Source organism: Balaenoptera acutorostrata, chromosome X, assembly GCF_949987535.1.
Source record: "Balaenoptera acutorostrata chromosome X, mBalAcu1.1, whole genome shotgun sequence".
NCBI lineage: Eukaryota > Metazoa > Chordata > Mammalia > Artiodactyla > Balaenopteridae > Balaenoptera > Balaenoptera acutorostrata.
The window spans coordinates 75,823,194-75,967,372 of record NC_080085.1 but is presented as its reverse complement, the minus strand read 5'-3'; the positions used below and the strand labels follow the sequence as shown (position 1 = coordinate 75,967,372).

General features: G+C 35.1%; 1 protein-coding gene across 1 annotated transcript; it reads right to left on the bottom strand.

Annotated features, from left to right (window-relative positions):
• Positions 1-31,963: 31,963 nt before the first annotated feature.
• On the bottom strand, positions 31,964-136,381 carry KLHL4 (kelch like family member 4). Its single transcript, XM_007187651.2, has 11 exons — positions 135,861-136,381; positions 76,194-76,361; positions 75,668-75,804; positions 72,322-72,518; positions 68,350-68,562; positions 63,465-63,651; positions 57,164-57,388; positions 55,318-55,480; positions 53,349-53,561; positions 34,964-35,135; positions 31,964-33,168 (listed from the first exon to the last, which is right to left on the bottom strand). Exons 1-11 carry the CDS (start codon positions 136,280-136,282, stop codon positions 33,109-33,111), a joined length of 2,157 nt encoding a protein of 718 aa, XP_007187713.2. The 5' UTR covers positions 136,283-136,381; the 3' UTR covers positions 31,964-33,108.
• Positions 136,382-144,179: the final 7,798 nt, after the last annotated feature.

Sequence of the window (144,179 nt, the reverse complement as noted above, 5' to 3'; positions counted from 1 at the left end):
AGATGCTGTAGCTGGTAGGCAAAAGTACTGCAGCTATTAAAAGCTATCCTTATTTATAGGCAATAATTATTAATCAGGCTGGTCCACAGCTTGGGTGACATACCCCTCACTAGCAACAATTCTTTTGCTATTATGATTAATTGAGCTTCCCAAATACATTGGTTAAGGAGTTGATGTCTTGCATAATTTTGGCCACTGCAAATATGGATTCTGTTGTTGACACCAAATACAATGACATCCTGATTTATTATATTGGGTTGGCCAAAAAGTTAGTTTGGGTTATTCCATAAGATGTTACAAAAACCGGAACAAACTTTTTGGCCAACCCAATATTATGAGAATGATGTATTTGATTCAGTCATATAAATTGATCAACATGGTAATCAGAGGGAATCAAGACCCCAGGTCTGCAAAACCAAGGTCCAAATCATGGGTTGTGATGACTCTAAGAAATCGGTATATTTTGAAGCCCTGAGTAGCCAGAAGAGCTTTTTATATTTCCATTCAAACTTTGACAACAAATAGCCAATGAAGGTCAAATCTGGCTGCAAAATTATTTTGTTTGGCTTGCAAACATTTTATTTTAAATTGAATTTGAATACCTTAAGAGGAGCTTATATTCTAAATCCCAAAGTCTTCATGATATAATTTTATTTATATATGGTCTCATTCACACATTTATGTTAACTACCTGGCCCCTAAAAACTTCGTGATTTGCCCTGACCTACATAATACTTTGTTTTCTAATTGCTTAAAGTGGGTACGTTTGATCTCCCCTAATACATCTCAAGCCTGGTCTGCTGTTCTTTTGCTAATCCTGAACAAGCAACAATGAAACCACAGGTTGTACATAATAAATGCACCCCTTCACAGTCACTTAACTAGCCCAGGTTTTTTATTCATTGGACAGTTGTGCCACTGATCAACTGGAAATAACTCAAATCACAACCCTATGATAGTGGGTCAACAGTGTCACCTTTGTCATCAAGAAATACTGATTTTTAAAAGGTAAAACAAGTGGATATTTTAAAAAATACTTTAGTCACAGCTTAAATGACTTCAGTGAAAGTGTATTTACTATTTAACTATATTATCAGTTATCCTTTCCCCTTAGAAATGTAGATCTGAAAAAGTATGTTTTGTAAAGAGCAGCAGAAAATATTTGCAGCTTAATTTTTTTTTTCTTTTTAATTGTATAGCTACTTTATTTATTTATTTATTTATTTTTGGCTGTGTTGGGTCTTCGGTTCGCGCGAGGGCTTTCTCCAGTTGCGGTAAGTGGGGGCCACCCCTCATCGCGGTGCGGGGACCGCTCTTCATCGCGGTGCGCGGGCCTTTCACTATCGCGGCCCCTCCCGTTGCGGGGCACAGGCTCCAGACGCGCAGGCTCAGTAGTTGTGGCTCACGGGCCCAGCCGCTCCGTGGCATGTGGGATCCTCCCAGACCAGGGCTCGAACCCGTGTCCCCTGCATTAGCAGGCAGATTCTCAACCACTGCGCCACCAGGGAAGCCCCAGCAGCTTACTTTTTAAAATTTTATTTATTGGTTTCCACACACTAGGAAGCCCCTTCGTGGGCGGAGACTGCAAGTGGCAGAGGGGGGAAGCTTTGGAGCCACGGAGGAGAGCGCAGCAACAGGGGTGCAGAGGGCAAAGCGGAGAGATTCCCTCACAGAGGATCAGTGCCGACCAGCACTCACCAGCCCTAGACGATTTTCTACTCACCCGCCGGGGCGGGTGGGGGCTGGGAGGCGAGGCTTGGGTTTCGGTTGTATTGCAGGGAGAGGACTGGGGTTGGCGGCTTGAACACAGCCTGAAGGGGTTAGCGCACCACAGCTAGCCGAGAGGGAGTCTGGGAAAAGGTCTGGAACTGCCTAACAGGCAAGAGACTTTTTCTTGCCCCTTTGTTTCCTGGAGCGCGAGGAGAGGGGATTCAGAGCGCCGCTTAAAGGAGTTCCAGAGACAGGCGCGAGCCGCGCCTATCAACGTGGAACACAGAGACGGGTATGAGACACTAAGGCTGCTGCTGCCGCCACCAAGAAGCCTGTGTGCAAGCACAGGTCACTCTCCACACCTCCCTTCCCGGGAGCCTGTGCAGCCCGCCACTGCCAGGGTCCCGTGATCCAAGGACAACTCCCCCATAAGAATGCAGGGCACTCCTGAGCCTGCTGTAACGTCACACAGGCCTCTGCTGCTGCAGGCTCGCCCCGCATCCATACCCCTGCCTCCCGCCGGCCTGAGTGAGCCAGAGCCCCAGAAACAGCTGCTCCTTTAACCCCGTCCTGTGTGAGCGAAGAACAGACACCCACAGGAGACCTACACGCAGAGGCGGGTCCAAATCCAAAGGTGAACCCCGGGAGCTGTGCGAACAAAGAAGAGAAAGGGAAATTTCTCCCAGCAGCCTCAGAAGCAGCGGATTAAAGCTCCACAAACAACTTGATGTACCTGCATCTGTGGAATACCTGAATAGACAACGAATCATCCCAAATTGAGGAGGTGGACATTGGGAGCAAGATATATTATTTTTTCCCCTTTTCCTCTTTTTGTGAGTGTGTATGTGTATACTTCTGTGTGAGATTTTGTCAGTATAGCTTTGCTTTCACCATTTGTCCTAGGGTTCTCTCCATCCGTTTTTTGTTTTTGTTTTTTTTTACTTTAAATTTTTTTTCTTTTTTTCATAATAATTATTTTTTATGTTAATAACTTTATTTTATTTTATCTTACTTTATTTTATCCCCTTTCCTTTTTTCTTTAAATTTTTTCTCCCTTTTATTCTGAGCTGTGTGGATGAAAGGCGCTTGGTGCTCCAGCCAGGCATCAGGGCTGTGCCTCTGACGTGGGAGAGCCAACTTCAGGACACTGGTCCACAAGAGACCTCCCAGCTCCATGCAATACCAAATGACGTAAATGTCCCAGAGATCTCCATCTCAACACCAAGACCCAGCTTCACTCAACGACCAGCAAGCTACAGTGCTGGACACCCTATGCCAAACAACTAGCAAGACAGGAACACAGCCCCATCCATTAGCAGAGAGGCTGTCTAAAATCATAATAAGGACACAGACACCCCAAAACACACCACGAGACGTGGACCTGCCCACCAGAAAGACAAGATCCAGCCTCATCCACCAGAACACAGGCACTAGTCCCCTCCACCAGGAAGCCTACACAACCCACTGAACCAAACTTAGCCACTGGGGACAGATACCAAAAACAACAGGAACTACGAACCTGCAGACTGCAAAAAGGAGACCCCAAACACAGTAAGATAAGCAAAATGAGAAGACAGAAAAACACACAGCAGATGAAGGAGCAAGGTAAAAACACACCAGACCTAACAAATGAAGAGGAAATAGGCACTCTACCTGAAAAAGAATTCAGAATAATGATAGTAAAGATGATACAAAATCTTGGAAATAGAATAGACAAAATGCAAGAAACATTTAACAAGGACCTAGAAGAACTAAAGGGGAACGAAGCAATGATGAAAAGCACAATAAATGAAATTAAAAATACTCTAGAAGGGATCAATAGCAGAATAACTGAGGCAGAAGAACGGGTAAGTGACCTGGAAGATAAAATAGTGGAAATAACTACTGCAGAGCAGAATAAAAAAAAAAAAAAAGAATGAAAAGAACTGAGGACAGTCTCAGAGACCTCTGGGACAACATTAAACACAACAACTTTCGAATTATAGGGGTCCCAGAAGAAGAAGAGAAAAAGAAAGGGACTGAGAAAATATTTGAAGAGATTATAGTTGAAAACTTCCCTAATAGGGGAAAGGAAATAGTTAATCAAGTCCTAGAAGCACAGAGAGTCCCATACAGGATAAATCCAAGGAGAAACACACCAAGACAAATATTAATCAAACTTTCAAAAATTAAATATAAAGAAAACATATTAAAATCAGCAAGGGAAAAACAACAAATAACACACAAGGGAATCCCCATAAGGTTAACAGCTGATCTTTCAGCAGAAACTCTGCATGCCAAAAGGGAGTGGCAGAACATACTTAAAGTGATGAAGGAGAAAAACCTACAACCAAGATTACTCTACCGAACAAGGATCTCATTCAGATTTGATGGAGAAATTAAAAACTTTACAGACAAGCAAAAGCTGAGAGAGTTCAGCACCACCAAACCAGCTTTACAACAAACGCTAAAGGAACTTCTCTAGGCAAGAAACACAAGAGAAGGAAAACACCTACAATAACAAAGCCAAAAAATTTGAGAAAATGGGAATAGGAACATACATATTGATAATTACCTTAAACGTAAATGGATAAAATGCTCCCACCAAAAGACACAGGCTGGCTGAATGGATACAAAAACAAGACCCGTATATATGCTGTCTACAGGAGACCAACTTCAGACCTAGTCCTCATATCAGACAAAATAGACTTTAAAATAAAGACTATTAGAAGAGACAAAGAAGGACACGGCATAATGATCAAGGGATCGATTCAAGAAGAAGATATAAAAATTGTAAATATTTATGCACCGAACATAGGAGCACCTCAATACATAAGGCAAATACTAACAGCCATAAAAGGGGAAATCGACAGTAACACAATCATAGTGGGGGACTTTAACACTCCACTTTCACCAATGGACAGATCATCCAAAATGAAAATAAGTAAGGAAACACAAGCTTTAAATGATACATTAAACAAGATGGACTTAGTTGATATTTATAGGACATTCCACCAAAAAACAACAGAATACACATTTTTCTCAAGTGCTCATTAAACATTCTCCAGGATAGATCATATCTTGGGTCACAACTCAAGCCTTGGTAAATTTAAGAAAATTGAAATTGTATCAAGTATCTTTTCTGACCACAAGGCTATGGGACTAGATATCAATTACACGAAAAGATTTGTAAAAAAATACAAACACATGGAGGCTACACAATACACTACTTAATAACGAAGTGATCACTGAAGAAATCAAAGGGGAAATCAAAAAACACCCAGAAACAAATGACAATGGAGACACAACGACCCAAAACCTATGGGATGCAGCAAAAGCAGTTCTAAGAGGGAAGTTTATAGTAATGCAAGCCTACCTAAAGAAACAGGAAACATCTCGAATAAAAAACCTAACCTTGCACCTAAAGCCATTAGAGAAAGAAGAACAAAAAAACCCAAAGTTAGCAGAAGGAAAGAAATTATAAAGATCACATCAGAAAGAAATGAAAAAGAAATGAAGGAAACAATAACAAAGATCAATAAAACTAAAAGCTGGTTCTTTGAGAAGATAAACACAATTGATAATCCATTAGCCAGACTCATCAAGAAAAAAAGGGAGAAGACACAAATCAATAGAATTAGAAAAGAAAAAGAAGTAACAACTGACACTGCAGAAATACAAAAGATCATGAGAGATTACTACAAGCAACTGTATGCCAATAAAATGGACAACCTGGAAGAAATGGACAGATTCTTAGAAATGCACAAACTGCCAAGACTGAACCAGGAAGAAATAGAAAATATGAACAGACCAATCACAAGCACTGAAATTGAAACTGTGATTAAAAACCTTCCAACAAACAAAAGCACAGGACCATACGGCTTCACAGGCGAATTCTATCAAACATTTAGAGAAGAGCTAACACCTGTCCTTCTCAAGCTCTTCCAAAATATTGCAGAGGGAGGAACACTCCCCAACTCATTCTACGAGGCCACCATCACCCTGATACCAAAACCAGACAAAGATGTCACAAAGAAAGAAAACTACAGGCCAATATCACTGATGAACATAGATGTAAAAATCCTCAAGAAAATACTAGCAAACAGAATCCAACAGCACATTAAAAGGATCATACACCATGATCAAGTGGGGTTTATTCCAGGAATGTGAGGGTTCTTCAATATACGCAAATCAATCAACGTGATACACCATATTAACAAATTGAAGGATAAAAACCATATGATCATCTCAATAGATGCAGAGAAAGCTTTAGACAAAATTCAACACCCATTTATGATAAAAGCGCTGCAAAAGTAGGCATAGAGGGAACTTTCCTGAACATAACAAAGGCCATATATGACAAACCCACAGCCAACATCGTCCTCAATGGTGAAAAATTGAAACCATTTCCACTAAGATCAGGAACAAGACAAGGTTGCCCACTCTCACCACTATTATTCAACATAGCTTTGGAAGTGTTAGCCACAGCAATCAGAGAAGCAAAAGAAATAAAAGGAATCCATATCGGAAAAGAAGAATAAAGCTGTCACTGTTTGCAGATGATATGATACTATACATAGAGAATACTAAAGATGTTACCAGAAAACTACTACAGCTAATCAATGAATTTGGTAAAGTAGCAGGATACAGAATTAATGCACAGAAATCTCTTGCATTCCTATATACTAATGACGAAAAATCTGAAAGTGAAATTAAGAAAACATTCCCATTTACCATTGCAACAAAAAGAATAAAGTATCTAGGAATAAACCTACCTAAGGAGACAAAAGACCTGTATGCAGAAAATTATAAGAAACTGATGAAAGAAATTAAAGATGATAGATATAGATGGAGAGATATACCATGTTCTTGGATTGGAAGATTCAACATTGTGAAAATGATTCTACTAGCCAAAGCAATCTACAGATTCAATGCAATCCCTATCAAACTACCACTGGCATTCTTCACAGAATTAGAACCAAAAATTTCACAATTTGTATGGAAACACAACAGACCCCGAATAGCCAAAGCAATCTTGAGAACGAAAAATGGAGCTGGAGGAATCAGGCTCCCTGACTTCAGACTATATTACAAAGCTTCAGTAATCAAGACAGTTTGGTATTGGCACAAAAACAGAAATATAGATCAATGGAACAGGATAGAAAGCCCAGAGATAAACCCACACACATATGGTCAACTTATCTTTGATAAAGGAGGCAAGCATATACAGTGGAGAAAAGACAGCCTCTTCAATAAGTGGTGCTGGGAAAATTGGACAGGAACATGTAAAAGTATGAAATTAGAACACTCCCTGACACCATGCACAAAAATAAACTCAAAATGGATTAAAGACCTAAGTGTAAGGGCAGACACTATCAAACTCTTAGAGGAAAACATAGGCAGAACACTCTATGACATAAATCACAGCAAGATCCTTTTTCACCCAGCTCCTAGAAAAATGGAGATAAAAACAAAAATAAACAAATGGGACCTAATGAAACTTAAAAGCTTTTGCACAACAAAGGAAACCATAAACAAGACAAAAAGACAACCCTCAGAATGGGAGAAAATATTTGCAAATGAAGCAACTGACAAAGGATTAATCTCCAAGATTTACAAGCAGCTCATGCAGCTCAGTAACAGAAAAACAAACAACCCAATCCAAAAATGTGCAGAAGACCTAAATAGACATTTCTCCAAAAAGATATACAGATTTCCCACAAACACTTGAAAGAATGTACAACATCATTAATCATTAGAGAAATGCAAATCAAAACTACAATGAGATATCACCTCACACCGGTCCGAATTGCCATCATCAAAAAATCTAGAAACAATAAATGCTGGAGAGGGTGTGGAGAAAAGGGAACACTCCTGCACTGTTGCTGGGAATGTTAGTTGATACAGCCACTATGGAGAACAGTATGGAGATTCCTTAAAAAACTAAAAATAGAACTACCATACGACCCAGCAATCCCACTACTGGGCATATGCCCTGAGAAAACGATAATTCAAAAAGAGTCATGTACTAAAATGTTCATTGCAGCTCTATTTACAATAGCGAGGACATGGAAGCAACCTAAGTGTCCATCATCGGATGAATGGATAAAGAAGATGTGGCACATATATACAATGGAATATTACTCAGCCATAAAATGAAACAAAATGGAATTACTTGTAGTGAGGTGGATGGAGTTAGAGTCTGTCATACAGAGTGAAGTAAGTCAGAAAGAGAAAGGCAAATACAGTATGCAAACACATATGTATGGAATCTAAGGGAAAAAAAAAAAGGTCATGAAGAACCTAGTGGCAAGACGGGAATAAAGACACAGACCTACTAGAGAATGGACTTGAGGATATGGGGAGGGGGAAGTGTAAGATGTGACAAAGTGAGACAGTGGCATGGACATATATACATTTCCAAACGTAAAATAGATAGCTAGTGGGAAGCAACCGCATAGCACAGGGAGATCAGCTCTGCGCTTTGTGACCACCTAGAGGGGTGGCATAGGGAGGGTGGGAGGGAGGGAGATGCAAGAGGGAAGAGATATGGGAACATATGTATATGTATAACTGATTCACTATAAGTCAGAAACTAACACACCATTGTAAAGCAATTATACTCCAATAAAGATGTTTTAAAAAAAATTATTTATTTAAAATTTAAATTTATTGAGTTTAAAATTGTATTTAGTTGATGTATAATATTATATAAATTATAGGTATACAATATAGTGATTCACAATTTTTAAAGGTTATATTCCATTTATAGTTACTATAAAATATTTGCTATATTCCCTGTGTTGTACAATATATCCTTGTAGCTTATTTTATACCTAATAGTCTGTACCTCTTAATCCCCTACCCTTATATTGTCCCTCCTCCCTTCCCTCTCCCCACTTGTAACCACTAGTTTGTTCTCTATATTTGTGAGTCTGTTTTTGTTATATTTACTAGTTTGTTGTATTTTTAATACTTCACATATAAGTAATATCATAGAGTTTCTGTCTTTCTCTGTCTGATTTATTTCACTTAGCATAATGTCAAGTCCATCCACATTGCTGCCAATGGCAAAATTTCATTCTTTTTTTATGGCTGAGTAGTATACCGGTGTGAATATATATATATATATATATATATATATATATATATATATATACACACACACACACATCTTCTTTATTCATTCATCTGTGATGGACCCTTAAATTGCTTCCATATATTGGCTAATGTAAATAATGCTGCTATGAAAATTGGAGTGTATGTATCTTTTTGAATTAGTTTTATTTTTGTTGTTGTTTTTTTTTTTGAGATATGTACCCAGGAGTGGAATTGCACAAACTCATAAATTTACTCTTTTTCTTCCTTTTCCTTTATAGTGTTCCAGGTGATTAGAAAAAGGATGGGTTGATTTTTCTGTTTTATTGTTTTTTCTATTTTCCTAAATCACGTCCTCCTTTGCATTAAGCTTTAAGGTTACATTGTCCTAAAAAGACATAGTATTATTTAAGACTTCATTTTTAGGGTAGTTTTAGATTCACAGTAACATTGAGAGAAAGTTACGAAATTTCCCTATACGCCCTTTCCCCCACAAATGCATAGCCTCCCCATTATCAATATCATCCACCAGAGTGGTACATTTGTTACAATAGATGAACTTACACTGACATATCATAGTCACTCAAAGTTCATAGTTTACCTTGGGCTTTACTCTTGGCGTTGTACATTCAGTAGGCTTATACAAATGTATAATGACATGTATCCAGCATTATAGTATCATACAAAGTACTTTCACTGCCCTAAAACCTCCCTGTGCTCTTCCTATTCATCCCTCCCTCCATCACTGACTCCTGGCAACCACTTATGATTTTACTATCCCTGTAGTTTTGCCTTTTCCAGAATATCATGTAGTTGGAATCATACAGTATGAGCCCTAACAGATTGGCTTCGTTCACTTAGTAATATGCACTTAAAGTTTCTCCATATCTTTTCATGACACAATAACACATTTCTTTTTAGTGCTGAATAACGTTATTTATCCCTTCACCTATTGAAGGACGTGTTGTTTGCCTCTAAGTTTTGGCAATTATGAGTAAAGCTGCTATAAACATACTAGTGCATGGTGCATGTTTCTTTGGACATAAGTTTTCAATTCTTTTGGGTAAATACTGAGGAATGAGACTGCTGGATCATTTGGTAAGAGTATGTTTAGTTTTATAAGAAAAACCAAGCTGTCTTCCAAAGTGGCTGTACCATTTTGCATTCCCACCAACAATGAATGAAAGTTCCTGTTGCTCCAAGTCGTCACCAGTGTTTGGTGTCGTCAGGGTTCCAGATTTTGGCCGTTCTAATAGGTGTGTAATTGTACCTCATGATTGTTTTCACTTGCATTTCCTAGATGACATATGATGTGTAACATCTTTTCATATGCTTATTTGCCTTGTATATCTTCTTCTTGGGTGAGGTGTCTGTTAAGGTCTTTGGCTCATTTTTAAAAGTGAAGTATTATTTTTTTATTGTTGAGTTTTAAGCGTTCTTTTCATATTTTGGATAACACTCTTGACATTGTCTTTCACAGAGCAGAAGTTTTAAATTTTAATAAATTCCAGCTTATCAATTATTTCTTCCATGGATTGTGCCTTAGTTGTGGTATATAAAAAGTCATCACCGTTATCTGTATACACATTAAGGATTTTTATGTCTTGGAGAATTGACCCTTTTATTATTTGTAATCATTATCATTATGTAATGCCCTTAATTATTCCTGATAACTTTTCTTACTTTGAAGAATGCTGTATCTGAAATTAGTATAGCTACTCTTGCTTTCTTTTGATTAGTTTTAGCATAATCTATTTCTCTCCATCCATTTACTTTTAATGTATATGTGTTGATATATTTAAAATGGGTTTCTTCTAGACAACATATAGTTGAGTCTTGTTTTCTGATCCACTCTGACAATATCTGTCTTTTAATTTTTACATTTAGACCATTGACATTCAAAATGATTATTAATATAGTTGGATTAATATCTACCATATTTGTTACTGTTCTCTATTTGTTGCCCTTGTTCTTTGTTCCTATTTTTGCCTTTCACTATTTTTCTGCCTTTCGTGGTTTTAATTGAACATTTTATATAATTCAATTTTCTCTCCTTTATTACTATACAGGGTTTACATTCTCTGTTCTGTTAAGCTGTGACTCCCTATATTCACCTGTCTGTCTCTCCAAGATTGATGGCTGCTCTTTTCCCTGTGTCCTCTCGTCTCTTATGGATCCTAGAAGAGTTGCTCATTTTTCAGTCTTTTCTTCTTTGTACTTCTTGTTAGGATGGAATGGTGACTTCCAAGATCCTTACATGCAGAACCAGAAACCCAGAAATGGTATTTTTTATAGTACAGTTTAACTGGGCAGGACCCTATGGGGCCTTCCCAGGACAGACCCCCCTCCACCATATCCTCTGCTGTAGCTCCTCTCTGATGTACCCAGATAATAGTATCTCATGCATATTTCTTGAGTTGTTCAGATGCTGAAAACCCCCACCAAATGGAAGAAATAACTACTTGATGATCATGAGCACGTACCCCCAGACCTACTGGCAGCTAAGGATTGATAAAGTCAACCTCCCTGTTACCTCAACATCAACCAATCAGAGAATTGTGCACGAGCTGGTCACATACCCTGTGACTCCCCTCCCTCACTTGGCCTTTAAAAATGCTTTTCTGAAACCCTTCGAGGATTTCAGGGTTTTTTGGACACTAGCCATGCGTCTCCTTGCATGGCTCTGCAGTAAACATTTCTCTGCTCCAAACTCCGATGTTTAAGTTTGTTTGGCCTCACTGTGCATATAGCACAGAAACTTGTGTTCAGCGACAGGAGAACTCTTAAGTGTGGATTCATCTAGGAATATCCTGTCATATGTTAAAGGATGGTAGAGGAATCTAGAAAAACCTCTCTTAAGACATAGCCCAGATGTCAATAAACTTTTTCTGTAAAGGCAAAACAGTAAATATTTTGGATTTTGTGGACCATATACAGTCTCTGTTGCACCTACTTAACTATGCCATGAATGTATATGAATGAGCACGGCTGAGTTCCAATGAAACAAACAAAAACACAGTGAAGAAAAGCTGGTATGACCAAAGCAGTGCTACTTTTCTAACACTGAATAACCTCCGACTGTCTCATTCATACAAGTTTGAAAGGGGCTCATTTAAGTGAAATTTTTACCCAATACTCGAGAGGTTCCTATATGCACAAATGACAGACTTATACTGTTAACCCTGATATTTAAATTCTTAACTCCTAATTATGTGCTAAATCAGTGGTTTCTTTTTTTAAATTTGTTTCATTTCATCACTGAAGCATCTCTCAAAATCTCCTGATTAAGAAGAGTAGCTTCTTGTTCTGAGAGTTCTTTTTGACCCCTATAACTACACAACTGTGTAACATGAAATGTTATGTTTCATCCATCACTGGGGATGATGACCAATAAAATTTAATGAGACTCACACAGAAGTGACTCATCTGACCCAGAAATGACAACAATAAAATAATGGAAATTTTTCAAAGCTTGAAAATCTTCACTTCTCTAAATAAATATGTAGAAGTGGAGACATCTAGTGTATATCTTCAACATTGATTTCTGTTTGTCTGTTAAAAAGAGAAATTGTTGAGTACCAGTTGTTAATTCTCCTAATCAGGAGAGCACAGAAGCCTAGGTTTCTGGGGATTATAGATTCTGGGGTCATTAACACTATGTGATTTTCCTTTCCTGGCCCCCTTCCCTGGTAGCTGATCCCAGAAAATCAATTCTGATTTCAATCCTCTTTTGTTCCTTCTCTCCTGAAATCTGAGATGTGACTCATCAACGGACCTTATTTCCATGCCTTTGCTTCTTGGTACTATAGACCTTGGAAGAGAAATTTCCTCAAGTTAAGTAGCTGAATAACTTCCTGGAATCCCTCTATGATGTTCTGTGGTTTTCCTGCTTTGACTGTCCCTAGTTACCTCCTCAGCATGAGTCACTGTGGCCAGCCAGACAGTCCTTACAGCCTTGTGAGAAAACACAAGCCTCCTTCACTCTAGCAATACAAAAGGTGTCTCCGGATTACATCTGGAAGGAGAATGTCCAGGTTTAGAGAAGATACTTGACCAAACAATCTCCAGTCTGTCACACATTTTGCAAGTTTAGCATTTCTCTTCTCATTCTCTCACTTATGGATAAATGCCACCACCACCATGCTGGCCTGCAAGGATAGGATTTAGCTCCACTTAAATGTGTTGTTTTAAGCATTGCCTCTATATGTTTCATGAAACCACCTGCCAAGCTGGGATGTACTTCACAGAACTTTATTGAACATTGTGGAAGAGGCACAAGATATTAGATCACATAGAGCTGGCCATAAGTCTACAAACAAAATAATGCCTGACAAAGCCTTTAAGTTGTTTACGCTGACATAGTCAACAACTATGAGCATAGATTATTCTCCATGATCTGTAGGCCATGTGCTACTGTATAAATGCCACTGGGGATATTTACACTCTACCTAGAGTTAGAAGTTTTAGTAAATAAAGATATGGGATACCAGTTAAATTTGTATTTCAGATAAACAATGAATAATGTTTTAGTATAAGTATGTTCCATGTAGTGCTTGAGATATAATTATGCTAAAAATGTATTCGTTGTTTATCTGAAATTCAAATTTAATAAAGTCTTTTTTTTTTTTTTTTGCAACTCAGATTCAAGCCCCCAGGTCTTACATTTAGGTCTTTATTCCATTTTGAGTTTATTTTTGTATACGGTATTAGAGAATGTTCTAATTTCATTCTTTTGCATGTAGCTGTCCAGTTTTCCCAGCACCACACCAACTTTGTTCTTTTTTCTCAAGATTGTTTGGCAATTCAGGGTCTTTCGTGGTTCCATATGTGGACAAAAAAATGTTGCCTGTCATTTCAGTAAACAAGGAATGTTGCAGCCATCAAGCCACCAGCCACTACAGCAGCCCCCAGTGGTGCTCCCTGAGGGGAATTCAGGGTGGACAAAAACAAGATACTTACTGGCCCTAGATAATTAAGAGGCATATCAAACAAATAATTTAAATGAGCCCAAACTCTTGCATCTTCCCAGAGAAAGGCACTAACATCATTAACTTGAGATGTCTGTTTGTTTGTTTTTTTTGATTACCAGTAATCTTTTGATGTTCGACTACATGTGTTTGTTGTTGTTGTTGTTTTGTTTGTTTGTTTTCAGAAACAACTCCTATATATCTTGGCTCTTCCCTTACTTCTTTGGAACAGTCTCTCAGAGCTATCCTAGAGGCTGTCTTCCCAGGCTATAGTCCTCAGTAATATCCTTGAATAAAACATAATTCTCAACTTTTAGGCTGTACATTCTTTTCAGTTGACACATTTAAATTTTAGGATTATTTGTTCTAGTTCTGGAAAAAATGTCATGGGAATTTGGTAGCGATTGCATTAAATCTGTAGATTGCTTTGGATAATATGGACATTTTAACAATATTAATTCTTCTAATCCAATACATGGAATATCTTTCCATTTCTTTGTACCATTTTCAAATTCCTTCATCAATGTTTAATAGTTTTCACAGTATAGTTCTTCCACTTCCTTTGTTAAGTTAATTCCTAGGTATTTTATTCCTTTTGATGCAATTTTAGACAGGATTGTTTTCTTGTTTTCTCTTTCTTATAGTTCATTATTAGTGTATAAAAATGCAACAGATTTCTGTATATTAATCTTGTGTCCTGCAACTGTACTGAATTCATTTATTAGTTCTAATAGTTTTTTGTTGGAGACTTCAGGGTTTTCTATATACAGTATCATGTCATGTGTAAAGAGTGACAGATTTACTTCTTCCCCAAGGGAATGGTTTCCTTCTTGCCTAACTCAGGGCATTGACAGTAATGGTGACATAGTTTGAGTGTCAGATTGGAGGCCAATGAAAGCAGTTGGTGTAGGCTTAAAAATGTTCTTAAATTTTTTTGATTGTAAATTATTAGTGTATAGAAATGCAACTGATTTGTGTGTGTTGATTTTGTATCCTGCAACTTTGCTGAGTGTTTATTAATTCTAACAGTTTTTTGGGTAATCTTTAAGTTGTCTACATATAAGATCATATTGCATGTGAACAGAAATAATTTTATTTCTTCCTTTCCAATCTGGATGCTTTTTATTTCTTATAAAATTACTCCAACTAGGACTGGTAGTACTGGGTTGAATAGAAATGGTGAAACAAGTATCCATGTTTTGTTGAAAACTGAGGGTTTGAAAAAAATATTCACCTCTCCCAGTCTTCACAGACTGGCTCTGTGCAGGGGAACACCTCCTCTAATCCACCTATCATGAAAGCTGAAGGTTTTCTCAGGCCTTTTCTGAAGATGCATCTCCTGTAAGTATATGTGTCCTTTTTTTTTCTTTTTTTATAATGCTCCCAAATACATGCCTATTTTTAAATGTCTTAATTTACTGAGGAGTCTCACCCTTGCTTCTTCTCAGGGCCATAGATGTTCTGTTGTTTTCATCTGTCTGTTAATTTCATCCTCCCAGGCACCCACACATCTGAAATCCCCTTGAAGCTCTCTTACATTGAGGCCCCCATCAATTGCTTTTATTCGCCTTCAACTTAATATCCAAACTATGCCACCATTCCTGTCAGTGCCCTGAGTAAGGCAAGACAGAAACCATTCCTTTGCACAGCTCCCAGACAAGCCAGAATATAGCAAGTTATACTCTATGTCCTGAGTGAAGAACCAGGAATTGGGACTGTGCCATCCTGTGTAGCTCTGGAGATGGTTGGGGCAAAGGAGATCAAACACTTCATGAAATTTCCTACTATTTTGAGTGTGTCTTTTTCTTGGTTAGGCTTTGGTTACTGCAGCTTATTAAACTATTTCTAGAGATACCACATAGCTACTTTTGTCTATATATTGTTGTTTATTTGGCATTTTCATGGGAAAATAGGGACTGAAGCTTCCTAGTCTGCCATCTTGCTGGTGTCAATCTCCTCAAATTAACTTTTAATTCTCAAACTACAGTGGCTTGGGCTCCCATCCATGTGATAACAGTACAAACTCCCTTATTTCCTTGTATCAGTTTATTTCTGAATCCTCAAAGATGACCTCACATGTGCCCCCCAAACCGACATCTTAGTTACAGACACCATATGGCATTTCTCTCCACACTGATTCCTCTTCTTCTCTAGTTGCCACTTGTTTTTGAAACTCACTGTTGCCACTGCTGAGAATGCCTAACATTCTGTGCAAAGGATGGGTATCTCAATATTCCTAAATTTGCTCCTGCTATGGCAATGTCAGACTAAATGATGTCTCCATCCCTAGCCCCTGCCTGCAGCTCTGAGCTGGCCCTTATATCTGGGTTGGCAAGCAGCTCTGTTTATGCCCAACATATCCCAAAGTCTCCTTTGATTTTCTTCTATTAGCTTTTGACCCTGATCTCTTTAACCACAGTGAGTCAAACCCCATCTGTCTTATGGAGGTGCTCCATTCAGGGTGCTACCTGAATACCACAAATTGGGTAGCTTTTAAGGAACAGAATTTTATTTCTTACAGTTTTGAAGGCTGGGAAGTCTGAGATCAGGGTGCCAGCATGCCACCAGACCTCTTCTAGGTCACAGACTTCCTGTATCCTCATGTGGAGGAAGGAGGCAAGGGGGCTCTCTGGCTTCTTTTTTATAAGGTCATTAATCTCATTTATGAGGATTCTGCCCTCTTGACCTAATAACCTCCAAAGGCCTCACATACCAATACCATCATATTGGGCATTACAGTTTCAAGAAATGAATTTTGAGGGAACAAAAACATAGAACCATCCAAAATACTGAGTTTGGAATACCCATCTTTTCAATGCATTCACTCTTTTCCTTACAGCCCAGCCCATGCTCTACAAGTGAAAAATCTCCTTCAACTCCCAGCTATAAGAATTATTTTATCAGTGGAGTACTATAGATTTTCATGTAATTTAGGTAAGTTATATATACTATACTAATTTTGCCTAGGCCCATATGAATCATCCAAAAATGCCCTGATGCAATCAGAAAAGGCTCTATTGTTCCCAAAAGAGGACAGATATTAGTGTGACCTGGTAATATTTTGAGATATTAACTTATTACTTTTTCTCATTCTGTGTCCCTCTTTCCCTTCCCCTAATACACGAAAGCAACTTGGTTTTCATTGCCTTAGGGGAAGTAGGTGGCAGGTAGGAAAACAGATACAGCTTAAAATTCTTTCTGACCTTGGGATTGTCATATCTTAAATCCTTAGAGGAAAGGGATGTACAGTCAGATACAGAATATCTTTAAGAAATAAGAAAAGAGAGAACTTTCTACCAGATAGGAAAATTACACTCCATGGTGGGGAAAAAAAGCAGATATTCAAGAGAAGTTTGTGAGATCCAAAAGCATAGATGGTCTGTGTACTTCCAAATGACACCACCTTAGTGACAAAAATTAAGAGAGGAATGACTGAGTAGTGCATCACAGAGAACTGAACAACTCACAGCCTTAGTGGATTCAAGGGTGTCATGTAGGGCATAGAAGTAGCAAAAAGCCCAGTCATGAGGAGACCATGCAAGTGGATACCCTTACTCCTTCAGCCAGAGGGGAGAATACTGAATTAACTTTTTGCTTTCCATTTTTTGTATTGGTTTCTTGACAGCCTGGTAGAATGGAAGTTTGGATTCAGAAGTTTGTTGAGTTATAAGAAAAAAAGAAAGCTATCATTTCAACCTGAGTTTGCATTTTAAGATTTATACCCACTAAGTAAATATTCAACTACGTGACTTGGGACAAGTGTTAAAAACAGAAAGTATTGCCAATATGTCTAACTTATCTAAAGAATAAGACATGCAATAAACTTATGAATTATACCATCCCTTTTAGGAAAGTACAGAAAGGATAAAGTAGAGGAATGAAGTCAGCAAGGTGTCAGAATAGGAGGTCCTGAGCATTTGTTTCCCCACAGAAACACCATTTGGCAACTATCCACAGACAAAACAACCCTTGTAGGAGCTTCAAGATCTGAGTAGGAGTTTGCGACAGCTCAGTGGAGCCCACGGCCAAGGAGAGTGCTTTGAGAAGGTGGGCCTGTGCCCCAGGGAGGTGGTCCACCAACCACAGACCCAACTGCAGACACAGAATCAGCCCCATCCCATGTGGACTCAGCTCCAGCCCTACTTGTCCATGGTCACAGAGGCAGTCCTATCTTCCCGGGGTACCCAGCAGAAACCATGTCCACCTATATCCCTGTAATAGGCCTGCTGATTACAGACCTGACTGCAGACATAGATGAAGCCCCATGACCCAGATCCAACCCCACTTGACTGCAGTCCCAGAGGCAGTCCTGCCTGCCTGGGGACCTGGCAGGAGCCATGCCTACCTATAACCCAGGTAACAGGCCAGCTGGCTGCATACTTGTCTGTGGAACTGGAATCAACTCCATGATCTGACTCCATCCCCACTCAGACATGAACCCACGGCAGTTCTGTCTGCTGGGGACCTTGCAAGAGCCAAACCTACCTATGACTCTGATAGCAGGCCTGCTAACTGGACCCAGAAGCATCCCTACTGTCTACAGACCTGTCTCTATCCCTGCTTGCCTGTAGTCTTGGAGGCAGACCTGTCCACTCATTGACCTGGTTCCAGACCTGCTGGAAAACATGCCTCTAGCCCTGCCCACTTATGACCTGATGCTCCCACTTAAGGATCCTGGCAGTAAGCCCACCTTTGGAAACCACCAACAGGATCATTCACAGATCCTGTCTGCTAACAATACCATACTCTCTGACTAGGCTGAATGGTGAAGGTCTTTACCTTCTGAAGCCAGTCTGTAAAATGTAAATGACTCGAAAACTGCTCCTCCAAATGCACAGACACAAACCCAAGGCTATAAGTATCACAAAGAATCAGGCAACCACCAAAAGAAACTAATAAAGCTCCAGTAATTGACTCTAAAGAAATAGAGATCCATAAACTGCTTCACAAACAATTCAAAATAATTGTCTTAAAGAAGCTCAATGAGCTACAAGAGAACACAGATAGACAACTAAACAAAATCAGGAAAACAACATATGAACAAAAAAAGTTCAATGAAGAAATAGAAACCATAAAAAAGAATCAAATAGAAGTCTTCAAGCTGAAGAATGCAACAACTGATCTGAAAAATTTAATAGAGAACTTCAACAGCAGAATCAGTCAAACAAAAGAAAGAATCAACAAACTCAAAGAAAGGTGATCTGAAAATAACCATTAGAGGAAAAAAGAAGAAATGGAGAATGCCCACAGTTCTTATGGACATCTTCAAATATTAGTATATATATTACAGGATTTCAAAAGGAGAAGAGAGAGAAATGGGCGAAAAACTTATTTGAATAAATAATGGCTGCAAACTCCACAAATATAGGATCTGAAATGGACATCCAGATTCATGAAGCCCAGAGGATCTCAAGTAAGATGAATCAAGAGAAATCCACACTGGGTACATTATAATTAAACTGTCAAAAGTCAAAGACAAAGAGAGGATTTTGAATTTTATGTATTTATTTATTTATTTTTGGCTGTGCTGGGTCCTCGTTTCTGTGCGAGGGCTTTCTCCAGTTGGTGGCAAGCGGGGACCACTCTTCATGGCTGTGCGCAGCCCTCTCACTATCATGGCCTCTCTTGCTGTGGAGCACAGGCTCCAGACGCGCAGGCTCAGCAGCTGTGGCTCACGGGCCCAGTTGCTCCACAGCACGTGGGATCTTCCCAGACCAGGGCTCGAACCCGTGTCCCCTGCATTAGCAGGCAGACTCTCAACCACTGCGCCACCAGGGAAGCCCAAGGAGAGGATTTTGAAAGCAGCAAGAAAGAAGCGACACTTCATGTATAAGGGAGCCTCCATAAGACTATCAGTGGATTTCTTAAAAACAAACACATAGACCAATGGAATAGAATCAACAGCCCAGAAATAAACACATGCATATATGGTCAACTAATACTTGAAAAGGGAGCCAAGAATACTCAATAGAGAGAAGACATTCTCTTCAGTAAATAGTGCTGGGAAAATTGGATATTCACATGTAAAAGAATGAAAATAGTACCCTACCTTATACCACTCACAAAAGTTAACTCAAAATGGATTAAAGACTTAAATTTAAGACCTGAAACCATAAAAGTCCTAGAAGAAAACACAGGGAAAAAACTCTTTGACATTAGTCTTGGCAATGATTTTTGGGATATGACACCTAAGCACAAGGAACAAAAGCAAAAATCAACAAGTGGTACTACATAAAACTACAAAGCTTCTGCACAGCAAAAGACATGATCAAAAATGAAAAGGCAACCTAGAGAATGGGAGAAACATTTGCAAACCATCTATCTGAGAAAGGGTTAATATCTAAAATATATAAGGAACTCCAACTAAATAGCAAAAAAAAACAAAAAGAAAACCAAACAAAAAAATTGATGAAGAAATGGGCCAAAACCTGAATAGACATTTCTCCAAAGAAGGCAAACAAACAGCCAACAGGTATATGAAAAGGTATTCAATATCACTAATCATCAGGGAAATGCAAATCAAAACCACAATGAGATATCAATTCACATCTGTTAGAATAGATATTATATGAAAACACAAAACAAAACAAAAGACAAATGTTGGCAACAATGTGAAAGAAATGGAACCCCTTTTGTATGCTACTGGTAGGAATGTAAATTGGTGCAGCCACTATGGAAAACAATATGGGTTTCCTCAAAAAAAATATAGAATTTCCATTTGATCCAGTGATCCTACTCTTGGTATATATCCAAAGTAATTGAAATCTGGATCTCAAGGAGATATCTGGACTCCCATTTTCATTGCAGCATTATTCATAATAGCCAAGATACAGAAACAACCTAGATCAAGGAGGTCAAGGATAATGTAGGGGTATCGATTTTCCTTGTACAACTTTCCTGTGTTTTTCTAATGTGATTCTGGCTATGCCTGGATCATTAAGGCCTCAATGTAGATAAATAACAATTATTTCAAATATGTTGATCTACAGACCACTGGAGAAGTGTGGAAAATAGTAGTACACACCCATGTTCAGTCCCCACCTCCTTACTGAATAAACATGAAGACCACTCTCCCTTACGCCTCTCCAGTTAATGGGTGCCATGTGACTGGTTCTATTTAATGAAATGTTAGTGTGTGTCTCTTCTGGGCTGAGGAATTTAAAAGTCACTATGCTACTCCACACTGTCTTCTGTATTAGTGGTCTTGAGGTCACGTGTTGGGATGTTAGTGTCACAAGATGTAGAGAACCCAAGTATCCAAGTCACAAGACGAAAGAAAGTCCATTCCCATATTCAACCCATGCTACCATCCCCCAACTGTGCACGTGCACGTGCACACACATACACACACACAAAACGTGCATCAGGATTTGCATGAATGACAAATAAACTTGTGATATGCTAATCCAGGAAGATTTTGAGGTTTCTTTGTTAGGACAGCCTTGTTTGACCTATTCTGATGACTGTAAATATTGTTACAATTTTGTTTTCCAATGGCTGATGAACCCGATTCTATGAATTCCTTGGACATAGTATCCTTTTTGTACAGAGCATCTTTATGGTGCCATATAGTAAATTTAAATTTAAAGCTTCCATAGTCAGCAGTAATATGTGAGCAACCCTGGGATTTGCTAAGTAATTCATGAGCCTCATTCTGTACTTCTTCACAGTCACTTTTAGATAATAAATCTCTTCCAGAGAGATAATTATGACATTCATATATCACATTTATGTGCTTTGGATTCAAATAAATCCGGCCCCGCTACTTAGTAGCTGTGTGGGTTAGGGCAAGTCACTTAACCTCTCTGAGGTTCAGTTGTCTCATTTGTCAAATGTAACTAAAACAAATCTATCTAGGGATGCTGTGAGGATAAAATGAGGTAATACATGAAAATCATTTAACATGGTACCTAGTAAATATGCATACTATAATTTAACTGTTAGCTCATTATACAAAGGGATTTTCAGCACTGATGTCTGTAGCAGAGGCATTTGAAGAACTTAAAATGCTTTTCATGTTGGCCCAAATCTGGCCCACCCTAACATAGTGATAGGAGCATTATTATTCCAAGAGTCAATTAGTGCAGATGACTCCATCCCATGTCTACTTTCATGGAAGGCAGTCCAAACCAAGGAAAAGTATTATATCTGGGAACAATGGATGGTTAAGTATCTCAGGATTAGCAATGATGAGTAACCTTAGCCAGCTCTAAACCTGAAGGACAAGGGGAGGATGTAGTTAGTGAAATCCAGAAAAAATATGTAGCTATAAGAGAGAGATGCCCAACAGAAGCTGTGGTTTTCTGTAAAACACATATACTGCCACAGTGCCCTGGCAGAAAGAGAGCCGGGATAATAAATAATCTTTCTCTCCTCTTACTCTCTCCTACAATCTCTTTCCAGTGCCTCTGGTTGAATAGTTCCCCAAATGAAAGTCAGAGCAAAGGTGCTGTGTTGATAGAATCCTTAGAAGTCAGCCTCCCAGGGCACAGAGCAGAGTGGAAAAGGGCACAAGTAGATCTAGAGGAGCAACCAGAGAATAAAGAGCAAATCTATTTGCTTACCCAAAACCTGAGTTTCTAGAGAAGGTTGCATAGGAGGAAAGTGGCAGAGAGGCTGAAAGAAATTTTCTCAAGCTAGAAAGGCTGCAGAGGTGTTGCTACCTGAACATGCTCCATGGTGGGAGAAGGAGAAAAGTGGAAAGACCTCAGAGGGGACGGCTGAGGGTTGAACAGAGGGAGGCTAGGAACTTCTAGGTCAGTGTAGAATATGATTTAGTTCTTTTAAAATAAAGAAACATGACATTTGACTTTATGGAATAAGAATCATATTTACGAAACACATACTATTACTCTGTGTGATTTTCCAAATTGTAACAAAAGAAACCTAGTTATTTTGTGCTGGTAAAAGTTATAGGTTATCTTCCTAAATTCATCCTACATAGCAATGTTATAAGTTTTCTTCCTATATAGTCCTTCCACTTATCTTCTTAAAAAATGACTACTAGACATTTAAAACTGGCACCAGTATATATCTGTTAACATTTTGCTATACTTGTTTTCTGTCTTTTTTTCTCCAAAAGTGCCAACCACTAACATAAATTTAGTGTATATCCTTTCAGTCAATTGTTTTGTACTTTTACATACACATATAATGATTTTTTAAAAAGGTTTGTGGAAGTGGAATTATATTATCTTAGCCCTTTTGAGAAACAACCTATCCTCTCTGGTTCTTGAGTACATTCCTCTCCAGTCTGACATACAGAAATCAGAAGAACATCTGAGTGTTTAGCGCTATGGTTCCCTACAAATCTTCTGTATCAGGTGTATCAATTGTTCCAGCAACAAGACCACCCTCCAGGTACACAGGTAACTTATATCCTCATTTAGGGGGCCATGGGAACTCCTGGACAGTCTCCTACCATATTTATGGTCACAGGAAACTAAGAGTTTATTTTTATCCACTTTATCCCTATACCTACATACTACACAATGATTTCTGATTTACAACTGCTTCAGCATAATGCTGGAGATTGCTATCTCCCTAGGATTTATCCTAGAAAATAAGGTATATATCCTATCTGAGGGGTCTATTGCCCCTAGGTCTCAGACAAAGAAGGTAAGGACATGGCCAGTTCCCTCCTCCCCCAAATATTACTCATGTCTGTCTTGTTTCATCACCAATCCTCTCCTCAAGAATCTTTCCCTCCAAACTCATGGTATCTTTATCTACTCTTAGTGGGGAACCAGGAAAAATCCTGCTTCTAATTTAGCATAACTTTTTGGTAAATCTTTCTTTCTTATACCTAGATCAATGGTCTTTTGAATTTATAAAGTAAGATTTTATTCTTTACTCCTGATTGGGACTATAGTATTCCAAAGTGCAGATGGTTACAGAATGAGAGTGAATTCCAAGAAGCAAAGAACATCTCAGATAATATGTAAATCATTACTCTGTTACACAAGCAGAATCATACAATACGTGACATTTTGTGTCTGACTTCTTTCACATATCATAATGCTTTCAAGGCTCATCCATATTTTAACACATATCAATAGTTTTTCCTTTTTGTGGCTGAATAGTATTCCATTGTATGGGTATACCACATTTATATAATTATTCACCAGGTGATGGATATATTGTTTTTTCCCCCCATGCTTGACTATTATGAATAAATCTACTATGGATATCCAAGAACAGATTTTTGTGTGAACAGATGTTTTAATTTCTCTTAGAATGTGCCTAGGAGTGGTATTGTTATTGGTTATTATAGATATCTATATGGTAGATAACTCTATGTTTAACATTTTAAGAATCATCAAATTATTTTCCAAAAAGACTGCATAATTTTACATTTTTGCCTGCAATGTATGAAGGTTTCAGTACTCGCCATACCTGTTATACCCTGTCTTTTAAAATTTTAGCCATCCTAGTGGGTGTAAACTATTACCTTATGGTTTTAACTTGCATTTTCCTGATAGCTAATGATTTTGAGCTTGTTTTCATGTGCTTATTGGACATTTGTATATCTTCTTTGAAGAAATGTCTATTCAAATCCTTTGCTCATTTTAAAATTGCATTATGTATCATTTTATTAATGAGTTATATTTGTTTATAAAATTCTGGATACAAGCCACTTACCAGATATCAGATTTATCCCAGTCTGTGGGTTGTATTTTCACTTTTTTGATAGTGTCTTTTATAACACCAATGTTTTAAATTTTGATGAAATGTAATTTATTTTTTTCTTTTTTCACTGTGCTTTTGATGTCATTTCTAAGAAAACATTATCTATCAGAGTTCATGCAAATTAACTCCTATATTTTGATCTAAGAGGGCTATAGTGTCATGTCTTACATTTAGGTCTATGATCCATTTATTTTACTTTTTTTATTGTAGTAAAGTATACATGACATAAAACTTAACATTTAAACATTTTTAAGTGTAAAATGTAATGGCATTAAGTATATTTACATTGTTGTGTAACCATCACCACTATCCATTTCCGGAACTTTTTCATCATCCCAAACTGAAACTCTGTGCCCATTAAACATTAACTTCCTATAATACCCTGCCCCAAACCCCTGGTAACCACTACTCTATTTTCTGTCTTTATGAATTCTATTATTTTAAATACCTCATATAAATGGAATCATACAGTATTTGTGTTTTTGTGAGTGGTTTATTTCACTTAGCATAACTCAAGTTTCATCCATGTTGTAGCATGTCAGAATTTACTTCTTCTTTAAGGCTGACTTGTTTTTTGTATTTATATTCATCAGGGATATCGGCCAGTATTTTTCTTTTCTTGTCGTGTTCTTATCTAGCTTTGGTATCAGGGTAATGCTGGCCTTGTAAAATGAGTTTGGGAGTACTCCCTCCTCCTTGCTGGAGTCCTTGAGTGCCATGGTGCTGAAGTGGATTGTGAAAGCCTGGGACACGGTAGTCAGCTTGGCAATGGGCCCTGCTGGATTCCCCCTGGAGCCTGTGTCACAGGCATTGATTGGGAGCCTGAGGCCACAAAAGCCATCCAGGGCAGTAGGAGCCAGCCAGTGCTGGAATGTACTGGGAAACTGCTGGAGCTTGATGGAAGTCTGTTGTCACAAGGGCTACCTGATGCCATAGGAGCCAGCTGATGCTGGCACAAGCTGGGAGTCTGCATTCATGGGAGTTTGTCAGGAACCTGGTTCCAGCTGAGTCAGCTGGCACCTTGCTGGGCTGTGATCCTGGGACCACTGGAGATGCCTAAGACTGTGGGAGCCAGTAGGCACCAGAGTAGATTGAGGGCCTTGGTTCATGGAAGCATTCTAGGAGCCTGGAGACAAGGAAGCTGCCTGGAGAGGAAGAATCACCTGTGGCCACCGGCCACCTGGGACTGCTGAAGCTGGCCAGTTCCTTGGTGGGGAACTGAGTTTGCAGGGGCCCTCTAATAACCTGGAGCCAGGAAGCTGCCTGAAGTTACGGATGTTGTCTGTGAATGCTGGAGTAGCAGGCACCAATGCAAGATGGGAACTTGACTTCCTGGAAATCTGCTAGAAGCCTGGTGCTGTGGAAGCCACCTGGGTCCTTAGGAGCTGCCTGGGGCCACTAGAGTCAGCAGATGTCAGATGAGCTGGGAGCCTACTGGAAGCCTGGTACCACAGATGCTACCCAGTGCTTTGAGACCCACCTGGGGTCACAGGAGCTGCCAGATGCCAGGGTTAGACGGAGGGACATGGATTCACAGGAGCCCATTTTGCGCCTGGTACCATAAATGCTACCTGGTGCCACTAGAGCTGGCGGGTGCCAGGGTGAGCTGGGGCCTGGCTTCCTCAGAGCTCACTGGGAGCCTGGAATCACAGGAGCCACCAGGGGTCACAGGAGCAGCTTGGAGCCCCCAGAGCTGTCAGGTGCATGGGTGTGATGGGGGCCTGTGTTCCCAGGAGCCTGCTGGGAGCCATCCTATAGAAACCACCTGGAATTGGAGAGGTGTCTGGAACCACTGCAGTAGGCAAGTGCTAGGGTGAACTGGAAGCCTAAATGTGTGGTAACCTGCTGGGAGCTCTGGAATGGAAGCTGCTTGAGATGCTGGAGTAGGCAGGTGCCAGAGTGAACTTGGGTCTGGCTTCACAGGAGCCCATCAGGAACTTTATACCAAAAGTGTCACTTGGGGCCACTGGAGCCAGTAGGCACCAGGGTGAGATGGTGGCCTGGGTTCCTGGGAGCCTTTGGGGAGCCTGGTGCCAAGGGATCTACGTGGAGCTGTTAGAGTTGACAAGTGAGGAAGTGAGCGGGGACCTTGGTTCTTGGGAGTCCTCCAGGAGTCCTGTCATGGAAGCTGCCTGAGACTGCTGGAGTAGGCAGGCACTGGGGTCAGCTGGGGTCTGGGTTCATGGGAGCCTGCTAGGAGCTTGGCGCCAAGGATGGCATTTGGGGCTGCCAGAGCTGCCTGTGGTCACTGGAGCCAAAAGGTACCTGGGTGAGTGGGGGTCTGGGTTTTCAGGAGTCTGCAGGGAGCGACCTACAGCTGTGGGAATTGGCTTGGTGCCTGGGTGGGTTCTTTCTGGGGTTTGTGGTAAAGTTGGGTACTCATTTTACTCCCCTCTCATGGGGAAGGTGTCTTTCTCCACACTGAGCTGCCTTAGCTTAGGAGAGGGGTAATGAGGTAGTGTGAATCTGTCTTTCTTACACTCCTCAATGTGTCCTTTCTTATTTCTTATTTCTTATTTCTGTGGTTCACCCAGGTGCTGTGATTGCCTCACCTAAAGTATTTGCTCTTGTGAAGGTATTTTCGTGTTTTCAGACCTATTTTTAAATAAGACTAGTTGTTCTCTGATGGCCAGAACCTCTATGTGTTCCAATTCTATCAAGGTCTAGTTAATTATGATCCAGATATAGGATTATTTAACCACTCATATAGATACTAAAGCTTATGGAATCAGGTTGTTTGTATGAGGGTCTCCATGACCTTAGATGAAATGTGAATTGGGAAAATTCAGCTGGCCTTTGTAGAAAAGAGGCCACCAAATACTGATTCTCCATTACTTGGAATATAATCTAAATTACACAGACCTGGATTTGGTAGAGATTTCATAAACTTAGCCCTAATTTATGTATATATCACTAGGGCCTAAGACACAGTAGATCCTTAATAAATATTTGTGATGCAGAGATATTATTTTCGAAGACTATTAATGTGTTTTTCTCCTTTTAATGTTTACTCATGTATGAGATTCCAGTATTTTGCTAGATATGCTCATTTCACCCATTGTTTGTGTATAATCTGAGCGTGTGTGTGTGTCTGTGTCTGTGTAAGGGAGGGGATTAGGATTACAACAGGAAGGCAAAAAAAGTGGATATCAATATTAAACTTTAAGCATGTCAAATAGGATTTTTTCCCTAGTCTGTAGTAGGCAATAATCTTGAAAAACAAGTATTGTCAAGAGAGGAAAAATATTCTATAGATTTTTAAAAGCGTTTCCTTTACATATGGAGAGGCAGGTTGATGAAATATGAAGTTTATGTGGTATCTTCCACAGACTAGAGAGGAGATACTCCTTCCATTATTCAGTTGGGGCTTAGTGTCTCTAGCAAGTGGTATATGATGTAAAAGAAGTCCATTACAAAGAGGAAAAGTAACTGAAAAACCTGTGCTCTTCCTCAGGTGACTGTGATAAGAGAAAAATGACATCTGAAAAAATGTATGTTTTATGGTGTTTTTTCTTTTCCTGGAATAAGATCTTGAGGTGGGAATCTTGTTGGAGAGCTTAAGAGAAAATCTGAAATCAGAGGAGTTTTTGTTCTCTTTTCCATTTGGGACTATAGGAGGAGACTTCCTTTCAGTGTTCCCTCCATATCAAAACGTGGCCGCAACCACATCTGAGTCAAGTTGATGTATGGTAGAGTTAGACAGAGAGAGAAACTGAGTTTAGTGCCCCAGAGTCTCCTCTAAGGTCCTGTGTAGTATAGTAAGTATCTATAAGTTCCTTCATGCCCTATGGAAATACTGGGAAAGTAGCTGATGATGTTGTCTGGAGAGTCATCATAATATAGGTTGAGGGCTGCAGAGCAGGGGGACCCTGAGAGCAAGGTCATAGTGATTACAGAAAAATCAAGAACCAATATTTTCTTTCCAATCTGAGTATAATGTCTAAATGTATCAGCCCTTACACTTGTTGAAAGAGTATATAAATTAATAACTCCCTTTCTTATCTTTTTTAGCTTAAACCAAACTGATAGGTCATCTCCACTATGCTATGGTAGCAAAGGTCCTGCCCCTATAACTCCTTTTCCAAACTAGATTTGACTGAAGCAAGCACAGTTATGTTTCAGTACTCTGAGCCTCTGCAGCTCTCCATTCTGACTGCTCAACTCTGCTCAGATTTTGGCAGCCCAGCTAAGCCATAGTAGCCCAAGCACAATTTTTTTCTAGTTTTTTTGGACACATAGCAAATACATCACTGTATAAGTTTAAGGCCTACAGCATGATGGCTTGATTTACACATATTGTGAAACGATTATCACAATAGGCTCAGCTAACATCCATCATTTCATATAGATACAATAAAGGGAAAAGAAAGAAGAAAGGAAAAAGAAAAAAAAAATTCTCCTTATGATGAGAACTCTTAGGATTTATTCTCTTAAAAACTTTCTTATGTATCATATAAAAAAGTGTTAACTATTATCATTGTTGTACATTATATTCTTAGTACTTCTTTATCTTATAACTGGAAAGTTGTACCTTTTGACTACCTTCCTCCAATTTCCCTTTCCCCCACACTCTGCCTTTAGTAAGCAGGTCTGATCTCTTTTTCTATGAGTTTGGTTTCTCTTTCTCTCTCTCTCTCTCCCTCCCTCTCTCTCTCTCTCTCTCTTTTAGATTCCACATATAAGTGAGATCATAAAGTATTTGTCTTTTTCTGACTTATTTCACTTAGCATAATGCCCTCTAGATCCATCCATGCTATTGAAATGGTAGGATTTCCTCATTTTTTATGGCAAAATAATATTCCATTGTATAGATAGATAGATGATAGATAGATAGATAGATAGATAGATAGATAGATAGATAAACCACAAGGTCTTTAACCATTCATCTATCAATGGACACTCACTCTGTTTCCATGTCTTGACTATTGTAAATAATGCTGCTATGGACATGGGGAGGCAGATATCTTTTCTTTCTTTTATTTTTATACATCTTTATTGGAGTATATTTGTTTGACAATGTTGTGTTAGTTTCTGCTGTATAACAAAGTGAATCAGCTATATATATATATATACATATATCTCCATATCCTCTCCCTCTTGAGCCTCCCTCCTACCTACCTTATCCCACCCCTCTATGTTGTCGCAAAGCACCGAGCTGATCTCCTTGTGCTATGCTGCTGCTTCTCACTAGCTATCTGTTTTACATTTGGTAGTGTATATATGTCGATGTTACTCTCACTTCATCCCAGTTTCCCCCTTCCTCCCCGTGTCCTCAAGTCCATTCTCTATGTCTTCGCCTTTATTCCCACCCTGCCTCTAGGTTCATCAGTACCATTTTTAAAAAAAAAATTCCATATATATGTGCTAGCATATGGTATTTGTTTTTCTCTTTCTGACTTACTTCAATATGTATGACAGATTCTAGGTCCATCCACCTCACTACAAATAACTCAATTTCATTTCTTTTTATGGCTGAGTAATATTCCATTGTATATATGTGCCACATCTTCTTTATCCATTCATCTGTCGATGGACACTTAGATTGCTTCCGTGTCCTGGCTATTGTAAATAGTGCTGCAATGAACATTGTGGTACATGTCTCTTCTTAAATTATGGTTTTCTCTGGGTATATGCCTAGTAGTGGGATTGCTGGGCCATATTTTTAGGTTTTTAAGGAACCTCCATACTGTTCTCCATAGCGGTTGTATCAATTTACATTCCCACCAACAGTACAGGAGGATTCCCTTTTCACCACACCCTCTCCAGCATGTATTGTTTCTAGATTTTTTTATAATGGCCATTCTCACCGGTGTGAGGTGATACCTCACTGTAGTTTTGATTTGCATTTCTCTAATAATTAGTGATGTTGAGCATCTTTCCATGTGCCTCTTGGCCATCTGTATGTCTTCTTTGGTGAAATGTCTATTTAGGTCTCCAAAATATGCAAACAGCTCATGGAGCTCAATATCAAAAAACAAACAACCCAGTTAAAAATTGGGCAGCAGATATCTTTTCAAGTTAGTGTTTTCATTTCCTTTGAATATAGTCCCAAAAGTGGTATTGCTGGATCATATGGTAGTTCTGCCTTTAATTTTTTGAGGAACTGCTAAACTGTTTTCCATAGTGGCTGTACCAATTTGCATTCCCACCAACAGTGCACAAGGGCTCCTTTTTCTCCACATCCAGCATTTGTATTTTTGATGATGGCCATTCTAATAGGCATGAGGTGATATCTCATGGTGGTTTTAATTTACATTCCCCCAATGACTAGTGATGTTGAGCATCTTTTCATGTACCTGTTGGCCTTTTATATATCTTCTTTGGAAATATGTCTATTCAGGTTCTTTGCCCATTTTTTAATTGAGTTGCTTGTTTTTTGCTACTGAGTTGTATGAGTTCTTTATATATTTTGGATATTACCCCCTTATTAGATATATGTATGGTTTGCAAATATTTTTTCCCCTTCCATAGGTTTTTTTTCATTTTGTTGACGGTTTCTTTCACTGTACAGAAACTTTTAAGTTTGATGTAGTCCCACATGTTTATTTTTTTTTTTATTTTTTTGCTTGCTGAGCATGATTTTCAAATGCAGCCCTGGGCAACATATACATACCTCCCCTACTAGTCAATATCTGATCAAAATGAAGCAAGCCTAACTGGACCATCAAGAAGATGGTATTCTTTCTCTGTTTGCCTGACCAAGCATGACTCTGGACATGATTTCCCTATTGGTGCCATCTAGCTGTGACTGGAGCATTGGCAAGCTGAGCTGTGGTAGGTCCTTTGACCTTTCTTTTTCCCACTGGCTCACACTCCAATTTAACTTGACAGGCCAAGCTTTGCTCTGGAGATAAAAGTTTAAGTAACTCTACTTCTGCATTGACTTAGATAAGGTATGAATTTAAAGATCCAACAGAACTCTCTGCGTGTGTGTTTATTATTTTTTACAGCATCTCTATGTTTCCATCTCTACCCCTAGAACTGAAGATGTCTATAACCCTTTATTTAGAATTAAAGACAATGGCAGGAATAAGAAACAAAGCAGGGGGATTTTATTTTTGTATTTAAATACATTAGCTACTGGAAAAATAAATATCAAAAGGTCAATTCAAGCTGCACTTGACATAATGTAAAGCCACACTTTATAAGCAGAGGAAATAGATTTTATTTAAATTCAGTTTGTCAAAGTACAAATATCTTTGTACAACCTATGTTGCTCTTTTTTTAAAACTTAAAAGGTAGTAGTACATTTTATAAGCATCTCTGGATTTTATTTGTTGGTTTCACATACTACAATACAAAGCCCATTTAAAAGGACATATTGCAGAAATTCTAAAATCGTAATTTAATTGAAAAGTTACTTTCATAAAGAAGGTTTTTCAACATTTTATCTTAAATATTGGGTTGGCCAAAAAGTTCATTTGGGTTTTTCCATAACATCTTATGGAAAAACCCGAACGAACTTTTTGGCCAACCCCCTACCCCCCCCCCCCCCCTTTTTTAAAATAATTGGACACGGAAGTGAGAATTTAAAGGTAAAATACTACCCAGCTAGTCTTTTTTGTTGTTTTTTAATTTAAAAACATTTGTAGTGCATATATCCTTAACATTCTCTACTGGATGAATATAAAATTGACAGAAAAGCATGTACTGGTACATAAAAGATAATTATAGAATTAACCACGGATGTTGAACATTTTGGTGTTTCCATGTGTTAATATTGTAGAACATCGCGATTTTACTGCTGTTGAAAAATTGCTTTGTTTTTGAAAACTGGTTTAACTTAATGGCAGGTGTTTTAAGAGTTCACAGAAATGTTTGAGGAGAATGTTACTGTCTATACAAGTGAGGCCCTGACACTCGAAAGCTGAGGTCACAATTTGTATCAATATGATAAATATTCACCATTTTATTGTATAGATTGTGTATATGGAATTACAATAATATTTTACTGGTAAAATAAATGTTATCTAACAAGACAACATGTTAAGGAATACCAAATCTATATGTGTGCTTTGGAAAATGGTACTGTAAAAGAGTAAGTCTGTGAAAATTTTAACCTACTGTGATCAGCATAACAAATTATGTCAATGAGCTTTTTTTTAAAAAAAAATCTCACCACAGTAAAAGCTTTCTTCTTGGTAAATGCGAAGTATTACTTAGCTATTTGGGATATTGTTCAGATAAAAGAATGATGTCTTACTGAAAATCAAACCTTATAATTTAAGCTTTAGATGTTCTCTTTTATATTAGTTACGTTCCAAATGATAGGGTACTTATTTTTTTTTTTTTTTGAAATAGAAAATGTTTTTAACTTATTAGACTCAAAATTACCAATGCTTTTATAACCTTTTATACTTTGGTCACTATCAATTTCCCTTAAACATTTTAACATTTTAAAGTAACGAGGCTAAACCTAGACTATTGGATTTTCATTTATATTATTAGCTGCAACAACATATACACTAAACACCTATATGTAATTAATGTTTGAAAACTTGCTTTGGCTTCACAAATGAGAGCATTTATAACTACATATTAAAATGACACAATAATTTTCATGTTTGATTACTAATTGAAGGAAAGAACATATTTCTTCTTCCTCTCTTCTTCCTACTCCACTTCTTGAAATTATCCAGTTTCCTTCCTTTTGATAAAGATAGCTTTATGGTAGCTTCACCACCACAACACATGCACCAGCTCTTCCAATGTTAACAGGAACTTCCTAACACAGAAAACAAAAACAAGGAAAGAAATGCTGTTTGAATGAACTCTGCCTTTAGCATAATATATTGGAGTTGAAAAAGTCCTTAGCTATTCTGGCCCAACCTTCATCTTGTATAAAGATATGGGAAAATGCAGCCCAGATAATAGTCCAATGTGGAACGAGCATAGTCTTTAAAATGAAGTAGGCCAGAGTTTGAAGAACAGGTGATCTTGGGTAAATTTCACCTCTCTGATAATTTTCTCACTTTAAAAATTACAGCTAGGGCTTCCCTGGTGGCGCAGTGGTTGAGAATCCGCCTGCCAATGCAGGGGACACGGGTTCGAGCCCTGGTCTGGGAAGATCCCACATGCCGCGGAGCAACTGGGCCCGTGAGCCACAATTACTGAGCCTGCGCGTCTGGAGCCTGTGCTCCGCAACAAGAGAGGCCGCGATAGTGAGAGGCCCGCGCACCGCGATGAGGAGTGGCCCCCGCTCGCCGCAACTGGAGAAAGCCCTCGCACAGAAACGAAGACCCAACACACCCAAAAATAAATAAATAAAAATAAATAAATTTATAAAAAAAAAAAAATTACAGCTAATAATACTCATTCTTCAAGGTTTTTGTTAGGGTTAAGGAAGATAATGAATGAAAATAATTAGGCATATAGTAGTTATAATCTCATTGTCTATTGGTTCTCTTTCACCATTTTCAAGGTCACACAATGAAACAGTGAAATGCCTGGAATAGAATCTAGGTCTCTTAGCTACTGGTCTATAATTTTCTGAAAAGTAAATTACAAACATTTTGATTATTGTATTTGACCTACATCCTTGTTTGCTAAATGTTTTCCTCCATTTCTAGCTGGTCCTAACCATTGTAAAGAGCTACCTACATGGCAGAACTTGAATATTTCTGAGGGTCTTCATGAATCATATTGTTGGAGGAAAGAGCTAGAAACCCATTATCAGGTGTCAGTATATTAACACATAACTTATTTAGAACAATAACCAGCTTACTAAGTAGAAAACTGAGCACCATGAAGTTAGTATAAGGGAAGGTGACATTTGATACCAAATACAAGGTTTGCTTGTTTGTGGAAATGGTGAAGAGTTAATCATACTTCATATTTTATTAATCCGTCATTTAATCAACAAAACACCATTAGATATTTTGGAATAAGTATAGAGCTATCACTGCCAAAGCTGTCAGAAGCATCAAGTTTCCTTTAGCACCCCCAAGATGTCCTTTCAGTGCCCCTTCTTGTACTTTCCTTAAAATTTCTTCTGTTAGATGACCAGCACTCTTGAGGGAGTTAAATTCCAGTCTCTTACTGTGCACCAAGTCCCTTGAATGACTGATCAGTAGTTAGGAGTGTTGTAATTTGTAGAACCTCTATAAGGAGGGGACTGAAGGATTTTCCTCCTGGGCACCAGCCAATAAGAAGGGGCAGACATTTGTGGGTGAGGACATTATTCTTTGCTCCTCAAGTCATAATACATACACAGAAAGTTGGTCAGAGAGTAAAGCTCTTGGATTATTGAATCTGACTCACTTTTCTATAAAAGGAATGAGTCCATCAAGTTAAGAGAATGTCTTGTCATCACTTTATATAAGTACTGATGGATCCTGCTAATGATCAAACAGTTCAGTTAATAATTCTCTATAGGTAAATAAAGCACATGCTATAAATTTCATTAAAAGAATTTGAGTCAGCCCTAGAGAGGAAGAGAATGGGATTAATTCCAAACACATATTTTAATTTTTAAATTAAAACCTGAAATATATCAATTTGAATACTTTAAATGAGAGTACCTCTTTCCATTCATCTTTCTGTGCATCATATGACTCAACAGTGTTCAAATAAGTATGTCCATCATATCCTCCAACCACATAGAGTTTGTCTCCAAGGGGACATACAGCAACAGCATCTCGAGGAACACTCAGAGGTGCCACAGTTGACCATGAATCATTTTTTGGATCATACCTTAAGAGGTTTAGGAAGACAATTGAGAAGAAAGTTCAACAGTGTTAAAATTAAAAATAATAGACATTAATAAAATGTACTCTTATCTAATATAAGAAATTTAAAATACCTTATACATACCAAGTGTAATCTGACTAATAAACGTTAAGGATAACTAAATGACAGAATTCTCTTCAGCCACCAGATGTCACTCAAAGCATAGTGAAAATGAATTTCCTTTTTAAAATACCACACATTTCTTTGATCAGTACTCAGATTCTCTATGAGGAAATTTCACATATTGGCATCTTAACATTATGTGGAAAATGCCCCCTCTGTCATTTAGTATGCTAGCTGGAATGGGTTTTTCTTATTCTTTGTTTATCCACGTTATATCTGAGATGCCTGATCTTGTTTATATGAAAGCTCACATGTTAAGTAATTCTGAATATAATTGCCTTTTTGTTTTATAAACTATAGTACCCTGGTTTTAATACTCTTTGTAGTTACGATAACCACAGTTGTATTCTTTTTCCTCTATGAGAGTTCTTATTTATATTCACAGGACCCTGGGATTTTTTTCCATTTTGATTTGAAGTTAACTCCTTATCCCCAAACCTATTCTGTAAGCAAAATGAAAGAGAATTCAGTAAGCAATATTAATTAAAATCTTCTCCAGGAATTCTTTCCTAAAATTTGAAACCAATATAGAATACTAAGATCTAAAAGGGGTGAACAATAAGAAAAAACTTATATAATTATATGTGGAAATTATTTCTGATTTTATATTGGCCTATTTGTAAAGCCCAATGAAAAATATTTATTTTACAAAATTTCATTTATTACCATCTACTAATTTCCTTACATTTGTATTACTCATCTTATTTCTGTTTTTCTCTCTTTAATCATAATCTAAATTATCTGATCCCAGCTTCCATTTGAACTTGGTCTCACATCCAGTAATATTTTTAATAATATCTGAAATCAGCAATAATTAAGATATCCTCAATATCCACCATATATTGTTGGGTGTCACCTTAAATTCCGATGTTATATTAAAAAGCAGAACCAGAAAATCCACAGCTGTATGCTTTAGCTAATCTGAATCTTTAACACAATTGCTATTGTTAATTGATGCTGCACTCAGCTAACACAGTACACACATATATGAATGGTGAACCAGGACTTGCAGAAGGATTCCCGTATAGATTTGCATCCAAAACCCAAGATTTTTCTGCATGTGCATGATAATGAATGCTCAAAAATCTGGCTAATGTTAATATTATCTGGACACTGCTTTATTAACAAGAGAAGTTTGGGGAATGTAGAATCTTCTGAAGAAAAAAAAATGGCACCTTGGTTGTTATCTGTAAAGACACAGAGGATCAGTTATTAAAGAAAAAGTTAGCCACTACCTCACCTTCAAATTAAAACAGCACCCAATTTCTCCCCTTTTGTTTCTCTTTTGCTTTTCTATTTCTCCTTACTTTGGATATAAGTAAATATATTGTAGTGGAAATAAAAAGGAGACTGAAGTAAAGAGAATTAGTCATGGACTTATTCCTCCACTTAGAGTAATTACAGACAATTTGCTTGACTTCTTTGCCTCAATTTTCTCGTCAACATTATAGAAATAATAATCCCTGACCCAGCTAACACAAGTTTATGTATTTTAGAAACCTTTAAATTAAATGATTATCTTAATTAATTGGATGAGACTTCTAAGGTACTGAGTAGGCCATCAATGTTTTACCAGAAAATAGTGTCAGGAATATTGTCTAAGACATGGAAATGAGGATTATCTGATTCCACAGAGTGTGCATCTTTGATTGACTTTCTAACTGACAAGGCTATTTTACAACTCTATAGGTGTAGAAGTTAAGCTGTAGAAAACTGAGTTTTCTTGTGATTCCTATACATAACAATAAAACAAATTTTGCCTGATAGAGATAGAATTAACTTCTAACCCCGAATGATGACCCCCCCCAAATATTACATTTTATTCCCTATAGGTTATTAACTGCTTTTGCATCTATTAACAATTTTTTGCAGCATTCCTAATTGTTTTTATGTCTTTTCTTCAAAGATTCTTTGAAGCAATTTTAACATCTTACGGGTTACCTCATTTATTAATGAATCACACAAAATTCTTTGACACGTTACTATTATATTTGTATGAAAGTCATAATTTTCAAAAACTATACTTTAGCACTAGTTATTTTCTCAAGATCTTTACAAGGAAAATGCCAATAAGGGGATAATGTTAGTAATAACAATAATACTAATTACAAAAATAATACAAACAAAATAATAATATGTTCCAGGCAAGGCACTAAGTGCATTAACATTTATTATTTTATACCCTATGAGGTTGATACTAAAATTATTCCCATTTTTCTCATGAGGAAACAGATGATTAGAGATGTAAAGTAACTGGGTCAAGGTCACATAACTTGTAAATAACAGATCTGGGATTTGAACTCAGAGCTGTCTGACTCCAAATCTAGTGGTTTTAACTAGTATACTATACATTTTTTGTTATGTATAAAGTGCTTTTTCCCATTAAAAATTAAAAATAGTATATTTGGAAATATAATTATATCATTAAATAAAGTTAAACATTTAATTATTAGGATACGTTTGTAAGCATTTAATTTTGTAGTCTGTATTATGAAATTTTCTATATCAAAAAAATATGAACTGAGTTTATACTTTCCTAGTTGTGTGTGTAAATGCCTATTTAAATTGGTATAGACACGTCAAGCTATTGTAAGGCTAATTTCATGGTGATCACTCTACAGTGCTAAAACGCAGCCCAATTCATTTCTCTTTCAGGTCTTAAGATAGAATTTCCCAGTTTCAGGGGTTCTTGGTAAAGCCAGGAAAATGTTGGCATAATAATGGGAGAGAAGAAGGTGATTTAATTAAAATATTTTATGTATTCTAGATTTTTTTCTTATGAAATGTATTCTTTTTGGACCAAACCTAGTTTCTTAATCCCATACATTTAGATACAAGGAACCAAGTAAATGCAACACAATTTATGCCACTAAGATACAATAAAAAGTCTCCAAAACTGAAATAGAAAAAAAGCATAGACTTCAGTATTCTAGAAAGAAAATCTCTTACTAATTTGAATTTATTATAAGAAAGTTACTATTATAAGAGCTGAGAGTATTACCTGTCTCTCTGTCTATATATTTATATGATTTAACTTTTAATTCAGATGAAATTTTTGTGAAGTCAGGTTTGATTTTCATAGTAACAAACCTTCATGACTTTTTATTTACTAGATATAATTTTTATAGTATTGCATTAGTTTGTATAAAATCCTTCTAGACAACTTTTAATATTTCTGCAAAGAATGACATGAATTCTCCATATCAGTATCACTCTTTGACCACTGCTTCTCATGAATTTATCACTCCAATATAGTTTAGGCATTAATGGAAATTTGAGAAAGCATAATTATTTTTACATGGATTTGTTTGTACATTTGATCAAGTTTTCCCAAATATAATAATTCCTGATGCTGTCTGTTTAGCTTATAGGAGGTGATATAGTCTTCTCCACTCTCAACTCATATAAAGAGGTGGCTACAGTTATTCTTAGGTATAGAAATATGCATATTTTTACAAGCGTAAGAATAGAATTCAATGCCTACATACCCTTTTTTAAAATGAAAGCTACACTTACCTTTTTTGAATACAAGTATCAGTTTTTTGAGAGTATGTATACATTCATTAGACAGGTGGGCCTAAACTTTTGTGAATTGTGTGTTGTCTGTAATTTTTTGTGGTCTATGGAGGGCATCAATAAATTATCTAAGCAATTTGAAATTTCAATAGAATCTATCCTTTTTCGACTTCTTACAGTGAACTTTAACAAGTATTGAGTCTATTGTATTCCTTTGGCCTTTCTAAAAGGGAAACATAATTCCCATCAGTTATACACACACAAGCACAGAGTAAATGCTTAAAAGTTTGTACACATGATGAAATTCTGTATCTATAAAAGTAGAAAATAGTGGCTTGATGTTTAATTCTATCAATAATACTGAGTGTAGAATAGTGAACTTTTAGTTTTATAATGAAATGGAAAGTCAAATATGACTGGTTTCCAAACTTTTAAAAACTCCAGTTATATGAAAAAAATCCTTTAGCCACTATTTGTCATTTAACAATAGAGGGGTTCAACTGCCACTTCTGTAGGGTGATAGGGATATACTAGATTTTCAAGATCTTTTCCATTTATAATTACATATAATTTCATTATTGTGCTTCTGGATATAAATAAAGGGCAGAGCAAATTCAGCTTTATCTTTTAAATATACAGGTAAGTCAAGGTGATTTTCATGTAGTTTTTTATCTTGTTAATGCTGCATCAGTAGGGAGTGATGTCAGCAAGATGGTAGACTAGGAAGCTCTAGGATCTTATTCTGTCACAAAAATATTAAATAAACAAGTAGAGACTGGCAAAAATAACTTTGTAGGAGTTCTGGAAATCAGTCAAAGACCCACAGCAACCAAATGCCAGCTCAGTCAAGAAAAAGATGTAGGCAATTTTGTGAAATTTTTTACTTTCTCTGGCCCCACCCCCTCCTAGAAAGGCATGGCATGGATTGGAGAAAGTAGTGGCCCAGCCCCAGTTCCTTTCCTTGAACCAGAGAGAAAAGAGCAGAGCTAATATGCAGCAACACAACCTGTCTCAGTTGTTGCCAAAGGGATTATCTTCTGTGTTACCTAACTCAGAGCTCAGACAGTCAAAAGTGGGACAGCTCAGATTTCAGGCTAGGAAAAGCCATGGGAAGTGCTGTACATGGTTCATGAAAGCTGTCGGGAGATTACAGATGCATAGACAACTGGGACAAGAGATTATTGATACTACGAGACATTACTGATTACTCCAGTAGAATAGCTAAGGCTCTGAAAGGCAGCAGGGCTGAGAATCTTAAGGAAGTTAAGGCATTTAAAAGCAGCCATGTATACAGAGAATCAACACACACACACAAACACACACACACACAGGCCCAGGAAACAAACCCAGTAAAGGTCTGAGAAGACCTCAAGCCTTCAAGCTGGGCTTATCCCAAGCATAGGACATAATTAGTGATTAAATAACGATAGTCTTCCTATGCATGGAGTCAATCTGCAGGGACTGGGAAAGGTATCTGTTATTTCAAATGGCCAGTTTTCAACAAAAGACCACAAAGCATACAAATAAACAAGAAAATGAATTTCACTCAAAAGAACAAAGTAAACCTCCAAAACCATCCCTGTAGAAACACAGGCATCTGTGTAACAAGAAAAATACATTTAAGCAACTGTCTTATATATTCTCAAAGAGTAAAAAGAAGAACAGGCAAAGAACTAAAAGAAATCAGGAAAATGATAAATGAACAAAATTAGAAGATCAACAAAGGAAATAAATTATAAAGAAGAAAAAATAGAAATTCTGGTGCTGAAAAATGAAATGACTGAATTAAAAAACTCACTAGAATTTTCCACTGGAGACTGAAGCAGGCAGAAGAAAGAATAAGTGAACTTGAAGACAAGTTTTTTGAAATTATCAAGTCTGAGTGAAAAGAATGAAGAAAAGTCAACAGAGTCTAAGGGACCTCTGAGACAACATCAAGTGGGTCAATATATGCATTTTAGGGGAAAAAGAAGCAGAAGCAGAAGCAGAAGCAGAAGCAGAAGCAGAAGAAGAAGAAGAAGAAGAAGAAGAGGAAGAGGAAGAGGAAGAGGAAGAGGAAGAGGAAGGAGAAGGAGAAGGAGAAGAAGAAGGAGGAGGAGGAGGAGGAGAAGGAGAAGGAGAAGAAGAAGAAGAAAGGGAGGAGGAGGAGGTGGGGGAAGAGTAATAAGAAATAGTTCTACAGTAATAGTAGGAGAATTTGACTTCCCACTTTCAATAATGGATAAAATAAACCAGACAAACTATCAGTAAGTACATGAAAGATGAACAACATTATAGACCAATTGGACCTAACAAACATATATAAAAATTTCTACTCCCCCAAAACTCAGAAGACATGTTTTTCACAAGTAAGCATGGAACATTATCTAGGATAGACCATATGTTAGGACATAAAACAAGTCTTAACAAATTTAAAAGGCTGAAAACATGCAAGGTATTTTCACAGTGGGATGAAACTAAAAATCAACAACAGAAGGAAAAGTGATATGTCCACACATATATGGAAATGAAAGTACCTACACTTAACCAATGAGTCAAAGAATATATTGTAAGGGAAATTAAAAAACATCTTGAGACAAGTGAAAATGAAAACATGGCTCATACAGTGTCTTCTGGAATGCAAAGAAAGCAATGATGTGATATGGGGAATCAATAACTGTAAAGGCTTACATTTAAAAGGAAGAAAAATTGCAAGTCAAAAACCTAACTTTACACCTTAAGAAACTAGAAAAAGAAGAGTAACTAAACCCAAAGTTAGCATAAGGTAGGAAATAATAGAGATTAGATCATAGATAAATAATATAGAGAATAACAAAACAATAGAGAAAATCAATGAAATTAAGAGTTGGTTCTGCAAAACATCAAAATTGATAAACCTTTAGCTAGATTGAGTATGAGAAAAAGACAAAACTCATATAAAATCAAACGAAAGAGGCAGCAATTAGTACTGATTTTACAGAAAGAAAGGATTATAAAAGTACTATCAAGAATTGTTCACTAACAATTTGATTAACTGTCATGAAATGGACACATTTCTAGAAACACACAACCTATCAAGATTGAACCAATAGAAAATTTCTATTTTCAAGATGAAATAGAAAATCTGAATAGACCTCTAATGGTAAGGAGATCAAAAGTCTCCCAACAAAGTACAGTTCATCCTCAAACAACGTGAGTGTTAGGGGCACCAACTCCCTGTACAGTCAAAAATTCGTGTATAGCTTTACAGTCATTCCTCCATATCCAAGGTTCCACATTTTTGGATTTAACTAACTAAGGATTGTATAGTACTGTAGTATGTATTTATTGAAAAAAACTCCACATCTAAGTAGACCTGTGCAGTTCAAACCCCTGATGTTCAAGGGTCAACTGTATTCAAAAATCTCCCAAAAAATAAAAGCCTAGGGTCAGATGGCTTTACTGGTGAATTTTACTTTAGATTTAGGAAAGAATTAACACCAATTCTTCTCAAAATCTTCCAAAAAATTGGAGAAGTAACACTTACTCATTCTATAAGGTCAGCATTGCACTGATACCAAAGCCAGACACTATAAGAAAACTACATACCAATATTCCTAATAAATACTGATGCAAAAAATTTTCAACATAAGACTAGCAAATTGAATTCACTGGCATTATTAATATGATTATTCATATGGAATGCAACAATGGGTTATCATACGAAAATCAATCCATGCAACACACCACACTGACAGAATGAAGGCGGAAAAAACACATGATTATCTCAACCGATGCAGAAAAAGTATGTGACAAAATTCATCACCCTTTAATGATAAAAACCCTACCCATAGAAGGAATAGAATAAAACCAACTCAACATAATAATGGCCATATGTGGAAAACCCAGATCTATCATATTCAACGGGGAAAGACTGAAGGCTTTCTCTCTAAGATCAAAAACAAGACAATAATGAGAATTTTCATTACTTCTATTCAACATAATACTGAACTACTAGTTAGAGTTGGAAGAGAAATAAAATGCATCCACACTGGAAAGGAAGAAATTAAAGAAGACACCAATAAGTGGAAAGATACCTCGTGTTCCTGGATTAGAAGACTCAATGTTGTTAAGATGTCAATATCACCCAAGAGATCTACAGATTCAATGCAACATCTATCAAAACCCCAACAACATTTTTTGCAGGAATAGAAATATCCATTATAAACCCATATGGAATCTCAGGTACCCAGAGTAGCCAAAATCATTTTGAGAAAAGATGAACAAAGATTGAAATCTCACACTTCTTGATTTCAAAACTTACTAGAAAGCTACAGTAATAAAGAGTGTGGTACTGGCATGACAACAGATGTAATTACCAATGAAATAGAGTACAGAGCCCAGAAATAAACCCTCACATACATGGTCAAATAATTTTTGACATTGGGGCCAAGATGATTCAATGGGGAAAGGACTGTTGTTTCAACTGCTTCAAATGCTGATGGGAAAACAGGATATCCACATATAAAATAATGAAGTTGGATCGTTACCCTACTCCATATATAAAAAATTTACTCAAACAGATCAAAGGCCTGAGCATAAGTCCTAAAACAGTAAAACTCTTATACAAATACATAGGGGAAATTATTTATAACATTGGATTGGCAATGATCTTTTGGATATGACTCTAAAAGTACAAAGTATGAAAAAAAATAGATAAATAGGATTTAATATAAAAAATTTGCACATCAGAGGGTGTTATCATCAGAATGAAAAAGCAACCGATGGAATGAAAGAAAATATTTGCAAATCACATATCCGACAAGGGGTTAATATAGAGAATATATGAAGAATTCCTATAATTCAACAGCAAAAAGAAAAACAACCTGATTAAAAGATGGGCAAAGGACTGGAATATACCTTTCTATAAAGAAGATATACAAATGGCCAATAGCACCTGTTAAGATGTGCAACATACCTAATCATTAGAGAAACTCAAATCACAACCACAAAAAGGTACCACTTCAAATCCATTGGGATAACCATGAAAAACAAAAGAAAACAATGTTGGTGAAGATGTACAGAAATCGGAATCCTTCTGCTTTGTTGGTGGGAATAGAAAATGGTGCAGCTGCAATGGAAAACGGTATGGTGGTCCTGCAAACATTTAAAAATAGGGAGGACCTTCAAGATGGCAGAGGAGTAAGACGTAAAGATCACCTTCCTCTCCACAAATACATCAAAAATACACCTACATGTGGAACAACTCCTACAGAACACCTACTGAACACTGGCAGAAGGCCACAGACTTCACAAAAGGCAAGAAACTCCCCACATACATGGGTAGGGCAAAAGAAAAAAAGAAAAAAAACAGAGACAAAAGAATAGGGACAGGACATGCACCTATGAGAGGGAGCAGGGAGGGAGGAAATGTTTCCACACACTAGGAAGCCCCTTCACTGGTGGAAATGGGGGGTGGGCGGGGTGGGGGAAGCATCGGAGCCACAGAGGAGAGCACAGCAAAAGGGGTGCAGAGGGCAAAGCAGAGAGATTCCCGCACAGAGGATCAATGCTGACCAGCACTCACCAGCCTGAGAGGCTTGTCTGCTCACCTGCTGGGCGGGTGGGGGCTGGGAGCTGAGACTCGGGATTCGGAGGTCAGATCCCAGGAAGACGACTGGGGTTTGCTGCGTGAACACAGCCTGAAGGGGGCTAGTGCGCCACAGCTAGCTGGGAAGGAGTCCGGGAAAAAGTCTGGAAATGCCTAAGATTCAGGAGACTATTTTTCTGGGGTGCACGAAGAGAGGAGATTCAGAACACTGCCTAAACAAGTTTCAGAGACAGGCGCGAGCCACGGCTATCAGCGTGGACAGCAGAGACAGGCATGAAACTCTAAGGCTGCTGCTGCAGCCAACAAGAAGCCAGTGTGCAAGCATAGGTCACTATCCACACTTCCCCTCCCAGGAGCCTGTGCAGCCCACCACTGCCAAAATCCCGTGATCCAGGGACAACTTCCCTGGGAGAACACACGGCATGCCCCAGTCTGTTGCAATATCACACTGGCCTCTGCCACTGCAGGCTCACACTGCATTCCATACCCCTCACTCCCCCTGCCTGAGTGAGTCAGAGTCCCCTAATCAGCTGCTCCCTTTAACTCGCTCCTGTCTGCATGAAAAACAGATGCCCGAGGGTGACTTACATGCAGAGGCGGGGCCAAATCCAAAGCTGAACACCAGCAGCTGTGCAAACAAAGAAGTGAAAGGGAAATTTCTCTGTGCAGCCTCAGGAGTAGCGGATTATATCTCCACAATCAAATTGATGTACCCTGCATCTGTGGAATACCTGACTAGACAATGAATCATCCCAAAATTGAGGCAGTGGACTTTGGGAGTAACTGTTGACTTTGGGTTTGCTGTATGCGACTGAATAGTTTCTGATTTCATGTTAACATTGGTATAGATTTTAGTGCTTGTAATCATTGGTGGATTTCTTGATTGCTTTGGTTGCTCTCTTATATTTTTTTATTAAACTGTTTTTACTATTTTTATTTTAATATTTTTTAAAATTTTTTATTTTAATAACTTTATTTTATTTTTTTCTTTCTTTCTTTTTTTTCTACATTTTCTTCTGAGCCGTGTGGCTGACAGGGTCTTGGTGCTCTGGCCAGGTGTCAGGCCTGAGAGTCTGAGGTGAGAGAGCCGAGTTCAGGACATTGGTCCACCAGAAACCTCTTGACCGCATGTAATATCAAATGGCGAAAGCTCTCCCAGAGATCTCCATCTCAACGCTAAGATCCAGCTCCAGTCAACGACCAGCAAGCTCCAGTGCTAGACACACCATGCCAAACAACTAGCAAGACAGGAACACAACACAACCCATTTGCAGAAAGTCTGCCTAAAATCATACTAAGTTCACAGATACCACAAAACACACCACCAGACGCAGCCCTGCCCACCAGAAAGCCAAGATCCAGGCCCACCACCAGAACACAAGCACCGGTCCCTACCACCAGGAAGCCAACACAAGCCACAGAACCAACCTTACCCATAGGGGGCAGACACCAAAAACAATGGGAACTATGAACCTGCAGCCAGAAAAAAGGAGACCCCAAACACAGTAAGTTAAGCAAAATAGGAAGACAGAGAAATACGCAGCAGATGAATGAGCAAGGTAAACACCCACCAGACCAAACAAATGAAGAAGATATAGGCAGTCTACCTGAAAAAGAATTCAGAGTAATGATAGTAAAGATGATGCAAAATCTTGGAAATAGAATGGAGAAAACACAAGAAACATTTAACAAGGAACTAGAAGAACTAAAGAGCAAACAAACAATGATGAACCACACAATAAATGAAATTAAAAATTCTCTAGAAGGAGAATAACTGAGGCAGAAGAACGGATAAGTGACTGGAAGTTAAGAGAGTGAAAATAACTATCATAGAGCAGAATAAAGAAAAAAGAATGAAAAGAATTGAGGACAGTCTCAGAGACTGCTGGGACAATATTAAACACACCAATATTCAAATTATAGGGGTCCCAGAAGAAGAAGAGACAAAGAAAGGGAATGAAAAAATATTTGAAGAGATTATAGTTGGAAACTTCCCTAATATGGGAAAGGAAATAGTCAATAAAGTCCAGGAAGGGTAGAGAGACCCATACAGGATAAATCCAAGGAGAAACACACCAAGACACATATTAATCAAACTATCAAAAATTAAATACAAAGAAAAAATATTAAAAGCAGCAAGGGAAAAGCAACAAATAACATACAAGGGAATCCCCATAAGGTTAACAGCTGAACATTCACCAGAAACACTGCAAGCCAGAAAGCAGGGGCAGGATATATTCAAAGTGATGAAAGGGAAAAACCTACAACCAAGATTTCTCTACCCAGCAAGGATCTCATTCAGATTCGACCAAAAGTTAAAACCTTTACAGACAAGCAAAAGTTAAGAGAATTCAGCACCACCAAACCAGCTTTACAACAAATGCTAAAGGAACTTCTGTAAGTGGGAAACACAAAAGAAGGAAAAGACCTACAATAACAAACCCAAAACAATTAAGAAAATGGTAATAGGAACATACATATCAATAATTACCTTAAATATAAATGGATTAAATACTCACACTAAAAGACAGACTGGCTAAATAGATACAAAAACCAGACCTGTATATATGCTGTCTAAAAGGGACCCACTTCAGACCTAGGGACACATACAGACTGAAACTGAGGGGATGGAAAAAGTTATTCCATGCAAATGGAAAGCAAAAAAAGCTGGAGTAGCAATTCTTATATCAGACAAAATAGACTTTAAAATAAAGAGTATTACAAGAGACAAAGAAGGACACTACATAATGATCAAGGGATCAATCCAAGAAGAAGGTATAACAATTGTATATATTTATGCCCCAAACATAGGAACACCTCAATACATAAGGCCAAAGTTAATAGCCATAAAAGGTGAAATCAACAGTAACACAGGGGCTTCCCTGGTGGCGCAGTGGTTGAGAATCTGCCTGCCAATGCAGGGTACACGGGTTCGAGCCCTGGTCTGGGAAGATCCCACATGCCGCAGAGCAACTGGGCCCGTGAGCCACAACTACTGAGCCTGCGCGTCTGGAGCCTGTGCTCCGCAACAAGAGAGGCCGCGATAGTGAGAGGCCCGTGCACCGCGATGAGGAGTGGCCCCGCTTGCCGCAACTGGAGAAAGCCCTCGCACAGAAACAAAGACCCAACACAGCCAAAAGTAAATAAATAAATAATTAATTAAAAAAAAAAAACAGTAACACAATTATAGTACAGGATTTTAACACCCCACTTGCACCAATGGACAGATCATACAAAATGGAAATAAATAAGGAAACACTTTAAATGACACATTAAACAAGATGGACTTAATTGATATTTATAGGACATTCCATACAAAAACAACAGAATACACTTTCTTCTCAAGTGCTCATGAAACATTCCCCAGGATAGATCATATCTTGGGTCACAAATTAAGCCTTGGTAAATTTAAGAAAATTTAAATCATATCAGGTATCTTTTCTGACCACAACGCTATGAGACTAGATATCAATTACAGGAAAAATACTGTAAAAAATGCAAACACATGGAGACTAAACAATACACTGCTAAATAACCAAGAGATCAGTGAAGAAATCAAAGAGGAAATCAAAAACTACCTAGAAACAAATGACAATGAAAACACGATGACCCCAAACCTACGGGACGCAGCAAAAGCAGTTCTAAGAGGGAAGTTTATTGCAATAAAATCCTACCTTAAGAAACAAAAAAATCTCAAAAAAAAAACCCTAACCTTACACCTAAAGCAATTAGAGAAAGAAGAACAAAGAAAATCCAAAGTTAACAGAAGGAAAGAAATCATAATAATCAGAACAGAAATAAATGAAGAAGAAATGAAAGAAACAATAGCAAAGTTTAATAAGACTAAAAGCTGATTCTTTGAGAAGATAAATAAAATTGATAAACCATTAGCCAGGCTCATCAAGAAAATAAGGGAGAAGACTCAAATCAACAGAATTAGAAATGAAAAAGGAGAAGTAACAAATGACACTGTAGACATACAAAGGATCAAGAGAGGTCACTACAAGCAACTATATGCCAATAAAATGGACAACCTGGAAGAAATGGACAAATTTTTGAAAAGCACAACTTTCCGAGACTGAACCAGGAAGAAATAGAAAATATAATCAGATCAATTACAAGCACTGAAATGGAAACTCTGATTAAAAATCTTCCAACAAACAAAAGCTCAGCACCAGATGGCTTCACAGACAAATTCTATCAAGCATTTAGCGAAGAGCTAACACCTATCTTTCTCAAACTCTTCCAAAATATAGCAGTGGGAAGAACACTCCCAAACACATTCTACAAAACCACCATCATCTTGATACCAAAACCAGAAAAATATTTCACTAAAAAAGGAATTTACAGGCCAATATCACTGATGAACATAGATGCAAAAATCCTCAACAAAATATTAGCAAACAGAATCCAACAGCACATTAAAAAGATCATACACCATGATTAAGTGGGGTTTATCCCAGGAATGCAAGGATTCTTCAATATATGCAAATCAATCAATGTGATACTCATATTAACAAATTGAAGGATAAAAACCATATGATCATCTCAATATATGCAGAAAAAAGTTTTTGACAAAATTCAACACCCGTTCATGTTAAAAACCCTCGAGAAAGTAGGCATAGAGGGAACTTACCCCAACATAATAAAGGCTATATATGACAAACCCACAGCCAACATCATTCTCAGTGGTGAAAAACAGAAAACATTTCCACTAAGATCCGAAACAAGACAAGGTTGCACACTCTCACGACTATTATTCAACATAGTTTTGGAAGTTTTAGCCACAGCAATCAGAGAAGAAAAAGAAATAAAAAGAATCCAAATGTGAAAAGAAGAAGTAAAACTGTCACTGTTTGCAGATGACATGACACTATACATAGATAATCCTAAGCATGTTACCACAAAACTAATAGAGCTCATCAATGAATTTGGTAAAGTATCAGGATACAAAATTTATGCACAGAAATCTCTTGCAATCCTATACACTAATGATGAAAAATCTGAAAGAGAATTTAAGGAAACACTCCCATTTACCAGTGTAACAAAAAGAATAAAATACCTAGGAATAAACCTGCCTAAGGAGACAAAAGACCTGCATGAAGAAAACTATAAGACATTGCTGAAAGAAATTAAAGATGATACAGACAGATAGAGAGATATACCTTGTTCTTGGATTGGAAGAATCAACACTGTGAAAATGATTTTACTACCCAAAGCAATCTACAGATTCAATGCAATCCCTATCAAGCTACTAATGGCATTTTTCACAGAACTAGAACAAAAAATTTCAAAATCTGTATGGAAACACAAGAGATCCCGAATAGCCAAAGCAATCTTGAGAAAGAAAAATGGAGCTGGAGGAATCAGGCTCCCTGACTTCAGACTACACTACAAAGTTACAGTAATCAAGACAGCATGGTACTGGCACAAAAACAGAAATATAGGTCAATAGAACAGGATAGAAAGCCCAGAGATAAATCTATGCACGTATGGACACCATATCTTTGGTAAAGGAGGCAAGATTATACAATGGAGAAAAGACAGCCTCTTCAATAAGTTTTGCTGGGAAAATTGGACAGCTACATGTAAAAGAATGAAATTAGAACACTCCCTAACACCATACACAAAAATAAACCCAAAATGGTCAAAGACCTAAATGTTTATAGGTTAGACACTATAAAACTCTTAGAGGAAAACTTAGGCCGAACACCCTATGACATAAATCACAGCAAGATCCTTTTTGCCCCATCTCCTAGAGAAATGGAAATAAAAAGAAAAAGAAGCAAATGGGACCTAATGAAATTTAAAAGCTTTTGCACAGCAAAGGAAACCATAAACCAGATGAAAAGACAACCCTCTGAATGGGAGAAAATATTTGGAAATGAAGCAACTGACAAAAGATTAATTTCCAAAATATACAAGAAGCTCATGCAATTCAATGTCAAAAAAACAAACAACCCAATCCAAAAATGGGCAGAAGACCTAAATAGACATTTCTCCAAAGAAGTTATACAGATTGCCGACAAACACATGAAAGGATACTCAACATCACTGATAATTAGAGAAATGCAAATCAAAACTATAATGAGTTACCACCTCACACAAGTCAGAATGGCCATCATCAAAAAATCTACAAGCAATAAATGCTGGAGAGGGTGTGGAGAAAAGGGTACCCTCTTGCACTGTTGGTGGGAATGTAAATTGATAAAGCCACTATGGAGAACAATATGGAGGTTCCTTATAAAACTAAAAATAAACTACCATATAACCAAGCAATCCCACTACTGGGCATATACCCTAAGAAATCCATAATTAAAAGGGTCATGTATCACACTGTTAATTGCAGCACTATTTACAATAGCCAGTACATGGAAGCAACCTAAGTGTCCATGGACAGATGAATAGATAAAGAAGATGTGGTACATATATACAATGGAATATTACTCAGCCATAAAATGAAATGAAATTGAGTTATTTGTAGTGAGGTGGATGAACCTAGAGTCTGTCATACAGAGTGAAGTAAGTCAGAAAGAGAAAAACAAATACCGTATGCTAACACATATATATGGAAACTAAAAAAAAAAAAAAAAAAAAGGTTCTGAAGAACCTAAGGGCAGGACAGGAATAAAGATGCAGATGTAGAGAATGGACTTGAGGACACGGGGAGGGGAAGGTAAGCTGGGACACAGTGAGAGAGTGGCATGGACATATATACACTACCAAATGTAAAATAGATAGCTAGTGGGAAGAAGCTGCATAGCACAGGGAGATCAGCTTGGTGCTTTGTGACCCCCTAGAGGGATTGTCTAGGGAGCGTGGGAGGGAGATGCAAGAGGGAAGGGATATGGGGATATATGTATACGTATAGCTGATTGACTTTGTTATACAGCAGAAACTAACACATCGTTGTAAGTGGTTATACTCCAATGAAGATGTTAAAAAAAACATTTAAAAATAGAATTGCCATATGATAAAGCAACTCTACTTCTGTGTATATACCCAAAAGAATTGAAAGCAAAGGCTTAAACAGATATTTGTACACCTATATCCTAGCAGCATTATTCACAGTAGCCAAAAGGTGAAGCAACACAATTGTGCATTGACAAATGAATGGGTAAAGAAAATGATGTGGTATGTGCATATAATATAGTATTTTTTCAGATTTAAAAGGAAAGGAAATTTGGATAAATGCTATAATATGGATGAGCCTTGAATAATTATTGCTAGGCTAAGTAAAATAAGCCAGACACAAAAGGATTATTTATTATTCCACTTTTATGAGGTACCTAGAATTATGAAATTCATAGAAAGGGAAAGTAAAATGGTGGCTGCCAGTGACTGTGGTTTGGGAAGAATGGGCATTTATTTTTTAATAAGGATGGAGTTTCTGCTTGAGGAAATGAAAAATATTTCTGGAGATGGATGATGGTAATGTTTTCACAACAATGTAAATGTATTTCATGCCACTGAATTGTGCAGTTAAAAATGGTTAAAAGTGTAAGTTTTATGTGATGTATATTTTGCCACACTAAAAATATCTAGCATAATGAAGAGATGATCAAATACTACTTTGCTAACTTTGGGGAAAACTGATATGGATAATCTCAGTGTGACATATATTTGACTATAATATATTATATATTGAGACAGTAATTGAACTCTTTTATGTTTTGCATAATGTTAAAATAAAATTTGTTTGCATCTCTTAAGATCCAATCTCAGGAAAAACATTCCAGATATACACTGAGTAGCAGGGAGCTGGTCACTTAGGATTAAACTTTAAAAAAAACAGAAAAAAAAAGAAAAAGTCTATCATAAATCAATTATTCCCTATAAGAAACGAAGTATTAGCATCATCAATTATGCTTTTCAGAAGAAAAATAATATTCGTATTCTTTCCTTTAGTCTTTTTTCCCTACATTATATCCTACATATCACTGTTAAATCAATTTCCCCCAAATTATTTTCTTTGTGATATTCCATTTCTCCAAATTTAATTATCCTTTTGCCTACAAGATGAAATCCAAAATTTTCCACCTTGACATTTCAGGCTATCAAAAAATCTGGTGCTTAATTGTGTTTTTGAATTGCTCTTCCAAATTGTTTCAACCTTAAGTCTCTGCTCATATCTATGAAGTTTTCTCCTTTATATTCAGGGTTTTGGCTGTGCTTTTTCCTAGACCTGAAATTCCCTCCATTCTTTTTTATGCCTACAAAGTACAAATTCTAACTAGTTCATGAATTTCCCTTGAGGACTCCATTTGTATTGATCTCTGTCTTCTGAATTCTGATAACCTTACTGACTGTAAATTTGTCACTTGGATGTGGTTAATATTATCAACTGTTATGTTTGTGCATATAGATACATATTTTTCTATCTTGAAAGGGAACATGAATGGTAAAACAACAAAGTAATATGACTGACATTTTAAAAAACACAGTGCACTTTGTTTGTCCAGATGAATGTCTCCCATTCAAAGAAGTTACCTTTGGGAAATTAAATACTTAATGAAATAGAGTCATTGTTCAGAACATTATTAACACCTCTCTTTGGGAATTCTTTCAGTTTATTTTGTAGTGATAAGCCTTCATCCTTTGAGGATTGATTTTGTTTTCAAAAGAGTAAAGTTATTTTGATTTGAGCTGGTGAATAGTTGAATGATATAGCTTGTAATAAAATTTATTTATTCTTACATTTCTTTTGTCTCATTTTATAGGGTGACTATCAAATGATAAAACAACATATTCTTTTTATACATTTCTTATGATGAATCTGGAACACATAAGGAGGATTTCTTCACAACATTTCGAGCCTAGGAGTAAGTGTACAACTTTACAAAGGATTATACCTCTGTAAGAATTAATACTTATTTGGAAGACTACTTTCTGGTAGCTTAAAAATCCTTCTTATTTCTGAAAAAAAACAAATAACCAAATAAATACATGAATAAAAAGGAATATTTTACCGTTCCACACAGTCAGAAAGTCTGGAGCAATGGTTAGAAGCAGGGGCATCATGACCCCCAACAACATATAAGAATCCATTGTATGTTGCAACTCCCACACCTCCACGTCTTTTGGACATTGGAGCACACAGACTCCATTTGTTAGTATGTGGGTCAAAGTATTCCATAGATTTGAGGCAGGAACTTCCATCACGTCCACCAATAGCATATAGCCTAGAAAAAAGACAGAAGTGTGTGTGTGTGTGTGTGTGTGTAAATTTGTGCATAGAATGAAAGTGACAGAACCTTGTGCAAAGCATTGAACTGTGTATTCTACTTCCTTAGTATTTTACAGTGAATGGCCTGAATTTGTGAATGGATAGTTACCTAAAGGCATTTGTTAAGGTCTACCTTACCCTAAACCTCTCTGTTTCATCATTTTTGTGAAAGTTACTTTGACATAATATAATAGATTAAAGGATCCCATTGGAAATGAAGTACAGAGGAAGAAGGGAGATATCAGAATTGTTGGTAGTATTTGTCAGTTAAACCTTAATAAAGCTAAACATTTTTAAAGAAAGGTAAGATGTTTCCAAAACCCAACTATGGCAACCTTACAATTTTAGCTAGGTTTAATTGCCTAGCATTAGAATCCCTGTTGTTTTCTATGAACTATTTTATTTAGTGTAAAAAAAATATGTAACTAAGAAGATATTAATTTAATAAGTAACTAAGGGAATAGAAAAAAACCTAGAAACCAGATTTTTTTCCTAGAAAGATATATTGGCTATGACATTTCTCTCATAAATTTTAAATGCCAATTCTTTTGATGAGCAGTATTTTTAATCTGATTTCAATTTAATCCTGCATCAATAAAGAAGATAAACATTTATTAAACTATATGTCTATAATTGCCCTTCATGCTCAATTGTGAACAATAGCAAGTCAGAAAGATAAAATTAAATTAGTCAGATTCTATGACTTCAGCTTCTTCTGTAATAGGTAGGAGATTGCTACTGAGTCACCTGATATCATTCAGGTTAGACAAGAGATAATCAGATTTAGGAGAATTTTAAGCTCTAAGACACTGTAAGTCTGGGTCTCCTCTTAACTATAGACATTTCTTACTCCTTGCACAAGGTGCTAAAATTGAAGTTGAATTTTAATTGAAATTGTATTGAAATTTCTACTGAACCCAATTATGTGGTGAGATATTGGCTTTATGCATATGCATAGTCAGTACAGACACACAAGGCTGTGTCCTGCCACTGACCCATCCTGGTGTCTGAATTTTTCATCATTCAAGTCTCTCCTATATGCTGGTCATTATCTCCAAAGATTCCTTGTCAGAAAGCACATAATTACCTGCAAGAAGAACAATTCAAGCTCGTAGAAACCTCTAACATCATTGGGTTTCAATATATTAGCTTCTCTTATAGGCAAGCGATCAGGAAGAGGGAAAGATTCAGAAAGATGGTACTAGTTGTAATTCTAAAACACTCAGGAGGGTGAGTAGTAAAGAACAAAAAGACTTGGCCTTTTACAAAGACTTACCAAAGTTTTGATAAGTCAAGAATAAGTTATAATGTAAAAAATGGTAGCTTCTTGAGGGTAAGATTGGAACTGGTTTGCTTCTCAAATTTAATATACACACAAGTCACTTGAGGATCTTGTTAAAATGTCTATTCTGATTCAGGGGGTCTAGGCTGGGGCTAAGATTCAGCATTTCTAAATAGATCTCAGGTAATGCTGATGCTACTGGTCTCAGGACCACACTGGAGTAGCAAAGGACTACAGGATATTTAATTAAATGTTCATTTTAGATAAGTATTTTCCATCATAATGAAGGGAGAGTTCCAACAAAGCCTTTTACTATCGATAACTAGGATGTCCTGGTCACTGGGAATGCTTATTGATTGGTGGATCACATCACTGAAGTGCTGTACCACATGAAATGGGAGAAAAAGCATGCATGCTTGGGTTTACTCACTTGTTGTTTAATGCGACAACACCAACGGTGCTTCTAGGAGTTGACATACTGGCCACATAATTCCACTGACGTCCCTCAGGGTCCCATCTTTCTACAGTGTTTAGATAACTCCATCCATCATGACCACCAACAGCATACATTGGTCCTTCAAGTGTGGCTACGCCTAAAGGGTAAAAATAGCATGAGGGCTCACCTAGGTAGGCCACACACAATGGATGTTGTTTCATTTTGCGAGGAACTGACTGCTTAAAAATGTGTTTTTATCTCTTAAATGGTTTTGTAAATAATCATTTAATGAATAATTTACTGATCTTGATTTAAAAGTGAATATGGTCTTTTAACCCTAGGAAATTTTCAGGCATAGTTAGGGTATCATGATTGTAATGCTGAAGTCAAAGGAAGTAGTGGGACACACCTTTTCTCAGAATTAATAGAAAAGTGAAGATGATTTTTTTTTTCTGGCATAATTTCAAAGTTATTTTTCGAATGTAAGTGATAGATGAGATATGATATTGAATCTTAGATAAATCTTAGAATTGTAGGCTAACTGTGATAGGTCTTTCTACTTCCTGATTTTTATTATAGGGATAAAAAAAGATTCCCATGAGATAAGTAAGTAGACAGGGATTTTTGAGGTTTAGTTAGAAATTTGTTCTAGTAGATACTATAAATAGCCCCTTTCTGCTTCTCATCTGCTCTGGGAATTCATGTAACTGGTTCCTCCCCACCTCACCTTCTTCACCATCTCAATCCGCCTCTCAGAGGTATACCCTCATCACCTCTCCTGTCTCTTTAGTAATATCAATTAGAATTTAACAATTTGCTCTGATTTCTCTGTAAGATATGTTTTCTAAAAATCACACTGACAGAACTGAGGTGAATAATTACATAGTCTATCATTTGATATAGATAATTTATCAGATATTTTGGGGCAAACGATACCAGTCCTGGATATGGCATGCTTTATCTGTGTAAAAGTCAGTTCTTAAAGAACAATGCAATTATTCGGCTTTTTTTTTTTTCTTAAGAAACTCTATGTTATTGAATCGTATGGAGTCTAGCATGAAGAAAGATATACCTTGACAAATACACAGGAGAATCAAAGTTCCCCACTGTTTCAGAAGTCTCCATTCCTTCTTAAACTTTTTTGGAACCTCTGGATTAAGTATAATTTAGAGCTGCTCTCAACCAAAGTGTTTTTTTCTAAATATTTCTGCCTTCAAACTGTATCCTAAGGCTTTTGCCTAAATATAGATTTGCTTCTTATTTGAAGGGACACTAGAAACTAGTCCCTTGAAACAATGAAACAAAGAAACAATGTCTCTCCATTATCAAGTGTTCTTTTCTCTAAATTGAGTTTACAAAAAAACTCGCTGTTGTAGTCTCGTGCTCTTCAACAATATATTCCTTCTAAAAGATTTTATCCTTCCTGAAGTGGGACCCCTTTAAAATACCGGTAGAATGGAGATAGGATTACAACAAGTATGACATCTGAAACAAGAAAAAACTTTCACAGTCTTTTATCATTTGCTTAAGCTTTTCAGCATTTTGGAAACATTTTCACTAAGCGTTTGGCTACATCGCAGTGATGTGCAGCTTAATTTAATTGTAATTTTATTTTTTTTTCAGATGGATGACCTTTATTATTTATTTTTAATTGGGGTATAGTTGTTTCACAACGTTGTGTTAGTTTCTACTCTACAGCGGAGTTCCCTGTGCTATACAGCAGGTTCTCATTAGTTATCTATTTTATACATATTAGTTAGTGTATTCCAGCTTAATTTAATTTTTAAAAAGCTCTACTAACTGTACATTCTTTAGAAAGTATGTAATGTTAAGCTCTTACCTAAGCCATGCCTATGTGTTGACATGGGAGGCATCACCGTCCAGATTTTGCCAACTGGATTAAAACATTCCACAGTATTCAAAGTTTTTAAACCATCTCTTCCTCCCACGATGTAGAGCTTATTATCAATAACAGCAACTCCAAACTGAAGCCTACGGCCACTCATGGTGCCAATATGTAGCCAGCTGTTGGTCCTGAGGTCATATTTTTCGATTGTAGTGGTACCTGTTAAAGAAATATTGAACAATGGTAAAAACTGCTTGTATAAAAATTTTAATTGGCATCATTCATATTATATTTATGTATCTATCATTTATAGCATAGAATCAGTGATTGCAACTCAAATTAAAATAAGTAGCCCAGATGATTCTCCAACCTGGGAGGCAAGATAAGGATAATATTTCGCCACTTCTGAATCCAAATAGAGGAGTCAGCATAAAATAGTTTATTTAATATATATAGTTTATATGCTTATAATGGCTTCTTTGGCTATAATAAGCTGTTGGTAGTACTAACACAGGTGTCAAACACCATATTTTACAACCAAAAATTACTTCGGAATCTAGTACTGACTGTCTACATATCCATTATGGTTTTAATTACCTATGACCGTTCAATATATTAATTTATGCCCTTTTATTTTATTCAGTTTGGTGTGTGTGTGGGTTGACTTAAAATACAAACGACTAAAAGAACAGAAATGAAAATTCCTTTTAAATGGAACTTCAGTGTTGATTCACATAATATTCCATCATGGTAACACAAAGGATTATAATTAATAATATAATTATTTATATTTATATTATTTATGTATTATAATTAATAATGAAATTCTGATGTATTACCTTCTTTATGTGTTAATGAAAGTTCAATTTTCTACTCAATTACTGAAATACCAAATTTACTACCATAGTATACTGTCACTACTGCCATAGTAAATTGTCACTACTTCATAATAAATTATTACCCCTGTAGGCAATGCTTTTTACCAGTCATCAACAATAGCTGTTGTTATTTTTTAATAAAAATTGATTCTGCACAACAGGAAAGTTTCTAATAACCAAAGTGAGAAATGAAAGAATTAGACGATTCACATGCATAGCGCACCTAAGAGAGCTTGTGACAGATTTAGGGAATTTCAACCCAATTTCACAATGCCAACCATAGGAATAAGCAAAAACACTTTTCGGTTGTCTACTGGGAGATTTGTGGAGAAAATATAATCCATTAGTTAAGATGAAAGCATAGTTAATATCTGAAGCCTTTTCACTGGCGAATTATAAGGCTACAGTATAGGGATTTAGGCAGAGTGTATATTATGTCTATGGCTGCTTCTGAAAGTTTTTCTTTTTATATTGGACTAATGGAAACAGTGTTTATATCTTTTTAGGTCTTTTCTGGTGAATAGTGCACTATAAATATTTTTGTCTCAAGAGTTTGGATTTTCACAATAAAAACATGCGAATGTTCAGGCACTCATTTACTCTTTCTCTTTAATCCCTGCATCTTTCATTGACAATGTGGATTTGGCTGAATGCTGATTTACAGATAGCAATCGCTCTATTGACTATATTTATTGCTGAAAGGTCAAATAACACCACCTAGCTTTTATATAATAAATGTCTCTGGATGATACTGTTACAACTGGAATACCTACAAACAAACCCACATCTACTTTCACTCGTCAAGCAGTCAATTTTCTCTGTCTGTTTTCATACCTTTCCACTTCTTCATTCCAATCTTCCCACATCTGTCTTCCTATCCACTCTTTTCTATTTTAACTTTTCATTTTGAACTCTTTTCATTAGTGGAATTTACCAAAAAGCCAATTTAGATTAGGAAATAAAGGCTAGGGTGCACTCATTATTAAGATTATGGAGTTTTTAATGGTGAAGTAATTAGGAAATTGTAGAAGGCTACATAAATCAGCTGTATGTTGAAGATTTACATTGAAATGATGAAGTCTGCTTCATGCCAAGTTAATTTTTTCCAGACATTAGATAAAATATAAAAGACAAATTGACCCCATATCTACTATTTGCATCTATGAACATATATGACTTGTAGTTCTGTATCTTGAATTCTGAAAATTTCTTTATCCCATTTGCCTACTTCCACAATTGCTCCAACTAATCAAAATGTAAATCCTCTAGCTAGCTTATTATGGCAGCTCTATATTTGATGGGAAAACTTAGATTTTTTTTTTTTTTTTTACTAATCTCTCTCTTTAGGACTCACTTCATAATTTTTCTGTGTATATTGGCCTTCTGCACTTAAACGTTGCAAATATTGTTTCTTATTTCATTTCAAAGCTCCTATTCAACCCTCACTTATGATCTATTCAAGAGGGAACAAAACCAGCCAAACTTTGTAGTATTGTTTGGAACATGATAGTTCCTGCAGTTGTGAATATATCTGATGTAGTGATTTCCTCCATCTATTTTTAAAATGAAATAAAAAATCACTATATTAGCTTTTAATTTGTCCCCTGCCATATTGTCTCTCAGAATTCATTGTTTTTAATAAATGAAAGGTTACTGAATACCTTGTATTCACAAAAGCCCACAGTTTACCATTTGGCCATTTAAAATTTTTGACTCTGTGATCATACTTACAACTTTTTGATGACTCTTTTAATATAATGGTAGGAGTTATAGTTAACTCAAGCCACTTGTCTGATATCTATATTTAGCAACTAATTCCAAGTTAACTGTATGAGTCAGAAAGGTAATTAAAGACTGAGGAAGTACTGTATTTCCTAAACATCAAAAGGTGAAAGTTCAAAAAGTATCTTAAAAAAGATAAATGAAACAACACACTGTAAGAAAAGGCATGCATATAGAAATTTTTTTAAGAATGTAAATTGATGTTCTTAAATGTAATACTGATTTATATAGATAAATGCTAACACTTTAATGTTTTTGCTTTACTTAGTTTTTCTTTCTTTCTTTCTTTTCTTTCTTTCTTTTTTTGCTCTTAAGTGTTCACCCTGATTTTTAAATAGATTCTAAAACCTTCAAAGAGAGGGGTCAGTTTTGTTGTTGTTGTTGTTCTTTCATCTAAAATAGTGGCAGTATAGCAAAAAGGAACACAAAATTTGAGTAATAATTCCCTTTCCCTTAGTTATAGATGTTTGCCCTTGACTTGACTATCTAACCTTAAGGACCTTAGTTTCCTCATCTGCAAAATTGGGGTAATAAAATCTATCTTGTAGCATTATTGTGAGGATTAGAAATGATGCTTGCAAAATGCCAACCAAGGATCAGGTACTCAAAAATAATAGTTTTTACTATTATTGTAGTTGTCTGCAACTTCCCTTAGAGATTTTTATATTTCCATACACTAGGTATTCCAAGAGTCTCAAAATGATGGTTTTACTTCCTTCCATATAAAACTGTGGTAGTAGAGTCAAGGGATCATAGGCTCACATTTCACTCATTTCTGTAAGCTAATAAGGAGTTGTAGATACTTATTACCATCTTGTGTAACACATTCATTTGTGTAATGTTAACTTAAAAAAACAGGAACTTGAAAAAATAACAAAAATAGTAGCAAACAGAAAAAACAAACAAATAAACATAAAGTTTTCCATTTCTCACTCTGCAGGTTAGGCTTTTTTTTTTTTTTTTTTTTAATCAGAAACTAAGCATAGCTGTGCTTGCATTTTGTACTTAGTACCCTTTTGATATAAATATCAAATAAGACACCTTTTAAGTTCTGTTAATGTTCATTCTATTCAACAAAATGCAATAAAATATCATTACTAGACTTGAAATTAATTATAAGATTTCATTGTATTTGTTATTTTCTGAAGAACACTAGTTCTGTGAAGTTTCTCTACTACTTTGGAAATAACTGCATTTGCAAGCTCTTGTTTTATAGGTTTATTATTAATTGACATGTCTCCTATATGGTCTTCCAATTTCCAGTTACACATACCAAAAGAAAGAATTGGTTTCCAGAAGCACAGAACTTTGACTTTTGCAACATTTTCTACAAGGTGTCAAAACATTTCTATGTATGACTTGGCAAATTTTAAGTGGTTGGTCTTATTTCCTACACAGCCAATTCTTAATTACAAAGACCTTGTCTCATTGTTTTGGCAACATGGGTCTATAGACTGAGAAATCAAGTGTAAAAAGACAGAACTATAGTAAAACAAGTTCTAAGAAGTATTCAAGGTAGACATGATGGCTTCAGAAATTTTTCCCTATTCCTATTTGTTGAAATTCTTCTGTAAAATCATTATTTTATTCCAGGATGGAATTGCTGATCTTGTTATCAACACTTCAAGTTTATTTGTAACTGGTCTTTGAGCATCTATCTGGAAATTGACAGCAAGAAGTTAGAGACCACTCTCCTATTTCTGTCAAAAAACAAATTTGGAGGACCCCATCTCTTCCATTTACAATAAATCTTTAAGTTTTCCCTGAAAAGATCTTACATTGCAAACAAATACTCAAATTTAAAAATTGTTGCCATAAGAACCACAAAAGACCCCAAATTGCCAACACAACCTTGAGAAAAAAGAACAAAGCTGAAGATATCACCCTCCCAGACTTCAGACTATACTACAAAGCTAAAGTCATCAAAACAGCATTGTACTTGCACCAAAGCAGACACATAGATCAATGGTACAGAATAGAAAGCCCAGAAATAAGCCCACACACCTATGGGCAATTAATCTATGACAAAGGAGGCAAGAATATACAATGGAGAAAAGACACTCTTCAACAAGTGGTTCTGGGAAAACTGGAAAATGAGATTAGAATATTCCCTCACACCATATACAAAAATAAAATCAAAATGGTTTAAGTACCTAACTGTAAAACCTGAAACCATAAAACTCCTAGAAAAAAACAGGCAGAACACTATTTGACATAAATCATAGCAATATTTTTTTGGTTCTATCTCCTAAGGCAAAAGAAATAAAAGCAAAAATAAACAAGTGGGTCCTAATTAAACTTAAAAGCTTTTGCACAGCAAAGGAAACCACCAACAAAATGAAAAGACAACCTATGGAATGGGAGAAAATATTTGCAAATGATGTGGCCTACAAGAGGTTAATATCTAAAATATATAAATAGCCCATACAACTCAATATCAAAAAAAAAAAAACCAATCAAAAAATGGCAGAAGAATAGACATTTATCCAAAGAAGACATACAGATGGCTAACTGGCACATGAAAAGATGCTTAGCATTGCTAATTATTAGAGAAAGGCAATCAAAACCACAATGAAATATCACCTTACACATGCAAGATGACTATCATCAAAAAGTCTCCAAATAACAAATGTTGGAGAGGATGTGGATAAAAGGGAACCCTTGTACACTGTTGTTGGGAATGTAAAGTGGTATAACCACTACAGAAAACAGTATGAAGTTTCCTCAAAAAACTAAAAATAGAACTACCATATGATCCAGAAATTACACTCCTGGGCATATATCCAGAAAAAACGAAAACACTAATTCAAAAAGATATATGCACTCCAATGTTCACAGCAAAATAATATACAATAGCCAAGACATAGAAGCAACCTGAGTGTCATCAACAGATAAATGGATAAAAAAGATGTGGTATATATACAATGGAATAGGATTCAGCCACAAAAAGAGTGAAATTCTGCCATTTGTAGTAACATTGAAGGACCTAGACAATATTATGCTTAGTGAAATGTCAGAGTGACAAATACTGTATGATATCACTTATATGTGAAATCTAAAATAATACAAATGAATGTATATCCAAAACAGAAATAGACGCACAAATATAGAAAACGAACTAGTGGTTACCAAAGGTTAGAGAGAAGGAGGGAGGGACAAATTAAGGGTATGGGATTAACAGATACAAACTACTATGTATAAAATAGATAAACAGCGAAGATATACTGTATAGTACAGGATATTATAGCCATTTTCTTGTAATAACCTATAATGGAGTATCATCTGCAAAAATACTGAATCACTATGCAGTTCACCTGAAACTAATATAATACTGTAAGTCTATACTTCAATAAAAATAAATTAAATGTATCCTGAGAGTAATAAATAAATAAATATTGCCGTCATAAGAGAAAAGTACCTATTAAGAGTTGAGGAAACACTAATGAAAGGGTTATATACCACAAGGTAAGAATAAAAAAGGAGGTCACAATATTTATATTACCTTATTTATAAGAAATAGCTTTAGATGCACACATTTATATATAGCTTTAATACCGCCCTCATAGTTTGGAGGGTGTTGAGAATACATCTTTTTTGAATGATACTTTCTAAAGTAATTAATTTGTTCCTGTTACCTTTCATGGCATCCATGCCTCCCACAGCATAAAGTGCTCCCACAGTTGATTTTCTAGGCTTTGTCCGAGGGCTTTGCATCATGGGTCTTCTCTCAGGTAAGAGATGATACTTCATAGCTTCCATCAGGAGCTTCTGACACTCAAGATCACCAGTAAACATGGAACTGTTTTCAAGATCTGCCAGTAACTGAAAAGTAATGATGCATGTATATGAAGTAAAGAGCAAACATTAGAAATAGCATTTTCATTTATATAACTTTGGAGAAAACTCAAGCTAATTCTAATGTATGTGTTATTATTTAATATTTTAAGTTACTTAGTAACATATTTTATGATTAAAAGCCTCATGGTAGTAGCGAATTTATTAATGCACATTTATTTGACATACTTTTCCTCTTTTGAATATGTACGTGTAATCTCCAGGAGTGAAAGTGAAAAAGCACTCATAAAATGTGTTACTGAAAGCAAAGTGAATGGCTGTGTCTGCACAGAGCAAGCATCTCCTGCCCCGCTAGAGAAGCAGCCACCTTTTTGGTTGATTTAGGGGAAATGGCACAAACATGCGCAATTAAAATAATATCAGGACTTCACTGGTGGCGCAGTGGTTAAGAATCTGTCTGCCAATGCAGGGGACACGGGTTCGAGTCCTGGTCCAGAAAGATCCCACATGCCGTGGAGCAACTAAGCCTGTTTGCCACAACTACTGAGCCTGCGCTCCTCAACAAGGGGAAGCCACCGCAATGAGAAGCCCGTGCACCACAGCGAAGAATAGCCCCCGTTCGCCGCAACTATAGAAAGCCCATGCACAGCAATGAAGACCCAATGAAACCCTAAATAAATAAATATATTAAAAAAATAATATCACCATGGGGGCTGCATCTTTATCATCAAATCAAAGCACGAAGCAGGTGTTTTTTATCTGTACATGTACATGTGTACACCAGTAAAGTACATGTATTAGTAACTAGGTAATTCATCATCAATAGTACGTGAGATCAATCCTTTCTAACCATTATTGCCCGGCAGCTAATATGACCCTAATTGAATGGGATAAAAGCTAGGTAAAGTATTCTTCCTGAGATGAGTTGAGGAGAAGTTAAGAGTTTTGTTCAGAATTTTCCAAGGGTCATTTAGATTGGTTCCTTGGAGTCTGGAGTCCACAGTATCATAGGAATTGACAGGAAGAGCAAGCAGGTTGTTGGAATGGAGGTGCTAATCTTACCCCATAAAACTTCCCTGAAGTTTCCTGTTCTTCACTGGTTAACCTCAACCCTGTTCTCACCCCACTTTTTATCCCTGATGGATCACTCTTTTGACTTGGCTGGTGAGACCCCACGTATTTCCTTAATGCATACTCTGTAGCAAATAGGTTTGAAAACTAGGCTATGTAATTTTTTTTTTCTTTTGAAAATATTCTTCAGACATTTATCACCAGTCTCTTCATATATTTCATTTCTAGAATATTTGTATAAGATTACCCACTACTACCATCATCAGGAAAAGTTCACACAATCCCACATTCTAGGCATACTCAGGAGTGGGAGGCCAAGGTACCACTGGTTGTGTGTTTCAGCTGGATATTTCCTGTTATTCCAATAAATTAAGAAAAGTCCAACTAAGCACTTTGCTGAAAGAATGTCATGTAGACTTAATAGCAGTATAAAGTTAAGGGCTTCTGATCCTTTACACCAGTGTATTTCAAATTTTTGCATATCTAAGAATCATCTGGAGAACTTGCTAAAATACAGATTCCTTGGCCTCAACCCAATAACTCGTTTCAGTTGGTCTGTGGTGGGGGCCTGAGAAACTGAGTTTCAAAGAAGCCCCTGGCTTAAGAGTAAATATGTACTGGGAGTTCAAAAGATGGAAGAGTATAAAGACTCTGAGCTCATCTCCTCTCCCAGGCACACAAAAATTACAACTATTTATAGGATAACTATTGATGAAAAAGACCAGAACATACCAGAAAAGATCATCTACAACTAAAGATGTAAAGAAGAAACCACAAGTTGGGTAGGAGGGGTAGAGTCACAATATAGTCAAGACCCATAATCCCGGTGTGGGTGACCCACAAACAGGAGAATAATTACAACTGCAGAGGTTCTCCCCAAAAAGCGAGGGGTCTAAGCCCCACATTGGGCTCCCTAGCCCAGGAGCCCTGCTCCAGGAAGACAAGCAACCAGACTATTTGGCTTCAAAGGCCAGCGGGGCTTACATTCAGGAGACTGAGAGGGCTGTGGAAAATAGCGACTCCATATTTAAAGGTCGCACACAAAATCTCACATGCTCTGGGATCCAGGGCAGAAGCAGTAACTTGAAAGGAGACTGTGTCAGATCTACCTGCTGATCTTAGAGGGTCACCAGGAAAGGCAATAGGCAACCAGAGCTCACCCTGGAGTCAGACACTGGCAGCAGCCATTTGTGGGAGCTCATTCTGTCGTGTGGACACTGGTCCTGGTAAGGGCCATTTTGGAATCTTCCCTCTAGCTTACTAGCCTTAGGACCCAGACCTGCCCCCACCCAACAGCCTATAGGCACCAGTACTGGCATGCCTCAGGTGAAGTAGCTAACTGAGCAGGGACATAGCCCCACTCACCAGAAGATGTGGTATACACACACACACACACACACACACACACACACACACACACACACACACACTCTATACAATGGAATACTACTCAGCCATAAAAAAGAATGAAAATTTGCCATTTGCATCCACAAGGAAGGTCCTGGAGGGTATTATCCTCAGCAAAATAAGTCAGACAATGACAAAGACTGTATGTTATCACTTATATGTGGAATATAAAAACAGTGATACAAACTAGTGAACACAACAAAAAAGAAACAGACTCTACAAAAAATAAATACAGGAGAGGATGTGGAGCAAAGAGAACCCTCCTACACTGTTGGTGGGAATGTAAATTGGTGCAGTCACTATGGAGAACAGTATGGAGGTTCCTTAAAAAACTAAAAATAGAGTTATATGATCCAGCGATACTACTCCTGGGCATATATCTGGAAAAGAGGAAAACTTTAATTTGTAAAGTTACATGCACCCCAATGTTCATAGTAGCACTATTTACAATAGCCAAGACATGGAAGCGATCTAAGTGTCCATGGACAGATGAATGGATAAAGAAGATGTGGTATATGTATACAATGGAATATTACTCAGCCACTAAAAAGAATGAAATAATGCCATTTGCAGCAACATGGATGGACCTAGAGATTATCATACTAAGTGAAGTTAATCAGAGAAAAACAAATATCATATGATATCACTTATATGCAGAATCTAAAAAAAATGATACAAATGAACTAATTTACTAAACAGAAACAGACTTGGAGATGTAGAAAACAAACTTATGGTTATCAAAGGGGAAGGGGGGGAGGGATAATATAGGAGTTTGGGATTAACAGATACACACTACTAAATATAAAATAGATAAACAACAAGGACCTACTGTATAGCACAGGGAACTATATGCAATATCTTGTAATAATCTATAATGGAAAAGAACCTGAAATAGAATATATATATATATCTGTATATATAACTGGAACACTCTGCTATACACCTGAAACTAACATAACACTGTAAATCAACTATACTTCAATTAAAAAAAAAGAAACAGACTAACAGATATAGAGAACTAGTGGTTACCAGTGGGGAGAGGGAAGGGGGGAGAGGCAAGTTAGGGGTAGGAGATTAAGAGATGCAAACCACTATGTACGAAATAAATAAGCTATAAGGATATATTGTACAGCACAGGGAATATAGCCTATGTTTTTATAATAAATATAAATGGCATATAATCTATAAAAATTTTGAATTACTATGTTGTACACCTGAAACTAATATAATATTGTAAATCAACTGTAACTCAACTAAAAATAAGAGTAAATATGTACTTCCATGGGATTTAATTAACAGCTAAAAGTAAAAAAAAAAAGTAGAGAAGTCATCAGCAAATTAAAATCTATTTTTCAATGTTAACATTTAATTAGAAATTTTTTGCAAATTGATTAATTTTAACGTTTATGAAGCTACTGATCCATTAAGTCCAGAAACGTCCTTCTTTCCAATGTGAATGATGTTTGAGGACTTTAGCCACAAGTTATATAGCATATGAAGTGTGCATATGTGCCTTATATTCATATATATATATATGTATATGTATATATATATATAATATAAATGATATATACTACTGATCAGTTGGCTACAGAGAAATAATTGTGGTTATCACCAATGTTAGAATTATATAGTGAGACTGCACTCCAACCTCACTAAACTTCACATACTAAAATTCAGTATGAGGTGGGTCAATCCTGAGTTTTATCCAAGGGCGTTTGTTTTTAGGATCATTTTTTGTACAATCCTTCTACATGCATGGTGAGGATGCCATTATAATGATGCTCCAGTGCATCTGAAGCAATTATAGTATGGTTTCAATCATAGTAGCTAATTACTCATGTTAGTTAGTAGGTATTTTCCAGAATCTAACTCCTTCCTAGGGTCTCCTCTGAGATGCTACTGTAATGATTATTATCACCTTGCCTAGAAGGTGGCAGGAAAAGAAAAAGAGTTAGGTTAGTCATTTTCTCTGCTTGTTACAAGTGCTGTTTGGTGAGAGAGGAAACTGAAACTAATGAGTATTCTGAAGTTTGGGGATTATTTGTAGGTTTTTTCCTTAAACCTTTTTCCCTCGCTCTTCTTCATTATTAATATTGTTAATTGAAGGCTGTACATGTCCTTCTGTGAAACAAATCCTGTACCAGAAATTCTCTGTATAAAATTAAAAAAAAAAAAAAAGGAATGGCTTAATGCCTAGTTGTTGTTTAGAACTATAATTTACATTACCTGGGTAAGTTTCCATACCTGTGGTGGAAGTAATGGCAGTCTGATGTAAGAAAGCAGCATTGCTAGGTCTCGTTGCCTAGCCTGCACATCATGCCTTACCCACTGCATTAGAGCATGGAAAATAGTTTCTTCATCAGGAACATTAATGTCATCACTGCATAAAAGTTTTGAAATCTCATTAGCTGGAAGCAGGAGGAATTCTTGGTTCTTTACTACCTCGATGAAGTGTTCCTAGAAAAGAGAAGTCTTCTACTGAAACTTTGTACTTTAGAAACTTCTTAACAAAATAAGCTTACCAAAGCATTTATTTTTGTTAAACTTCAGAAAAAGCCAGAGAGACAGATATATGCATTCATAGAAAATAGATGTTATTGCTGCCCGTGACAAGGGATTGGAGGAGCCTCTGAAGCTGAGGAACAAAATGCTTCCACTGGGAATTATTTATTAAACACAAGGAAAGGCCTTAACTACTTCACAGGCCACATGGGTAGTGTCTGAGTTGATGCCAGTGCTTTACTCTCTGATTTTGTAGGTGACAACAGTTTATGACTCCATGACTGACTGATGTCAAGTTGGCCTTTAGCCAAAAACCTTAAGAGAAAGGCTGAAAATTTTCAAGGTAGAGGCTATCTTGAAGGCCTGGTAGAGGCAGCTTTGGCTGTGCATTTGATGGGGCAACATACTGAATTCATTTGAGATGAGAAAAAGAGACTGATTAAAAACTCCTTTCTCTTGTGAAAAATCACGATCTTCTATTAACCAAGGTAAAGTTATTTTGCAATGGATAAACATCTACAGATTCAGGTTAATCTAAAAGTGACTCCTATTGAGTTATTTTTTGAGGAGGAGAGGGGCTATCTCTCAATTTTTATGTTTTATAACTTGATTCTCTCTTCTGTCATTTGTGTTGTATTTTTGTCAAGTATCAAATTTCAGGCAGCTGTGTTTCAATTTTTTTCATCAAAACACCAATATATTTTTCCTGTTTATAATGTTATATATTTTTCTTTGACAACACAATTATCATTTCCAACATTTTTCATAGTAAAGATCTTAAGTTTTAAATGCAATAAAATATACTTCTGAAATTGATATAAGCAAGTCTAGTTGGTAATTTATGTTGCCCAATAAATAGATATTCTGGAAGCAGCTTAAGACAGCCTCTGAATAACTGGGGGATCTGGATAAATCAAATCACTCCTTCAGCTCCATTCTGAGTTTAGTCATTGTAGGAGGCAAGACTTCTGCCAGTGAACCACCAGTGCCCTTGAGTTTAGTCATTGTGGGACTGAGTTAACCTAATAGCAAAATTATCCATACAAGAATCATCAAGTTTGATAGACCCATCAGGAAGCTCTGATACAATAAATTCCAAGTTAACTTGCCTATTTAGACAAAGAGCCCTCTTGTGACTAATGCAAGTAATTGAGAGAGAACTGCTGATTTTACTATAGCAGATGTTCCTGGTTGAAAACCCTCTCATCTATAGCAAAATGGTGGAGCTAGTACTAAAACTAAAAATACATTACACTTGTACAGCACTTCACACTTTACAGATTTATTTCACAAACATTAAGTCATCACCAATGCAATCTTGTGGGAGGTGGAATTATTCTGATGAGACAACAGGCTATGTGAATTGTTTGATCTCTTGTGCAGTAAATGGCTAAGTATGCACTCACACCTATGCCTTTAGGTCTACTTCATTTTGTTCGATACTGCAACTGCCTTTCATAAATGACATAATTTTTATGAAAGGATTAAAAAAAAGATAAAACACTCTAAAACTTACAGTTACCTATTACTGGTAGTGTATGTAAACTTTGAAACTGTGTAAATATTATGGAAGACCCCATCTCTCATTCTTCTTGCTATCCACTCTCGAAGGAAAGAAAAGAAAAAAAAGAAAGTGAGAGAGAGTGCCCTTGGTTTGGTGTTCATTTTTAAAATCCACACTTACATTGTTGCAAAATGTATTCAATGAATATAGCATATCTGTTGAATGTTTCATCGATGCAGACTACTATTTATATGATTGTGATGGTTAATTTTATGTCAACTTGACTGAGCCATGGAATGTCCAGACTTTTGGCCAAACATTATTCTGAGTGTGTCTGTGAGGGTATTTCTGGATGAGGCCCACTCACATTAGAAAGGGCAATCTGTTTTACTCAGTCTATGATTCAAATGACTGAAACTGAATCCTTAGAGTTTAACATTATTCTTAGAGATTAAAATTATTTGCATTTTTGTACTATCAGTACAGTATTATAAAAGCAGTATTTTAGCAAGATCTTGACATCTTTTGCTGCATTTATAATAGATACTAAAATAACTAAAGAGGGATTAAAGGAGGTAACAGTATTGCATTTTTTTGCACATCCTGCTTTAACACTCAGTTTCAGTCACATAATAGGAAAGGGAAGACAAGTTCATTTTGAGCAACAAAAATAACTCAAGCTGTTTATCAGAATGTGTTTTGTCTGCAAGAGTGAGATACCAGACAGGAAACTGTTAATAGTTAGTTCAAGAATTTAAATAATTTAACAGGAAGTTTTCATGTTTGGCATTTGTGGTAGGATTAACCTTTGAACTGCTGTTCCTATAGATTATATAGCATCTATATTTAGGACATAGGAATATAAATAGCATGATTAAATGACATGTTAAAATGTCAATCTATTATAATATGATTCTCCATATAATGGTATTGTTTCAGAAATATGTTTAAAACTTCAAATTTTGAACAATGACCAAGGGTGGGAAGAAGAGAGTGGAAGTTTTACAAGAATTTTTTAGAGAATTCAAATATTACAAGCTTGAAAATTTTAAGGTCTGTATGAAACTCTAGAAATACTTTTTAATTATATGCATCTCAATTCTAAAATTGTACTGTTAATTTTATTGTTTTTAGTTGTGATTCTCTATTGTTCATTTTTATGTACTTGCCTTTATCTTTGAATCTTAAATAAATGTAGCTATCTTCTTAGCTTGAAATTTTATCTTTTAATTTGGTTTCACAGAAAGATCCATCTCTTGTGTTGTTCCCTGCTTCAGAGGTTAAAAAGTTCATTTTCTTCTTTGCATAAGGGAATTATTAGCATGAATGGCAAGGATTTATTTAATATCCTCTAGCTACTTTTACTTGCCTCCCTACAATCTATATTTCATGTCACTGTCACTTGACTGAATAAAGATAGTCTTATCCCATGCAACTTTTAAAGAATTAACACATCAAACATGTTCATTTAATTTATTATAATTACTAATAGAATTGAGAGGGATTTTAAGTTAATTAAAGAATTGAACTGCAAGTTGTTTTAACCAAAATAACATGTTTTCATTAAGAAATAAAAAGTCCATTCAATAGAATGGTCTGATTTACTAATTTTGATAGTTCTTAAGCTCTTCCAGTTAATAGTGATCCAATAATATTACTTTTTTACTTATTGAATGATACCTATTGGGTTAGCCAAAAAGTTCATTCGGGTTTTTCCATAACATCGTATGAAAAACCCGAAAGAACCTTTTGGCCAACCCAATAAATTCCATTAGAAATAATAATTTGTACAACTTTATGAAGTAAAGTTCTAATAGTACAAAAACATCAGGGAAATTATGTTTCCTTGTTACTGTGGATTCTACTTGAAATATGTATTTGTCCAGTTTAATTGTTGGCAATATTTTCATTTCTCCAAGCTCTGAGATTTAATTAAATGTTTTTAGTTTGAAAAATGTGAAACTTGCTTGTGTACAGCTCAACCAGACAAATATTTTTATCTAATATCTATTTTGTGCAATTCATTTGAAAATTATGTAAATATATATTGCTTTTTAATTTTATCCCAACATTATAATCTTTACCTTGGAATGGTTCTACACACACAAACATACACACACACACAAACACATATCAGTAAACATATAATTAGTTTAGACATTGTGTTAATATATTATCACTACAAGTTAACATGAAGCAATTGATTTTACCATTGTGTATTTATGTGCCACACTCAGGAGCTCTGTACAGCCCTGGGCATCTCCAAACGATCGAATCCCTAAGCAGTTTGAAGGGTGGAGCTGTTTTATAAGAAAATTGGAGCAGACTTCAATGACTTGAGTCAGCTGCAGGAGACAAGCTGCAGCCAGCAAATTTTCAATAGTATCTTCTTTCAATTGCAGGACACCTAAATGGTTTGAAAAAGTAAAGAATGATTATATATTCCGTAAAGTAAGACACAAATATGCTAGATAGTTAAAATTTTCAGTTTCTTTCATCAACAGGGCTATTTTTTCTAGTGTACAGTAACTATTCAGGGAATACCTTTTGAGGTGAATATATGCAAGTGAGTATGTACAAGCACTAATGAGATGGCTGAAGGGAGCCATACCAGATTATCAAAAACAACTGGAGCAAATGAACAGTGAGTACCACCATTGCAACAAAAAGTAATTTCTTGTTTCTTTATCATCTTAGACCTGCATCTAAATCTAATATTAAAAACTGTCTACATTATGACTCAAGAAGCATTATGCCATATTGTATAAGGATCATACAATGGGCAATACAGGTACCTGTCATTTGTGTGGGAAAATGTCTGGGTAAGTAACACTAGGCTTATATGTCCATTTTTTGCATCTGTATTTATTAGCTGATAAGGATGACTTTGCCCAAATACTACACCTGGAATTAATGCCCAGCACTGGTTTAAAAGAAATAAAATATTGCCAAGAGTCCTCAGATAAAGAATTGCTTATACGATTATTTTCTTAGGTATAAAAAACAGACTCTGTTTAAAAATATCTGTAAAGATTTTTTTTAAAGATTTATTTATTGATTGATTCATTACTATGTTGGGTCTTCGTTTCTGTGCTAGGGTTTCCTGTAGTTGTGGCAAGCGGGGGCTACTCTTCATCGCGGTGCGCGGGCCTCTCACTATTGCGGCCTCTCTTGTTGCGGAGCCCAGGCTCCAGACGCGCAGGCTCAGTAGTTGTGGCTCACGGGCCTAGTTGCTCCGCGGCATGTGGGATCTTCCCATACCAGGGCGCGAACCCGTGTCCCCTGCATTAGCAGGCAGATTCTCAACCGCTGCGCCACCAGGGAAGCCCCAGTGTAAAGATTTTTAAAAGCCAAGATCAGAGCAATTTAAGCTGTTTCCTTTATATTGATATATCTGTATTATTTTTGAAGCAAGAGTTATTGATGAATTATTGCAAATGTTGTAATTATTTTGATAAGATATATTCCTATATTTCTGTTTTAGCCAAGCTGTAGGGAAGTTATAAAGAATGATATTTCATATGGATTATATAAACTATAAAGTATTTTTTTATAATTTTGCTTTGTAAAATACCTTAATATGAATTCTATCTGATTGCATAACCATAAAAAAGAATAATAAAAACTGTAAGCTGCTATGTATTTGGTTCAACCTCTAAAATGTGTTGTAAAGGGATCCAGCCCATTGGCAAAGTTTCTTGTGTTGTTTCTTATCCTGGATTTTGAAGGGAGAGCCCTGCCTATATTTTATGAAACTCAGAGCAGTATGAACTATTCTCAGATTCACCTGCTGTAGACATTGAAACTTGGCCTGTTTATTAAGAATAATATTTATTTCTCAATGAATGAAACAATAAAACTCACAGAAGAAAACATAGTATAAAAGTTCCTTGGGTCTTGGCAATAAGTTCATGGGTAAGACACCAAAAGCACAGTGAACAAAAGCTAAAATAAACAAGTGGGACTACATCAAACTAAAGATCTTCGCCACAGCAAAGGAAGCAAAAAATAGAGACGGAAACCTACAGAATGAGAGAAAATATCTGCAAACCATATATATGTTAAGGGTTTAATATCCAAAATATATAAAGAACTCATACAACTCAATAGCACAGAAGCAGATAATCCAATTAAAAATGGGCAAAGAACGTGGATAGAAATTTTTTTCCAAAGAAGACATACAAATGAGCAATAGGTATGTTAAAAGGTGCTCAACAGCACTACTCATCAGGGAAATGCATATCAAAACCACAATGAGATATTATCTCATACTTATTAGGATGGCTATTATAAAAAAGAGAAGAGATAGTCAATGTTAATGAGGCTTTGGAGAAAAGGGAACTTTTGTGCACTTTTGGTGAAAATGTAAATTGGTTCAGCCATTAAGAAAAACAGTATGAAGGCTCCTAAAAAATAAAAAAAAATAGAACTACCATGTGATCCAGCAATCCCACTCCAAAGGAAACGAAAACAAGATCTTAAAGAGATAGCTCCTCTCCCTTGTTTATTGCAGCATTATTCACATGATATGGAAACAACTTAAATGTTCTTTGGCACATGAATGGAAAAATAAAATGTGATATACACACACACAATGGAATACTATTCAACCATGAGAAAGATGGAAATCCTGCCATTTGTGACAACATGGGTGAACCTGGAGGGCATTATGCTAACTGAACTAAGGTAGACAGAGAAAGACAAATACTGTATGGGATCACTTGTATGTGAAATAGGGGTGGGAAAGGGAAGATGGAGAAATGTAGATCGAAGGGTAAAAACTTTCAGTTATAAGAAGTTCTCAGGATAAGAAGTACAGCATGGTGACTCTAGTTAATAATACGGTATTGGGTACTGCATACTTGAAAGTTTCTGAGAGTGTATCTTAAGCAGTCTCACCAAAAAAAAGAGTTATCTATATGAGATGATGTGTGAATTAATTACCTTGATCTTTGTAATCATTCCACTATATATATATATGTATATATCTGTGTGTATATGTATATATATACACACACACATATATGTGTATATACATGATATATATATATACAATCAAGTTGTATACTTTAAGTATCTACAATTATATTTGTCAATTATTCCTTAATAAAGTTGGAATGAATAAATAAATAAATTTTCTTGGCCCCCAAACTCATCCTGTTACTTTTGTTACATAGTTTGATTAAATATGACTTTATTATTTCAAAAGAAGAGACTAAGTCTATAGAGTTAGACTATCCCACTTCCACTCTCACTTTTACAAACAAGAATGTACCCACACCTTTCAAAAGAGAAAGAGAGACATGCTCCTGTAGCTTTGTGTTAAAATAGCTCTATTTTCTCATGGTCAAACATTTTATAGCATATTATTTACCTCTTGCTCTTTTATACTACTGTATCTAAATACTGATTCTGCCACTTACTACTTTAGGAAATTTACTTAACTGGTCTATCCTTCAATTTTCTCACTTACAGAGTTAGAATAATAATAATGTGGGTTATATAATATAGAATTATTGTGAGGATTGAATGAGTTAATACATGCCAAGCACTTACCTGTGTAAGCATACTGCACCAAGGAATTAAGTGCATTAGGATCGACTCCTTCCATCCTGACCTCTTCTTGTTTGGCTTCAAGCACATCATTAGTAAACATTGCAGCAAAATAATCCGACACTGCACTGAGAACCAACCTGGAAATAGGAATGTTTCATAGGAAATTAAATCAGTCCATAATCTCACTGAAAAACATGAAATATAGTCAGTAAGTTTTTAACACTGATGAGTACGTTTTCTGCATAAATCTTTCATAGTTCAGTAAAGTGTAGTGAAATTAGAAAGGTAAATTAAGTAAGTTGATTTTGTTTAGACAATTTGTGCTGTTTCTCTTCATCAATTTCTCTAAAGTTTGGCTCTTCTAAATATCACACAGGGAAACAGATCATATAGGCTAGTGCTTTTTCAATACAAAAACATAAAGATCTATTTTCCTCAATGCTCCAATTCGTAATCAATGGACTGATTCTTTCTCATTCATGCTAGCTATAGTCATTAAATGATCTGTCTGCATAAGGATATTTACCGATGGGCTGGGATTCGGAGGTGTCCAGCAATGAGTAGCACATCACACAATTGTTTCTCTTTCAGGTAGTTCTCCATTTTATGAAGAGTTTGTTCCGCATGGTTTACAGCATGGAACTGCTCCTCAGATCTGCTAACATTCATTTCTTCAGGATGCTGTGTATCTAATCTAAAAAGGGGATAAGTGTGAGAATATCTTTTTTTCTCCTAGTGGGTGTGCAAAATTCCAGTAGAAATTTAGGCACATCTACTTCTAAAAGAAATAAATCGAATTAAAGTAAACTTAAAATTTGCCCACCAATCCTAAATATTTCACTATTATTGCTCCCTAACCTCCATTAAAGTGAGGTGTCATGATTATTATTTATGTCTGGAATGTAACCATAGATGTGACTATGCATGGTTCAACAGCAGGGCTAGTGTTAATTGTTATATGCACAAACATAAACTTCAAGATACAAGCCTCTTTCTTTGATTTTTATTGGCATCACAATTATGTCATTTGGCATGAAATTGTAGACATGATTCAAAATACTTTTCAAATTTGATTATGTTCTGAAGCTTCTCCATGGAGTACTCATTACTCATCAGAGATATTTCTTGAAGAATCTCAAGGCCGAGACTTCCACAACGTTGTTTACAATATGTCATTCCCATCAAGAAAATAAACATATTTCCATCTTTTATCTTTTTTCCAGCTTTACTGAGATATAATTGACATACTACATTAAGTTTTAGATATACAATGTGATGATTTGATATACATATATATTGTGAAATGATTACCACAATAAGGTTAGTTAAAATATCCATCATCTTACATAGTTACCATTTTGTGTGTGTGTGGTGAGAATATTTAAGATCTACCCTCTTAGCAATTTTCAAGTATACAACACAGTATTGTTAACTATAGTCACCATGCTGTATATTAGATCCTCAGAACTCATTCATCTTCTAACTGGAAGTTTGTACCCTTTGACTGTTTAGGCAAAGATGATGACTGTTGAATTTGCAATAATGAAAGCTGTTTACATGTCTTTTCAACCTCATACAATGGTGGAATTTAAGTACTAACACAAGCACATAGAGGTTTACAATGAGTAGAAGCTTAAAAATTTGATGGTAAGATGAACATACTTTTCTTGTTACTATTCTAGCTTCCAGGCATCATTTTCCAACCACCAGTTAAGGTTAGTTTTGGGTCCCCCGCACCATTTAGGCTGTGTTTCTTTGAAGACAATTGGCCCAGGGTGGCATTACTCTCTTTTTGTCTGTGTAATTCAAATAAATGATTCATCTGCAAATCTTCTTAATCTTTAAAGATTCTTTTGGACATTCTGTCACAATATTGTATGGACAATCAGGGTAATAGGATATGAATATCCTTAAAAATTACTTTTTTTTTTTTTTTTTTTTTTAGAAAGGAACAATCCCTTGGCACCATAGAATGGAAGGCATTCAGGTTTCACTTAACTCACTTATCCTAATCTTTCCTTTGTTCAAGAAATGGTTTGATTCACATTGAGTCAATCAAACATTCAATATCTAATTATCTAATTGTCTTAGCTGTCCTTGTATATACTCCAGCATGTATCGGAGATGGGCATATTCTAAAGGAGCAATATGCTTTGGGAAGTTCTTGCTGGGAAATATTTCTTTTTCATTTCCTATGTGGATGCCTGTGTGTGTGTGTGTGTGTGTGTGTGTGTGTGAGGGAGAGAGAGAGAGAGATTTCCCCGGCAAGGACCTCCAGTACTATATTGAGTAGAAGTGGCAAAAGTGGGCATGCTTGTCTTGTTCCTCATCTTATAGGAAAACCTTTCAGTACCATTGATATGGTGACTTTTATAATGGCCTTTATTATGTTGTGGTAGCTTCCCTCTTTTTTCTAGTTTGTTGAATTTTTTTTTTAATAATGAAAGGGTATTTAATTTTGTAAAATGCTTTTCCTGCATCAGTTGAGATGATTTTTTTCTGTTATATTAATTATAGGGTATTGCATAGATTTATTTTTATATGTTGAAACAACCTCACATTGCAGGAATAAATCCCACTTTATCATGGCTTATAGTCCATTTAATGTGCTACTGAATTCTGTTTGCTAGTGTTCTGTTGAAGATTTTTGCATCTATATTCATAAGAAATATTGGTCTGCAGATTTCTTTTCTTGTAGTGTCTGTCTAGCTTTGGAATCAGGGTAATGGTGACCTCATGGAATGAGTTAGGAAGTGCTCCCACCGCTTCAATGTTTTGAAAGAGTTTGAAGAGGATTGTTATTAATTCCCCTTCAAATATTTTGTAGAATTCACCAGTGAAGCCATGTTGGTTCAGGCCTCTTCTTTGTTTGGAGGTTTTTTGATTACTGATTCAATCACTTTTTACTAGTTACAAGTTGGTTTATATTTTCTTTTCTTTCATGATTCATTCTTGTGAGGTTGTGTATTTCTAGGAATTTGTCCACTTCATTTAGTTATCCCAAAACTGGCATACAGTTGCTCATAGTAATTACAATGTGTTTTTTTTAAATTTCTGATTTTAGCTACTTGAGTCTTCTCTCTTTTCCTCTTAATGCAACTTAAGGTTTGCCAATTTTGTTGATGCCTTCAAAGAACCAACTATTGGTTTCATCGATTTTCTCTATTTTTTAATTCTTGATTTTGTTTATTTCTGTGTCAATATTTCTTATTCCCTTCCTTCTGTTTCAATTTAGTTTTATTTTTCTTTTTAATTTTTGCTATACAGTAGATTCTTATTATCTATTTTATGTACATTAGTGTGAATATGTTAATCCCAATCTCCCAATTTATCCCTTCCCCTGCCTTTCTCACTTGGTAACCATAAGTTTGTTTTCTACATCTGTGACTATTTCTGTTTTGTAGATAAATTCATTTGTACGTTGTTTTGTTTTTAGGTTCCACATATAAGTGATATCATATGATATTTGTCTTTCTCTGTCTGACTTACTTCACTAAGTATGACAATCTCTAAGTCCATCCATATTGCTGCAAATGGCATTATTTTGTTCATTTTTATGGCTGAGTAATATTCCATTGTATATATGTACCACATCTTCTTTATCCATTCCTCTGTTGATGGACATTTAGGTTGCTTCTATGTCCTGGCTATTGTAAATAGTTCAGCAATGAACACTGGGGTGCATGTATATTTTCGAATTATGGTTTTCTCCAGATATATGCCCAGGAGTGGGATTGCTGGATCATATGGTAACTCTATTTTTAGCTTTTTAAAGAACCTCCATACTGTTCTCCATAGTGGCTGAGGAATGACGTTAGCTTTTTGATTTGACATCCTTTCTCTTTTTTAATGTAAGCATCTATAGCTAAAAATTACCTGCTTAACACTGCTTTTGCTGCTTATGATAAGTTTTGGTATTTTGATACATCTTTTCACTGGCTCAAGATATTTTCTAATTACCATTGTGATTTCATTTTTCCCTATTCGTTGTTTAAGAGTGTATTGTATAAATAAGCTACAAGGATATATTGTACAGCAAAGGGAATATAGTCAATATTTTATAACAACTATAAACAGAGCATAATCTATAAAAATTTTGAATCACTATGCTGTACACCTGAAACTAATATAGTATTGTAAATCAGTTATACTTTAATAAAAAATGTGTTTATCTTAGAACCCCAACCCAAATCACAATAAAAAATTTAAGTGAAAAAAAATGTATTGTAATTTCCACACATTTGTGGGTTTTCTAATTTTCCTTCCACTGTTGATAGCTATTTTCATGCCACTGTGATCAGAAGAGTACTTCATATGATTTCAATCTTTAAAATTTATTAAGACATTTTGCAGTCTAAGATATGGTCTGACCTTGGTAATATTCCACATGCATTTGAGAAAAAATCTTATTTTTCCATTGTTTGGTGGTTTGTTCTATAAAGGTCTGTTAAGTCCAATTATTCTACAGAGTTGCTGAAATCCTCTATTTCCATATTGAACTTATGTCCAGTTGTTCTATGGGTTATTGATATTGGTATATTGAAGTCTCCTAGTATTATTGTAGATCCACATAATTTTCCCTTCAACTCTGTCAACGTTTGCTTCATATATTTAGGAGTGCTGATATTTGTTTCTTCTATTTTTATAATTATTATATCTTATGGGTGAATTGACCCTTTTATAAGTAAAACCTCCTTTGTCTTTTGTAAAAGTTTTTTACTTAAAGTCTATTTTGTTTGATATAATATAGCTAGCCCTGCTCTCTTTTGGTTGCTATTTGCATGAAATATCTTTTTCCATTCTGGAATGTACTTACTCTGAAGTGAGTTTCTTTTAGACAGCATATAGTCTGATCCTTTAAAAAAATCTGTTAATCCATGACTTTTGATTGAGGAGTTTAATTCATTTATACTTAAAGTAATTACTGATAAGGAAGGACAAAATTGTCATTATGTTCTTTGTTTTCTGTATGTCTTATAATAGCTTTTCTGTACCTTACTCCATATCACTGCTTTTCTTTCTGTTTAGTTGATATTTTTTTGTAGTGAAACATTTTGATTTTCTCCTCATTTCCATTTGTGAGTATTATATATTTTCTTTGTAATTACCATGGAGATTACATATAATGTCCTAAAGTTATAACAATCTATTTTAATGTGATTTCAACTTAATTTCAATCACATAGAAAAACTCTACTCCTTTACAGCTATGCCCCTCCTTTTATGCTATAGACATCACAGATTACATTATGGTGTATTGTGTACTTATTACCATAGATTTATAATCATTTTTTTGTGGTTTTGACTTTTAAATCTTGTAGAACAATAAAAAGTGGTGTTATGAATCAATATTAATAATAATGGTTTTTATATTAGTCATGCATCTTCCTTTATCTGAGAAATTTATGTATTTTTTGGCTTTGAGTTACTGTATAGGATCCTTTCATTTCAACTTGAAGGACTCCCTTTAACATATCTTGTTGTGAAGGTCTAGTCATAATAAACTTTCTCAATATTTGCTTATCTGGGAATATCTTAATTTATCCCTCATTTTTGAAGGACCGTTTTCACAGATATAGAATTCTCATTTGATATATATATTTTTTCTTTCAGTACTTTAAATAGAGTCAGCCCTCCATATCCCTGGGTTCCACATGTTGAACCCATCCACAGATTTTTGTATCTGCGGTGGGTCCTGGAATGAATTCCCCATGGATACTGAAGGACAAATGTATATCATCCCACTGCCTTCTGTCTTGCAAGGTTCCTGATCAGAAAATTATTAATAATTTTATTGATGATTCCTTGTATGTGTTGAGTCACGTCTGCTGCTTTCAAAACTGATCTGTCTTTTACTTTCAACAGTTTCATTACAATGTGTTTGGGTCTCTTTGGGTTTATCCTATTTGAAGTTCATTTAGCTACCCGTATTTTAAATCTATATCCCTCCTCAAATTTTGGGAATTCTTTATCATGATTTCTTCAAAGAAGGTCTCTGCTCCTTTTCTCTCTCTTCTCTTTCTGGGATTTCAGTTATGCATATATTGGTCTGTTTGATGATGGCTCTTAAGTCTCTAAGGCTCCACTCACTGTTTTTCATTCTTTTTTCTTTGTGTTCTAGGTTTGAAAATTTCATACAAGTTGTCTTCAAATTCATGGGTTTTTTCCTGCTGGTTCAAGTCTGCTATTGAAGCCCTCTAGTAAATTCTTCAATTCAGTATTGTATTTTTCAGGTCCAGAATTTCTGTTTGCTTCTTTTTTGTAATTTCTATCGCTTTCTTGATATTCTTATTTTGTTCATATGTTGCTTTCCTGATTTCTTTTAGTTCTTTTTCTGTGTTTTCCTTTAGCTCTTTGAAAATATTTAAGAAAGTTGTTTAAGTTATTTGTCTAGAAACTTTAAAATCTGTTGTTCTTTAGGGTCAGTTTCCTGATATTTATTTTGTCCCTTTTGAATGAGCCATGTTTCCATGTTTCCTTGTGATCGTTTGTTAAAATTGGGTATTTGGAAAAACAGCCACTTTCCCTAACCTTTGCCTAATGGCTCTGTGTGGGGGAAGTATTTCACTAATCAGCCCAGCATGAAAGTTGAGTTCTCAGGCCTTTTCTGAGCATGCATATCTGTGGACTTGCATGTGGGCTTTTTTATTCCAATCTCACATATACACAGTTGCTTATACATATCTTAATTTCTCTAAGTCTCACCTCTGCTTCTTTGTCAGACCTTAGATATTCTTTTGTATACCTTTGCCTATAATCGCTTGCCCCCAGGTATCCATGGTCTGTAGTCCTGCAATTTTCATGTGCTATTGTACCTGCCACTACTTTTTGTGGCTTCCAACTTGGCATCCAAACCATACTGCTATTCTCATCTGAGCATTGAGTTAGGCAATACTGAAATTAGTTTGTTGCATACCCTACAGATAGACCAGAATGTGGCCAAAAATTCCACTCATTTCTTGTATCTTAAGGGGGAAATCAAGAAATAAGTTGCCTTCTTCCAATTATGCTGTGCTACCCTGGTACAAGAGCAAGCATAAATGCCATGAAATTTCTATTGATTTGAATGTGACTTTTTCTTGATCAGACATTTACTTGGCTGCTGTATATCCTTGATTTGCTTCCAGAGCTCTCATGAAGCTTTTTAAATCAATCTGTAGTTGCTTACTTGATATTTCCATAGAGGACAAGGGTCTGGAGCTTCTTAATCCACCATTGTTCTGAAATCACAGAAGTTACTGCAGTCTGGTTTTATTTAATTTTAAGGATAATACTTGAGTTTCTTATGTTTTTCTGAGTAGCAGTGAAACAGATATCAGAACAATAAACCTTTGAGATTGCTTTTGCTGCAAAACTCTTTTGTAAAAAATTTACTTTGAGAAAAAAATGGAAGGCATTATCTTAAAAAATTGGTGAAGGTGTCGTTAATTTTGCAGGTCACTTTGGAAGGCAATTTGGAAATATAAATTTAAAAAAATTAAAATATAGATACTTTGTAAAGACATTCTTGGCAATCCTCTGAGTTTGAAGTTGAAAATCTGAATGCAGTTATTTTAGAGAATGTGCCTTTTACCATAGTTCAAATGTTGTAAAGACACAGAACCACATGCTGCTAACATAGAGAGCATAACTTCATATTTAGGCATTTCTCAAATAGCTTCATATTTTTTCTGTTTTTCTTTTGTAAATTCCATTTCTCAAGTGAGCCATGGAGATTAAATGGAAACTTAGCCTTCTTCTAATGGTGTTAACTTAGTTCCCAAAACTCATTATAGAAAAGATAATTTTCTTGGGGCTTCCCTGGTGGTGCAGTGGTTGAGAATCTGCCTGCCAATGCAGGGCACAGGGGTTCGAGCCCTGATCTGGGAAGATCCCACATGCCGTGGAGCGACTAGGCCCGTGTGCCACAATTACTGAGCCTGCGCATCTGGAGCCTGTGCTCCGCAACAAGAGAGGCTGTGATAGTGAGAGGCCCATGCACCGTGATGAAGAGTGGCTCTTGCTCGCCACAACTAGAGAAAGCCCTCGCACAGAAACGAAGACCCAACACAGCTATAAATAAATAAATAAATAAATAAATAAATAAATAAAATTTAAAAATAAATAAATAAATAAAATGTCTCCCTCCCAGGTTCATTTAAAAAAAAAAAAAGAAAAGATCATTTTCTTACTGAGGGAATGTAAAACTATGCAGAAAATTAATTTCTATTTTTTTGTATATGGTGATGCTGGACCATATGAAAAATTGCTCTCTTAAATCCAAGGGACAAGGTTATTGCTTAAATAAAATTTTTGTGCTGACTCTCTTTTGGAGAGCTGTTAAAGCTTCATCCATGTGCTTTTCCTGGCAAATAGAAGGCACTCAGTAAATGTCTGATGAAGGTATTAATTTATGCACATTTTTAATGCTACTGTAGCTTGAACTTTACTACATTTGGAGTCTTGGAAGTGTATGAATTAAATCTCAAAAGCAAATCACAAACTTAAAGCTTCTTCTTGCTAAGATAGCTATGCAGGTAATATAAACTTGCAATCATGCAGATAATATAATGATCTGAGTGGCATAAATTAAGCCAACATTCTAAACCTATAGTAGGTAAAGATTTTTCTCTGAAGAAAAGATGTATCCTTCTGTGTGAAATAAATATTTTAATATATCATATGTGATTATATTTTAAGATATCATCTGTTGTAAATGACTGAAATTGTTATTTGAAAGGAAATATTATATATGGATAATATAAAGCAAATGCCTGCAATGTTTCCATTAAAACCAAAACATATTGCCATTTATGAAGGCTTATCAGTTATTAATATTGGGGATAATATATTTTAAAATTTTGTTGTTACTTAATTATGATAAATGATGATGGCATCAAAGTTGAAATCACTTTCATCTAGGACTCTAAATTTATCTGGTCTTGGAATTTTAGCCTCCAGAATTGTTAGAAAGTACGTTTATATTGTTTAAGTAATCAAGTCTGTGCTATTTCATTATGGCAGTCCTAGAAAACTAATGTAAGCTATATATAAAATTAAATATGATAAGCTCAGGTAATTTTTTCCATTAGCTTATAAACATTTACTGAAAGCAACTATATGTGTTTAACAATAATAAATGACAAAATCTCGAGATGTCAAAAACTTATTAAATATTGCATTAATTGCATTTTAAAAATTAATAAAATTTGAGAGGACACAGTGTGGTGTAGTTATCAAGAACTTAGGCTTTTTACTCAAATGCTTAATTTCCATTCTGACACTTAATTAAGTGACTTTAAAAAATTTGCTTATCTTCCCTAATGCTTAACTCTTCTCATCAGTAAACTAGTGCCAATTCCAAAGAGGTTTTTCTGAACACAACAGGAAATACTCATTAAATATTAGCTATCCTAGTCACTAAAAGCACCAGCACCAACACCACTGTCATCATGGTAATCTCATCATCATAATCACCATTTAGGGTTGCCACAATCAGTGAAAGCGGCAGAAAAAAAATACAGGGTAGCCTTAGAAGTGTACAAAAAGAATACAGGTGAGCTTAGCTTTGAAGGATGGACATGGCCTGGATGAGCAGAAAAGAGTGAAAAAGGTATTTGAGGAATGGAGAACAAGGTGAACAAAAGTTTGTAATTGTTGTAACTGCTGTTATTTTTCCCCAGCTAGATTTCTCATAACATGTTAGAAGGAATGTAGAAATAGCAAAGTAAAATTTAGACTAGGAACAGAGGTTAAACACCAGGAAAATCGTAGATCTTTTATGAAACCTGATGTGGGCAGTGAAAACTGAGAAAAGGGAAATCTGCAGTCAGGAACTGAGTCAATAGGAAGGAGTTGCTCCGAATGAGTTAGTCTGAAGGGCAGTTCTAGATTACAGCTGATAGTGACTTGACAAAGAAACAAGGAGAGTGAAACTGTTTAGCATTTGGTTGCAGTGAGACTCCATTTGAAGGTCTTCCCTGAGTGAAATAATGGCAATTCTGAGCCAGATGCCTGGCAGCAGAAAAGTACACAACATGTTCAGCACCTGCATTTGACTATCTTCATTGGGGTATACAGATTACATGTGGAACAAAAGTGAAAGCAACAAGTAACATTCACAGATTTAATGAACTACAGCAAGGACAAGAAAGAGAATAATATAGAATTGTGATTTAAACAGCAGTAGGGTCAAGAGAAATTGGTGGTCTTTTTGCTTCTTTGTTGTGTGTTATTTGGGGAAAAGTTATTTAACTGAAGGGAACCTAATGCTTTTTTTATTTATATTTTTTTGGTTACACCATGCTGGACAAAAAGTATCTGAAAAGAGGCTTACAAGCCAGAATGATGAGACAGTCACACAATCTATGCATACATGATAGTCCCTTAGATGTGAAGATTGATGTGTGAAGTTTGTTTGAGGCTGGTGAAAGACTTTTATGTAGCAATTGCTAATGCTTTGGGGTTTCCAATGGGAACAGTGGGTGAGGCAAGGGAAAGTAGACAGTCTCCCAACCAGTTTTTAATATGGTATTAAAATGTTTGCTTATTTATTGTTTTAATATGGTTTTCTAAAGACTGTTGATAGTATTTTGTTACAATGTTCCTGTAACAAAGAAGAAAAAACCTGAAATATACATAATAGCCCATTCTCAAGGCTGTGCCTTCCAGGCTTGACCTTTAAATCTATAACACATTTCATTCATATAGAGGTAAAAAGTTGTGGAACAGAGAATAACATTTGTCTTGTTGGAGGTTTACAGGAACATTGTGACCTGACCTACACGGACAGGTGCAAGAACAAAGGATTCTGGCACCAAGAAGTTTGCAACAACCAGCCACCCCCGCCCCACCCCTTTTAGTATTAATAAAGAAGTCTGAGTTCTAACTTGGGGAAGATGGTTCTTTGGGACACTAGTCCACTATCTTTTTAGTCTGCTGGCTTTCTGAATAAAGTCGCTATTCCTTGCCCCAAAACTTCGTCTCTCGATTTATCGGCCTGTTGTGAGGGAGCAGTACGAGCTTGGACTTAGTAACATTACTATCCTCCATTTGCTTTATAAGATTCATGAAATTTGTGAGTGATTTATGTTAAATACAGAGGTCAGATTTCTGCATCAATGATAGAATTCTTTTAATAAGGTGTATTTTTTAAAATTTAAAAATATTTTATCATGAATGATCCTATCTTAGAAAATATATTAATTTTCTTATAGGAATTACATTTGTAATTCTACCTAAGTTTTTTGTATTGTATATGAATATATTTCTATTCAAAATAACAATTTCAATCTACTAATGGAAAATTAACAATTATAGAATGCTGAATAATAAGTTATGAAATCTGGTATAATCATTTGCAAGTAAAGCAGCCAAATCACTCACTAAGTATTGGTACATGTTGATTCAAGATTCCTTTTGGATAAGTTATTTTAATTAAGACACATTTTCCATAATATATTGAATCTGTGATGTCTATCAAGTGTTTCCTTTAACATAAGCAAAAAGCTGTTAGATTTGAAAATAAAACATATCACAGTGTTTTCAAAGTGAAGAGCTATACTTGTTTCCAATATGTTTGTAAGTCTTCCAGGAGTGCATGTAGCTTTTTCCTTTTTGGAATCATCATGGAAGGCTATTTGTTATATATAAAAAGACTCATTAACACCCTCCTTTTCCAAGTTTTCTTGGTAAGACCTTAATGTTGTTTTACAAAAATTGTCCGAATTTATGTCTGTGCAGATACACACATCACAGTTCTAGTAACCTTAGTGAAAATGTGCTACCTAGTATAAGTCAATATCAAGATCAAGTCCTAGATCTAGATTAAAAAGAAAAATGTATATTCTCATCTATACACCAAACAAAAATTAGATAGAGACTGTAATAAAGATAATTATGTAGAATATAAAACTAAGGCTTTGCATATCATCATATAAAGACAAAAGAATATATTTTAAAAGATATTCTCAGGAGAATGCTGTAAACTGAAGTGTTACTACTTAGAGCGCCCTATACTCCAAATGCTATTTGATTTTGCTGTTGTCTTTCTTAGTTTTGAAATAAAATTTAATGAAAGAGAGAAATAATCCAAAGGACAAAGTAAATAAAACTAATGATAGTGCATTTTAATGATAATCATTATAGAAAAATGTTAGCTCTTAAATAATTGTTTTACTTGTTGTACTTGTGACCTTCTTCTCTTCATTCTAAAATACAGTTAAAGAATTTCTATCCATTTTACATGCCTAAATGAACTATAATTAAATTAGTAATAGGGAGAGGCTGACTATCATACTAATATATTTACTGTGGGTAACGTTCAAATGTCTTCCAAATATGCATTCTTCAAGCAGAGTAAAATAAATATTAACATGCTAACTAAGTGAAAATATCTATTTATAAAAATAACTTTAGCTCTTTTAGATCCAAAAGAGCTTTTGTGAAAATAACAACAAAACTTCTTCATGAGGCTGAAGTGGGAGCTGACAAAACTGACACTTGCCTTATGGGATACCTGTTATGACCTATTTCCCTTCAGAGTTGCTATATAGTAGGAGACACAATTTGAACAACAATATACCTAAATTAATTTTTAAATGAACTATGTACTTTATAATTTTAACTATGGTGCAAATTCCCACATAAATATAAAACAGTCTTTTATGTTGGTCTTCACTATCAGAAAAGGAAGACTTACATATCCTCATACATTAACAGTATAATAGTAATCATAATAATAATTACAGACTAATGAGTGTCAGTTACGAGCCAGACAATATGCTATATATTTTCTTATATATTAAGTCTTTTAATATTCACTGTCTGTAAGTTAAAAATTTATATCTATTTTTCAGATATGGAAACTCAGGCTCGGAAAGATTTAAAAATTGCCTAATATTATGTAATCTAGTAAATGAAGAGTTAGGTTTCAAGCCAAACCAAGATCTGTCTGATCCTAAGGCTGATTTCTTTCTAGTACTCCACAATACCATTTAACTACTTACATTACATTGCACATTTAAGTTACAGAAGGTTGGAATCTTTGTATTGTATTCTAAATAGTTGGTACAGATAAAGTCCACATTTATTCTAAAGAAAATCTCAGAAAAGATAAATTTGTTGATAGCAGTTTTATAATTTATGAACTAAAAATTCAGAAATTATAATAACTTCTGAAAGCTTCTTAAATCATTTATGATACTGATAAAATGTAAGGATTACAAATTAGTGACCTGGAAATCACGTTTTTAACTCAAGATATTTTAAGGTAGGAAGATAAGGGATCTAGGGATTGCTTGGCTTAGAAGTCATTTGAGAATTGTGTTAATTACCTGGGCTGACCTACTAACTTCAGCATTTTACAGTCTTTACTTTTAGAACTTGTTTCAGAAAGACAGGGCTCTTGAAGCTATGTCATTTATTGTCCTCTAAAAAAAAAATCTTACCTATGGATATTTTAAAAGAAAAAAACTATGTTCTTCACTACCAGATTTTAGAGGAGACACTTGAAAAGGGAATGGTATTTCTCTTTGAAAAAAATATTTCCAGGTTGAAAATGAAGTGTTTTGATTTTGATTTATATTTTTGAGATTCTTGTACCAAATCATTGATTTGTAGCTTACTTGGAAAACAGGAAATATAAGAAGAAACAAAAGCAGAATAATGGGTTGCATCTTAATCTAATAGAGTTGGATGGTTTTATTGCAATTCACATATATGTTCTATCTGAATACTTAGGCCACACACAGTGTTCTTGGTTCTTTTTTCAGAGTGATGCTATTCCCAAACCCAAAGTAGAGCTTCTGATGACATAGTGACAGAAGTAGAAATGATGAACTGAAATAATCACTCCCTCTCAGTGATTTAAGAATACTCTATTAAAAGCAGCACAGTACAATCCTCTAAACCCATGTTTGGCATTCTCTGAGAATCACATCACTGTTTTGTTTGCTACTTATATTTTTCTTATTTCTAAACCATTCATAGGATCAAATGAATCTGATCATATGTTTACATCAGATGTTTTTAAAGTATTCAAGGCCTGTGATTGTATTAATAGAAAAAGAACACAGTGGTATTTGTTGTAAGAACAGAATTAAAAGATAAATGTAATTCACACATGGTACATAAGTTCTTGATAAAACATTATAATAGGTTGTTCAGTTCTCAAAGCTTGATTAAATTTGAATGTAAAAAGCAAAATATATTTTTTAGACTGAGTTCAATGTTTCTGGGAAACATTTTTATTTTGTTTTTTGTTTTGTCTTTCATAGTACTTGTGAATTTGGCACCTAGATGTCTAGGTAAGGCAATTTGTCAGGACCTAGTCAGTCATTAGGAACTACTGGAGGACAAATGAAATGCAAGTCTCAGAAAGTGAAAAGCCAGCAATACAGGCAGACAAATGAGGATGAATTGGGCTGAGAATTATGGAAAGATAAGGCACAGGATTAAAAGTATGAACTATATTCAGGAAGAACCAATGGAAAAGAAAAAAGTCACAATAAAAACATTATATACCATATCATATTATAAATTATCTTAATTGCAATAATCATTAGAGCAAATGAAGCCACCTAAAAACATAATGATGAAATATGGCTGTCTTATTCAAAATATGGGAGTCTTATTTCCCATGGTTTAGCCATAACATGGTTATTATTTCTAGTTCCCATGCAGGTTATAAAATATTCTACTCTACATATACATTTTTTGGAGGTTTTAGTTTTCCATTTTTACTATGCATAAAATATCTCAAGGCCCCTTAGTGGTCACCAGGGAAGTATAGAATGATCTAGCATTTTACTAGTCTTTGGATGGAAAAAAATATCAAAATTAAAGTATCAGAATCTATTATGTTAGGATCGTATATTTAAAAAAAAAATTATTGCAGTATAGTTGCTTTATAATGTTGTCTTAGTTTCAGTTGTACAGCAAAGTGAATCAGTCATACATATGTATATATCAATTCTTTTTTAGATTCTTTTCCCATATAGGCCATTACAGAGTACTGAGTAGAGTTCCCTGTGCTATACAGTAAGTCCTTATTAGTTATTAGTTATTTTATATATAGTAGTGTGTATATGTCAATACCAATCTCCCAATTAATATCTCCCTCCCTTACCCTCTGGTAACCATAAGTTTGTTTTTTACATCTGTAGGGATCATACATGTTTTAATATTTCCATAAGAATGGGAATTTAAATTTTGTCATCCCTCATTTGATTGGGTTAAAAACTAAGCTCAGAGTTTAGTTAATCCTCAAAATGGCATCTAATTTTTCTAATATGATTAGTGATTTTATGTACTTCTGTCTTTTCCCTAGATCAGTAAATTATCCCCTTTCTAATTATTTGTAGAAATTAAATGACCTGAATTTTAAGGAAGTAGAAAATAAACTATTCTATTATTTGCATTAAATTATAGGATTGCTTTACATAATTAACCTATTAATGGTTAATTCATGGAGATATCACCATTTGTTTTTACTAAATGGAATTCTAAAGTATCAATATATTCTATACTCACATTAACTATTATAATGGCCCTTTAGAACTTCTTAATTTGGACTTCACTAATTCAAAATTTGTAATAATTCAAACAAATGGTAAGACGTAGTGGCAAAGCCTGTGGCAAATCCTCACTCATCGTGGAGTTGAGGAGGCAAAGGTGTTTTCCCACGATTTTTCTGGGCACCTCAGGGTCTTGGTGCTCTGGCATGGTGTCAGGCCTGAGCCTCTGAGGCAGGAGAGCCGAGTCCAGGACATTGGACCACCAGAGGCCTCCTGGTCCCAAGCAATATCAAACAGCAAAAGCTCCCCCAGAGATTTCTGTCTCAACATTAACACCCAGCTCCACCCAATGGCCAGCAAGCTCCAGTGCTGGATGCCCCATCCTAAACAACTAGCAAGAAAGGATCACAACACCACACATTAGCAGAGAGGCTGCCTAAAATCATACTAATTTCAGAGACACCACAAAACACACCACCAGAAGCAGTCCTGCCCACTAGAAAGACAATATCCAGCCCCACCCACCAGAACACAGGCACCAGTCCCCTCCACCAGGAAGCCTACACAAGCCGCTGAACCAACCTTAACCACTGGCGACAGACACCAAAAACAATGGGAACTACGAACCTGCAGCCTGCGAAAATGAGACCCCAAACACAGGAAGTTATGCAAAATGAAAAGATAGAAAAATATGCAGCAGACGAAGGATCAAGGTAAAAACCTACCACACCAAACAAATGAAGAGGAAATTGGCAGTCTACCTGAAAAAGAATTCAGAGTAATGATAGTAAAGGTGATTTAAATCTTGTAAATCGAATGCAGAAAATACAAGAAACCTTTAACAAGGACCTAGAAGAACTAAAGAGCAAACAAACAATGATGAACAACACAATAAATGAAATTAAAAATTCTCTAGAGGGAATCAATAGCAGAATAACTGAGACAGAAGACCAGATAACTGAGCTGGAATATAAAAGAGTGGAAATAACTATCGCAGAGAAGAATAAGGAAAAAAGAATGAAAAGAATTGAGGACAGTCTCAGAGACCTCTGGGAAAATATTAAACACACCAACATTCAAATTATAGGGGTCCCAGAAGAAGAAGAGAAAAAGAAATGGTCTGAGAAAATATTAGAAGATATTATACTTGAAAACTTCCCTAACATGGGAAAGGAAATAGTCAATCAAGTCCAGGAAGTGCAGAGAGTCCCATACAGGATAAATCCAAGGAGAAACACACCAAGACACATATTAATCAAACTAACAAAAATTAAATACAAAGAAAAAACATTAAAAGCAGCAAGGGAAAAGCAACAAATAACATACAAGGGATTCCCCATAAGGTTAACAGCTGATCTTTCAGCAGAAACTCTGCAAGCCAGAAAGGAGTGACACAACATATTTAAAGTGATGAAAGGGAAAAACCTACAACCAAGATTACTATACCCAGCAAGGATCTCATTCAGATTCGACAGAAAGTTAAAACCTTCACAGACAAGCAAAAGCTAAGAGAATTCAGCACCACCAAACCAGCTCTACAACAAATGCTAAAGGAACTTCTGTAAGTGGGAAACACAAAAGAAGGAAAAGACCTACAAAATCAAACCCAAAACAATTAAGAAAATGGTAATAGGAACATACATATCAATAATTACCTTTAATGTAAATGGATTAAATACTCCAATCAAAAGACTTAGACTGGCTGAATGGATACAAAACAAGACCCATATATATGCTGTCTACAAGAGACCCACTTCAGACCTAGGGACACATACAGACTGAAAGTGAGGGCATGGAAAAAGATATTCCATGCAAATGGAAAGCAAAAGAAAGCTGGAATAGCAATTCTCATATCAGACAAAATAGACTTTAAAATAAAGAGTATTACAAGAGACAAAGAAGGACACTACATAATGATCAAGGGATCAATCCAAGAAGAAGATACAACAATTGTAAATATTTATGCACCCAACATAGGAGCACCTCCATACATAAGGCAAATGTTAACAGCCATAAAAGGGGAAATCGACAGCAACACAATTATAGTGCAGGGCTTTTTTTAACACCCCGTTTTCACCAATGGGTAGATCATCCAAAATGAAAATAAATAAGGAAACCCAAGCTTTAAATGACACATTAAGCAAGATAGACTTAATTGATATTTATAGAATATTCCATCCAAAAACAGCAGAATACACTTTCTTCCCAAGTGCTCATGGAACATTCTCCAAGATAGATCATATCTTGGGTCACAAATCAAGCCTTGGTAAATTTAAGAAAATTGAAACCACATCAAGTATCTTTTCCAACCACAATGCTATGAGACTAGATATCAATTACAGGAAAAAAATCTGTAAAAAATACAAACACATGGAGGCTATACAATACACTACTACATAACCAAGAGATCACTGAAGAAGTCAAAGAGGAAATTAAAAATACCTAGAAACAAATGACAGTGAAAACACGATGGCCCAAAATCTATGGGATGCAGCAAAAGCAGTTCTAAAAAGGAAGTTTATGGCCATACAATCCTACCTCATGAAACCAGAAAAATCTCAAATAAACAACCTAACCTTACACCTAATGCAATTAGAGAAAGAAGAACAAAGAAAACCCCAAAGTTAGCAGAAGGAAAGAAATCATAAATATCAGATCAGAAATAAATGAAAAAGAAACAAAGGAAACAGTAGCAAAGATCAATAAAACTAAAAGGTGTTTACTCAACGGTAAAAAGAAACGAAATTGAGTTATTTGTAGTGAGGTGGGTGGACCTAGAGCCTACCATACAGAGTGAAGTAAGTCAGAAAGAGAAAAACAAATACAGTATGCTAACACATACATATGTAATCTAAAAGAGAAAAAAAATGGTTCTATTTATCCTAGGGGCAGGACAGGAATAAAGATGCAGATGTAGAGAATCTGCTTGAGGACATGGGGAGGGGTAAGTGTAAGCTGGGATGAAGTGAGAGAGTAGCATTGACATATATTCACTACCAAATGTAAAATAGATAGTTAGTGGGAAGCAGCTGCATAGCACAGGGAGATCAGCTCGGTGCTTTGTGACCAATTATATGGGTGGGATATGGAGGGTGGGAGGGAGACGCAAGAAGAAGGGGATATGGGGATATATGTATACATATAGCTGATTCACTTTGTTATACAGCAGAAACTAACACAACGTTGTAAAGCAATTTTACTCCAATAAAGATGTTAAAAAAAAAACAAAAACAAATGGTAGACTGACACTGTTGAAAAGAGTTTACCAAGCCAAAGGCAAATATATATCATTTAAAGAGAAGACACACTCTTACGATATATGAGAAACAATCATTTATTAATACAATCCAAAAATATAACCCTCATATAAACAGAGAAGAACCGTTTGTTTTTTGATGTACTCATTATAGATAATTTTTGAATAGATATAGAATTAATAGTCCTAAGAGGGCATATGCATTTAAAACAATTTTATTCCTTTTCCAAATAGAATATGAATCCCATTTATATAATACCCTACCAGCTAAGAGTGATTAGTGAAAATAAATCAAATTTGAATGAACAGACTTTTCTACACAGACGTATTCAGAATGATTCCTCTTTACCTAAAGTCAAATGATGAGAAGATGGCACTTTCTCAATTCTTGTGGAAAATAATATGTATAATGCTGATTCATTCAATTCAGCAAGTTTTATTGAGATCCTACTATTTACAAGTGGTGATTAATCATGCTGCGTAATACGTCCGAATAGCCTACCACTTTCTTTAGAAGGTCTTTTGGACCGATTCTCAAGAAACAATAGTTATAGCCTAGTGTTGTCTTATGTTTCTACATACATTAAAACAAATATGAAATATGAACCAAAAGGGAATACTGTTGCCTTGAAGTAACCATTATCTTATCCCCTCTCCACATGTATTCTGTATGCCTAAAACTTACCATAATTCATTTTCTTCACTGAATTTCAGTTAAACTAACTTTGAATATTGAGAATACATTCAAGCGGAATAAGGTTAGATAAAACCTAAGCTTGGAATTGTCACGGCATCTTTGAACAGGTTTTATACCAGAAGGTCTGTGCTAATATCTGTAACACGTAGAAATATAAGCAGACTTAGACAAATCTTGATTTTATTATTCTTCCTATTTATAGAAATGTGAGGAGAAGGTATGAGAATTTCAATTCCTTATGTTAAAGCAATCTTTATGTTCTGGAATGAATTCAAGCTACAGTGTCAATATCAATAACAATCATAGCTAACACTGAATAATCACTTTCTATATGACAGGTACTTCTCATAGCTCATGTAAAGTAACTCATTTCATCCTCTTAACAACTCTATTCTTATACTAATTACATTGATAAGGAAATAGGCTGTGCAGATTGGTAAAGTAAACTGCTGGTCATAAAGCTGCTAAACAACACAATCAGAATTTGAATCCAGGCAGTCTGTCCTTAAAGAGCCAGAATATTAACTACTAAATAACACCACCTCTCTTTCTAAAGCATCTTGTTTCATTTGTCTCTTTCGTGATTAATTTTGGAGATTAAATGCAGACTAATAATGTCTAACCATATATTAAATCTTATCAGGATCTGGTTAATTATAACAGCTGTAATACGTCAGATTTTTTCAGGCATCTCAGAAGTTGGAAGGTTGCCCAAAAGAGACAGTTTGTGGGTCCAATGTTCATATATATATATTTGAAATAATAGTTGCAGAAACTTAAGAGAGAGGTAAAACTTCAAAAGCCCCACTGGGTTTTGCTTTTCCTCCCTGTAAGCAGATATGTTAGGGGGGTCCCCAGAGAATGAGAAGTAGGAATGGCTTTCTTGACATAAGAGAAGCCATTTTTGCCTAAGCCATTTTGTGATCTAAGCCTAGCCACAACCACAATGCTTGCCCTTGAACAGGTCTTAATGATCATTTTTTGGAGGGGAGGGGTGTGCGTACGGCATGCGGGATCTTAGTTCCCTGATCAAGGATTGAACCCGTGCCTCCTGCAGTGGACCGCCAGGGAAGTTCCAGTAACTTATGATCTTAAGGGAACAAAGGAATGCAGGAAAAGAGAAAAGGCAGTCAGACAATAGTGTAGTGATAAAGCAGTGTCCTAGTTCCTCCTCAAGGGATATACATAATATATCTTGGAGTTCTGCAGGAGCTAAGGCCCCCAACCAGGCGGAGGATGGAATGATGATGTTGACTCTCCTGACTTCAATCAACTAAAGCTTGGACTCTGTAGACCTTTGCCCCAATTCTATGCTGAATTCTCCTCTGCTTAAGCCCCTTCATGAATATGCATGTACCCTTAGCTTAAAACTTCCCCAATTTTTGCTATTCAGGGAGACACTGTTTTGGGAAAGACCCCTGTTGTTCTTACTTGCTGCAGGTAATAATAAATACTTCCTTCTCCAGATCTTTGGCTTGGTCGTGTCTATTGGCTCGACACCCACCAAGAGGCGAAACCACCTTTCAGGTAACATCCTCACAACCATATTTTAACTCATAGTTGTGAAGAAATTGGTAGTATCCGTACTATATATTGTATCTATACTATATTTGGAGGTAAATTACCCCTTCCACTCTTATATAATTGATTTTTCTAAACACCTTTGAGACACATTTAGGTAATTTTGTTATTGAAGGCTATTTAGTCTCTAGCTAACTGAAATATTTTCTAAAAAGAGTACAAGAATTTATTCATCCACTTAAACATTTATTGAATGCCTACTCAAAAAGGAAGGAATACATGGAGGGTCTTCCCCATTCACGGCTTCATGAGAGGAATTATTACGTACTGTGTAACTAAACTGGGAAAAAGGACCAAAATCCATATTATCATGAGTAACCAGTAATTTTAGATTCACAACATTATAGTTTCTGTAAAAATATTTTTAAAAAACATAGTATAACATTGTATTTTATATCTATATTTAATATAATTAGTTTGCATTGTTATATTTTCATTACTATTATGCTACAACAATCTAATTGGACACTAATCTGCATCATATTTCTAATTTCTTATATATTTATTGAAATATAGTTGATGTATAATATTATGTTAATTTCAGATGTACTACATAATGATATGACATTTGCATACCTTATGAAATGATTGCCATGAAAAGAATAACCTTAACCAAGGTGGTGAAAGACATATACTGTGAAAACTATAAAACAATGATGATGGAATTTGATAAGGATACACATAAATTGGAAGATATCACATGATCTTGAATTAGAAGAATTAATATTGTTAAAGTGGCAATAATACTCAAAGCAATCTACAGATTTAATGTAATCCCTATAAAAATACCCGTGATATTTTTCACAGAACTAAAAAGTATTCCTAAAATTCATATGGTACCACAAAATAACCAAAATTGCCAAAGAAATCTTGAGAAAAAAGAGGCTGGAATTATGACCCTCCCAGACTTCAGACTATACTCTTGGGGTTGCCAAAAATTCATTCAGGTTTTTCTGTAACATCTTATGGAAAAAAACAAATGAACTTTTTGGCCAACCCAATACAATGCCACAGTAATCAAAACAGTATGGTACTGGCAAAAAAACAGATACATAGATCACTGGAACAGGATAGAGAGCCAGAAATGAAACAACACTTATATGGTCAATTAATCTATGACAAAGGAGGCATGAATATACAATGTGAAAAAGACAGCATTTTCAATAAATGGTGCTGAGAAAACTGGACAGTGCCATGTGAAAGAATCAAACTGGAATACTTTTTCACACCATACACAAAAGTAAACTAAAAATGTATTAAAGGCTTAAATGTAACACCTGAAACCATAAAACTCCTAGAAGAAAAGAGCCAGTATGTTCTTTGACATTGGTCTTTGCATTATTTTTTTTTTTACATATATCTCCTCAAACAGTTGAAATAAAAGCAAAAATAAACAAATGAGACTACATCAAACTAAAGTTTTTGCATAGTGGAAGAAACTCCCAAGAAGATAAAAAGGCAGCCTACTGAATGGGAGAAGATATTTGTAAACAGTATATCCATAAGAGGTTACTATCCAAAATATACAAAGATTTCATACAACTCAGCACTAAAAAAAATCAACACAATTAAAAAATGGGCAGAGAACCTGAATAGACCTTTTTCCAAAGAACACATACAGATGGCAAACAGACACATGAAAAGATGATTGACATCACTAATCATCAGGGAAATGCAAATCAAAATCACAAGGAGATACCACCTCACACTTGTAAGAATGGCTATTATCAAAAGACAAGAAATAACAATTGTTGGTGAGGATGTAATATAATACTTTAAATCAACCTACTTCGATAAAAAAATAAAAAAAAACACCCACAAAGAAAAGGCTAGGACCAATGGCTTCATTTGTAAATTGTACCACACATTTTAAGAAGAATTAACATTAATCTTTCTCAAACTCTTCCAAAAATTATAAAAGGGGGGGGGACAATTTACAACTATTTTATGAGGCCAGCATTGCCGTATTAATAAGGAAAAGTTATCACAAGAAAACAGAAAAACATCTGTCATGAATACAGATATAAACATCATCAACAAAGTACTAGCAAACTAAACCCCACAGCATTTTTAAAAGGATTATATCCAATGATCAAGTGGGATTTATCCCAGGAAGACTGAGACAACAATCAAATGTCAATCAATATAATAAAGCATATTAGTAGAATGAAGGGAAAAGATACATGACAATCTCAATTGATACAGAAAAAAACACTGAACAAAAGCCAACATTTTTTCATGATTAAAATAAGACACTAAGAGTTGAAGGGACCTTCGTCAACCTGACAAAGGGCATTTATGAAAACCTGACGGCTAACATAATACTTAAAGCTGAAATAAACCACAGTGGGTTACCACCTCATAGCCATTAGAATGACTATTAAAAAAACAAATGAACAAACACAATCAGAAAATAACAAATACTGGTGAGGATGTGGAGAATTGGAACACCCATACATAGTATGTAAAATGATACCACTGGGGATAACTGTATGCCATTTCCTCAAAAAGTAAAACAAAGAAATACTGTATATTTCAGCAACTCCAATTCTGGGTATATACCCAAAGAATTGAAAGCAGAAACTTAAGCAAATATTTGTTCAACAATGATCACAGCAGAATTATTCCACAGTCAAAGGGTGGGAAGAACCCAAATATCCATCAACTGATGAATGCATAAACAAAATGTGATATATACGCACAGTAGAATATTATTCAGCCTTAGAAAGATTGAAATTCTGATATATGCTGCAACATGGATGAATCTTGAAGATATTATGCTAATGAAATAAGCCAGAAAAAAGGACGAATATTGTGTGGATCCACTTATACTATGTGCCTAGAATAGTTAAATTCATAGACATGGAATATAGAATAGTGGTTATCAGGGGCTGAGGGAGTTATTTTCAGTGGGTACAGACTTTCATTTTGGGATGAAGAAAATGTTCTTGAGATTGACAGAAGTGATGACATAAGTGTTCTAAATGCTGCTGAACCATACAGTTGAAAATTGTTAAAACGGTAAATTTTGTTATGTATATTTTATCACAATGATAAAAAAATAAGTATTGTTGAAAGAAGTTAAAACAGATATAAATAAATGGAAATATATCCTGTGTTCAGGGATTAGAAAACAACGTTTTTATGATGGCAATACTTCTCAAAGCAATCTACAGATTCAATGCAATCCTTATCAAAATTGATATTCAAATGAGTATATAATAACAAGGGGCACTGCATAGCCAAGACAATCCTGTAAAAGAATGAAGTTCAAGTACTCATACATCCTGATTTCAAATCTTAGTACAAAGCTACAGTAATCATGAGAGTGTGGTACTCCCATAAGGAGAGACTTACAGACCAATAGAATAGAACTGAGAGTTCAAAAATAAACCCATATATCTTTGGTCAATTGATTCTGCACAAAAGTGTCAAGACCATTTAAAGGGGGGAGAATATTCTCTTCAACAAATGGTACAGGCAAAACTGGATATCCACATGCAAAAGAATGAATTTGGACCCTTACTTCAAACCACATTAAAAAAAAAAAAACCTCAAAATGAATCAAAGATCATAAATGTAAGAGCTAAAACTATAAAAGTATTGAAAAAAATGTGGCATATCTTCATTACCTCAGATTTCACAATGGTTTCTTAGATATGACACCAAAAGTAGAGGCAAAAAAAAGAAATTAATACATTGGACTTCACCAAAGTTAAAATATTCTGTTCCAGAGGATATGATCAAGAAAGTAAAATGACAACCCACAAAATAAGAAAAAAAACATTTTCAAACCATGTACCTGATACAGAACGTGTATCTATAACATACACAACTAAACACCAAAAGACAAACAACCCAGCTAATACATGGGCAAAGGATTTGAATAGAGAGTTCTCCAATGGAGATATACAAATGGCCAAGAAAAACATGAAAATATGCTAAACATAATTAGCAATTAGGGAAATGCTAACCAACACCACTAGATACCATTTCATACACTTTTGGATTTTGGAAACCAGGTGTGGGAAGGCAGAGTGTGGCATACTGTCTATAATGATAATATGTGTGTTCCAATTTTGTGTTTAGGTTAGTAGAAAATTGGGATTCATTGACAGTTTTCTAAAAGGGCAGTACCATAATCAGAATTCAATAACCTTATTATTAGGGACAAGTTATCTAGTAATTCATGTAAACCCTTACAAAGTAATTAATTTTAATTTGTATCAAATCTCATGGCACATACTTTATAACTTTAGAACTAATCTCTCTTGGAAATGTATTCTATTTTTCATTCATTATACTTCTGTGAGTTTCAGGGGTTAAAATGCAGTTTATGAATAAATTTGTAATCAACTATTTGTGCATTTAATAGTTTTATAATACTGAAATTATTCTCCATCAATTTTATTAAATTTGTAAAGTATCCCTTTTTAAACTATTTTTACCTTGCTGCACAATAAAAAATGCCCTTTCAAACCCCTCTTTAGGTGATTTAAGCACAATGATTAACATTCTCCTACCACTAGTCAAAACTCAAAGGATAAACTTTGATTAAAAGAGATATGGGAACATATGTATATGTATAACTGATTTACTTTGTTATAAAGCAGAAACTAACACACCATTGTAAAGCAGTTATACTCCAATAAAGATGTTTAAAAAAAATAAATATATAGGCTTCCCTGGTGGCACAGTGGCTAAGAATCTGCCTGTCAATGCAGGGGACACGGGTTTGAGCCTTGGTCAGGGAAGATCCCACATGCCATGGAGCAACTAAGCCCGTGTGCCACAACTACTGAGCCCGCGTGCTGCAACTACTGAAGCCCACTCACCTAGAGCCCGTCTCCACAACGAGAGAAGCCACAGCAATGAGAAGCCTGCTCACCACAACGAAGAGTAGCCCCTGCTTGCCGCAACTAGGGAAAGCCTGTGTGCAGCAACAAAGACCCAACGCAGCCAAAAATAAATGAATAAAATAAATGAATTTTTAAAAAAATTAAATATAGAACTACCGTATGATCCAGCAATCCCACTTCTGCTTATATATCCAAAAGAACTGCAGTCACTCTCTTAAAGAAATCTCTACACTCATGTTTATTGTAACATTATTCATAATAGCCAATATATAGAAATATATAGCTTAAAAGCATTATTCTGAGTGAAATGATTCAGACAGGGAAAGACAAATACTATATGTTCTCACTTACATGTGGAAGCTAAAACAGCCAAATTCAAAGAAATATAGAGTAGAATGGTGATTGCCAGGGGCTGTAGTGTGGGGGAAATAGGTTATGATGCTCAAAGTTTACAAACGTCTAGCTATAACATGTAAGTCCTGGAGGTCTAATGTACAGCATGATGGCTATAATTAACAATACTGTATTATATACTTGAAAGTTCTTTAGAGAGTAAATCTATAAGTTTTCTCCACAAAAATAAATTGACAATATGTGAGAGGCTGTAAGTGCTAACTAACTTTATTGTGGTAATCACTTCACAATATATATGTGTGTTACATCATGTTGTAAATCTTAGACTTACATGTATGTCAATAATATCTTAATAAAACTAAAACAATAATATCTCAAAAATATTGTCTAAGATAAATATTTCAATACAGTGAAGCCAAATTCTTGAGTATGAGGCAGCATAATATAGAGTTTAAGAGCAACATGTCTGCTGTGCACCAGAGGTTAGAATCTTTGCTGTTTTTTAATAGCCATGTTAAACTGGTCTTGTTATGTAGCTCTCTATCTTTACATTTGCTTTTAGTGGGTATAATAACTAACAAATGCACAAGACTTTTACAAATATTAAATAATTAATATTATAAAGTACTCATAATTGGTTTTTGCATACAATAACTGCTGTATGTGTTTGCTAAATAAATAAAAATATTTTAATGAAAACATTTGCTCATAATTCCAATAAAAAAAAAATCTTCCAACAAACAAAAGCCCAGGACCAGAAGGCTTCAAAGGTGAAATCTATCAAACATTTAGAGAAGAGCTAACACCTATCTTCCTCAAACTCTTCCAAAATATAGCAGAGGGAGGAACACTCCTAAACTCATTCTACAAGGCCACAATAACCCTGATACCAAAACCAAAGGTGTCACAAAAAATAAAATTACAGGCCAATATCACTAATGAACATAGATGCAAAAATCCTCAACCAAATACTAGCAAACAGAATTCAACAGCACATTAAAAAGATCATACACCGTGATCAAGTGGGGTTTATCCCTGGAATTCAAGGATTCTTCAATATACACGAATCAGTCAATGTGCTACACCATATTAACAAACTGAAGGAGAAAAACCATATGATCATCTCAGTAGATGCAGAAAAAGCTGTTGACAAAATTCAATACACACTTATGATAAAAACTCTCCAGAAAGTGGGCACAGAGGGAAACTACCTCAACATTATAAAGGCCATATGACAAACCCACAGCCAACATCATTCTCAATGGTGAAAAACTGAAAGCATTTCCTCTAAGATCAGGAAAAAGACAAGGGTGTCCAATCTCACCACTATTATTCAATATAATTTTGGAATTTTTAGCCACAGCAATCAGAGAAGAAAAAGAAATAAAAGGAAACCAAACTGGAAAAGAAGTAGTAAAACTGTCCCTGTTTGCAGATGACATGATACTAAACATAGAAAATCCTAAAGATGCCACAAGAAAACGACCAGAGCTAATCAATGCATTTGGTAAAGTTGCAGGATACAAAATTAATGCACAGAAATCTCTTGCACTAACAATGAAAGATCAGAAAGAGAAATTAAGGAAACACTCCCATTTACCATTGCAACAAAAATAATAAAATACCTAGGAGTAAACCTACCTAAGGAGACAAAAAGCCTGTATGCAGAAAAATATAAGACACTGATGAAAGAAACTAAAGACAATACAAACAGATTGAGAGATATACCATGTTCTTGGACTGGAAGAATCAATGTTGTGAAAATGACAATACTACCCAAAGCAATCTACAGATTCAGTGCAATCCCTATCAAATTACCAAGGGCATTTTTCACAGAACTTGAACAAAACAATTTTACAATTTGTATGGAAACACAAAAGACCCTGAATAGCCAAAGCAATCTTGAGAAAGAAAAATGGAGCTGGAGGAATCAGCCTCCCTGACTTTGGACTATACTACAAAGCTACAATCATCAAGGCAGTATGGTACTGGCACAAAGACAGAAATATAGATCAAGGGAAGAAGATAGAAAACCCAGAGATAAACCCACACACATATGGTCACCTTATCTTTGACAAAGGAGGCAAGAATATACAATGGAGGAAAGACAGCCTCTTCAATAAGTGGTGCTGGGAAAACTGGACAGCTACATGTAAAAGAAAGAAATTAGAACACTTCCTAACACTATACACAAAAATAAACCCAGAAAGGATTAAAGACCTCAATGTAAGGCCAGACACTATAAAACTCTTAGAGGAAAACATAGGCAGAACACTCTATGATATAAATCACAGCAAGATCCTTTTGGACCAACCTCCTAGAGAAATGGAAATAAAAACAAAAATAAACAAATGGGACCTAATGAAGCTTAACTTAAGACTTTTGCACAGCAAAGGAAACCATAAAGATGAAAAGACAACCCTCAGAATGGGAGAAAATATTTGTAAATGAAGCAACAGACAAAGGATTAATCTCCAAAATATACAAGCAGCTCATGCAGCTCAATATCAAAAAAAACTAACAACTCAATCTAAAAATGGGTGGAAGACCTAAATAGACACTTCTCCAAAGAAGTCATACAGATGGACAACAAACACATGAAAAGATGCTCAACATCACAAATCAAAACCACAATGAGATATCACCTCACACTGGTCAGAATGGCCATCATCAAAAACATCTAGAAAAAATAAATGCTGGAGGGGGCTTGGAGAAAAGGGAACCCTCCTGTACTGTTGGTGGGAATGTAAATCGATACAACCACTATGGAGAACAGTATGGAGATTCCTTAAAAAACTAAAAACAGAACTACCATATGACCCAGCAATGCCACTACTGGGCATATACCCTGAGAAAACCATAATTCAAAAGTATACATGTACCAAAATGTTCATTGCAACAATATTTACAAAAGCCAGTACATGGAAGCAACCTGAATGTCCATCGACAGATGAATCGATAAAGAAGATGTGACTCATATATACAATGGAATATTACTCAGCCATAAAAAGAAATGAAATTGAGTTATTTGTAATGAGGTTGATGGACCTAGAATCTGTCATACAGAGTGAAGTAAATCAGAAAGAGAAAAGCAAATACCGTATGCTAATGCACATATATGGAATCTAAAAAAAACCGGTACTGATGAAACTAGTTGCAGGGCAGGAATAAAGACATAGACATAGAGAATGGACTTGGGGACACGCGGGGGGGGGAGGGGAAGGTGGGATGAAGTAGAGAGTAGCATTGACATGTATACACTACCAAATGTAAAATAGATAGCTAGTGGGAAGCAGCTGCATAGCACAGGGAGATCAGCTGGAGGCTTTGTGATGACCTAGAGGGGTGAGATAAGGAGGTTGGGAGGGAGGCTGAAGAGGGAGGGGATATGGGGATATATGTATACATATAGCTGATTCACTGTGTTGTACAGCAGAAACTAACACAACACTGTAAAGCAATTATACTCCTATAAAGATATTAAACAAAAAACTCATGATGACAAGGTCATAAATATTCTCCAATTTATGTATTCAGTAAATAGACAATCTGAGCTATTTCATAGTTTCATAAATTCTGGTACTGGCCAAATAATTTAACAGTATGGAGAAATATTTGGTCTCAGTCTTGTGAAAAATGTGGTGGTTCACTGATTTGATTTAGACAAGAAATCACTGCATGAAATAAGATCATGAAAGTAATAAAAAAAATATTTCTAATTTTTTTTTTAATTTATTTATTTTTGGCTGTGTTGGGTCTTCGTTTCTGTGCGAGGGCTTTCTCTAGTTGCAGCAAGCAGGGGCCACTCTTCATCGCGGTGCGCGGGCCTCTCACTATCGCGGCCTCTCTTGTTGCGGAGCACAGGCTCCAGACGCGCAGGCTCAGTAGTTGTGGCTCACGGGCCTAGTTGCTCCGTGGCATGTGGGATCTTCCCAGACCAGGGCTCGAACCCGTGTCCCCTGCATTGGCAGGCAGATTCTCAACCACTGCGCCACCAGGGAAGCCCATATTTCTAATTTTAACAATGCTTAACTGCTTCAGAAATATGGTTTTCTTTAGTTTTTTTTACAGCACATATATTTTTTATCTTCATCCTTTAATTTTACTTTTTTACTACATCTTAGCCATTCTTTGCAAAACATTGGTGGCTGTTATTTATTTTCTCAAATAAATCAACCTTTATAGAAGTATTTTCTTAAGAGTGTCTTTATCCCCATTAGAGTTGTTGATTTATGTTTGTTTATGTCTGTGTGATGTGTTGATTACTTTAATGAAGCTATCTTTCCACACTGACTCCTGTACGTTTCCTAGAATTCAAAAACAGATATGCCAAAATAACACCATGAAAGATACTGTAGAAAATCTAACACTTTGCTTGGAGAAGGGTCAGGTAAATGTACGAACTAAGGAAGAAACACTTGCTGTAACTGCAGCAGAAAATAACAGTTAGCTAAGGAGTAAGTTGAATTTCTATTTGTGTTTCTATTTCCAAGGATAACAGTTTTAAAGTGAAGATCTCTGGTTCTTGGTAAACAAAAGTGTATTTGAATTAACCCTTTTTGCATTTCACACCTGAGACCCAGGTTCTGCAAAAGCTTTCACAGACACACATTTCTAAATAAGGCATAAAATATTATGCAAAGAGCTATTGGAAACTAAAGCACATACAGAGGTAAAATTCACAAATTGTCTACTTGTTCTTTGCCTCCTCAGGTATAAATTGCAATTTGATCATTAGTTTACACATGTAGTCACTCATTTAACAAAATAAGTACCTATATTGAAGGCTCTATGCAAAGTGTTTGGTGGCTATCTCTCTCTCTCTACAAAGAAATTGTTGCTTTTCATTGAGCTAATACACAGGCACATGTATACTTACAAAGAGACATGAGAAAATATAAGTTTAATATTTCTACATCAAAAGTTCTGTACTTATCATTTATATTCTACTTTTTACAGAAATGATTGTGGTGCCTAGAAACATTAAAATATATACTAAAGAACCATTGCAATCAGACGTAAATTATAGAAGATAGCTTTCAAAACAAGCAAACAACTGAAACTAACAGCAAATTACCAAGCGTCTAGTGTAAATTAGTTATTATAGTTGAGCAGTAAATTTTTTTTCTGTGTTTGCTGTAAGCCAAATCAAAAGGAAGCCATGTTCTGTCATATAATTCTTTGAGAAACAGAAGCATTCAAGTTAATTGGGAGAAACAGGCTTCTTTTTCTTGGCATAAAGCTAAAAAGAAACCTTTTTGTTGACATTAAATAATGAACATTTTGTTACTCAAAGACACAGAAAGATTTCACAAGCCAAGTTTCCTCTTAATGCCTTTCTGTAAAAACTGAAGTCATTAAATTAAATTATAAATTCAGAAAAGTTTGGGTTTACCCAAACTTTGGGTTTGTTTTACCATATCGTAACATTCATGATTGTTGCTTTTGGATGAGCTAACATAATACAGAGCATTTACAAAATCTGATGAATGGAAAGTTAGCATGTGGCCTAGTCCAACGGTTCTCAAACACCAATCAGTTGTATTCAGTAGAGCTGTTACATCAGTATCACTTGGTGATTTTTAGGTCCTTGAGGCATGCCCCCTACAGATTCTGATTCAGTATGCCGGGTGCAAAGCCCAGGTATCCTCCTTTTCAAAATGGTACTTAGGTGATTTTGATACTTTATATTGTCTCTCTCAAATATCACTGGTTTCAATTGAACATGCAAAGTACTGGAAGATAATTAATTAATAATTGAATTCCCTGATAAAGTACAATTCAACAAATATTCATTGAGCACCTTCTATGTACCAAGCACTCGGATACCTAGGTGAGCAAGATAGAATTTCAGCTCTCGTAGAACTGGTATTCTGGAGTGAGGGAGGTTATCAATGAATAAGATAATTTCAACAGTGAGTAGTGTTATGAAGAAAATAGAACAAGGCAATGTAAGATAGACAATTAATGAAAAGATGGGAATTGATTAGTTGATGGAGGGAAGATAAGTACCTAAAGTACTAATAGTGTTTACTGTTGATTAAATTATAAAGACCAGTATTGGATTTAATTTCTGTAGTGAAGACTGAAAGACTGATATTTTATTTTTGTTTAGTGTGAGACCAATCATAATCTGTATAGAAATGGACTGCATAAACACCTGCAGGTTTTGTAAAAATTTGGGCTCAATAAAAAGCCTTCAATATACCTGATAATTTTAATACATCCTTGGCTGAGACCCCAGAGTACTAAGTCATAAAAATATTTTGGCTCTAAATATTTTAAAGTCCTAAAAGAATCTCAGTATATCTCTGTATTCATGTAAATAACATGGTAAGCTAACAACCTCAAGGGACTGAATGATTTGAGCAATTAGATGGGGGTCATTTAATATTATCTATTAAAGTACTGAAGAATGTATTCTAAATGCAACAATATCATTAAAAAATAGTTAATGTAAGCTGCTCTTTGTGACAACAGATAACTAACAGATTAATCTGATTCTTAAAGTCAAGCCTAATTCACAATTTAAAAAACTCATTATGATCATGGAGGTTAATACTTAACTCTTACTATTAGGTGTGTATATATCCAGTTCATTGAATACAATTAGAATTTTTACGATATATTAAAACAACTCCTTAAAAGAGAAATCTTTTTGGTCCAACTAATAACGTAAGCCATAATGATTCTAGAAGTCTTATTTTATTGTATAGACTTTTAAGAACTAGTAATACTCATGTATACGGAAAGTGTACAATTGGTCCATGAATAAATCTGGACTATAGAATCCAAGGCCAACAAGAGTTCAAATCATGCTTTAAAAAATCAAATGCTGTTATTAATAATTTTTCCATGTAAAATAAAACAGCAGTGATAGCTAAACTAATAGTTGTTTTCCAAATACATATTATATTGAGATCCAATTTCTTAAGAAGAAAGTGGGCAATAAGGTTTTCCTAAAAATCTGTATTGAATTATAATTCACATACCATAAAAGTCACCTATTTAAAGTGTGCATGCAGTTCAGTGTGCACATTTAAACTTACTTCAACCCTTTTTTGGAGTAAGACATGATATAACTAAATAAATTCATAAATAAATAAATGTACATTTGTGGCAAGCACAAAAATAAGACTGGGTAATTAATCTGTGTGTGTGTGTTTGTAAAGTGGTTGGCATCAGCTGAAGAGGTTGCATGGCTCAGGCAGAGAATATTGGATTTAAAGTCAGAAGAATTCAGTGAGAATATCAGACCTGTCATTTGTTATTAACTCATTAGCTTAAAAGGGGTAACAATCACAACCTACTTCACAGTGTTGAGACCAAATGAAATAAATGTGTGTCACTGTTCTGTAAACTGTAAAGCACTCCCATGCATGGAGAAACAATTATCATTTGAAATTATTTATAATCTAGAATGTTATGTCAGGGCCAACAAAATGTGATATAAAAGGAATTAATATAAAGCCCTAGGTTTAGGTCCAAAATATATAAACAAGAGAATTGGCTTGCCATTAGCAGTTCAAAGTTAAAAAGCCCTACTAGATTAGTTGACCACATCACATTATGAACCAATAGAGTGTAATATGGCTGACAAAATAGGCCAATACAGTCTTTGGATACTTTACTACAGAAGTTTCCTGATACAGGGGTGGGGGCAGGGTACAGGTGATAGCAGACTTATCGGACTCATTGGTCAGATTATATGTGCAGTTTTAGGTCTAATTATAGTTACCATCCTCTAAATGACATATTTTGAAATCGAAGTATATCCAGAAGAGAATATCTAAGATAGTCAGGACCCTGGAAAAATAGGTGATATGAGGAGGAACAGTTGAAGAAAGTAATATACATATAGTATGTTCTATAGTTGCAGAAAAGGAAGAGATCGTCGTGGCTGGAGTGGTCAGGGAAAGCTTTAGGTGACAGGTAGAATCTACTTTGGTATGAAAATGGAATTTGAAAAAGAAGTGTCTACTGGTGAGAGCTAATTATATAGTCAGCAAATCTTGCATTTCACTTCTATTAAACTGAATTTGAAGGACTGAAAAGCAATACAATGCTGAGTCAATATAAGCTATTGAAAACACTTGCTCCAGCAATAGGGAAAAGGAGAAATTTCTTCCTAGACAAGTTCATGGGTTAAAATGTTTGTACGAAAATTTAGAAAAAATGTCTCAACGCAGAAACATTCATTAATAAAGGCAGAAGGTGATATATGCCGTAATGATAATCATCAGAGTCTGCCCTTTAAGTGAGATTTCTACAATTCTGTGATATTACAAAGTAACTGGAGTCTTTTGTTTTCATAGAAACAATGACAGCTGAGAGCTAACCTTTATGATGAAGTTGGTGATCACTCTCACACTTTACCCCTGATGGCATAAAGGAGAGATTGTATAGTGTTACTTGCTGGAGTTTTGGGTATTTGAGGTAAAAAGTGGAAACTGAAATAAAATGTTTGTGTATCTGTATTTTAAATCAATGATAATAAAGGAGAAGAAAAAAAAAACATTCATGCCAGGTAAGAGAGTTTTAAAAACAAAATAAACAACCTTAAACAGTTTACTTAATAAAATATTATTTAAAATAAAACTATAATTGATTATTTATGGAAAATCTATTCCATTATAAAATTACTTTCTTAGATGTATTTCTAAAGTAACCTAAACCATGGTTCTTGTGAAATGGTTATCATCTGTCATGAAATCATTAGAGTTGTGATAATCTTATATAGTCCTCTACTAGTTAATATATAACATTGATCAACTGCATGGCAGTAACATTCAGGACCTCTTAAGAAGTAAATAAGTAAATATTTCCTATGTAGTCTTTCTCTCTCTCTCTCACTCTCTCCATATATATGTGTATGTATATATATATATATATATATATATATATATATATATATATATATATGTAAAATGTTCACCAAATATGTAGATACCAATTAGTTCAACACTACAGTTTGAAATGAAAGCTCATATATTTAACAATGCATTTTCATTAAAATAACAAAACAATAAATGTAGTTCATGAGAAAACAATAACTGGCCTTTAAGTATGATATTGATTGAATCCTCATGTGAAAAAAAAAGCTTTTTAAATGTCATCTTCTTAATTAGTGCACCCTTTAAATAGTGTTATAAAGTTATACACTAGGGACTTTCAGCTATACTGCATTAGATTACTACAGGTGGGTGTATGCTAAAATGCTAAAATGTACAGGGTACGCTAAAACATTAAATAAATTTACCATTCCATTTTTCAGCTTTATTGAAGTATAATGGATAAATAAAATTGTAAGATATTAAAGTACACATATGATGATTTGAAATACTTATACATTGTGAATGGATTCACCCCATCTATTTGATTAGCACAACCATCACTTCAAATTTAATTGATTAATTAACTTTTGATGAGAACATTTAAGTTCTACTATCTTGGCAAATTTCAATTATACAATATGGTGTTATCAACTATAGTCACCACGTTAAATTAGATCCTTAGACCGTATTCATCTTATAGTTGAAAGTTTGTACGCTTTTACCAACCTCTCCCTATTTCTTCCATGCCCCAGCCTCTGTCAACCACTTTTCTATTCTGTCTCTATTCCTTTTTTTAAAAACGTACACTCAACAACTCTAGCTATTTTTAAATAATAGAGTTATACCTTGCTTCATTGTACAACTTCCTTCGTCATTCTAGCTCATATCTTTATATTTTATTCTTTTTTGCAACTTTTCCCCCAGCTATATTGAGATATAATTGATATGTAACATTGTGAGAGTTTAAGGTGTACAACATGATGGCGTGATATTCATATATCATATATATTGCAAAATGATTACCACAGTAAGGTTAGTTACCACCTCTATCACCTCACGTAATTATCACTTATTTTTTGTGATGAGACCATTTACGTTCTACTCTCTTAGCAACTTTTAGGTATATAATACAGTATTGTTAACTATAGTCACCATGCTGTACATTAGATTCCCAGGAACTTATTCATCTTATAACTGGAAATTTGTACCCTTTGACCAACATCTCCCTATTTCCCCCACTCCTCAGCCCCTGGCAACCACTAATCCACTCTCTGTTTCTATGAATTTAGCTTTTTTAGATTCTGCATATAAGTGAGATCATACAGTATTTTTCTTTCCCTGCCTGACTTATTTCACTTAGCACAATACCCTCAAGGTTCATTGCTGTTTCAAATGGCAGATTTCTTTCTTTTTCATGGTTGAATAATATTCCATTGTGTACATTTATATATATACATATATAGATTTAGACAGTGTATAAAACTATGTATATGTATACACATGCACACAAACATATATACATGCATACATATCACATTTTCTTTATTCATTCATCCCTCAATGGACACTTAGGTTATTTCTATGCCTTGGCTTAGGTGATTAACACTGCTATGAACATGGGAGTGCAGATATGTCTTCAAGATACAGATTTCATTTCCTTAGTATATATATCTAGAAGTGGAATTGATAGATCACATGGTAGTTCTTTTTTAATTTTTTGAGGAAGCTCCAAACTGAGTTCTATAGCAGATGCACCATTTTACATTCCTACCAAGAGTGTACAAGGGTACCCTTTTCTCAACATCTTCATCAACACTTGATATTTCTTGTATTTTTTAATAAAAACCATTCCAACAGGTGTGAGGTGATATCTCCTTGTGATTTTGATTTGCATTTCCCTGATGATTAGAGATGTTGAGCATGTTTTCATGAACACGTTGGCCATTTGTATGTGTTCTTGGAAAAAGGTCTATTCAAGTCCTCTGCCCATTTTTTAACCTAATAATAACAATATTTTACTATTGAGTTCTTTATATATTTTGGATATAAATCTCTTATAAGATAAATGGTTTACAAATATTTTCGGCCATTCCGTAGGTTGATTTTTTTTAAATTTTGCTTTTCAGTTTTAACTCTTTTAAACATACAATAGAATTTATTATTGTGTTTTTCTAGATTTCATTGCTTTCCATATTTTTCTTTTATTTTTTTAAAGTTATTTTTTATTATTTTTTTTATTTTTTATTTTTAACATCTTTATTGGAGTATAATTGTTTTACAATGGTGTGTTAGTTTCAGCTTTATAACAAAGTGAATCAGTTATACATAAACATATGTTCCCATATCTCTTCCCTCTTGCGTCTCCCTCCCTCCCACCCTCCCTATCCCTCCCCTCTAGGTGGCCACAAAACACCGAGCTGATCTCCCTGTGCTATGCAGCTGCTTCCCACTAGCTATCTATTTTACGTTTGGTAGTGTATATATGTCCATGCCACTCTCTCACTTTGTCACAGCTTACCCTTCCCCCTCCCCATATCCTCAAGTCCATTCTCTAGTAGGTCTGTGTCTTTATTCCTGTCTTGCCACTAGGTTCTTCATAACCTTTTTTTTTTTTTTTTTTTTTTTTTTAGATTCCATATATATGTGTTAGCATACGGTATTTGTTTTTCTTTTTCCGACTTACTTCACTCTGTATGACAGACTCTAGGTCCATCCACCTCACTACAAATAACTCAATTTCGTTTCTTTTTATGGCTGAGTAATATTCCATTGTATATATGTGCCACATCTTTATCCATTCATCTGTTGATGGACACTTACATTGCTTCCATGTCCTGGCTATTGTAAATAGAGCTGCAATGAACATTTTGGTACATGACTCTTTTTGAATTATGGTTTTCTCAGGGTATATGCCCAGTAGTGGGATTGCTGGGTCATATGGTAGTTCTATGTTTAGTTTTTTAAGGAACCTCCATACTGTTCTCCATAGTGGCTGTATCAATTTACATTCCAACCAACAGTGCAAGAGGGTTCCCTTTTCTCCACACCCTCTCCAGCATTTATTGTTTCTAGATTTCTTGATGATGGCCATTCTGAATGGTGTGAGATGATATCTCATTGAAGTTTTGATGTGCATTTCTCTAATGATTAATGATGTTGAGTATTCTTTCATGTGTTTGTTGGCAATCTGTATATCTTCTTTGGAGAAATGTCTATTTAGGTCTTTAGCCCATTTTTGGATTGGGTTGTTTGTTTTTTTGATGTTGAGCTGCATGAGCTGCTTGTAAATTTCAGAGATTAATCCTTTGTCACTTGCTTCATTTGCAAATGTTTTCTCCCATTCTGAGGGTTGTCTTTTCGTCTTGTTTATGGTTTCCATTGCTGTGCAAAAGCTTTTAAGCTTCATTAGGTCCCGTTTGTTTATTTTTGTTCTTATTTCCATTTCTCTAAGAGGCGAGTCAAAAAGGATCTTGCTGTGATTTATGTCATAGAGTGTTCTGCCTATGTTTTCCTGTTAGAGTTTGATAGTGTCAGGCCTTACTTTTAGGTCCTTAACCCATTTTGAGTTTATTTTTGTGTATGGTGTTAGGGAGTGTTCTAATTTCATACTTATACATGTACCTGTCCAGTTTTCCCAGCAACACTTATTGAAGAGGCTGTCTTTTTTCCACTGTGTATTCTTGCCTCCTTTATCAAAGATAAGGTGACCATATGTGCGTGGGTTTATCTCTGGGCTTTCTATCCTGTTCCATTGATCTATATTTCTGTTTTTGTGCCAGTACCGTACTGTCTTGATTACTGTCGCTTTGTGGTATAGTCTGAAGACAGGGAGGCTGATTGCTCCAGCTCCGTTTTTCTTTCTCAAGATTACTTTAGCTATTAGGGATCTTCTGTGTTTCCATACAAATTTTGAAATTTTTTGTTCTAGTTCTGTGAAAAATGCCAGTGGTAGTTTGATAGGGATTGCATTGAATCTGTAGATTGCTTTGGGTCGTAGAGTCACTTTCACAATGTTGATTCTTCCAATCCAAGAACATGGTATATCTCTCCATCTATATGTATCATCTTTAATTTCTTTCATCAGTGTCTTATAATTTTCTGCATACAGTTCTTTTGTCTCCTTAGGTAGGTTTATTCCTAGATATTTTATTCTTTTTGTTGCAATGGTAAATGGGAGTGTTTTCTTAATTTCACTTTCAGATTTTTCGTCATTAGTGTATAGAAATGCAAGAGATTTCTGTGCATTAATTTTGTATCCTGCTACTTTACCAAATTCATTGATTAGCTCTAGTAGTTTTTTGGTAGCATCTTTAGGATTCTCTATGTATAGTATCATGTCATCTGCAAACAGTGACACCTTTATTTCTTCTTTTCTGATTTGGATTCCTTTTATTTCTTTGTCTTCTCTGATTGCTGTGGCTAACACTTCCAAAACTATGTTGAATAATAGTGGTGAGAGTGGGCAACCTTGTCTTGTTCCTGATCTTATTGGAAATGGTTTCCGTTTTTCACCATTGAGGACCATGTTGGCTGTGGGTTTGTCATATATGGCCTTTATTATGCTGAGGAAAGTTCCCTCTATGCCTACTTTCTGCAGGGTTTTTATCATAAATGGGTGTAGAGTTTTGTCAAAAGGTTTATCTGCATCTATTGAGATGATCATATGGATTTTCTGCTTCAATTTGTTAATATGGTGTATCACATTGATTGAATTGCATATACTGAAGAATCCTTGCATACCTGAGATAAACCCCACTTGATCATGGTGTGTGATCCTTTTCATGTGCTGTTTGATTCTGTTTGCTAATATTTTGTTGAGGATTTTTGCATCTATGTTCATCAGTGACATTGACCTGTAGTTTTCTTTCTTTGTGACATCTTTGCCTGGTTTTGGTATCAGGGTGATGGTGGCCTTGTAGAATGAATTTGGCAGTATTCCTCCCTCTGTTATATTTTGGAAGAGTTTGAGAAAGGTAGGTGTTAGCTCTTCTCTAAATGTTTGATAGAATTCGCCTGTGAAGCCATCTGGTCCTGGGCTCTTGTTTGTTGGAAAATTTTAAATCACAGTTTCAATTTCAGTGCTTGTAATTGGTCTGTTCATCTCTGGAGTTCCTTTAAGTGGTGCTCTTAATCCTCTCTCCTACCGCACCAGGAAACAAAGAGGCAAGAAAAAGTCCCTTGCCTCTCAGGCAGCTGCAGACTTTTTCCCAGACTCCCTCCTGGCTCGCTGTGGTGCACTAGCCCCTTCAGGCTGTGTTCACGCAGCCAACCCCAGTCCTCTCCCTGGGATCTGACCGAAGCCCAAGCCTCATCTCCCAGCCCCCACCCATCCCAGCGGGTGAGCAGACAAGCCTCTCGGGCTGGCGAGTGCTGGTCGGCACAGATCCTCTGTGCGGGAATCTCTCTGCTTTGCCCTCTGCACCCATGTGGCTGTGCTCTCCTCCGTGGCTCCGAAGCTCCTGGCCTCCTCCACCCGCAGTCTCAGCCCACGAAGCGTCTTCCTAGTGTGTGGAAACCTTTCCTCCTTCACAGCTCCCTCCCACTCGTGCAAGTCCCGTCCCTATTCTTTTGTCTCTGTTTTTTCTTTTTTCTTTTGCCCTACCCAGGTATGTGGGGAGTTTCTTGCCTTTTGGGAGGTCTGAGGTGTTCTGCCAGTGTTCAGTAGGTGTTCTGTAGGGGCTGTTCCACATGTAGATGTATTTGTGGAGAGAAAGGTGATCTCCGCGTCTTACTCTTCTGCCATTTTCCGTAGGTTGATTTTTCATTTTGTTGATCGTTTTTCTTTTTGCTGTTTCCTGTACCTTTTTAAATGTAAATAAAGACTTTCTTTTAAACAAGTGAACACTACATTAACAGTAGTATTTCATAAGATTTACATGGATCTTGTTTAAAAGCCCAATTGATCTTACTCTGATGATGTGATTATAAAAAATTCTGTTAGAAAAATCCTACAAAAATGCATATTCATGTCTCTGTAATTTGGTTGTCAGTGCATTACAGCTAAATAACTTTTTCAAGATACCTAGACACAATATCCGCATTTCAATACCAGCACCATGTTAAGTGTTTCTTAAGACAGGCTTCTAATTTTCAAAATGTAGTGGTCATTTCTAGAATTTGTTCTTCTTAATTAAGTTTCTTTTCTGTCTTTTGGATTGTATTTCCAAATACATCCCTATATCAGGTTTAAATTAATTTAAAATATTCTCTTATTTGCTAAAGTGGATTTCTGGGATGATATTTTTTACAAGTAACATGTTCTAGTAATTTAAGCAGTGGATGGAATATGATAAATTTAAGGATTCATTTTGATACATGATTGACTTATTTGGATTATGATAAAATTAACCTAACAACATATGGAAAACAGGATCAAAAGCCTGCAAATATATATGATCCTTATAAAACCAGTAGCAGAAAAGCCAGGGCTATTTACAATGACTGCCTTGAAAAAGAGGAAGTAATCTCCCCCAAAATGTGGAAATTAGCAAGATGGATAAGGGCAGAATATTTCAAGCTTGAGGTATTTTTCTAGCACTCCTCAAATTACACGGTGCCTACTTACGGGACTGCCATTAGGAGCCCAGAAGCAAGACTGAAGCATTATCGTCACTGGGCTGTAAAAGCAAACGCTGGTCAGCAACACTCCCTTTAGGTATCTGGCTTTACCTTAACACAAACATTTTCCCAATATAGAGAAATAGCCTGCTTTTTATGAAACTACTAGGCACCTAATTATTGTCCAAAGGGATAAATATGTCACACACACACACCACACACAATGCATGAGTAGTTAACATACCGGGACTAAGGATATAGCTGTTGTTGTTGTTTTTTAATACTAAGGGTACAGTTTTGTAAGGATTTTTTTTTTCTTATTTACTTCACAAAATACTAACATTACCTATGGCTTATTGGATATGCTACTATTATAGCACTTATTACATTTCATCTTGCATTACAGTTATTGGTATACATATTTATGTTCTCTACTAGAATGTAAGCAACTGGAAAGCAGTTGTTTTATACCTCATTTTCCCTGTCAAGGTACTTGGATATATTATGCATTCTAAATGTTTATTGACATATGAATGAAGTAGTAGTTTAAAGAGAAGATTTATTTTCATGTGATTTTTGTTTTCCAGACAGGAGAGGAATTTACAGTAAATACACCTTCTTGAGTTTCATTTACCATTTTGTGTCAGTGTAAAAAATGTGCAGTCTGGATCATTTTAGCTTCTTTAATAGTAGTGAGAGCATTTTGACATACAAAATGGAATCTAAATAGAGTGTCAAATCAAAACACTTCTGAAAAAAGAGCAAGACTTAGTTAGTGGGAAGGTCCAAGGCTTAAAGTGTCTCAGATAAGGCTGTCAACATGACAGAATTTTCATGGTTATCTGTTGTGGAAAACATTCCCTTCATGACTCACAAAGTGCTTCTAGATCAAGGGTTGACAAACTATAGCCGGTGGTACCAAATCCAACCAGCCATCTGTTTTGTATGGTCTGTGAGCTAAAAATGGATTTTACATTTTCTTACTGGTTACCAGAATCAAAAGGACGCAAGAAAATTGTGTACAGTTCCAAATTCAATGTTCATAAATATGTTCTTATTGGAACACTGTCGCACTCATTCATTTACATATTATCTAAGGCTGCTTTTGAGCTAAAGTCAGAGTTAAGTTGTAGCAACAGAGACTGGATGGCCTGCAAAACCCAAAATATTTACCCTCTGTTCCTTTACGGAGAGTTTACCTACTCTTGTAAAACATTCATTGCTTTCATGTCCCACAATGTGTTTCTAGAATATCAACAGACGTAAAAGTTTTTATTATCTTATATGCTGTATTTTTAGTTTGATTTTTACCACAATCCAAATAACACAATTATGCATTAAAGTGTATCTTTAAATTTCTTTAATTCCATCCACTGCTTGGATTACTAGATAATGTTACCTCCTAAACATTACCATTCCAGATATCCACTTTAGTGAATGCGAGAAGGATGTTTGTAATTGACTAGATTATATGTGGAAATCTCCTCAAATGAGAAATTAAATGAAAGAATTGGTAAAATAGCAATGACTTTTTATACCTATTATAAAATAATTAAGTGAATGATTAAGCAATGGCTAAATAATTAGGAGGCAGTTTCTATCACCTATAAGAAACTATAGTATGCTTAACAATCAGCATTATCACATAAGATGAATAAGGCAAGATGAAAATTGTTCAAAATGTAAAATGATAATGTTAACATTAATTGAATACTTATATGTAAGACACTGTTTAACGACTTTATACTTATTGCCTCAATTAATCTTCCACACAACTATATGAAATAGGTGCATATACTTTCCTCATTTTAAAAACAAAGAGAAACTGAGAGGTTAAATAATTCACTTGAGGTCATAACACAAAAAATTGCAGAACTAGCCTTTGAATTTTGATACTTTAACTCCAGGGTGAATCTGATCATGCTTTTTTATATAGGATGTGGAAGGAAAATGTCCCTGGACACAAGCACACTTGGGTTGGTTATGGAGCCATATATATATATATATATTTTTGCATAAAACAATGAGCATTGTAGGTTTGTTAGCATGAGTTGAAGATAAATTCCATTGCTCATAACAATTAACTTTTTCTTCGCCGTATTAGCCATTTCATTAGCGTGCTTTTTCATTTCCATTGGTTTTACAAAATAAGTGATGCCTGATATTTTAAGCAAATCAAATACAAACTGTGGTAGACTACGAAAATAATGATTCTTCTAAGGAGAACAAACAATAAACTACAAAGTCACACTTTGTCTGCTGTCCATAACAATTAACAATTATTCTCTATGTTTGCAGCCAGCAGCATAGAGAATATCAAGAGACAGGAGGAAAACTGGTTTGCATTTGGCACAGCAGCGAGAGAGTATTATTATGTACAAGCTCAGGTCTGACCTTTCAATGATGCCTGCTTAAAATTCATAGATATTGATTCAAGAAACTAATATTTGCAAATTTACATTGGTGCTTTTCAGTCACAGTTCACTTTGAAAATCAACTAGGTATATTTTTATAATTGCATATTATTTTAGATGTTTTGTAGAGAAATGGAAAATTATGAAAAAAAATCATAAACACAGGGCATTTAGTACTGCTGAATCCCAGAAAAAAATCATTGAGTGTAAAAATCAGACACTTCAAGCAAAACATAAATTGCCATGAATATGATGTTTTAGCAGAAGGGATCAAACTACTTTCCAGATAGGCAGGAGACATAAAGGGAACTGGAAATACTGGGGAAAAATTTATATTTAAATAAAAATGATGACAAAAAGTTTTAATTGAGAAAAAATAGTTTTATGTCCTCCTTACTACCTTCTATTAAATGCAGCAGATACTGGATAATGATAAGTCTTCAATAGAAGATTCCAGAGAAACCAGCATGAAAACAGTCTAAACCAAAAATGACTCAAAGTTTTAACACTTCTAAGAATATATGAACATATATACATATATATATATACTGTATATTATACTGCATATATGATATGCAGATTATAACCTATATATTCTTGGTCATTTTTGAATTGTCTAATCTCATTAAAATGACAAATTCTTGTATCTACTCTGCAGTACTCTCTTCTCAAATGTTAATGCATATTTTAACCATAATTATTTATAAAATAGGGAAGTAAAATGAACATCTCATGTGATTTGTTTAATTTTAGTACTTAAAGAGTCTATGCTCTTTAATGAAACCTGAGAAAGTCAAAGGTTTGGGCAACAATGTCCAGCAAGAGAAGCAACTCAAATACAAGATTAGGTGCAGCTTTGGGATCCGTAGTGTTATCTCTCTTCTTTCCAAGTTTTCTCACATAACTCTTTGTAATTTAAGAAGAGAAAGGCAAACGAATGAGGATGAAGGATGTAGAGCTAGGTGAAGCTCATACTCAAAACCGCATGAGTGATATACTGTGGCAGAATTTAAGGCTTTCCCTTCTATTTCACCCTGAGACTCTAGAGAGTATCCACAAAATAAACATCTAAAGAAATAAAATAAAATGAGTTCAGATTATTAATTCCCAAGGAGATCAGTATGAGTAGAATTTACTAAGTAAAAATTTCTAAAAATCATTCTCTCTTTTAGTTAGATGTTCTAACTATAGTAATAGTCCTCCAAAAGTTTAATTGCCACTTTTTTTCAATGCCAATTCTGTCACTTTGACTTATGTTTTTGCTCTGCTAATCAAATTACCATACCTAGCAAACTTTAGTGGGATATAGTAGATTCCAGAAATAAATATCAATAATACTCATGGTTCATACCCAGTTATGTAGGCATGATCTTTTGACATGGTTGGTTCCTGATGCAACCCTGACTTAATAAGCCAGAACATGTTTGAGGCTCAAATTAGAATCTCCTAATTCATGTTGACTTCTGTAGCACTCTGTAGTCCCTTCTTAGAATACCTGAATTAATTATAAAAACCAAATAATTATAAAAGTTCCCCATGTCCCCCCTTTTCTGGCCATGTACTCTTAGTTTCCGTTAAATGAGAATAATGAAGTTATAGCTATTGACAAAAATAATTAAATAGATATTGAACAATTTTTTTTTAAATACTTGAGTAAAATCTGAAGGTCATGCATGATATTTAAGCTAGTTAAGATTTATTTAAGAGTTTCATGAGTAAAACAAATCATATTTATTTAATTGTACCTTCAGATGAGGGCATGGCTTTTGAAAGCTTGACCTTTTCTAGGAAGTGTGTGTGTGTCTGTGTGTGTGTGTGTGAGAAAGAGAGAGAGAGATTTTGTGTGTGTGTGTGTGTGTGTGTGTGTGTGTGTGTGTGTGTAGGTTGAATACTATTTTGGGACCTCTGATATGAAAGTCACAGAGTCATTCCAGAATTTCCATTTAAAGTTGAAAAACTAGAAAACTATGTAAAATATAAAAAATAAAATCATTGGAGAACATATTCTTTAGAATTCAAATTAATATTATAAACAAAAATTATCTTATCTTTTATTACATCTTCTTGATGTAGTCAAAGAGATGTGCTTTTAAAGGACAACTTGCACCAAGTCAATGATCTCTTGGTTCCAACATATCAACTAAAACAAAAAAGCTTGGAAAATGTCTAGAAATCTTTAGTTTACTCTTTTACACACATATTCACTTGATTATTTTTCAGCAGTGTAGGTATGACCTTGACCTCAATGGCTCTCTTAGTGATCTGAACACTTATTTTAAATTCAAGAGCCATTCTTCTTTCTAGGGTGATGGAGGTAGGGAGGAGAAGAGATATTATTGTATTAGATATAATGTGTTTTATTTCTTTTGATTGCACACATAGGTCAAAACAAGCCTTCTGGGAAATAGCACTGTAACAGTGGTAGCATAGATGAGTGATTAAGATGTTTCTCAACATAAAGATAATTTACAAGTCAAAAAAATTAAATAACAGGCTTGAATTCAATAAATAGAGTGTGTTCTGATGTCACAGTGTATACCGTTCTCACTACTATTAATAAACCATTTCATGTATACTGTGATTTAAAGCCTTCAGTGTACTTCACTAATGGTACTGCATACATTAGTAAAAAATAAGAAAAACCTTAAAAATACTAAAGATGCAAATGGTTTAATGATTAAAAATGCTTAATAGTCCATTAGCTTATAAGTGCTTCTTAGATACATTTTCAGAATTAAGCAATCATCATTCAACAAACAAAAGAAATTCTGTTTCTATTTACCTATAAATTAATATATGTGATTTAGTGTAAAATTTTAAAAAATACATATACATGTTTAAATCCTAACTTTTGCAAACAACTTTAAATTATATTTTAGCAGTATGTGATGATCAAGCTATTTAAGAATGACTTAATCAGCTATCCTCTATAGTTTTACTTTAATAGAACCTTAGAAACACTATCAGTTTATTCATTCAAAATAAAAGACAATGAAACACTACTTATTAATTTTGCCAAATATGTCCCCCACATAAACCTTTTCCACACTTTTTGGCAGATTGATGTTTTAGCTAAATAATGACTAGAATTCTCATGCACCTGTAAAAATCTATGCTATGCTGGAAGGATAAAAGGAAATAATTTTATGCAAGGGGAAATAACTATTATTTAAGCTTGACTGGAAGCAATACCAGATGTTTCATGAATTTTCATGTTTTTGCCAGTATTTTCTTCCCATTTTAATGGCAAAGAACTTTTAGTACCACCAGCAATTTTTATCCATTTATTTTTACAAGCCTCTTTCAACACAAAAGTAAAAAATTCTGTGATAGCCAGACCCTTACTAGTTGTATAGCTGTCAACAGAAGACTAACTAAATTATCTAGAGGGCAAGAAAGGGGATTTTAAGACTTTTTGGGTTTGAAGAAGAAAAAGTTGCAGGATAACTTTAAAAGTTATCTTAAATGTTTTACATAGATATATTTATCACCAGTTTTATATTGCTGAGAGGAAAATAAGAGAATAGGGCCTAATTGTTTTAGTATATTTGTTGGTTAGCTTACAGAGAAACTGTCAGTGTTATTTGAATTACCTCCTCATCTTTGAATAAAGTTGCAACATTGATCTACTTAAGAATAACAGCATAAATATGATCTCATTCATTTCTTGATTACCCATACTACTAATGGGCAGAAGCCAAAAGAGTAGATGATTCCTTGACCAGAGACACTCTTTGTGTTGTTCTTGAACTCCTGAGTGTATGGAGAAGCCCCTGTGTGGTGACAGACAATTTACAAAGCAAAACATCTATTCTCAAAATGACTGAATATTTTAGATATTTTCTGCAAACAGTAGAATGAACAAGATGATTTAACTATTTTTTATGGTAAAAAGGTATGTAAAATGTCCTAATTTATGTCTTTGATGTGGCAGTTATCTGATGTGAAGTGTAAAAATTATTTCATGTATTTACTTGTAAGAAATTCTGTAAACAGGCTAACATAGGCACTTTTAGACATCAGCTATAATGATGATTGCACACTCATAAACTTATCAAAAGGAAGTAGTTGAATATGCTATTAAGAGAAGAGCGTGGGGCTTCCCTGGTGGCGCAGTGGTTGAGAATCTGCCTGCTAATGCAGGAGACACGGGTTCGAGCCCTGGTCTGGGAAGATCCCACATGCTGCGGAGCAACTGGACCCGTGAGCCACAACTACTGAGCCTGCGCGTCTGGAGCCTGTGCTCTGCAACAAGAGAGGCCGCGATAGTGAGAGGCCCGTGCACCACGATGAAGAGTGGCCCCCACTCGCCGCAACTAGAGAAAGCCCTCGCACAGAAACGAAGACCCAACACAGCCAAAAAATAAATAAATAAATAAATTTATTTAAAAAATAAAAGAGAAGAGCATGGTTAAAGTCCAGGAGTTAGGAAATTTGGCTTATAGTTACAGTTTTGCCACTAATTAGCTATAGTCATTCTATGTTTTAGGCTTTTACCACACCTGTCCATTTCTTTAAAAGTCCTTTCTAACCAAAATCCTAAGATATTTGTAAATGTGCAGTTTTTATAAACTTCAGTCAAATGAAAAGGGATAAAAAATTCAGAGCATAAATTTCCTTTTTCTTCATCTATATAGTAGTTATGAAAATAATTATAGCATATATACTTGCTTTGATCACATGTGGCAAATTCAAATGTATGTACTTTTACTTCTTTAATATAGAAATAAAAATCATCTTGATATTGATACATTAGTAAGATGTACACTAATTGCTATCAAACTTGCTTTATCCTTAAGCAAGACAAGTTATTTAGATCAGCCAAATGCTTCTGAAAGGAGATTACTTAACATATTAATTATCTTAATCAGATTCATAATTTGTAGAGAAAGGCTTAATTTTTCATCTCATTTTCTAGCTCACTTAGAATGACAAAAAACAATTTCTCCTTTTTACTGTTTTTGTTTTGGGTTACAATTTTATACTTACGTACTTTGAATGTATTACCTCATATGGAGAGCAAAGAAAACATAGAAGGTGAAGAGAGCAACTCTCAATTACTAAAAAAAAAAAGTAAGGAGAAAGTAAGAGAAGAACAGTGAATTAATTATGAGAACTGAGGGGGGAAAGCAGGTCTGCAGGCAGTTTGCCAAAATATAATCAGTATTTTCAATAAGTATCTATAGTATATATAGCATTATATTAGTAATCATTGTCCAACCTTCAAAATACCTCACCTGAGAGTTGAGGGACCACAATGATGGTAAAGTGTCTGTTTCTGAGTTGAAACATTAACAATAATAAAAATTTTCCATGTGGTTGAAATTTGTTGCTATTCTTGGATTAAATTTTCTATGTTTGCATTTCAACAGTCTTGAGTCATTAACCCTACTTCCATCTTAATTATCCTGGGTAGCTTCTATATTAAACACTAGGAGATCTGAACTGAGTTGCTGCCTTGTAACTGCTTTTAAAACTTTTATTGGGAGGCTGTGTTTTTCCATTCCAACTGGAAACTCCATAAGGGTAGGATATATGTTTTTATTCCTTTGCCATCCTTTCACAGAACTTAATAAAGTTCATTACACACGGAAGAATGAAAGGCTAAATTAATGCTGCTGTCTATTTTTAAAACATTTTCTTGGTCAACATTTGAGAACTTAATGTAAATCATAGATTCAAGTGTATCTACAATTCTGTATATAAAGTACAATCAATTATTATGCTTTATAATCTATTATACTTTATATAAGGCCTTGCTGTTTTATTTATTGCATGTTTACAAATATATCAAGTATTAGGATCCTATAGGAATCCTGACAAATTAGGCTTGCAGGAGCTGACGAAGTGTTTTTTAAAGTTTGGTTCAGAAGTTTGTTAAAAATTCAGATTCCTAAATCTCACCTCAAAACTAATAAGTTAAATTCTCTGGTAGTGGATACTGAGTAACTACATTTTTAACAAGCTCCCCAGATGATTCTTGGGCACAGTGAAGTCCAAGATTCTATCTGCACTAACAGGAAAGAGAATTGCCCCAGGTATAGCTCATTAAACTAGCGTCTCTGAAAATGATCTGCCTCCCACACTCCATTACAACCAACATAATACTGGAAGTCCTAGCCAGAGCATTTATGAAGAAAAAGAAATAAAAGTTATCCCAATCAGAAGAGAAGAAGAAAAATTATCTATGTTTGCAGACGACATGCTCTTATATGTAGATAACCCTAAAGACTCCTCAAAAAAGCTGGTAGAACTAATCAACAAATTCAGTAAAGTTGCAGGATACAAAATCAACATTTAAAATCCTTTCTGTTTCTACACCAACAACGACCTACCTAAAAAGGAAATTAAGAAAACTATTCCATTTGCAAAAGTGTCAAGAAGAATAAAACACTTAGGAATAATGAAATTGGACCTTATGGCATACACAAAAATCAACTCACAATGGATTAAAGATTTTAATGAAAACCTGAAACTATAAAACTCCTAGCAGAAAACACGGGGAAAAAGCTTCAAGACATTGGTCTTGGCAATAATTTCTTGGATATAATACCAAAGCACAAGCAACAAAAATGAAAATAGACTAGTGGGAATACATCAAACTAAAAAGTGTCTACATAACAAAGGAAACAATCAATATTCAAAAGGCAACCTATGGAATGGAAGAAAATATTTATAAACCATCTGTCTGATAAGGGTTAATATCTAAAATATGCAAGGGACTCACACAAGTCAATAGCAAAGAAACAAATAATCTGATTTAAAAATGGGCAAAGAAATAGACATTTCTTCAAAGAAGACATACAAATGGACAACAGGTATATAAAAAGGTGCTCAACATCATTAATCATCAGGGAAACACAAATCAAACCCACAGTGAGATATCTCAAATCTGTTAAAAACACTATTATAAAAAGAACAACAACAACAAAACAAACGATAACAAGTGTTGGCGAGGATGTGGAGAAATCAGAACCTTTGTACAATGTTGATGGGAATGTAAAATGGTGCCGCTGGGAAGGAAATCAGTTTGGAACATCCCCCAAAAATTAAAAATAGAACTACCACAGGGTTCAGCAATCACATTTCTGGGTATATATCTTTAAAAAAATTGAAATCAGTTTCTTGAGGAGATATTTTCACTGCCATGTTCATTGCATCATTAGTTACAATATCCAAGACATGGAAACAGCCTAAGTTTCCATTAACAGATGGATGCATAAAGACAATGTGGTATATACATACAATAGAGTATTATTCGCCTTAGAGATATCCTGCCTTATACAACAATATCGGTGAACCTGGAGGACATCATGCTAAGTGAAATAAGCCAGCCACAGAAGGACAAAAGCTGTATTATTTCATTTATATAAAGTACATAAAATAATCCAACTCATAAAAACAGAGAGTAGAATGGTGGTTTCCGGGGACTGGGGGGGAGTGGAAAATGGAGAGTTGTTGTTGAATGGATGGAGTTCCAATTATGAAACTTGAATAGGTTCTAGAGATCTGCTCTACAACTTTGTGTCTATACTCTATTGTGTACTTAAAATTTTGTTGAGAGGATAGAACTCAATTTAAGTGTTCTTGCCACAATAAAAATAAAATAAAGCTAAAAAGATATTTTTGAAAATTAAAAATCACTTATTCAAATGTATAGTGAACTGTTCAGAGTCCTGGAATCCCATTCAACTAGACCTTGATAAAAAAAAAAAAAAGCATCATACTTTTTAAAATCTAAACATCCTAAATGGATATTCCACATGTCAAGTCCTATATTTTCTATTTTTTCTCACCACATTTTTTCCCTTAAAGCATTATATCTATTAACATGCTTTCTTTGCTACCATTCATTGTTTTGTTTTTCCTGTGTAATGGAATTTTGGAGAATCTGAGGAAAGCAAGTGGAATTTCTCCCTAAAATTATTCACAGACACAAAATATTTCAATAAATTCTTGGAGGTTAAAAAACCCAGACCTCTAAGATAAAGTCCAGATACTCCTTATTCTATCTTTTAAGATCTTCCCATAATCTATGTCTGACCTTCCTTTCTTGCTTAACTTTGTACTATTCTCCAATGTATATCATTCACTTCAGCCAAACTGAAATCTGCCATTTGAGCACACCTTAAATTTCTATGTTTCAGTGCCTTTTTCAAGGTACTGTGTTTGTCCTCCTACCTAGAATTCATTCTTCCCCATATCTGTATCAAAACGCTATCCATCCTTAAGACTGATCTCAAATCATGCTCCTCCATGAAGCATTCTAAGATTGCTCTGGTCAGAAGAATTATTTCTTGTCTTTGAATGCCTAGCGGTTTCAATGACCAAGCAACTTAAACTGTTTTTGCAATACACTCTTTTTTTTTTATTGCCATAAACCTTCCAAGTGGATGCACTTTATCTCCCCAATAGTATTTTAAGTATCAAGTGGGAATCAACATCTATTATTTATCTTTCATCTTTAAAGTGCCTAAGAAAACATAATGCATACAATTGGGATTCAATAGACACTTGTTGAATGGCGGAAACAAATGAATATCAACATCTTATTTAAGCAATTGGCTTGTTGAATGTTACAACAGAATTCAGACTAAAGAGTTGCCTAAAGTGTTATGTGACAGTCTGTTACACATGCAATTGTTTATTAGTATTGTTATAGCCAATGTAATCAACATTAGCCAAAAAAGGACATCTAAATGCCACTGTGTTGAAGCAATCTAGTTATACAGGGAAATTGTGGACAAAAGACTTAACAGTTAGTTTCTATTGAATGAGCTAAAAGTGGAATGACCAAGAACCAATCACATGTTAAAGACCTGCCAAAAACACTTGCAAGGTGTATAGTATGGCTCCTGAAGAAGCAATAGCAATACACAGTGTGTAAGGAGGGCAACAGATCTACATTCTGTACAATAGCATTTGAAAGCATGAAAAGGATAAGCCACTTTGACTAACAGTAACGGGCTAAGAAAAGTTAACCAGGAGTAAAAAAGCATTCACTTCTGATAGTTTCAATAAACATGATCGCTGGTATTGCTCTCCTCCAGTGCAAATGCCAGTATTATATCTATATATCTATTTGGGAAATAATTATTTTACAATTTTTTCAGAGTAAAACCTTATGTTGAATAAAATTTCAGTAATACTTTTTCCATCCTAAAACATCAGATAATGAAAACTATTTGATTTTGATTTTCTCACTTTTAGTTACATTTTCTTAGATAGTTCTTTTTAAGTCTATTTACAAAATCTTATTTCTCAACCACTGGGATACACATTTTCCATTCTCTTTAGTGAAATTGTAATCTTAATGGAATGGAATCACCATGAATAAAATATACTCAATGGCTGTATTTTTCATTTTAGCATGGAGTAATAAAGATTTTTATATAAAGAAGTTTGTTTTATATGTGCCATTGTTTTCCTCCTAAGAGATAAACCACAGACAGTAATATGAAGAAATAGAAAAAAAGTGGCAGGCCATATTTTCATTTGAAAGCTCCAGTAAATATATACCACTTCATTAGCAACCACGGTGTTCTGGAGTGATTAAATAAAAATGAGTTTATTTATACCCAACTATGACTTTATTAATTGCTATGCCCTTAAAAGTTGGTCCAAACCAAATGATAGAATCAAGATCATGGGGTTAGGAACTGAAATTGCATGTAGTTTTTAGTTGTTAACAGAACTTTAGCTGATTTCCCTAGGATTGCCCTTAGGATAAAATCTTGTTGCTAATGTATAAGATTTTTGCATGGAGGAGGTAACAGCCCACTGATTTTGATTCGGTATCCTTCTATTCAGTTGCCAAAGAACAAAAATAAACAAAACTAACAAATAACAAACAAATAACGTACTCAATTCTTAAAATTGGGTGGTCTTCTAGTATTTATTTACTAAATCTATTTACTAAGATAGTCTTTGCTAAAATACTGTACATTTTTAAAGAAAAATTGGGATAGTATAATGATAGTATAGGGAGTTCCTATAAACCCCACATCCAATTTCCCCTATTATCAATATCTTACACTAGTCTGGCACATTTGTTACCATTAATTGACCAATTTTGATACATCATTATTAATTAAAGTCCATTCTTTATTCAGATGTCCTCAGTTTTTACCTAAAGTCCTTTTCCTTTTCCATATTGCATTTATTCATCATGTCTTCTTAGGCACTTCTTGGTTGTGACTGTTTCTCAGATTTTTATTGTTTTTGATGACATTTACAGCTTGAAGATTAAACACCAGGCATTTTGAAAAATGTTCTCCTATTTGGATTTGTCTGATGTTTTTCTCATGATTAGATTGGGATGGGGGCGATGGGTTTTATGGAGGCAGAAGACAGAAGTAAAGTGCCATTCTCATCACATCATACCAAGTATATATACTGTCAACACTACTGAGCAGTTTTGATGTTAACCTTGATTACCTGGCTGAGAGAGTATTCTTCAGCTTTCTCCACTGTAAATGTACTCTTCCCCCACCACGCTTCCATGCTATACTCACTCTTTGAAAAGAAGTCACTATGTGCAGCCCACACTTAATTCAGCTCCACCTCCTTGAGGACAGAGTATGTACATAAATTATTTCAAATTCTTCTGCACCAGAGATTTGCTTTTTCTGTCTTATTTATTTAATCATTGATTTATATCAATACAGACTTAAATGTTTATTTTTTACTTAGGTTTATAATACTTTTTTTTTTGTTTGTTTGCTAATATTGTTCCAGCTTTGGCCATTAGGAGCTTTTTCAGTTGGCTCCTGTGTCCCTTTGACATACCCCCATGATTACTTTTTTGAGGACTTTCTACTTTATGGCACAAGATATTCCAGATTCATCTTGCAGAATATTGACTTATGTTTCTTTATTAAGGATCCAGTGTTCCCCAGTCCTCCACTTCAATTTTAGTTTTTCATCTCCTTCAAATATAAGAATTTCACACTGATATACATATACACATAAACATGTATACATATGTGTGTATGTATGTGCATGTGTGTATATGTGCATATATATAGCATTGAAACTATTTTTACTTATAAGGTCATAGGAAAGAAATCAAAAAGATTAGTATTAAGGGGTAGATGTCTTACAAAAATCAGAAAGGAGATATACAAGTTTAAAAAGTAAACTTTAAAGTACTAAGTGGTTGAATATTTAAGCAATGTGTAACAGGTCAATGCAATTAATATGCTGCTCCTGAAGTCACATATTAAGTAGTACCACATACTTTAAGTTCTTTATTTATATTTCCAAATGCAGAAGAAAAATGATTCTTATCTTTCAAATATCAGAAATAACTAGAGGTGCTTAATCATAATACTTAAAGAAACATGGCCCTAACATATTGCCAGATGCCTAGATGGAAAGGAGTCCCGATTTTCTCAAATATTAAATATATTTTAACTAATGTTAACTTGAATATATATGCAATACCACAACGTTAAGAATGAGTCGTGTGGACCATGGTACCTCACTCTCAGGAAAGAGGCTGTGAGTAGCAAGGATTTAAAATCAACCAACATAAGTTCCATTAGGAATTAGGAATGTTAGGAATCATTGCACTAAGTTTAAATTATATGTTAAAATATTCTAAATTTAGTAAAGCAGTTGAATAACTTATGTAGTTTTATATGGTACATTTTAACCCATCGACAAAAGGATTTAACCTTAAATTTTCTAACAACAACAATAAAACTGTAGTTAGCTCCTTATTCTTTCCTTTGGAGTAACAGTTTCTACTGAATAATGCAGTGTGAAATTAAGTAACGCAGGCCTAGTTCTGAACTTTAGAAGGCCACATTATTTTTGTCTTGTAAGAAGATAAGCAACAGCAACAACAGATATCCAACAAAATAATACCCAGAGAAAGATGTGAATGTTACATTTACATTCCAAAATTTTCCTTAGGAACATGAGAAAATATATGTAAAATATTTAGTGCCTGGAACATAGTAAAGGTCTACAAAAGGTACTTCTTATTATTTTTAATATTGTATTATTATTGTTACTTTTCCAAAATCATCTGTTACCACTTTCCAAAATCATCTGCTACCACTCTCCCCTTTGAAAACCCTACTCCAGCTGCACTAGCCTCCTTGTGTTTAAACATATCAAGCACACTCCCATCTCAGGGCTCTTGAAATTGCTGTTCTGTCTTCCTGGAAAGCACTCCTTGTAAATACCCAGGTACCTTACTTCTTACTTTATGAGAAAAGATATTACAATAGGCTTCATTATTTAAGATTTCTCTTATGCATAAATATTTCCCAAGCATATTCCATATCACAGATGTATCTGTGTTGAGGATAAAGACGCACAATACACTTTGGCCCTATCTGAATTGTTTTGTTAAGAAAGCAAATACACCATCGTGTGTCCATTTTCACAAAGGACACAGGGGCCACTGTACATGAGGCATATGGTCTGCTGGCTGAATAGCTAGAACCTCAGAGGACAAAATGGCACCATGGTTAACAGGATGGCTGGAAAGCCGCCTCTGTGACCATGGGATATGCATGTGATCTTAAAGTCACTATAATGAACAACAAGTCAGGACACATTTTTGAATTCACCAGTTAAGGGTGTTCGGAACATTAATCAATGGACTGTGTGGGGACATGTGGCATTGATGTGAATAGAAAAAAAATATGGATGGAGGTTAGGGGCTCCCCTGTAGCACAGCAGCAGTAACCTCTCATTTGTTTGAATTTTTGAGTCAGACATCCTCATGGCTGCCTCTTCATTTAGATGACCTCACTTCATTTAGATCTGCTCAAATATTACCTCATCAGAAAGGCCTTCCCTATCTGAAGGAGTATCCCTTCTTCACTCTATTCTCTCTAATTATTTTTTCTTCATACTACTTACAACCACTTAAGTACCACATTTTGGTTTATTTTTATTATCTCTCTCTCCCCATTAGAATGTATACTCTATGAAAACACGTTCTCTGTTTTGATCCTGTTTTATCCCCAGTGCCTAGAAGTGTGCCTGACACCCAATGGTGCTCAATATTTGTGGAATGAATTATTAATTAATTCTAAGTCTTATTCATCCAATCCCCCCTTCTTTGGGATATCAAAGTATATAGTGCCAGCTGCTCTTTTTTTTTTTTTTTCTAGGCAAGCTCACTTGAAAATTGAAAAGGTCTCAAAAGGAGGGAATTTGGAGTCTTGTCTAACAGTGCAATACTGGCAAAGATATACAAAATCATATATCATACAGTTAGTAATTTATGCAAAGACCAAAAGCCGCAACAGGTAGTATGAGGGTATGATCCCCATTCCTGCTAATTCTTTAAAACTAAACACCCCTGTGAATCTCCAGCTTTTCACTGGGGCATGTTGTTCTGGGCCCATACGCAGATCATCAGCATTTTATTCAATGTTCTCAAGCGCAATGAGGAGATAACCGCATTTGTCTTGGCAAATGCAGTTTACCACTTTATACACCTGGGTACTTAGGCAATCATCTCTTTATGAGCAGTTAAAATATATATTATATATTATATATATATATATAATATTATAACTAAATATTCTGTAATATACAGGCATAATCATAATACACTTAAAATATTCTGATTTTTGGAATTCTAGGGATGAAATAAAGAAAAGAAAGGACGTTGAGCAAGGTCATTATGGGGAAGCCAAGATGCAGAATTAGTAGATAACTAGGACATAAAGAAAATGATAATTGAGCCCAGACCTCTGATGACAGGCATACTGATAGATGCATACTCACGGTGTGGGATCATGATACAGAGTTGCTCATAAATGAAGTACATACTATACTTCAATTACATAGGAATGTATTGGGGTTTTTAAATCCCATAAAAACATATTAATATAACTTTAATACCTTGGCTTTACTATCTGTTTTAGTAATAAAGGTAGTTTATTCAACTATATTACATGCTAGTAATTTAGTCCATTCTCTCTATTAATCCCCTGCAATATTTGTAGGAAGCAGGATGGCTTAAAGACCTTTATTTTGCCCCAAGTGTTAGAGCCCATCTTGTGTTCTCCACACTGACTGCCGTTTTTCTTTGTTTGTTTGTTTTTTTAACCACAAGAGTTCTATTGAGGGGATAACAGGTTGCTGCCAACTTCGCAGAATTTTTTCCTCCTGCTTCTCAATTTTGTTGAAAAAGAGAGGCATTAGAAAAACAGGGAATAAGAGAGTTCCTTATCAAACTCTCTTTACCCAAGATGAAACAATTCAGAATGGGTAATGATAGATTAATAAACCATCATATTTCAATTAATAAGGTCCTCAATTTACCCCTTCTGTTCTGCTTAAAATATCCTTGGCACATCTATAAAACCACTTCTTGTATTTATTTTAAGAAAATATTAACTTTCCACTGTAACCATATGATATTTAACAGAAAATTTTTTAGAACATGAACACTATCAAGAATAAAATAAAAAGAGAAATATATTTAAAAAATATTACTTGGTGACACTTTATATTTGACATTTTATCTGGCATTTTTATTTAGCAGCTAATTTATTGTAAATATATTCTCATGCTGGAAAATCAGTTTAGGGATCCTCAAAGAATTTTGTCAGGAAGTCACAGTGGATAATTTAAATTACTCTACAACAGAGTCAAATGCGCTTAATATTAACTTCCAAATTCAGCAGTTTTTAAAATTGTTGTTCATGGTGAGGGGAAATAATTTGAAAACCTGCTGAATCTAAAGTATAGATTATATATTACTTTGAAATCCAAGTATTTGTACTAAGTACAACCTGCAATCCCAAAAGTTATATAGCATTTTCTGGAGTAATCACAAAAATATTTAGGAAAATTCTTACATACACATTTTATTTCTTAAGACATCTGTATCACAATCTATTATTATACTTAAATTCATTTCAAAAAATCATTTCATTATTTACATTTCATACAGAAAGACTGAGTTCGTATAAAAGTATCATTTTGCACAGTTGCTTTGTCTTTTGCCATAATGTTGTTATGCTGTTTTTTCTATTGATTATGTTTTGAAATTATGGAAGCAAGGAACTGTCAGGTAGATATATTGCAAAAACATATCTAGAAGCAAATTTGCCAGTCCTTCTCCTCTAAACTTATGTAGAGACACAGTATACAGATACACAGTATACACAATATCCAGATTTCTAAATAAGTTAGCATACCTTCACATTGAACTGCTATAAAATTTAAGACATTTCAAAAATACCTTTTTCTGTAGCTCTTTTACACTTTAATTACATTACCAAAATCGTTAATTGTGTCTACAACATGTTGGGGAAATAAAATCTGATAATGAAAAAAGAAAAAAAAAAGTAAAGATCTACTAGATTAAGTTATGTTAGACAATATTAGAGGAGGGAACATAATTTCCTTCGAGTCAAATAATTCTGGTGGACAGAAAAATAAAGTCAAATATTTTATGAGCTATACTTAAACTATACTTTATTATCACTTCTTATTCAATTTTAATATTCTGAAACACCCGACATGTTCCATTTCCTACTTTAAGATCTCACTGCTGTAAGCAACATTTCATTACTTGCTTTATGCAAAATATTTTCATAATTGAAAACTAGCTATGAAACTAACACAACTTGAAATAAATCTCAAATGCCAAAGGAAACTGTTCTGTACTCTCACATAAAGATAACATTTATCAAGCGTCAATATAGCAACCACGTACTAAGGAGCAGATAAGGATGTGCTGAGCAGTCGGAGCTTGTATTTTGTCAGAGTTGGCCTGACAAAGTCAGAAAGAGTTCTATATAATTCATCACACTTGTACAAAAAATCATAACTATTTGAACATTCAAGCCATAGAGGATATATACAGAAAATTAGCAATTATAATAAACATCTCTTAGAACTGAAACAGTATTCTTAATGGAATAGGAATGGAATAGGAAAAGTAAACTCACAACTCTAAAGCATATATCCCACTAATTATCAAAATGAATGTATTATTACTATTTTCCTTTATAGATTTAAAGGAGGGGGTTACTTGGAGACCCTGATTGGCTGCATACAGATTCAGAGATTATTATAACACTTTTATTTAAACATTAAATAAGAGTTTTAGAGGATAAGTTAACCTAAGCTATGACTTTGTTGTTATATTTTCGAAAACTCCTACCTTGCTGTAGAATCTTCTGTATTGTCATCAGCCATCATCTCCAAATCTTGTGACTGTTTCTCACAAGCTTCTTTAAACAAATTCTCCTCTGGAACTGCTTTAGGAGTATCTTCATTTGATCGAAGATGTTCTATCAGGTTTTGTGAGTGCCAATTCTGAAGGGCTCTTTGATGGGCAGGGGCCGATCCTGGCACTGGTGCCAGTATGTTGTGGTGGACAGGACTATTGCTTTTCTTCAGTCCATTTCTGTCCCGAGAGTGGTTCTTCAACCTGCCCTGAACCGGGGTCCCTCTATGCTCATATCCTTCCTGCTGAAGGCAGTTTCCAGTGTTGGGCGAACCTTGAGAAGGATGACTAAACCACCTCCAGCGTAGCCTTAGGATCTGTTTCACATCAAACTCTTTCTTGCCAGACACTGACATCGTTGCAGGAGGAAAGACAAAAGCCTTCTCTCACAGAAAGGAAACAGCCTTTGTTATCTCTTGTTTCTCTGCCTCTTCTGTAGGACTAACAAAAGCACAGTGCCGAGAGCAGTCTTTCTTGCTCCCCCCTCCCCCGCTGTCTGTGGTATACTGTGAATACTTCTAGCTTTCCAGCTGAAGCAGAAAGCTGCAGCTAACAGTGTAGGTGGGAACCCATACTGGCAGGATGATGAGGTCAGACCTTAAACAAGTAAATCAGCTTAGCACAGGAAAGCAGCTACCACAACACACTCCAGCTGCTAGATTTGCACGCTCCCAGCCCTCCTGCCTGGACTTGCAAATATCTAACCCAGCTCCTTCCTAACTGAAGTACAGTAGCTTCAGCCTTTAAATCCAAGCAAGTGAGCAAAAGCAAAGTGTTTAAACTAACTTCCTTCTAGATCCCACTCACCCCATCCCCTGCCAGATTTCATTTCCTGGCAACCCACTTTTAAAAATGTGCCACTTTGTCCTAGGAGAATTTGTAACAAGGAATTCATTATGATCTATTTTGGGGTTCTTATGGAAAATTTTATGGTGGTTCATTAAGGGAAAACATCTTGTCATCAGTCCCCTCATGCACGTTTGTAGTTATTTTTACAAAATATCTGAAAATGTGAGTGTCTTTATAGAAATATTTGCTTGAAAACCTGAACAATTCCAGAAACATAAGAAACTGTTGTTTACCCATGACTAAAAACACACACTCCACTAGGGAATGTAGTAACAGTATTTTAAGTCTACAGCTGAAGGAAGAGAGCAGTGTTTTTCTAAGCTCATTAGGTTAGAAGACATGTCTTCTCTCAGGAACCAAAACTTGAAAACCAATAGTTCATCCTGGCTCCATGCCAGTATAAACACTTCCTTATCATGCTCTTTACTTTCACAGGCAGTGTTAAAGGTCTATTTTCTTTGTCCAAAAGTCCGTATGAGAGGATGCAAAAGCATGTTTTGAAGTAACTCCAAATTGTCACATAACTCAGTAATAACTGTGCACAAAGTACTTTGAGGTATGAATCAGGATCACTACTGTGTACAGGGATAAATGTTTCTATAACAGTATTGAATCAGGAATGTATTCACCAATGCCATTTTGAAATTTAGTTTGAATTTTATAACTTCCATGTCATGCATACATGTGATAAGGGGGAATTGTACCACTGGATCCTTAGAAAGAATATTGTAATTGTAAGGCTTTGATTTTGGTTCTGGCTTTACAGTTAATGAGCTGTATGATCTTGGAAAAGTCATTTTACTTCTTTACATCAGTTATGAAGAACTGATATGGAGGCTGAACAAATTTCCAAGTTTATACTTGCAATGGATTTTTAAAAATTTGGAAATAGAGAATAAAATGAATATCTTTTTGTAAGTTTTGGTAGATATTTAACCTGCAATTTTCTATAAATCTAATTATACCTTTTCCTTTCCCCTCTTGCTGTGGTAGGTGTAATGGGAAATTTATGTGTCAACTTAAATGGGCTACAGGGTACCCAGATATTTGGTCAAACATTGTTTTGGTTGTTTCTGTGAAGGTGTTTTTGGATGAGTTTAACATTTAAATCAACAGACTAATAGATTGTCTTCCCTAGTGTGGGTGGGCCTCTTCTAATCAGTTGAAAGCCTGAATAAGCAGAATACTGACACTTCCCCAAATAAGAGGAAATTTCTCCTGCCTGACAGCCATCAAGCTGGGACCTCATTTTTCTTCTTTTGTTTTCCTGACTTCAGGCTCAAACTGAAGTATTGACTCTTCTTGGGTCTCAAGCCTGCTGGCCTTTGGATTAAAACTATATCATCAGCCCTCCTGGGTCTCCAACTTGCTGACTACAGATCTTGGGACTTGTCAGGCTCCATAATTATGTGAGCCAATTCCTTATAATAAATCAATTTCTATCTATCTATCTATCTATCTATCTATCATCTATCTATCGATCTACCTATCTACATCTCTATCTCTCTATCTATCTATATTTTTCTAATACTAAGCAATTAATAAATACACACTGATAGATATATAGTTGATTTTTATACCAATTACAAGCAGGTTACTCCCATCTTCAATTTTCCAAACTATTTTCCAATAGGATCCTTAAGCCTCAGTGTTCGCATGTATCATCCTTTCTCCTTGGTGAATGTGTTGTCTGCTGCTGTTACTTAGCATATAAATAATTGAAGAGAATCTCAAATAGTTCTTTTGATGAGCCCCAGACACAGTGAGTCCTGGCAACTAAACATGAATTACCTTTCTGTTATCTGGGTAGATAACATTCCAAGTAAATGTCTAGTCAAGATTTGTATTTTAGGCCTTTGTATTCCCCACTGTTCCTAAAACACAATGTTGGACATAGAGTAAGCGAACTGTAAACACCAGGCAGAATGAATAAAACATTATAATAGAAGTGTAAATAGTATGTGGTAGGCACAAGAAGAATTACTGATTTGGCCATCTAAGCAGCTCTAAATAATACCTTCTTGGATACTAAGAATCTACAACTTTATTTTCCTAATATGTTCCCTGAGCTTGTTAATGATTCAGATATAATTGTGTATTTCCCTGTGTACCTTTTATAAGGTGAATAGTAACTAATACCTGTCAAAATCTAAACACTGATAGTACAGTACTCTATATGATTCTACCTAGAATGCGCTTTATTAAAGTATGCAGATGATGGCCATTTTCTTAGATCTTGTAGAATGACTAAGAAAGTATTGTCTAGAAAATAAAGAGAATAATATTTTATGAAGCATGAGGGTTCCTTTTAAGTTTCTCATTATAAAGGAAAGATTTAAGCATATTGAAACAAAAATAAAGACGTCTGTGAGGATAGGAACCATATTTTATTAATCATCTCCTACCCATTGCCTTACTATCTACTTGGTATCTAGTAACTATTTAATATAGGTAGAATTAATGAGTGACAATTTCTAAATGATTTTATTATCACAGAACTTACTGTCTCAGTAAGTGCTGGAATTTTAAAATGAAAATGCCAAAATGGTTATGGGCTAAAATACCCTTCTAAATAATTAACGATTATACAAGTAGGGGGACAAGCCTGCAAACCAATTGAAATCTCCCAGTAACTTAGCAGCCATACAGTCTCTTGATGTTGCATTCTGAGTAAAATCCTGGCCAGTAAATTAAATTAGTCAGCTGCTGGGACACTTCAGAAGTTAACATTATTCAAATGTACTTAGGAATACTTAGTTTTATTTCTTTCCCAGAATTATATGATTATACAACTTAAAGAAAAATAACATGGTTATAGATTTCTGTGTAGTAAAGGCTGTACATAACAACTTATCACGGTCCTGATGTGGAACTATTCACTTGGCACAAACCACAGCAGGTAGTGCTATGGTGAAAAGAAAAGCAATATCAGATTTAGAAAGCTTGGATGCTAAACACATGGCTCTTAACCAATCCTGTCTTAAGTTACTGCACCCAAAATCACTACAAAATGTTGAAGGAGGCTAAAAAACATTAATATTGACTCATAGTCCCTGTCAGTTTCCTGACCCTGCAAAAGGAGATCAAAGAATTGAATGATACTGCTATAACAAAACTTCCTCAATTTATATCCACTTATTTAGGTGAACTAACTTTTTTCAGTGCTCATATCTGTAAAAACAAACAAATAAACAAAAATAAATTTTGCTCACACCTGTCTCATTCCAGCAAAAAGTAATATCCATTGTTGTTACTTGAACTTAGCACAAAAGCAAGCTCATTTGTCCTTACTAACAGTACATTCTCAGTAAAATTTTAATGTGTTTAATATCTTTTATAAATATAAAATGCACCTATGTTGTTTTGTTTAATTATTAGACTAATAGTTATAATGCTCCTTCAAGGAAAAAAATTATACTTAGAGTCAAAGGAAATTAAAATAAATCAATTTATGTATATATTTTTGTTGCAGGAATTATAAGATAATCAATAAAATACTTTTTGACAAAATATATTATGTTAGGAAATGATTATTTTAGAAAAGTTGAATGAAAATATAGGTTCAAGGAGAAAGTGAACTATTTAAAATTTCTGCTTCTAAAGAAAGTTTTCCCATGTATTATTAAATTAATGATAGAGGTATCAAATCACCACAGTATTTATTATATTCCATTGGATATATTTGAAAGAGTGATTTAAAAGATTTATTTTGAAATACCAATATTTTCAAATATGCTGGAAATTACACTCCTTGCAGCTATTTAAATGTATGATACAATATTTTAAATGTGAGCTTTGTAATGTATCAGGTTGTACAATGTTTTTCAAACTTTTTGTAGGGGTTATGTGGAGCAAAAATGTTTGAAGACAACATTTTGCTAAACGCTAACATTTGCTCAAGGCTAACTCAAATTTGAAAGAACATAACTTGATTTTAATCCCCTTTCTGTTCCATTTCATAGGTAAGTTAATTAGGGATGTTCTACAGTAGCTTTCTACAAATGCTCCACATTTATCCCTCACTTAGTTCCCTTGAAATTTGACTGCTGCCCCTTTCTCTATATTGAAACTGTTCATTCCAATGCAGCTGTTCTCAGACTTTAGTGAATCAAGACTTTACATATGTTGCTTATTAAAACTATAGATTCTGATTAGTTTTGAGGTAGGGTACAGAAATCTGCCTTTTCAACAATCACTCTAGATGATTCCCTTTGTAGATGGCCCACAGATCACAATTTAAGAAATAGTGTTTTAAAGTAATCAATAGGAATTGTAAGACAGGGATGATTATCTTCATTAAATAATGTTCAAAGAACAGTGGGAGTTAAAAATAAACTTGTGCTTTAGTCACAACCCACGTGTCACCTTTGTTCAACATAACAACTCATACACTTTAAACATTTTTTATTCATTTGGAGCCTCAGTTTACTGTCTGAAGATAAACTTCAAGCTGTGTACAAATATTTTCTTTTTAATATTTTGTACTGGAAGCTAAAATCACTCATTGCTGAGTTACCAAATCAACAGTAATTAAGTCACCTATAAAAATCAATATATACACATCTATAGGAATATAAACATGACAATTTTCCAGCCACATAACTATAATTGACTTGGACCCAGGTAGGTAATAGGGTAAAAGGGAGAGAGATGTTTTGTGTTTCTTCTTTATTACCTACAGTGGGTAGCAGAGTGCTGAACAGAGAAACAAGTGAGTTCTATCATTTGGTAGTACTGTGATGATGAGCTAACTGATTAACTCTCATTCATTCATTCAACAGACAAGTGATGGAGAAACAAGAAATCGAGAAGGAACATTCAAGTTGGAGGAGGTTGACAGATGAAGTCTAGGGATAAACCTGGTTGAGATCAAAAGAGAGCAGCCAGAGCACATGGGAGATAATATATATGGATAAAGCCATTGAGAACCCCACCAAATATTGAATTAATGCCTCATTAAACCCTTTGGGAGGGCATCCCTGTTCTGGGAAGACTTGCATTATCTTCATCTTGGATTGCTAGGTATGCCACCTGCTATCTCAGTCCCTGTCTCCTTTTTATGCTACCCATAAAATGGTGGCCAAAAAAAAAAAAAGTAACCAATGATATGTCCCTAGTTGAATACAACTATTCTCATTGCTTATTTACTTAATGTTTTTTTTTTCATTTATGACTTCATTCATTCATTCATCCAACAGAAACTTATTGAGTGCGTACTATAAGCAAGGCTTTGAGGATGCAAATATGATTGCATTGTTCTTGCTCACAAGAACTTACCTTTTGCACTACTGACCATCCCATCTTTTTTGAAGCCTCCTCCTCCTTATCTTTCTTAAAATACTGTCTTTCCCTACCCTCTGTGGCCTGGTTTGCATTATTCTTTCCTCTTCCCCTGACATCTACCAGTGAGCAAGTCCTAAGTTTCAGGTTTGTATCACTGCTTTTACTAATTTACACTAACTGTCTTGTAAAGTGTATTCACCTTCAGATTTGAGCTATGATCTCTATGTCAGTGATTCCTAAATCTTTCTTTTAAGACACTCTATGATCTATATTTTGGATCCAAATATAGCTAGTTCTCTAGCTGCCTACAAGAACCTAGTATATAAAAAGTGTTTACCTCTATTTCATGACTATTGAACCCTCAAGAATCTGTATGCTGAGATAACAGTGTATAACAGAAAATGAATATCAGTTATTCCATAGGGTGATTACCTTGGATTAAAATTTTACTGACTTTGGATTAAACAGAAGTGGTTTTAGAAAAAAAAATTTACTCTAAATATTTTTTAAAATTATCTTGGCCCTAAGCAGTGTGAACCTGACTGTAAATATAAACATGGACATTGGTCTTTAATTATATGAAATTATGATATATTTTAATGTTAGCTACCATAAATAAATACATGTTCAATATCACAAATATGTTCAGATGTAGTCATAACCTATTTTAATATTTAGTAAAATACAATCCTTTATTTTCAATTTTATTGAATAGATAAAAAGTTATTCTTATTCATTATTTACCTTCAGTCATGAAGAAATGAAATGAAAATATGATTTGTTGAGACAAATTAAAATCATAAATTTTCACATTACAACTATTTAGATTCATTTCCAAGACCATGTGAAGTGGGAAATTGAGAACATAATCCAGAAATATTACACTACCAAACATACTAGGGAGGAAAGAATATCTAAATTACCCCAAATTGCTTACCATTATGATGGAATCCATTAAAAGACTAATTGTATACATTATATTTAATCATGAGTAATAAAAATAAGACCAATTTTACTATTTTAAACTGAAGCCCTTTTCCTCATTTCAGAATGGAAACTTGAAAAGAGTAAAGTAATATACAATGGCAGAACAGAGTTTTTTTTGTTTTCTGCGACTATGTACATGTGTATGTATGTGTGCATTTAATAGATCCTTTTATTTTTGAGGCTGTTTTTGGCCTTTTTAGAAGCCTCATGCCAGATATCTCATATATAATGAAGAAACTGCATATGATACAACTGAAGCAGGCAAAGGATGAATCTGAATTATCTATAATAGCTTGTATTAGTAAGTCCACAGTTATAGATGAAGTCAAAATCTAAATTCTACAAGAATTTTAATTATATTTGTTTTCCAAACATTTTGTAAAATGAGAAAAGAGCTTCTGGGAGAAACTTGAAAGAGAATTTAGAAATTACAACATAACAACCTCCCCCAAATTTCTGTGTACAGAACAGTATAATATTTCATAAATACAAATCCTGCAATGCAGCCTTCATGTGATGTGTATGTGTGTTTGTAAAAACACAGAAAAAAAAAAAATATAACATGAACCAAATCATGTCCTGTAGACTAAAAAAAAAAAACAAAAAAACCCCCAAACTTCAAGCAGTACATTCTATGCCAAAATGTCAATAATACAATTTTTCTTCTCTGATCACTACACAAGTACACAGATAGGCAAACAGTCCCTGTCAAAGGCACACAGGTATAGTTATATGCTGATAAGCACACATATATACAAACACACATTGAATTCAGGTAGTTAGAAATTTAAGAGAGTAAAGAACTTTAATCTCTACTAAATTCTAACTCAATTGTATGAACATACAAGTCAGACCTACAAAATCACAGTTACCTGGTTAGCAACACACTTTGGCTTTAAGAAATTCATTCAAAATAATAAACATACATGCATATGTATTATGTACATTCTCATAGTCATTACATAGAGAAGAAATTTACATTAATATAATGTCACTTCATCTTGGTAACCTGTCTTTCACAAGTAATTCCTCTATATGTTGATTATCAATACCTCATTTAGAATTGACAGTTGAAGTATAAAAATTAGCTGTAGTTTCAGAAAATTATTGAGTATATATTTGTGGTATAAATAT

Coding starts and splice junctions, on each gene's coding strand:
- KLHL4 (XM_007187651.2), bottom strand. CDS start 136,282: ATGTCAGTGTCTGGCAAGAAAGAGTTTGATGTGAAACAGATCCTAAGG. Junction 76,362..135,860: donor ACAGAAGATTCTACAGCAAG/GTAGGAGTTTTC, acceptor TCCCCTTTTTAG/ATTAGATACACAGCATCCTG. Junction 57,389..63,464: donor AGGCATGGATGCCATGAAAG/GTAACAGGAACA, acceptor TTTCTTTAACAG/GTACCACTACAATCGAAAAA.